This window comes from Oncorhynchus mykiss, chromosome 27 (assembly GCF_013265735.2).
Source record: "Oncorhynchus mykiss isolate Arlee chromosome 27, USDA_OmykA_1.1, whole genome shotgun sequence".
In the NCBI taxonomy this organism is placed as follows: Eukaryota; Metazoa; Chordata; class Actinopteri; order Salmoniformes; family Salmonidae; genus Oncorhynchus; species Oncorhynchus mykiss.
In genome coordinates, this window is record NC_048591.1 from 32,942,245 (window position 1) to 33,086,423 (window position 144,179).

The 144,179-nt window shown below is 42.5% G+C and overlaps 5 protein-coding genes and 2 long non-coding RNA genes across 20 annotated transcripts in view; 2 read left to right on the forward strand and 5 right to left on the reverse strand.

The window, feature by feature from the left end:
* The first annotated feature begins 1,562 nt into the window (after nt 1-1,562).
* On the forward strand, nt 1,563-21,412 carry LOC110507986 (NACHT, LRR and PYD domains-containing protein 12). Of its 4 annotated transcripts, XM_036964851.1 has the most exons (13): nt 1,567-1,852; nt 3,571-3,672; nt 3,993-4,200; nt 6,188-6,976; nt 7,173-7,208; nt 7,620-9,615; nt 11,100-11,270; nt 16,835-16,996; nt 19,672-19,845; nt 19,977-20,141; nt 20,279-20,325; nt 20,416-20,517; nt 20,559-20,692. In XM_036964851.1, the coding sequence occupies exons 2-13, from the start codon at nt 3,640-3,642 to the stop codon at nt 20,561-20,563; spliced, it is 3,888 nt and encodes a 1,295-aa protein (XP_036820746.1). In that variant the 5' UTR covers nt 1,567-1,852; nt 3,571-3,639; the 3' UTR covers nt 20,564-20,692. The 4 variants fall into 4 exon arrangements, with proteins under 4 accessions (XP_036820747.1, XP_036820746.1, XP_036820744.1 ...); XM_036964849.1 differs by having other exon boundaries at nt 1,568-1,852; nt 20,416-21,412; XM_036964850.1 differs by having other exon boundaries at nt 1,569-1,852; nt 4,017-4,200; nt 20,416-21,412.
* A 4,336-nt stretch (nt 21,413-25,748) lies between these two features.
* LOC110507987 (heterogeneous nuclear ribonucleoprotein R) lies at nt 25,749-30,410 on the reverse strand. 4 transcript variants are annotated; one of them, XM_036965190.1, is made up of 11 exons: nt 30,166-30,410; nt 29,131-29,297; nt 28,889-29,007; nt 28,633-28,740; nt 28,402-28,515; nt 28,041-28,217; nt 27,632-27,767; nt 27,321-27,526; nt 27,007-27,156; nt 26,817-26,926; nt 25,749-26,719 (listed from the first exon to the last, which is right to left on the reverse strand). In XM_036965190.1, the coding sequence occupies exons 2-11, from the start codon at nt 29,291-29,293 to the stop codon at nt 26,137-26,139; spliced, it is 1,866 nt and encodes a 621-aa protein (XP_036821085.1). In that variant the 5' UTR covers nt 29,294-29,297; nt 30,166-30,410; the 3' UTR covers nt 25,749-26,136. The 4 variants fall into 4 exon arrangements, with proteins under 4 accessions (XP_036821085.1, XP_036821084.1, XP_036821083.1 ...); XM_036965189.1 differs by having other exon boundaries at nt 27,007-27,159; nt 30,166-30,395; XM_036965188.1 differs by having other exon boundaries at nt 25,749-26,722; nt 30,166-30,391.
* Nucleotides 30,411-40,421: 10,011 nt separating this feature from the next.
* On the reverse strand, nt 40,422-43,914 carry LOC110507988. The gene is made up of 3 exons (XR_005039960.1): nt 42,520-43,914; nt 41,580-41,638; nt 40,422-41,285 (listed from the first exon to the last, which is right to left on the reverse strand). It is a non-coding gene; the product is annotated as an uncharacterized LOC110507988 (long non-coding RNA).
* Nucleotides 43,915-46,213: 2,299 nt separating this feature from the next.
* LOC118944662 lies at nt 46,214-57,541 on the reverse strand. The gene is made up of 2 exons (XR_005039959.1): nt 57,171-57,541; nt 46,214-47,991 (listed from the first exon to the last, which is right to left on the reverse strand). It is a non-coding gene; the product is annotated as an uncharacterized LOC118944662 (long non-coding RNA).
* A 4,537-nt stretch (nt 57,542-62,078) lies between these two features.
* On the reverse strand, nt 62,079-87,030 carry LOC110507991 (von Willebrand factor A domain-containing protein 5A). 3 transcript variants are annotated; one of them, XR_005039961.1, is made up of 20 exons: nt 86,857-87,030; nt 79,532-79,582; nt 77,203-77,405; nt 76,256-76,478; nt 75,747-75,922; nt 75,442-75,556; nt 75,057-75,232; nt 74,776-74,864; nt 74,480-74,624; nt 70,701-70,780; nt 70,254-70,368; nt 69,943-70,101; nt 69,623-69,726; nt 67,682-67,899; nt 67,251-67,388; nt 66,058-66,105; nt 64,827-64,984; nt 62,980-63,103; nt 62,440-62,706; nt 62,079-62,406 (listed from the first exon to the last, which is right to left on the reverse strand). XR_005039961.1 is itself a non-coding variant. In XM_036964768.1 (19 exons), exons 2-19 carry the CDS (start codon nt 79,572-79,574, stop codon nt 62,627-62,629), a joined length of 2,358 nt encoding a protein of 785 aa, XP_036820663.1. In that variant the 5' UTR covers nt 79,575-79,582; nt 86,857-87,030; the 3' UTR covers nt 62,079-62,626. The 3 variants fall into 3 exon arrangements, 2 of the variants coding, with proteins under 2 accessions (XP_036820663.1, XP_036820662.1); XM_036964768.1 differs by having other exon boundaries at nt 62,079-62,706; nt 67,287-67,388; XM_036964767.1 differs by having other exon boundaries at nt 62,079-62,706.
* Nucleotides 87,031-87,514: 484 nt separating this feature from the next.
* LOC110507989 (von Willebrand factor A domain-containing protein 5A) lies at nt 87,515-118,178 on the reverse strand. Of its 4 annotated transcripts, XM_036964763.1 has the most exons (23): nt 118,027-118,177; nt 108,614-108,664; nt 108,175-108,377; nt 107,273-107,495; nt 106,764-106,939; nt 106,459-106,573; nt 106,077-106,252; nt 105,794-105,882; nt 105,498-105,642; nt 104,307-104,386; nt 103,860-103,974; nt 103,546-103,704; nt 103,226-103,329; nt 102,641-102,858; nt 102,029-102,058; nt 101,734-101,844; nt 101,504-101,554; nt 101,347-101,364; nt 100,979-100,999; nt 89,303-89,347; nt 88,948-89,105; nt 88,542-88,665; nt 87,515-88,268 (listed from the first exon to the last, which is right to left on the reverse strand). In XM_036964763.1, the coding sequence occupies exons 2-23, from the start codon at nt 108,654-108,656 to the stop codon at nt 88,189-88,191; spliced, it is 2,484 nt and encodes an 827-aa protein (XP_036820658.1). In that variant the 5' UTR covers nt 108,657-108,664; nt 118,027-118,177; the 3' UTR covers nt 87,515-88,188. The 4 variants fall into 4 exon arrangements, with proteins under 4 accessions (XP_036820658.1, XP_036820660.1, XP_036820659.1 ...); XM_036964765.1 differs by lacking the exon at nt 100,979-100,999 and having other exon boundaries at nt 89,303-89,335; nt 118,027-118,178; XM_036964764.1 differs by lacking the exon at nt 100,979-100,999 and having other exon boundaries at nt 118,027-118,178.
* A 19,371-nt stretch (nt 118,179-137,549) lies between these two features.
* The window catches only part of vwa7 (von Willebrand factor A domain containing 7), a 14,030-nt gene continuing 7,400 nt past the window's right edge, over nt 137,550-144,179 (forward strand). For 2 of the 3 annotated variants that reach the window (XM_036965489.1, XM_021588425.2), the window contains exons 1-4: nt 137,550-137,694; nt 140,350-140,595; nt 143,736-143,969; nt 144,155-144,179. The exon at nt 144,155-144,179 is cut by the window's right edge and continues 72 nt beyond it. In XM_036965489.1, the coding sequence (XP_036821384.1) occupies nt 137,584-137,694; nt 140,350-140,595; nt 143,736-143,969; nt 144,155-144,179 (616 nt within the window). In that variant the 5' untranslated portion in view covers nt 137,550-137,583. Of the gene's footprint in view, nt 137,695-137,777; nt 137,897-140,349; nt 140,596-143,735; nt 143,970-144,154 lie in introns of all 3 variants that reach the window. The other variant, XM_036965490.1, reaches the window with a different exon arrangement.

Consider the following 144,179-nt stretch of genomic DNA (forward strand, 5'->3'; position numbering starts at 1 on the left):
GGGACCCCACAAATGTTGACTTTATAATTTTATCCACATGCTACAGCTCATGAAACATGGGGGCCAACACTTCAGATGCGCCTGTTTTATAACACAGTTTCAGAGTCTAATTTAAATAAGAGAGAATTATAATTGCCACGCAAATATTTTGCCTATGAATTAGGTAGGACATTGTGCACCAGAGGCAAAACATGGGTGAATTCACAGCCAACAACAGAGCCACATTTTGTGACCGAACTACTGCAAAGTGCATTGAAAGAATTGAAGGAATGTGTATACTTTGTTCATATGAATATTATGAACATATCAACAAAGTATCACACAGATGCAGAAATACTGACAGGCAGACACCACCAGAACATATTCGTAAGTCTAAGTTAGTAGCCCAGTCCTAAGTGAGGTTTGAAGTGATAACTCCCAATCACCAGATAGTCATTGGAGTGCTATTAGACCACAGCTTCTGCAGCTAGCTAGGCTATACCACATCACATGGATTAGATTAACCTCCAGGTTAAATTACCTGGCTATAGGCTTTGATATTATACAGAGCTAGTTCCCCTTTATTTTGCTACTATAAACTGTGAAAAGATATGGCCTTTTTACAATGTCACTTAAACAAAATGACTATCTATAGACTAGTTCTAAATAGGAAAGTAGTCATGTGAATTCATTGTGAGGGGAAGTCCATTAGTAATTATGTCATCACTGAGGTTGACTTGATTTGCATAGGACTTTCATGATGAGTGAAGGGATAGACTGGCACTAATGCCCTGCTGGACTGGTTTTATGGAATCCCAATTCCTAGCTTCCTCCTACCATAATTCAAATGTGCTTCACTATGATGCTACACACTAATTCTATATAGCCTGTAGGCACAGACATCAGTTCAACGTTTTGATTTACATTTGGTTGAGTTGTCAATCAATGTGAAAAAAAAATAAAAAATGAACAATGTCATTGGATTTAGGTTCAAAGTTGCAGAAAAATGACTTTTTTTTTTTTTTTTTTTTTAATTCTGGGACATTGTTACATTGTGGGTTGCAACCAATGTGTACAAACCCTGGATTACAAACCCTGGATTACTGATGCTATGTATTGGCCATTGAGAGGTTTTGAAGCACTCCCTAGTAGGAGCAGTCCTCCATAGGAATGAATGAAATTCTACAGTATTTAGATTACATTTTTAGGGTAGTGGGGACAGTGACATTAGTCATCTCTAAAAATTATACTTTAAGGAAAATGTTTTTATATACAGTACCAGTCAACTTTGGACACTCCTACTCATTCAAGGGTTTTTCTTTATTTTAACTATTTTCTACATTGTATAATAATAAGATAGGAAATAACACATCAATATGTAGTGACCCAAAAAGTGTTAAATTAAAATGTATTTTTTTGTGTTACTATTTCCTTTTTTATTTAGCAAATATTTCTTACTTTTTAACTCTGCTTTGTTGGGAATGGGCTATACGCCTGTCGTACTCGGTGATTTCATTTCAACACACCCCTCCTATAAGTAATCTAGTGTGTATATGAATCATTGGAGGGAAACAGTCTGTTTAGGCGGGGAGACTAGGATTCAGATGGACGTTCGTTTTTGGCAAGGAAATGCAGTCTGTAAACCGCGCCCCTTTACTCTAAAATATTTTTTTCTTGTGCTTGTATTGCTTCCTGGAATTAAATGAACCCCGAAATGTGTACCACCGGTGAATTTAGCTGGATTGTCTCATACAAATCTTTATCATAATAGTTGACGAGTAAACATACATTGAAGGGATATGCAAAGCAAATTGACTTGGAAATAAAAGTACAGTACAAAGCCCGCTTTGGACGAGGACAATGGCCTATTCGGGTAAGTTGCTTCTGCAGTCCTCGCTGCATTTTTTTCACTGTTCCTATATATATATATTTTTTTAAAGTGAACTAGGTTACTTATTGTAAACGTTCGATTGTCTCGCAGGTGCGAACACCATTTATTCCATTCCTCTCCTTTGTAGTGAGACGAGTACTACTCATATGCTAGCGATCTGGACTACTTATTTGTCTAGAGAGAGCTAGATCCGGTTGTAGCGTGTGGTGATGTTTGCGCGGTACAGTTCGCGCTCTTTTAGACGGAGTCTGAGTCTGACGCACACTGTGGTATTTCACCCAATAGATATGGTTGTTGATCAAAATTGGATTTGTTTTCAATTTCTTTGTGGATCTGTGTAATCTGAGGGAAATATGTGTTTCTATGGCCATACATTTGGCAGGAGGTTAGGAAGTGCAGCTCAGTTTCCACCTCATTTTGTGGGCAGTGTGCACATAGCCTGTCTTCTCTTGAGAGCCAGGTCTGCATACGGTGGCCTTTCTCACTGAGTCTGTACATTGTAAAAGCTTTCCTTAATTTTGGGTCAGTCACAGTGGCCAGGTATTCTGCCTCTGTGTACTCTCTGTTCAGGGTCAAATAGCATTCTAGTTTGCTCTTTTTTTTGTTAATTCTTTCCAATGTATCAAGTAAGTATCTTTTTGTTTTCTCATGATTTGGTTGGATCTCTCTCTAATGAAACCAGTCTGTAGGAAATTGAGTTACAAAACCATGATGCATTGGCAAAAATCAACTATTATTCTGACACTTGGCTAAGTGTCTTATTGAATATTATTTTGTACGTTTTCACCCTAAATAAAATGTTACTTTATTTTCATTTAACACAAAAAATGTTTGTGGTAGTTTGTCCATAAATCGTTAAAATACTAGTTGAATTTTGACACTTTTTCAAGTTTCTGTAAAAACGTATTCACCCATGATGCATAATCCCCAGGAGTTGTCCTTAGATGAGCACAAGTTAAAGCTACAATATGTAACTTTTTGGGATTCCTGACCAAATTCACATAGAAATGTGAGTTATAGATCTTTCATTCCAGTTGAAAGCAAATCTAAGAAGTGGTAGATCTGTTCTATGTGTATTATTTCTATGTTTCCTTTTTGTGTTCAAACAGCTGAATATACAATATTTTTGGTTATAGAAGGATATTTCAGTGGTTTAGATGGTACAATCATTCACTACACAATAACTGCTTGTTTTGTCACAAACTAAAAGTAGGTGAACTATTAGAATTTTAGCAACCATGAAATGGTGTTGTGATTTCTGCATAGTGCATCTTTAAGTTCATTTATTCACTTAAATGCCATCAGCATGAGGTTCCTATTCTCAAACACCCCCTTAACCCTACTTGGCATTCTCAATACTAAAACTCTGAAATTGGGAAATTATTTTTATTTTCAATGTTATGTTTAACTCAAGCCTTTTCATAAGGGCAGCAATGTAAAATAATATATTAGAAATGTATTTGTTTTTACTTTTTTGGACTATGAAACTGTTAATGATGATTTTGTGGTAAAATATATATCTGATTAAAAAAACATAATGAAATAGATGTGTACAGATCCTAATCTCAGTGATCCAAGAGGAAATCACATGAAAAATGACATGAGAATGACCCATATAAGCTACAGACGAGAGACTGCATGCGAGTTGTTTTCCCGAGCATAATGAACATTCCATTGCATGGTACTGTTGATTCCCCCAGCCTCTATGAAATAGACAAGAGGGGGAAACTGGTCGCAGCCTGTAAGAACACCTTTTGGAGAAGGACACCATGGACAGGAAAAAGAGACGCACCATGGCAAAGGTCAGTCAATGGCTCTCTGTAAATCTAAGGTTAATGGAACATTTCATTTATTCTCTTAATTGTATGTGTATTGCTTATTTCCTGTATTTACAATGTAACTTTGTAAAGCATTACATAAGCCCATATTACCACTTATATTGATGATTAAACATGTTATATCTGTCAATGAAATCTGCAATTCTCAACAAGTGTCATATAAACAATGATGTCGTCAGTCATCCCTTTTCTAAAATATTCAGTATATTTGGCTAAAAAGCATAACTTCTTTCTAACAACTTTTCAAGCGATACCAATAACTTTACCAATGACATTTTGTGTAGTCTTATTCACTATTATTGTTGCAGAACCCTGAGTGGAAGAAGAATCTTGGCACCAAGCCATGTATTAGAAAGATGTTTGGCAGGTCTTGTCCCCCATCAGCATCCTGTCCCCAGTGTAGGGAGAGCCCTAAGAGTTCCCCCGCCATTGACACGCCTGGACAGATACCACAACAACACAACGACCTACCCTCAAGCAACAGGAAAAGGAGTAAGCCATTTAAAATGAAAACTTGTTAGGGTTAGGTGTCCCGTCAACGGGAGAGTTGTTGTAAATCATGCAGCGCCTTGTGTCATGATCACGCATTTTAGAGAAACAACAAATGTCGGTACATATTATATTGGCTGAAAGATTACATTCTTGTTAATATAACTGCACTGTCCACTTTACAGTAGCTATTACTGCGGAAAAAAATGCCATGCTATTGTTTGAGGAGAGCGCCTAACAACAAAACACTTTTTTTTACCGCGATAGGTTTGATAAATTCTCCTCTGAAGATGAAATGTGTACTTAGTCTGAAATCTTGCTCTGATTTATCAAATCAAATTTTATTTGTCACATACACATGGTTAGCAGATGTTAATGCGAGTGTAGCGAAATGCTTGTGCTTCTAGTTCCGACAATGCAGTAATAATCAACAAGTAATCTAGCTAACAATTCCAAAACTACTAGCTTATAGACACAAGTGTAAAGGGGATAAAGAATATGTACATAAAGATATATGAATGAGTGATGGTACAGAGCGGCATAGGCAAGATACAGTAGATGGTATCGAGTACAGTATATACATATGAGATGAGTATGTAAACAAAGTGGCATAGTTAGTGGCTAGTGATACATGTATTACATAAAGATGCAGTAGATGATATAGAGTACAGAATATACATGTACATATGAGATGAATAATGTAGGGTATGTAAACATTATAATAGGTAGCATTGTTTAAAGTGGCTAGTGATATATTTTACATCATTTCCCATCAATTCCCATTATTAAAGTGGCTGGAGTTGAGTCAGTGTGTTGGCAGCAGCCACTCAATGTTAGTGGTGGCTGTTTAACAGTCTGATGGCCTTGAGATAGAAGCTGTTTTTCAGTCTCTCGGTCCCAGCTTTGATGCACCTGTACTGACCTCTCCTTCTGGATGATAGCGGGGTGAACAGGCAGTGGCTCGGGTGGTTGTTGTCCTTCCCAGAGATAACATGAATTTGTTAGATAAAATAATTGTTCATATCCTAAAAAGGTCCATATAGCATGCACAATTGATTTTGTATTTCCACTCGTTCAATTTTCAAAGAATCTGTGAAAATCTCACCCTAAACGTAGTTTAAACCGGTCAAATCACGTCCGTATGTATTCCTCAGAGATCCTAGAACGTAACTAGACTTCACTATCATTAGTATATCCTATAGGAAAAAAGAGCGACGCCTTCATGGCAGGCCGACTCTCACTTGATTGACTCTAGCTTTGTCAAATAAGTACAAATCGCAGTCAAACAGAGCTAGCTAGATAGCCAATGAGCTGGGCTTCACGGGAGTATCCAGAAACCCTGTATCTGTCGTAAAATGTAGCTGCTAACCTTTTGTAACAGTATGCCTTTTCCTTTTGGACAAAAATTATAAGAATATTCAGTTATGAAAACAGGTTGTTTTGTAAATGTTGAACTTATAATATGGCTACTAATACTGGAAAAGCTAAATCAAAGTCTAAGTATACAGATTTGACAATATTCTTGCAGAAAAATGTCATATGAATGCAAATGTCTCCTTCGCGATTCGCCCAAATGTTCCTGGGTGATTTCACACTAAATGTCATGTAGTTCGCTCATACTTCAAGTTATCCGTCTGAAACTCTTCATACGCACAATCGGAATTACAACCAGAGTGATGGCTAGAACTGGGACCTTTGTTGCATTTCAAAGGTGGTGGTAGAAAAAAAAACTTTTTTCCTTTGTATTTTCTTCTACCAGATCTATTGTGTTATATTATCCTACATTCAATTCACATTTCCACAAACTTCAAAGTGTTTCCTTTCAAATGGTATCAAGAATATGCATATCATTGCTTCAGGGCCGGAGCTACAGGCAGTTAGATTTGGTTATGTCATTTTAGGTGAAAATTGAAACAAAGGGGGCTATCCCTAAGTCAGAGTTTTTGTAAGTGACAAGTATGTAGTATCCAACTCTCTTTCCTCTCTCTAGGTCTAGGAGATCAACCTACCACGGAGCAGACACAAGCTTCACTCCCATCCTCTTCCTTTTCATCAAACTGCCAGCCTCTCCATTCTTCCGTTACACCACGGCAACCCCCCTTTCCACATCTTACTCATCCTCACCTTTCCTCTCTGTCATCCTCTGTTTCACCACACGTCTCCACCCCCCATCCTCTTTCACTGGGCCCTCCTCTCCCGTCATCCATTCCACCAGTCTCCTCCTCCCCATCCTCGGTTTCACTGGGCCCTCCTCTCCCGTCATCCATTCCACCAGTCTCCTCCTCCCCATCCTCGGTTTCACTGGGCCCTCCTCTCCCGTCATCCATTCCACCAGTCTCCTCCTCCCCATCCTCGGTTTCACTGGGCCCTCCTCTCCCGTCATCCATTCCACCAGTCTCCTCCTCCCCATCCTCGGTTTCACTGGGCCCTCCTCTCCCGTCATCCATTCCACCAGTCTCCTCCTCCCCATCCTCGGTTTCACTGGGCCCTCCTCTCCCGTCATCCATTCCACCAGTCTCCTCCCCATCCTCGGTTTCACTGGGCCCTCCTCTCCCGTCATCCATTCCACCAGTCTCCTCCTCCCCATCCTCGGTTTCACTGGGCCCTCCTCTCCCGTCATCCATTCCACCAGTCTCCTCCTCCCCATCCCTCATGTTAGCAGCACATGCTTTTGGACATTCCTACACAGCCCAGTCTGGAGGCACTAATGTTGCACCACAACTCAACAACAACTATATTTTGGGCTCTGTTAATATTAACGTGTCATCTCAACAGAGCGGTAAGTGTATCTGTTATGATTCTAATCAGCATCTGAATACATTTAAAACAGTAACTTCATTTTATAATTACTCATGAATAACATTCGTTTCATTAGGTAGACCTTGTGCTTTGCTTATTTTTTTCTTCATATAGAATGTGCCACTCAAATTCCAAATGATTTGTATCCTAAGCAATGTTTGTTTTGTATATTCCAGTGGACTTGTCAGCGGCTCCACAAAGCAGTGATCAAGGGTAAGACATACATTTTTCGAACACTATAGACTAGTGTATTATGCAAATGATTAGTGTACTTGCAGTAGCAGTCATAGTAGTAGTGGGTTTTTACAGTATCCTAAACTGGATCAAATGGACTCTGCATTTATCCTCACCATTTAATTTTAGCACCATAAACTGATTGTGTTTCTGTCCTGTTTCTACAGTAAGTGAAGGGTGGCCTGACAGCCTGTACCTGGTGCACATCCAAGTTACAGCAAAGCAGACACATAGAAGACTTCCTACTTCCTACTGCTAAGTAGATATCATGTGGTGATTTGGCAATGTGATTATTTCACTTGTGTGCTTTTCAACTGGTGGTCATCATCACATACCTTACCTTTTTTTTAATCTGTGTGTTTTGTGTCCCTGTAACTTTGTCCTTGCAGAGGATGCTCTCATACAGAGAGTCAAAGAGAAGCATAAAGCCAGACTGAAAAGCCGCTGTAAGCACCTGTTTGAAGGCAACGCCAGAAATGAAACTCTTCTCAACAATATTTACACAAAACTCTACATCACAGCAGGAGAGACCGAAGGGCTCTGTAACAAACATGAGGTGTTGCAGATTGAGACAGCATCCCGAACATGCACATCAGAAGACACTCCTGTCAACTGCAACGACATCTTTAAACCTTTACCTGGACAGGACAGAATAATCACAACTGTGATGACCAAGGGCATTGCTGGGATCGGAAAAACAGTCACAGTCCAGAAGTTCATCCTTGACTGGGCAGAAGGAAAAGCCAATTTGCATCTGGATTTCATATTTCTGCTTCCTTTCCGGGATTTGAATTTGGTCGAAAAACAGTTCAGTCTTCATGGCCTTCTGTGTAGCTTCCACAATGAACTTAGAGAAATAGATGCAAAGAAAATTGCAGGTTGTCAAGTTCTGTTCATTTTCGATGGTCTGGATGAAAGCCAACTTCCACTGGATTTCAATCGAAACAAGATATTGTTTGACATGACAGAAGAAGCGCCCATTGATGTGCTTTTGACAAATCTCATTAAGGGGAATCTGCTACCCAGTGCTCGCCTCTGGATAACCTCCCGACCAGCAGCAGCCAATCAGATCCCCAGGAAGAACATAACACAGATGACAGAAGTGCGTGGGTTCAATGACTCACAGAAGGAGGAGTACTTCAGGAAGAGATTCTGTTGGGATGCGAACCTGGGCAACCGAATCATCTCCCACATAAAGACAAAAAGGAGCCTCAACATCATGTGCCAGATTCCAGTCTTCTGCTGGATCACTGCTATGGTTCTAGGGGAGATGTTGACAAATGACTGCAAAGAAATCCCAAAAACAATTTCTGAGATGTACACACACTTCGTGCTCATTCAGACAAACCTGAAGAACCAGAAGTATCATAACAGCAATGAGACAGATGCGCGGAGGATCAAAGAATCAGATAAAGAGATCATTCTAAAGCTGGCCAAGCTAGCTTTTGAACACCTGAAGAAAAGCAATCTCATATTTTATGAGAAGGATCTGATAGAGTGTGGCCTTGACATCAATGTAGCTTCAGTGAAATCTGGATTGTGCACAGAAATCTTTAAACAAGAAGATGGGCTCTACTGCGAGAAAGTCTACTGCTTTGTGCATTTCACCATCCAGGAGTACTTTGCCGCTCTGTATTTACTCTACTGCTACACAACCGATAACCTTTGTGTGTTGGAGTCTTTCCTCCATAAGGGGTTTGTTGAGGAGGACCTGGAAGAAGGTTCTGCGGCTTTGTTTGGTGATAACGGCGACCATTCAGATGCTTCGCAGAGTGATGAGTCTGGAGAAAGTCTAGAGTCCACTATTGAAGAAAACTCAACTCTGGAGGAAGAGCCTGAGGAACACTCCGAGTCATTCAATGATGATGAGGCTGAAGAAGTGTCTGGCTCTGAGTCTTCAGAGCTGGTTCTACAAGAAAAACCATCCTTCCATGTGTTACTGAAGAGTGCATTGCTCAATGCCTTGCAGAGTGTGAATGGACATCTGGACCTTATGCTCCGCTTCCTTCTTGGCCTTTCACTGGACTCCAATCAGAGACTCCTACAAGACCTACTGTCAGAGACGGAGAGCTATGCAGATAGTGTTGAAGAAACAAAGTTTTACATAAAGGAACAGCTGAGGTTGCACAACTCCCCCGAGAGATCCATTAACCTTGTATACTGTTTGGCTGAAATAAATGACAATACACTTACTGAAGAGGTTGAAGCGTACCTGAGGTCAGGAAATCGTGGAGGAACAAAGCTCTCACCTGCTAAATGCACAACTCTGGCTACTGTGCTGATGTCAAGGGAGATTCTGGATGAGTTTGACCTAAAGAAGTTCAACACTTGTGAGGAGGGACGAAAGAGGCTGATTCCACTTATCAAGTACTGCAGAAACGCTTTGTGAGTGTTAAGCTAATTATGCACATACAGAGTATTCAGACCCCTTGTCTTTTTCCACATTTTGTTACGTTACAGCCTTTATTCTAAAATTGATTGAATAGTTTTTTTGCCCTCAATCTACACACAATACCCCACAATTGCAATGCAAAAACAGGTTTATACATTTTTACAATTGTATTAAAAATAAATTTAGCACATTTGCATAAGTATTCAGACCCTTTGAAGCACATTGAGTCTTCTAGGGTATGACGCTACAAGCTTGGCACACCTATTTGGGGAGTTTCATTCTTCTCTGCACATCCTCTCAAGCTCTGTCAGGTTCCATGGGGAGCGTCGCTGCACAGCTATTTTCAGGTCTTTCCAGAGATGTTTGATCGGATTCAAGTCCGGGCTCTGGCTGGGCCACTCTAGGACATTCAGAGACTTGTCCTGAAGCCACTCCTGCGTTGTCTTGGCTGTGTGCTTTGGGTCGTTGTCCTGTTAGACTGGGGGCAAAGGTTCACCTTCCGAGATCCTGAGCGCTCTGGAGCAGGTTTTCATCAAGGATCTCTGTGTACTTTGCTCAGTTCATCTTTCCCTCGATTCTGACTAATCTCCCAGTCCCTGCTGCTGAAAAACCTCCCCACAGTATGATGCTGGCACCACCATGCTTCACCATAGAGATGGTGCCAGGTTTCCTCCAGGTGTGACGCTTGGCATTCAGGCCAAGGAGTTTAATCATGACCAGATAATCTTGTTTCTCATGGTCTGAGTCCTTTAAGTGCCTTTTGGCAAACTCCAAGTGGCTGTCATGTGCCTTTTACTAAGGAGTGGCTTCTGTCTGGCCACTCTACCATAAAGTCCTTATTGGTGGAGTGCTGCAAAGCTGGTTGTCCTTCTGGATGGTTCTCCCATCTCCATAGAGGAACTCTGGAGCTCTGCCAGAATGACCATCGGGTTCTTGATCACGTCCCTTCTCCCCTGTTTATCCGCGTGGCCAGCTCTAGGAAGAGTCATGGTGGTTCTAACCTTCTTCCATTTAAGAATGATGGAGGCCACTGTTCTTGGGGACCTTCAATGCAACCGAAATGTTTTGTTTCCCTTCCCCAGATCTGTGCCTCGACACAATCCTGTCTCTGAGCTCTACGGACAATTCCTTCGACCTCAGTTTGGTTTTTGCTCTGACATGCACTGTCAACTGTGTGACCTTATATAGACAGGTGTGTGCCTGTAACCCTAACCCTGAGCTCATTTTCGAGTCTCATAGCAAAGGGTCTGAATACTTGTGTAAATAAAGGTATCTGTTTTTTCAAATATTTTTATACCTGTTTTCTCTTTGTCATTATGGGGTGTTGTGTGTAGATTGATGAGGAAAAATGTATTTCATCCATTTTAAAATAAGGCTGAAACGTAACTAAAAGGGAAGGTGTCTTAATACTTTCCGAATGCACTGTACCTACACATTTGTAGAGGTTAGTTTAATTGTATTTACTCTGTTGTTGTAGACTTGCTGGCTGTAACCTCACAGAGAGGTCTTGGGGAGTAGTGGCCTCAGCTATAAAGTCAACAAACTTACTGCGAAAGCTGGACCTGAGTTACAATGACTTGCAGCACTCTCGTATGGATCTGCTCTGTGATGGGTTGTGTAGTCAAAGCTGTAAACTGAAGATCTTGAGGTGAGCAAATTTTGTTTGTTTGTGCCACATTTAGGTTTAATTACAGTATGTGTGTAGACTACCTCAGGCAGCGTGGGTAAACCAATATTCATCATCACATTTGCAGACTATTCCTTTTTCATATATTTTATAAACAAACATCAACTACATCACACCTGTCCAGATCCACTAGCACACACCTCCATATCCAGCGCCCACATCACTTTGTTTCTCTCCGTAGCCTACACACTTCCAATTTTTACATAATTTTACCTGTTCGTTAACGACTGAGAATTGGTTGATTTCCAGTTAAGTATACCTTTTTTAAATGTATTTATTTTTTCCCCCAATTACGTGCTATCCAATTGTTAGTAATTATTGTCTTGTCGCATCGCTACAACTCCCGTACGGGCTCGGGAGAGACGAAGGTCGAAAGCCATGCATCCTTCAAAACACAACCCAACCAAGCCGCACTGCTTCTTAACACAGCGCGCATCCAACCCGGAAGCCACCCTGTGTCGGAGGAAACACTGTGCACCTGGCGACCTTGGTTAGCGTACACGGGACCCGGCCTGCCACAGGGTGCGCGATGAGACAAGGATTTTCCTACCGGCCAAACCCGCCTGGGGCGCAAACCCAGAGTCTCTCGTGGCACAGCTAGCGCTGCGATGCAGTGCATTAGGCCACTGCGCCACCTGGGAGGCCCTAAGTATACTATTTTTTTTAAAGATGATGAGAAGTATCGTCCAACCCATTGGTTCTCACTGCACCCTTGGGAAAATGTTGCCCTTTTACACTGAACAAAAATATAAACTCAGCATGGTCCTGTAGTTTCATGAGCTGAAATAAAAGATCCCCAAAATGTTCCATACGCACAAAAAGCTTATTTCTCTCATTCTGTGCACAAATTTGATTGTTAAGTTCTCTACCAAAAGCCACCTCCAATGTGGTTTTAGATAATTTGGCAGTACGTCCAACCGGCCTCACAACCACAGACCATGTGAAACCACTCCAGACCAGGACCTTCACATCCGGCCTCTTCACCTGCGGGATAGTCTGAGACCAGCCACCCGGACAGCTGATGAAACTGGGTTTGCACAACCAAATAATTTCTGCAGAAACTGTCAGAAACCGTCTCAGGGAAGCTCATCTGCAAGCTCGTTGTCATCACCAGGGTCTTGACCAGACTGCAGGTTGGGTGTTGTAACCAACTTCAGTAGGCAAATGCTCACCTTCGTTGGCCACTGGCACGCTGGATAAGTGTGCTCTTCACGGATAAATCTTGGTTTCAACTGTACCGGGCAGATGGCAGGCAGCGTGTATTGCGTCATGGGTAGGCATAACCTACGGACAACAAACACAATTGCATTTTATTGATGGCAATTTGAATGCACACAGATACTGTGACGAGAACCTGAGGCCCATTCTCGTGTCATTCATCTACCGCCATCACCGGGGATATTTATGATGATTTTTAATTTAACTAGGCAAGTCAGGAAATAACATTCTTATTTACAATGATGGCCTACCAAAAGGCCTCCTGTGGGGACGGGGGATAAAAATAATATATACAGTTGAAGTCGGAAGTTTACATACACTTAGGTTGGAGTCATTAAAACTAATTTTTCAAAAACTCCACAAATTTCTGGTTAACAAACTATAGTTTTGGCAAGTCGGTTAGGACATCTACTTTAATTGCTAATTTTTCCAACAACTGTTTACAGACAGATTATTTCACTATCTCAATTCCAGTGGGTTAGAAGTTTACATACACTGAGTTGACTGTGCCTTTAAACTGCTTAGAAAATTCCACAAAATAAGGTCATGGCTTTAGAAGCTTCTGATAGGCTAATTGACATCATTTCAGTCAATTGGTGGTGTACCTGTGGATGTATTTCAAGGCCTACCTTCAAATTCAGTGCCTCTTTGCTTGACATTTTGGAAAAATTTAAAATAAATCAGCCAAGACCTCAGAAATAAAATTGTTGACCTCCAGAAGTCTGGTTCATCCTTGGGAGCAATTTCCAAGCGCCTGAAGGTACCACGTTCATCTGTACAAACAATGGTACGCAAGTATAAACACCGTGGGACCAAGCAGCCGTCATACCGCTCAGGAAGGAGACGTGTTCTGTCTCCTAGAGATGAACGTACTTTGGTGCGAAAAGTGCAAATCAATCCCAGAACAACATCAAAGGATCTTGTGAAGATGCTGGAGGAGACTGGTATCTATCTATATCTACAGTAAAACGAGTCCTATAGCAACAACCTGAAAAGCCGCTCAACAAGGAAGAGGCCACTGCTCCAAAACTGCCATTAAAAAAAGCCAGATTACGGTTTGCAACTGCAAATCTGCAACTGCAAAGATCATGCATTTTGGAGAAATGTCCTCTGGTCTGATGAAACAAAAATAGAACTGCTTGGCCATAATGACCATTTATGTTTGGAGGGAAAAGGGGAGGCTTGCAAGACAGAACACCATCTCTACCGTGAAGCACGGGGGTGGGAGCATCATGTTGTGGGGGGGCTTTGCTGCAGGAGGGACTGGTGCACTCCACAAAATAGATGGCATCGTGAGGCAGGACAATTATGTGGATATATTGAAGCAACATCTCAAGACATCAGTCGGGAAGTTAAAGCTTGGTCGCAAATGGGTCTTCCAAATGGAAAATGACCCCAAGCATACTTCCAAAGTTGTGGCAAAATGGCTTCAGGACAACAAAGTCAAGGTATTGGAGTGGCCATCACAAAACCCTGACCTCAATCCTATAGAAAATTTGTGGGCAGAACTGAAAAAAAACGTATGTCCGAGCAAGGAGGCCTACAACCCTGACTCAGTTACACCAGCTCTGTCAGGAGGAATGGGCCAAAATTCACCCAACTTATTGTGGGTAGCTTGTGGAAGGCTACCCAAGACGTTTAACTTGGGTCAAACAATTTTAAAGGTAATGCTACCAAATACTAATTGAGTGTATGTTAACTTCTGACCCACTGGGAATGTGATGAAATAAATAAAAGCCAAAATAAATAATTCTCTATTTTCTGACATTTCACATTCTTAAAATAAAGTGGTGATCCTTTATTTATTTATTTTTACTATGATTAAATGTCAGGAATTGTGAAACTGAGTTTAAATGTATTTGTCTAAGGTGTATGTAAACTTCTGACTTTAACTGTGTGTATGTATGTGTATATATATATATATATATATATATACACACACACACACACAGTGGGGCAAAAAAGTATTTAGTCAGCCACCAATTGTGCAAGTTCTCCCACTTAAGATGAGAGGCCTGCAATTTTCATCATAGGTACACTTCAACTATGACAAACAAAATGAGAAAATATTTTCCAGAAAATCACTTTGAATTTATTTGCAAATTATGGTGGAAAATAAGTATTTGGTCAATAACAAAAGTGTATCTCAATACTTTGTTATATACCATTTGTCGGCAATGACAGAGGTCAAATGTTTTCTGTAAGTCTTCAAGGTTTTCACACACTGTTTCTGGTATTTTGGCCCATTCCTCCATGCAGATCTCCTCTAGAGCAGTGATGTTTTGGGGCGGTTGCTGGGCAATACGGACTTTCAACTCCCTCCAAAGATTTTCTATGGGGTTGAGATCTGGAGACTGGCTGGGCCACTCCGGGACCTTGAAATGCTTCTTACGAAGCCACTCGAAGCCACTCCTTCGTGTTTGGGATCATTGTCATGCTGAAAGACGAAGCCACGTTTCATCATCAATGCCCTTGCTGATGGAAGGAGGTTTTCACTCAAAATCTCACGATACATGGCTCCATTCATTCTTTCCTTTTCACGGATCAGTCGTCCTGGTCCCTTTGCAGAAAAACAGCCCCAAAGCATGATGTTTCCACCCGCATGCTTCACAGTAGGTATGGTGTTCTTTGGATGCAACTCAGCATTCTTTGTCCTCCAAACACGACGAGTTGAGTTTTTATCAAAAAGTTATATTTTGGTTTCATCTGATCATATGACATCCTCCAAATATTCTTCTGGATAAAAAATGCTCTCTAGCTTTGTTACTTTGGTCCCAGCTCTCTGCAGGTCATTCACTAGGTCCACCCGTATGGTTCTGGGATTTTTGCTCACTGTTCTTGTGATCATTTTGACCCCACGGGGTGAGATCTTGCGTGGAGCCCCAGATCGAGGGAGATTATCAGTGGTCTTGTATGTCTTCCATTTCCTAATAATTGCTCCCACAGTTGATTTCTTCAAACCAAGCTGCTTACCTATTGCAGATTCAGTCTTCCCAGCCTGGTGCAGGTCTACAATTTTGTTTCTGGTGTCCTTTGACAGCTCTTTGGTCTTGGCCATAGTGGAGTTTGGAGTGTGACTGTTTGAGGTTGTGGACAGGTGTCTTTTATACTGATAACAAGTTCAAACAGGTGCCATTAATACAGGTAACGAGTGGAGGACAGAGGAGCCTCTTAAAGAAGAAGTTACAGGTATGTGAGAGCCAGAAATCTTGCTTGTTTGTAGGTGACCAAATACTTATTTTCCACCATAATTTGCAAATAAATTGATTAAAAATCCTACAATGTGATTTTCTGGATTTTTTTTCTCATTTTGTCGGTCATAGTTGAAGTGTACCTATGATGAAAATTACAGGCCTCATCTTTTTAAGTTTGAGAACTTGCACAATTGGTGGCTGACTAAATACTTTTTTGCCCCACTGTGTGTGTGTGTGTGTGTGTGTGTGTGTATATTTATATTATATAGGACAAAACACACATGACAAGATAGACAACACTACATAAAGCGAGACCTAAGACAACATAGCAAGGCAGCAACACACAACAGCATGGTAGCAGCACAAAACATGGTACAGACAACAGCACAAAGGGCAAGAAGGTAGAGACAACAATACATCACGGAAAGCAGCCACAACTGTCAGTAAGCATGTATTTGAATGAAGAGGTTGAGATAAAATTGTCCAGTTCAAGTGTTTGTTTCAGCTCGGGATATGACCGATGCTCTTCGCTGGTGCCAATAAGACAGGCTATACTGTTCTCTCAATTAAGTCGATCATTTGTATAACAAAAGTATTTGTCTTCCCTTTACAGCAATAGTTTGGAAAGCAAATATCTATGGTTTCCCGCAATTGTTTTTTAAAATATTGCAGTAGGGGTGGCAGGTAGCCTAGTGGTTAGAGCGTTGGACTAGTAACCCAAAGATTGCTAGATCGAATCCCCGACTTGACAAGGTAAAAAATCTGTCGTTCTGCACTGAACAAAGCAGTGAACCCACTGTTCCTAGGCTGTCATTGTAAATACGAGTTTGTTCTTAACTGACTTGACTAGTTAAATAAAAGTATGCCTAGCTGGGCCTCTACTTTTCACTGACAGTCGCAACTCAACCATCCATTTGGTATTTTCAACATGCACTGCCCAAATTCACCCTTCTGATTTGTGGGCAATGCGATTTAAAACAATCCACAGCTTATTGTTTTCCCTAAACTAATGAAATTATGCTTTCTGGTCTATTTTGAATGATTTTTTTATTTCTGTATAGACAGTAGGAGGCTATGACTATTAACCATAATTCTGTATATTTTTTTCCTAAGGCTAAATCAATGCAATCTAACAATGGAATGTTGTTCAGCTTTGGAGTCTGCTCTTGGCTCAACCTCATCACACCTGAGAGAGCTGGACCTGGGTGGCAATGATTTACAAGATTCGGGTGTGAAACTGCTCTCTGCTGGACTACAGAAATTGGAGACTTTGATGTATGTGCATTTTTTTTGTTCAGAAAGAGAAGCGTGTTCTGTAGTAAAGAAAAGCTAGAGACCTTTGACCTCTTCTGGAATGATTGACTAAAGCAGGAAACACACCATGCTCTCACTGCCGATAGGTACTTATCACAGTGGGAGGCCGTTCCTTTTCTCTTGCTAGAACAAAAGCGGTAACTGCAGCATGCCGACCCGGTAGTGACGAACCTACCATTCTACTTGTAGAATCGCAATGTTCGTCAGTGGCCAACAACGTGACTTTGAGTCAATCAGAGAGCATGAACCCCCACGTGGGGGAGCCAACAAAAACAGAAAAGAAATTGGTAATTTTCTCGTGGAGGAGGTCGAAGAGTGAGGGAGTTTTTTATATATATATATATATTTGTAATAATGACAATGACAATACTGAATGAACACTTTTGTATTAACTTAATATAATACATAAATAAAATCAATTTAGTCTCAAATAAATAATGAAACTTTACATTTGGTTTAAATAATGCAAAAACAGTGTTGGAGGAGAAAGTAAAAGTGCAATTGTGCCATGTAAAAAGCTGACGTTTAAGTTCCTTTCTCAGAACATGAGAACATATGAAAGCTGGTGGTTCCTTTTAAAATGAGTCTTCAATATTCCCAGTTAATTCGTTTTAGGTTGTAGTTACTATAGGAATTATGACACGTCGACTATTTCTCTCTATACCATTTGTATTTCATATACCTTTGACTATTGGATGTTCTTATAGGCACTTTAGTTTTGCCAGCCTAATGTCGGGAGTTGATAGGTGTGAAGTCATAAACAACGCTGTGCTTCAAGCATTGCTAAGAGCTACTGGCAAACGCCGTAAAGTGCTGTTTGAATGAATGCTTACGAGCCTACTGCTGCCTACCACCGCTCAGACTGCTATATCAAATCATAGACATAATTATAATAAACACAGAGAAATACGAGCCTTTGGTCATTAATATGGTCAAATCCAGAAACTATCATTTAGAAAACAAAACATTTATTCTTTCAGTGAAATACGGAACCGTTCCGTATTTCATCGAACGAGTGGCAACCCTAAATCTAAATATTGTTGTTACATTGCACAACCTGCAATGTCATAATTATGTAAAATTCTGGCAAATTGAATTAGTCTTTGTTAGGAAGAAATGGTCTTCACACAGTTTGCAAAGAGCCAGGCGGCACAAACTGCTGCATATACCCTGACTCTGCTTGCACTGAACGTAAGAGAAGTGACACCATTTTCCTATTTTGCCTGCTAACATGAATTTCTTAACTAAATATGCAGGTTTAAAAATATATACTTCTGTGTATTGATTTTAAGAAAGGCATTGATGTTTATGGTTAGGGACAGGGTGCTTTTTTCCCCGCGAATGTGCTTTTGTTAAATCACCAGTTTGGCGAAATTGAAGTAGGCTGTGATTCGATGATAAATTAACAGGCAACGCATTGATTATTTGCAACGCAGGATTGCAACGATTATGTGAAGATAGTTTTTTTTTTTTAATAGGTTTAATGCTAGCTAGCAACTTACCTTGCATGCAGTCTCCTCGTGGATTGCAATGTAATTAGCCATAATCAGCGACCAAAAATGCTGATTACCAATTGTTATAAAAATTTGAAATCGGCCCTAATTAATTGGTCGACCTCTAGGCCATGTCCCTACAAATTGAGGCGAAAAGGCCTTGTGGGCGTGTTTTGTGGTCATTTAGCTAGACATTTTTGCTAAACCTGTCAAGTCTGCCTTCCCTTCACATTTGTCACTGTCAATCGGGAATGATAATTATTCAAGTTTTACTGATGACACGTCCATGCAGCATCTGCATACCAACTATTTGACTTCAATCAGTTTATGGGGGTGTGCATTTAGATTTTCTTGAGTTATACAGTGTTTTTGAATGATGTACAGTGACCAGATTTTTGCGCAGATGGTGTTTACAAACCATAGCATAGTTTGTGTTTATTTTGCATAATGTTGAGTTTCGGCCACATGGGAGGAAAAATGTGTTTTTTGTCTTACAATAACATACATTAATACTATTATACTCAGTTCTGTTATGATTATGCGATTTTGCAGACATTGATTCAGCTTTGATCTAACCATTCACCAGAGTAGTAGAGCAGAGAATGTGTGTAAAGTAGAGCATAAACAGAAGCTCCAAATGTGATCCGCACATCCCGACGTTTCGGGATCTTTAGCCTGGAGAACAAAATATCTGAAAAGTCGAATAAGCAGCCACTCTTTTAAGGACACTACCTTGAAACACCTGAAATGACAGGCTGGGTTTACACAGGCAACCCAATTCAGATCCTTTGACAATAATTGGGCAAAAGATCAGAATTTGGCTGCCTGTGTAAACCCAGCCTTAGTACTGGTTCTTACCTTATCAACCACGCCAACGAGGCCCAATCATAATACAGGAAGTTGCACACGTGACATTCGGACGGGCTAGTCACAACAAAAAGGCTGATTTTTACACCATCAGACAGCGTTCTACAAAGTACGTTTTACGCTCGTGGATTTCTATTCCTCTGCTACTACGATGTAACTGGCATTTGGTGCTCGTTGCAGGTAGAAATGTTAAAGGTTTAACCTTTAAACACCTTAAACAATCTCACAAATATTGTGGTATTTAATATTTAAGATTTCTCTGAACTCTTCCTGCAGGATGTCATCCTGTGGCATCACAGAGGAAGGCTGTGCTTCTTTGGCTTCAGCTCTACGTTCAAACCCCTCATACCTGAGAACGCTAGTACTCTGTGACAATAACCTGCACAATTCAGGAGTGAAGCTGCTCTCTGCTGGACTGGGGAGTAAACATTGTGAACTGGAGACACTGAGGTAGTTATGAGATTATGAAATTGTCATACACAGCCCATTTCAATAGATAGCCCATTTAATTAATTAACCATGTACATATATGAAATGAGTAGTTAGAAGTCTTTTAAAATAGTGATGTCTTCCTTTTGCAGGCTTTCTGGCTGTCTTGTCTCAATGGAAGGATGTGCTTCTCTGGCTTCAGCTCTGAGGTCAAACCCCTCACACCTGCGAGAGCTGGATCTGAGCTACAATCACCCAGGAGACAGAGGAGTGAGACTGCTCTCTGATGTACTGGGCGATCCACTCTTCATACTAAAGTAAATCAAGTAACTTGAAAGTGCTCCTTAGTCCAAAACTAGGCTTAACCTGTGTCTGAATAACTATTCAGTGCCGGTTTCACTGAGTTACAAGTCTTGTTTCTGTCACTAAATCACTGTTCCTCTGCTTCCCTTAGTGTGGAACACAATGAAGAGTGCTACTTAAAACCAGGCCTGAAGAAGTGTATGTTTTTCATCGTTAACTTCTCTAGTCTCCTAAATGCATAAATTAATCTTGGCATGTGTACCGATTCCTAACCTCTATTTATTGCAGATGCCTGTGCGCTCACACTGGACCCTAACACAGCACACAAAACGCTCTCTCTGTCTAACAACGGAAGAACTGTGACATGGGAGGATGATGATCATCTATGTTTGCCTCACACAGAGAGATTTAATGACTGTCCTCAGGTGCTGTGTAGAGAGGGTCTGACTGGGTGCTGTTACTGGGAGGTAGAGTGTAGTGGGAAAGGGTTTCATGTAGGTGTGGCATATAAACACATGAGCAGGGTTGGAAAAGGGCATAACTGTTTGCTTGGTTACAATGACAAATCCTGGAGCCTAAGATTCCTCAAACATGGTTTCCTCAAACTCTCTGTCTGGCACAAAAATGAGCACACGGTCATACCTGCCCCCTCTTCCAGCACTGACAGAGTTGGGGTGTATCTGAACTCCTCACAAGGCATTCTGTCCTTCTACCTAGTCTACTCTGACACTCTGACCCACCTCCACACATTCCAGTCCACCTTCACTGAACCACTTTATCCAGCATTTTCAGTCAATGACTATTCATCAGTGTCCCTGTGTTAGGTCTTAAATTGGCCTAGAGAAAAGGATTGTTGAATGTTTACTAATAAACTGCTGTACTTCTGAGTCCATGATAGAGATGGAGTCTAGACCATATCCAGTTGACCAATACATGGAAATACTCAATTCATATTATCCATAATTGTTTGAACTCTTTCCCCCCAGTACATTGCAAAATTACAAACATTTCAACGTTTTTGAAAGAACCTGGATTCCCAATCTGAGGTCCTACTGTATATGAACTGCATACTTATTCAATATAGTGGTTGAATGTTTGACCTATTCTGTATGATATGTTGCGTTCAGCTACAAGGGGAGCTTCTCCTTAGCTTTTTTTCTGTACATTGTTCTCGGGGTTCGGGGTGTTTTTATTTGAGTAATAATGGAAATACATTTTATCAAACTATTACATGTACAATATGTATGATTGTGGTGTTGTGTATTATAAAAAATGTTCAAATGTGTTTTTATATGAAGGATTTCTTAAACTCCTAACCCCAACACGTTTTATACTTTCATCCCACCAATCCATCCACACTCTCAACCCTGAAGGATGGACCATTAGGAATATACACTCGCCCTCAGGGCAGGAGAGAGAGGGAGAAGAGTGTCAGGCTGTGCTCATAAGATCTTTTCAGAGCTGATGTGACTGGTCAAAAGACCAATTTTGTGAGATTTTTTTTATCAGAATTAGGCTGCCTGTCTGAACTGCCTAAGATGTACACTAAACATCACACACAGAGATAGAGAAGCTGACATTTGAAGTCAGCCATGCTTGACTTAAACCGCACCATCTGTCTCCCTCCAACTTTTAATGAGACACCCAGAAGAGAGGGGAGATTAGAGAATAGTAGACTACAGCGCTTCCCCAAGGTAATGGTCTACTGGGTATTGTTGCCACATAGTGCATAGAGGAAAGAAGCAGACCTATCCCCGTAACACCCTTTGAGGGTAGGACGATACAGACGAGAAAACAAAGAAATCTGTGGCCTTTTGTATCAGTTTTATTTCTTGGTTGGTTTGGCAATCGTGCTCTAGCAGAGAACCTAGCTTTACCTAGGGGTGCACACACTGCATCCTGAATTTGAAGGTACAATTTTTGCTGACAGCCTTCAGGATGTTGAGGTAAAAACACATCTTCTGGCGCCCTCTGCTGACCACTATACACTATGACATCTGGCTGGTGCCAACAACTCAAGAAAGGACTCACTCATTTAAAGTAATGTTTACTTTTTTGCTGATAAATCAGATGTTCAGAGTAAAAGCAGCCATGTTGTGATATTGTCAGTGGTATTAAGGATCCTTGACATCCCTACCCTAACAATAATCCTTACCTAAACCATCTGAAATGTCCACTTTCCACAATGAGGTTGGGATGTCCCAAGGATAGCATGTGGGTACTACAGTAGTCCATGCTAATGATGTAGCCTCCTTTATGCATGTTTTATAATAGAGTGTCATGGTCTCATTAAAACAAGGAACAGATAATTATATAATAATTACATTATCATTGTATATGAACATATCCAAGTATCACACCGATGCAGAAACAAAGACAGGCACTCACCACCAGTTCAGATTGATAGGCCCAGTACTGAGAGGTTTGAAGTGATAACTCCCAATCACCAGATAGTCATTGGAGTGCTATTAGACCACAGCTTCTGCAGCCTGCTAGGCTATACCACATCACATGGATTAGATTAACCTCCAGGTTAAATTACCTGGCTATAGGCTTTGATATTATACAGAGCTAGTAGTTTCACATTCATTTGTGCTAAAAACTGAAATGACAGCCTTTTAATACGGAACAAAAATAAACACAATTTGTAACGTGCTGAAATAAAATATTCCAGAAACATTCCATAAGCACAAAAAGCTCATGTCTCTCAAATTTCGTGCACATATTTGTTTACAACCCTGTTAGTGAGCATTTCTCCTTTGCCATGGTAATTCTTTCACCATATCAATAAACTGATTAAAACAGCATGTTCATTACAAAGGTGTACCTTGTGCTGGGGACAATAAAAGGCCACTCTTAAATGTGTAGTTTTGTCACACGACACAATGCCAGATTGTGGGAGCTTGCAATTGGCATGCTGACTGCCGGAATATCAAACAGAGCTCTTGCCAGAGAATTTAAAGTTAACTTCTCCATCAACATCGTTTTAGAGAATTTGGTAGTACATCTAACCGGCCTCACAACCACAGACAACATATAACCCCGCCAACCCAGGACCTCCACATCTGGCTTCTTCACCTGCAGGACCGTCTGGGGGGGGTGCTCAGGAGTATTTCTGTCTGTAAGAAAGCCCTTTTGTGGGGGGGGGGGGGGGGGGGGAATCATCTTGATTGGCTGGGCCTGGTTTCCCAGTGGGTGGACCTACAGTTGAAGTCAGAAGTTTACATACAGCTTAGCCAAATACATTTAGACTTAGTTTTTTGCAATTCCTGACATTTAATCCTAGTAAAAATTCCCTGTTTTAGTTAGGATCACCATTTTATTTTAAGAATGCTTTTTTTATGGCGGTTTTGGAGCAGTGGCTTTTTCCTTGCTGAGCAGCTTTTCAGGTTATGTCGATATAGGACTAATTTTAATGTGGATATAGATACTTTTGTACCTGTTTCCTCCAACCTCTTCACAAGGTCCTTTGCTGTTGTTCTGGGATTGATTTGCAATTTTCGCACCAAAGTTAATCTCTAGGAGACAGAACGTATCTCCTTCCTGAGCGGTATGACAGCTGCGTGGTCCCATGGTGTTTATACTTGCGTACTATTGTTTGTACAGATGAACGTGGTTTGGAACCAGACTTGTGGAGGTCTACAATTTTATTTGTTGAGGTCTTGGCTGATTTCTTTTGATTTTCCCATGATGTCAAACAGAGGCACTGAGTTTGAATGTAGGCCTTGAAATATATCCACAGGTACACCTCCAATTGACTCAAATTATGTCAATTAGTCTACCAGAAGCTTCTAAAGCTATGACATCATTTTCTGGGAATTTTCAAGCTGTTTAAAGGCAGTCAACTTATTGTATGTAAACTTCTGACCCACTGAATTATAAGCGAAATAGTCTGTAAACAATTGTTGGAAAAATGACTTGTGTCATGCACAAAGTAGATGTCCTAACCGACTTGCCAAAACTATACTATGTTAATTAACAAGACATTTGTGGGGTGGTTGAAAAACTAGTTTTAATGACTCCAACCTAAGTGTATGTAAACTTTCGACTTCAACTGTATGCCCTGCCAGGCCCACCTATGGCTGCGCCCCTACCCAGTCATCTGAAGTCCATAGATAAGGCCCTAATTAATTTATTTCAATTGACTGATTCCTTCTATGAACTGTAACTCAGTCAAATCTTTGAAATTGTTGCATGTTGCGTTTATATTTTTGTTCAGTGTACAATGCCACTTAAAATTGGAGGGCACGTCTAGGCTGTGTCCATATTGTGAAGGAAGTCCTTTACATTGATGTCAAATGGATTGATTTTGCATAGGACCTTCAGTGTGTGAAAAGATAGCCTTTTTACAACGTCACTTAAAAGGACTATGTATGGCCAGGTACTAAAGAGGAAGGTAGCCATACTGTGTCTTTAGTGTGAGGGGATGTCTAAGTAATTCATGTCACTGAGGTTTAATTTATTTGGATAGGACCTTCATCATTGACAGGGGTCCCCTGAATGAAGGAATAGACTGACACTAGCCACACTGAATTGGTTTTACAGAAATGTAATGCCTAGTGTCCTAACATGATTAAAACGTACACTTGTTTATATTAATTTTTACGAAATAGACAGTTGACTTTGTGGATGTGGTAACCGTTTATCCGCAAACATGCTTCAATTCCTCACACCAGTTCTTACACTGCCGTCGCCCAAACCTGATTCGTCCCACTTAAATCAATGACGAAAACCCAAAACCAGGAACTACTGCTGCTCGTAATCACATCATTTTATATGAGCCTTGACAGATTCTCACCATTTCATCTGTCCACAAGAGATTAGTCTAGAAGTTGGCCTACACTTTGTAAACCGGGCCCCTTTACGGGATCTATTTTGTTATCTTCTTGACCAGAAATATGCAGTGGAGCTTGATCACTGGTGATTTTTGCTGACGTCTCAAATCTTTATCCTAATAGTTGACGAGAAAACATTGAATGGCATATGCAAGGCAAGCAAATTGCTCTGTAATTAGCATAATAAATCAAATAAACAAAATGACCATTAAAATCCATTAGTTTAAACTAGACTTTTGTTTGCATGGGCCGCGTCTCAATCCACCGCATCGGCAGTGGAAGGTGGCGCAGAGCTACAGCAGTGTTTGTCAGACCAGGAGACATCTTTGGAAATCGGTCTTCTCACAAAATAATCTGTAGATTCAGCACGGTTTGGGCTAGACACTACTAGTTATAGCTCACCCTTTTGTAAGGAACAAAGTTCAGGGTGAGTTTGTCTCACTCAAGCGCTGTCGCTCTCACCTCACCACCTGTGTAAATTGGAATAGAAGGACAAAACAAACAAAATGGTGATGTCATTGAACCAAAGGTGTTTGCTCTTAGCATTTCTCTATGGAAAGAGTGCAAAAAGACTCCTCTCAAAAAGTCAACGAGTTCCTGGAAAAGAAAAAGGGTTGAAATAGAATATTCAGTCATTCATATATTGTTTGTGCGCTCTGCCATGGAGTCTTTTGGTATTCTACCATTTCATTTGGTCTCTTGATTTATTCCTTGAGCAAAAAGTAGAGAAAATAGTGTTCCAAATGTGATATTTTAGGTAAGGTGAGGAATAGACTGGCAATTGAATGATGCTCAACTGAGTTTAATTGAAAAGTATGTATAAATACAAAAGAGAACAAACTGCTATGGCTTCCCAAAGAAAACAAAGGTATAATAATATACATTTTAAAAAACAATTTATCTACCTCCAGAAAAACGCTAGACCTACACTTTTAGGTATAAGTGATGTGTTAAAACATCTGTCCCATGTAACTACAAGTAATTATTCAGCAAAATGGTTACATTCACATTTCAAAATGCAATTCCAGACAATTCATATTTTTTTTGTAAGGGATGAAGATTAAAAAGACATTCAAAAATTGCTAAACTTTTTTTTGTTGTCAAATACCTTTTTCATGTGTCTACTTCCACCAATGCCCATAATAACCCTGTGAAACTCCAGGGTGTCATTACCTTAACCATAGTTATCAGAATAGTCGGCGCCTTGCTGCTGGGTGATGAGCTGGGACCCCCAGTTCTGCTTGTTGGTCTGCCGGCGCTTTGAGTCAGGCTGGTTGAAGACGTCTGCCTTCCTCTTCCCGCCCACATTGCCCCCACGGTTCCCCCTGGCTCCTCGGGTACTGTGGGCCCTCTGTGGCTGAAAGAGTCCCCCACGGCCCCCTCTGCCACCCCTGGGCCCTCTGATGGGTGGCCCCCTCTGCACATAGCCCCCTCGGCCCTGTGTGGGTGGTGTTCCACGGGCCCTAGGAGGGGGCGGAACTCCCCTGCTGCCACGGCCCTTCTCGCTGTACACATCCTCGTAACCGTAGTAGGGGTCCTCGTAACCGTAGTAGGGATCCTCGTAACCGTAGTAGGGGTCCTCGTAACCGTAGTAGGGGTCCTCGTAACCCCTGCAGGGGTCATGATAGTCATAGCCGTAGTGGTCATCGTAGCTGTGGTAGTCTGGAGGGTAGGAGGCGTAGCCTCCGCGGTGACCACGGCCCCTGCCCCTATCTGGTGGAGGCATGCGTGGCGGTGGCTGGTTGTAATCGGCATTCCTGCTGAAAAACAGGAAAAACATAACTTTCAATGTAATCCCATGATGGGAGATCTACTAAATCAGATATAAGTCAATACCAGTCTCATTGGCCTCACCCTGGGTTTCTGGTGGTCTGGCGCTGAGTCTTCCGCGCCTTCTTCTTCTTTGCTATTCTTATTTCAATCGCCTCTCCCCCCAGCTCCTTTCCATTCATGTCTACCATTGCCTGAGAAAAACAGAAAACATTTATCAGATATCCGAAGAATGATAAAAAATATATACTTTTTTTTACTGAGGGTAACCCACCTTCACAGCGGCGTCCCTGTCCTCAAAGTGGACAAAGGCGTAGTCTTTGAGCTTATACACCCGCTCCAGTTTGCCAAAGGCAGAAAACGTCTTCACTAGTAGCTCCTCTGTGACTGAGGTGGCAAGCTTCCTGACAAACAAGACCTTCGCCTGCTGACTCACAGAGACAAAGTTGAACTCCGTTTAGAGAAGTATAAATAAAAGTCAGATGTGGAACACATGGGGGGGGGGGGGGGGTTGTTCATGTGTTGATGTAAAACAAACAAGATGGGGCGGAAGCGAGAAATGGACAGAGAAAGTGAGAGATGACTCACATTGGCCATGACATCCGTGTCGCGCTCAGTGACCGGGTTGGCCCACTCCACAGTGACTGGGTTCCCCCACACCATCACCTTGCCACTCATGAGGCAGCGGCGTGCCTGGGCTGCAGACTTGTGGTCCTCATACTCCAGGAAACAGAAGCCACGGTTCGTCTCCTTGTCATCCGGCTGGTGGTAGAGGATCACTTCCTGAAGCCCCTCTGGAGGAACAAGAACGAGAGTGACATAACTGATATCTGACCAATGATTACCCACAGACCATAAAACCAAGTAAACCAAATTGGGGTGTCTGCACTGTCACTGACCTGTGACTTTGCTGAAGTCATCCAATATGCTCTCTCTGGTCTTGTTCTTTGGGATTGAGCCGACAAATAGGCGGTTGTTCGCTACAGATACGCACACTCCAAGGTGTTTCCTAGACCGGATTTCATAGTTGTCACACTGAAAACAAGAATAGAGGAAAGATGGCTTTGTAGGGTTGATAAGGTAGCAGGAGGATGGCCGACGACCCCTCCAAAATTAAATATGCATCACATCTTGGGCCGGTTTCGATACACAGATTAAACTTGGCCCTAGACTAAAAAGCACATTCAATGAAGATACCCTATTGAAAGTGGTTTTCAAAACCAGGACATGGCTTAATCTGGGTCTGGGAAATCAGCCCTTTGGTTCTTAGAAGGTAAACTAAGACCATGTCTGACTGCAAGGACTTACAAGTTTCACCGCCTCAGCTGCTGCATCCTTGCTGCAGAAGTTGATGAAGGCGTAGCCCCGGTTCTGACCCGACAGGGGGTCCATCATTAACCTCAGATCCCAGATTGGGCCTGCCTTCTCAAACAGAGGCACCAGCTCATCTTCATACAGGTCTCTGGGGATCTTTCCCACAAACACCTAAAGGCAGAAAACCGCCTGAATGAGGGTTCCAGTGTGATCGTGGAAGAATGCTGTGGTATTGCTATAAACTTCTCAATTGACATTCATCTCTCTACTCTATATCAGTTAACAGCTTTGCCGCGATGACCATAAACCTTTCAAATAGTGTTACTTGAAAACCGAGCATCTCCAGCAGCTTTACCTCAGTTCCAATCCCAGGCTGTGCTCCTTTAAACACTTCCTCTGGTGGGGGCCCTCCGTATTTCCTCTGTCCGGTGGTGACGTCCAGGGTGTATCCTGTCCGCGCCAGCAGAGCCTGCAGAACACGCCGACAACAGCATAACCACAACAGAACTACACAACCTGAGCAGGTTCACACACACAGCAGGTTCTATTGACCCACTGAATGAATGTTCAAACAGCTGCATTTTACCTTGATCTTGGACTCAGCAGGACCCTTAGAGGATTCCTGAACTTTACTTCCTTGCTTTTCCCTCTGTCTGTATGTCTTCATAGCTGCACAAAGAAAAGCACTTTTGTTCTGGAAGGCAAACCACAGCAGAGTTGATTCATGTATTGGTGTTATGATCAGAGGAAAAATTATAAACCCCTCAATGTCAACTTCTTAGACTCATTTGAATGCAATTATCTAAACCGACTTCTCTTTCATTCCGGTCACACTAACTCACCTGGACATGGGTCAGGTCACTTTCTTTGAACTGCGACAGTACAGACAACGCTCCCACTTCATTGAACGCCCGCAGAGCATCGATGGCCCTCTCATCTAGGTCAGCGTATGCCAGCAACCCTGTTGGTATAAGACAGATTTGTACTATTACAATCGGGCCTTTATCCACTTCATGCATTCTTGAGCAACACCATGTTTCTTTGGAAAATAGATTACTCAGCCATTGTATGACGGATGCCGCACCAGTAGAGAATATTTTGTTGAGACTGTCAGCCACTTTCTGCGGCAATCCGGCATCAATTAGTGTCTGGTAGTTCTCTGTGTGCTCGCCTTCGGTGGTGACTTCTATAGGCTCCTTTTCCTCCATCACCGGAGCAGAACTACTGTTCACCTCGGCAGCAGCCATTCTCCTGAGAAAAAGGGGAAAAATAGATCAGATAAAACCACGATTTCAGTTTGACATTCTAATCTAAAACCCAAATATATTGTTTCAGCTGCTTTTTACAGATGGACACTAGCAACTTGTAGGGAACAAAAACGTTCCCTTTTCTAACATGTATATTTGCAAATGATGCCCTGCTGCAATAGTTACTCCCATTGAGCAAAAACCTCTAAAGGACTGTTAAAGGTTAGCATGATGCTAAAGACCCTACCGTTACGCTTGTTTACGCTGCTGCTCAGTGTAAAGAAGCGTAAAGGTAGAGTTGGTATCTTCTGGCAATCTATAACGTTTCTTTCCGATGGTAACGTTGGCTAAATATGTAACTGCATCAGAAAAGCTAACCCATTCATTTCAATGCAGACAACCATGAGGTCAAATATAAAATACATGGAGACAAGTGAATCCTACGTTTATATTGGTGGCAAGCTAGCTAGCGAACTAGTCAAGCCAACATTAAATCTGTGGTCAAGCAAACTAAAACGTTGTGAGTTGAAGCTAGCTTGGATGGCGGTGTGCATTTCTTAGTTAAGTCTCCGGATAAGCACCGTCCCGCCCCCCTAACGTTAGCTACCGAGTTAAAGCTGACTGGATTGTCACAATTTGTAACTTTTACATCCAGCTAAATAATCGCTTTAACGATAGAAATACAACATTTAAAATAAATAAAACCTAGTATCAAGGTTCATACGCGTAGTTAAGCAAATAGCTAGCTACCAGTGCTAACGTTAGCCAGCTAGTAACAGCCAAGGCCTTGTTAGCTTGCTGGACACCTTTACAGAAATCAAATAAACCACCGGCCAAATAAGGTGAACAATTAACAGTTAGCAAACACTTACCTATCTTTTCCAGGAAAATAACAATATCGTAAAATATATTTTGCAGGAATTAACCAAAATATTTATCCAATATGGAAAATAGTAATATGTTTCAGCAGAGCGGAAGTCGCGAAACGAGAGGAACTAAAGTATCATTTGCATTACTCCATTGATTTACTCTGCCGAAAATCTGTCCACGAAAGTAAGACTTCTTCTTCTTCTGTGACTTCTAAAATGACAGTTGGCAACCAAAAGCTGCATTACCGCCACAAACTGGACTGGAGTGTAAATCCATTACACTTTGTGAAATAAAATATGAAATTGGAAAGAAAATCCGGGCAATCCGGGAACTCGGGCGCATATTCGCGACCACAGTTGCAGCATACAACCTCAACTGGTATATGATATAATTTCCCTCTGCATACACTTGATACATGCCCACATCTTTTGCATTTATAACACTGGAGGGGATTATGCACAAAAGCTATTATAGGGTATATCATAAAGCCTAGTTTAACATGAGAAGGGAGAGACTTGTAAAAATAAGTACACCAATCACTTCACCTACTTCCTCGGGTATAACATTTGCATCCACTTGAATGTGCAACCCTGGCTCCCTGACTCATCTAGTGCTGCTCATTGGACCATATGATCACTCGGCTTACACATGCCTCTCCCTGATGTCAATATGCCTTGTCAATTGCTGTTTTCTACCTTATCCCCATACTGTATTTATTTATCTTGCCCTTTGCACCCCAGTATCTCTACTTGCACATTAATCTTCTGTACATCCTACCATTCCAGTGTTTAATTGCTATATTGTAATTACTTCGCCACCATGGCCTATTTATTGCCTTTACCTCTCTTATCCTACTTCATTTGCACATGCTGTATATAGATTTTTTTACTGTATTTTTAATTGTATGTTTGTTTATTCCATGTGTAACTCTGTGTTGTTGTATGTGTCGAACTGCATTGCTTTAGCTTGGCCAGGTCGGAGTTGCAAATGAGAACTTGTTCTCAACTAGCCTACCTGGTTAAATAAAGGTGAAATAAAAAGAAATAAAATACAATTTTGGTTAGTGATTATTGTCTTATTTCACTGTAGAGCCCCCAGCCCTGCCCAACATGCCTTAGATAGCCCTTTTGTTCCACCCCCCACACATGCGGTGTCCTCACCTGGCTTAACAGGTGCCTCTAGAGACATTATGTAACCATAATAACCATAACCATTTCCCTCATTAAAATGCAAATCCATTTATAACATTTTCTGGATTTTTTTGTTGATATTCTGTCTCTCACTGTTCAAATAAACCTACCATTAAAATTATAGACGGATCATTTCTTTGTCAGTGGGCAAACGTACAAAATCAGCAGGGGATCAAATACTTTTTTCCCTCACTGTATGTAAAATCATGTGAAATGAAAATGGACAACCTAAAGGGTGTGCAATATAGAAGGGTAGTCAGTGGACATTCTGAACCAGTAGGTCACATGACCAATGAGCTATTGAATTTCAAAAATGTAAATAAATCATTTAAAATAGTGTGAAATGTAAATCGACAAAAAAAAGTGTGTGCAATGTGTGTCTATGCCATCGGGTTAGCTACAACCAGTTTTGAAAGTTTTAGGAGTAATGGTTAAAGAGCAATTGAAATTTGAAAAATGTGATTTGTCACTATGTCCCTAACTGCTCTTGGTGGCCGTAAGGAGAACTACAGGCGAATATCCGTCGAATATCCATCCTGAAATTGGCTTTACCTCGGTCTTTGCTTTACCTCGGTCTTTGCTTTATCTTGGTCTGGTCGCAGTTGTAAATGACAACTTGTTCTCAACTGGCCTACCTGGTTAAATAAAGGTTAATTAAAAAAATAAAAACCCCAGAGATAACCCCTCTGACAGGCACCCTGCTTCGGTAATGTCAGAGTCGTGTGTATAGGTGGCAGGGAAGTCAGGCGCAGGAGAATCAAACAGAGTGTAAATGGAGTCTTTTAATATAAGTCCACTTAACATGCTCCAAACACTAAATATGTACATACATAAACAAACATGGGTACGAGGACCCGTCGCGCACCTATACACCAAAAAACAACACTTGACATAAAACAATCTCTGACAAAGACATGAGGGGAAACAGAGGGTTAAATACACAACAGGTAATGAATGGGATTGAAAACAGGTGTGTGGGAAGACAAGACAAAACCAATGGAAAATGAAAAATGGATCAATGATGGCTAGAAGGCCTGTGACGTCGACCGCCGAGCACCGCCCGAACAAGGAGAGGCAACGACTTCGGCAGAAGTCGTGACAGGTAATCTATAATGAAAACATAAAAAAATAGTTTTCAGGCGCAAAGCACGCTTCTTCTGTTCCGCGGACATTCATCAGAATAAGACCAGCTCTTGACTCACTGACGCCGCTTCATCCAAAGCATCCACGATACTCCAAATGAAACCCCCAGGTGAGAATCTCCCAGGCCCAGGAGTATGGAACGCCGCTTGGGTCTTAAAGCACGTAGTTAAAACATGATCTTTTAAATGCTACGTGTGTAAAGTAAACAGGTGCAGGTGCTAAATGAACGTATTCACACGTTAAATGACTTCTTATGGCTGGGGGCAGTATTGAGTAGCTTGGATGAATAAGGTGCCCAGAGTAAACTGCCTGCTCCTCAGTCCCAGTTGCTAATATATGCATATTATTAGTATATGTGGATAGAAAACACTCCGAAGTTTCTAAAACTGTTTGAATGATGTCTGTGAGTATAACAGAACTCATATGGCAGGCAAAAACCTGAGAATAAATCCAACCAGGAAGTGGGAAATCTGAGGTTGGGTCGATTTTCAATTTAGCCCCTATTGAAGACACAGTGGGATATTGGTCATGTTGCACTTCCTAAGGCTTCTACTAGATGTCAACAGTCTTTAGAAACTTGTTTGAGGCTTCTACTGCGCGTGACCAGCCACGAGCTGGTCATGCGAATTCACATGACAGGTATCTCCCGTTCCATTGTTTTTCTGAAGACAAAGGAATTCTCCGGTTGGAACATTATTGAAGATTTATGTTAAAAACATCCTAAAGATTGATTCTATACATCGTTTGACATGTTTCTACGGACTGTAACAGAACCTTTTGAAATTTCGTCTGCAACTAGTGAACATGCTTCGTGAGTTTTGATTTGTTTACCAAAAACGCTAACAAAGGTAGCTATTTGGACATAAATGATGGACATTATCAAACAAATCAAACATTTATTGTGGAACTGGGATTCCTGGGAGTGCATTCTGATGAAGATCATCAAAGGTAAGTGAATATTTATAATGTTATTTCTGACTTCTGTTGACTGCACAATATGGCGGATATCTTCTTGGCTTGTTGGGTCTCTGAGCGCTGTACTCAGATTATTGCATGGTTTGCTTTTCCGTAAAGCTTGTTTGAAATCTGACACAGAGGTTGCATTAAGGAGAAGTTTATCTATATTTCCATGTATAACACTTGTATTTTCATCAACATTTATAATGATTATTTCTGTAAATTTATGAGGCTCTCTGCAAAATCACCAGATGTTTTTGGAACTACTGAACATAACGCGCCAAAGTATACTGAGATTTTTTTATATAAATATGAACTTTATCGAACAAAACATACATGTATTGTGTAACATGAAGTGCTATGAGTGTCATCTGATGAAGATCATCAAAGGTTAGTGATTAATTCTCTCTATTTCTGATTTTTGTGACTCCACTCTTTGGCTGGAAAAATGGCTGTGTTTTTCTGTGACTTGGCTCTGACCTAACATAATCGTTTGTGGTGCTTTCGCTGTAAAGCCTATTTGAAATTGTACACTGTGGTGGGATTAACAACGAGATTACCTTTAAAATGGTATAAAATACTTGTATGTTTGAGGAATTTTAATTATGAGATTTCTGTTGTTTTGAATTTGGCGCCCTGCACTTTCACTGGCTGTTGTCATATCGATCCCGTTAACGGGATCTCAGCCCTAAGAAGTTTTAATTGAACGCCTACACTCATCAAATAAGCGTGTGCAAATGTGCTTGCAGGTGGTTCAACATGTGCTAAATAAACGTCTGCAATCGGTCCTGCACACGTCAAGTTAATGCCTACAGCTGCTAAATATACACCTACACACGCTAATTTAATGCGTTCCTTAATATGCTAATTTTACTAGCCAATTTCCCTAGCTCCTTCTTTCAACCAGGTTTCAATAATCAGCGTACAGTCAATTTGATGCAACAACACATCAATTGAAGATGGCGAGAAGGAACTTCCTTATCCACTGCAAACAGACCCTAAATGAGTGCACTTGGCTTCTGCTCTCTGATAATCCTGGACTTGATGCCCTTGAGTCCACTTTAACAAGGTTGATTATTTTTTAAATACCATTAATCATAAAGTTGATCCGCACACCCCGGCCATTGCCGCAGTGAACGGCGCAATCTTGTAACATTTTTATAGCCCTGCTAGCTACGTAAAGGTGATTTATTGTCGAGGAGTACTGACGTGAAACATGTTTTTGTATTTTTAGGTATTTTTTGTATTTTCAGGCTGGCTAGCTATAATTGCAATGCCACTTAGCCTTAGCCGTGCTAGCTCGCGATTAGCATGAAAACATTTACAAAACTCACATAAAGCTCATTTGACCTAAGACAACCCTCTAAAAACGTTGCTAATATCTACAACATACCAGCTTTCCAACAGCACAGATATTACTTTTGAATACCCTTTGAAATTGTAATATTTAATCTAAGCCTACGATGCAGAATTTAACAACTTCAGAACCAGGAACGTTAACGTTAGTACTATGGCACTGTTTTAACAGGAATCGCAGTCCTATGTTCTCTATTTTCACAAAACTGTCATCTTGCAGAATGGAAACCATGCAGAGGAGCCTGGGCTAGGGGAGGCTGATCAATGATGCTTCAGCAGATGATCCAATTGATCAAGTATCTCAGTTCATTCAGGAGATTCATTCGTCTGGCTGGCATGCACAACAAGGTAACCAGCATTGTAATGGGTTGGGTTTATCAATCAATCAATCAAATTTATTTTATATAGCCCTTCGTACATCAGCTGATATCTCAAAGTGCTGTACAGAAACCCAGCCTAAAACCCCAAACAGCAAGCAATGCAGGTGAAGAAGCACGGTGGCTAGGAAAAACTCCCTAGAAAGGCCAAAACCTAGGAAGAAACCTAGAGAGGAACCAGGCTATGTGGGGTGGCCAGTCCTCTTCTGGCTGTGCCGGGTGGAGATTATAACAAAACATGGTCAAGATGTTCAAATGTTCATAAATGACCAGCATGGTCGAATAATAATAAGGCAGAATAGTTGAAACTGGAGCAGCAGCACAGTCAGGTGGACTGGGGACAGCAAGGAGTCATCATGTCAGGTATTCCTGGGGCATGGTCCTAGGGCTCAGGTCCTCCGAGAGAGAGAAAGAAAGAGAGAATTAGAGAGAGCATATGTGGGATGGCCAGTCCTCTTCTGGCTGTGCCGGGTGGAGATTATAACAGAACATGGCCAAGATGTTCAAATGTTCATAAATGATCAGCATGGTCGAATAATAATAAGGCAGAACAGTTGAAACTGGAGCAGCAGCACAGCCAGGTGGACTGGGGACAGCAAGGAGTCATCATGTCAGGTAGTCCTGGGGCATGGTCCTAGGGCTCAGGTCCTCCGAGAGAGAGAAAGAGAGAAGGAGAGAATTAGAGAACGCACACTTAGATTCACACAGGACACCGAATAGGACAGGAGAAGTACTCCAGATATAACAAACTGACCCTAGCCCCCCGACACATAAACTACTGCAGCATAAATACTGGAGGCTGAGACAGGAGGGGTCAGGAGACACTGTGGCCCACTCCGAGGACACCCCCGGACAGGGCCAAACAGGAAGGATATAACCCCACCCACTTTGCCAAAGCACAGCCCCCACACCACTAGAGGGATATCTTCAACCACCAACTTACCATCCTGAGACAAGGCTGAGTATAGCCCACAAAGACCTCCGCCACGGCACAACTTAAGGGGGGGGGGGGGGGGGGGGGGGGGGGGGGCGCCAACCCAGACAGGATGACCACATCAGTGACTCAACCCACTCAGGTGACGCACCTCCTCCAGGGACGGCATGAGAGAGCCCCAGTAAAGCCAGTGACTCAGCCCCTGTAATAGGGTTAGAGGCAGAGAATCCCAGTGGAAAGAGGGGAACCGGCCAGGCAGAGACAGCAAGGGTGGTTCGTTGCTCCAGAGCCTTTCCGTTCACCCTCCCACTCCTGGGCCAGACTACACTCAATCATATGACCCACTGTTGTTTCTTTCACTCTTCCTTCTCCTGCTGCCCGTTGTATTCGTTCTTGGTCAACATTCCTATTTATGTCTTGGCTTTAAAATCCAATATTATAAAAACATTACTTGGCCACAATTTGTGACAGTTACTATAATTTAAGTGTTTTTGGAATGAGGGGGGCGGGCGGTGTGACAATACATTAAGCAGCCTAAACACAGTGTTATTGTTACAGCCAGTTCCGGTTACCAGGCTCCTCGGACTTGGAGAGGAGCTAGAGGTGCATCTTGTTATGCCATCACTCAAGAGCAACTGAGGTTTCTGATGTCGTGTGCTTTCAGTGTGTCTCAGATGTTTCAAATATTCAACATGTGTTCCGATCAACACTCAAAAGTCGTCTAAGGTCAGTTGTTCTTGGGCGAAATGCTATAAACTACAGATTTTAGATGCATGGTTTCCAGTTTCTTACCAATCAAACAATTTAGAATGACTACAATCAAAACATGACTTTAAAATTACTATGATGATATACATTACCTCATCCCCGTCCATTGTTACAATTGTTTTCCCCAGACACTTCAATCTGTCACATGCACCATTATATTCTGACATGTCAGACTTGGCTCTGGATGAAAAGATTAAGGACTTGGAGGCTGGGAACGACAAACTTGGACCGGAAGTTGTTCGAGCACAATTAAGGGCATTGGTAATCCAGGTGCAGAGACGCAGAGTGAGGGACAGCATGATTTGTGTTAACCCGAGGGTGGCTGCCCTCAGAGCCATGTCGCAGAGGCTACATAGAAGGTCATACCGTGTTGTTGGACCAAACTCGTTATGGCACCTTGATGGAAACCACAAACTGATAAGGTAGATGTATCTTTGTGATAGACACAATTATCTATATCACTGGTGAGAAGTTGTACATGTCAAATTGTTCATCAACAACTAACAGTTCAGTTTAGCAAGCAATGGCCCAATATGTCAGTCAGGTGGATAATAATTGTTTTATTGTGTTCCTGCTACTTCTGTGATCGATAGAATACCTGCATCATGAAATTAACAAACATGCTTACATTGAGGACATACTGAGGCAAAAACGGTTGGAACAAAGCATTTGTGCCTAAGTGTGAACAACAGGAGAGTCTGTCCTCTTGACTCATCAACATTGTTCCACATTTTGGATGTTAATTTAATATCGGGTCTGCTGCTTTGTTATATACTGCAGGAACCCGATGTAGCATCTATGTGGTAAAGGAGGATGGTGATGTTTGTATATTTCATATGTTCAGCTTTTGTATCAACCAGTGCTGTGTTTTCTGATTTAGGTAGAGGATAGTCATACATGGTGGCATTGATGGGTGCAGCCGCCGTGTTTCTCTGTGCTTCCAGCAACAATCGCAGCAGTACTGAGTTAGGACGGACCATGGAGGAGAAAACAACACTGTCTGCTTGTTGAATGTAATACATATTGAAAATATTATTTAAAAAATATAGCTACATGCATCCTTAAAATGTCTTCTTGGCCTACACATTGATTACATTCTATAGTGAGTGATGCATGAGGCTACATTTTTTTTCAGAACGCAATCACATTATGTTGGACAGCTTTTTGCTTTCTCCATGTTTTTGAAATGTATAAGCCTTTAAATGACCTTTTATAGACTACTTCTACAAACGAGGCTACACTTGTGGCACCCCATCTTCTGCACCACTTCTTGTGGCCCCCCTCCACCTATACCACTTCCTGTGGCCTCCCCTCCACCATTCCCTGAGGCTTATCGTCCACCTTCACCACACTCTTCTGTTGATGTTGGTGATGACAATGAGTAAGTCATCCCTGTAAATAATGAAATGTCTTGTTTTTACAGATGAATTGTGGGAAGTATCTGAGCTTTGTTATTCTGAATGTCTCTTTCAGTGTTGACCTCCAAACACTGCTGAAGTTAATGAGATGCCAACCAAATGAACGTCATGAGGGACAACGTTTCTGATTGTGCAATGAGAGGCTTTAAGAGAGCCCGCTTTAATCTGGAGGCAAAAATAGACATGGTTTTTATGGATGCTGATGGAAAAGGGGCAGCTGATGAGGGTGGTCCCTCGAGAATTTCTCCAGCTGCTAATGAGTGCCATCCATTCCTCTGCAATATTTGAGGGGCCTGATTGACAAAATGCCTTTCTTGCAACTCTCAAGGTGAGTTACACTTTTACACCAACAAAGACACATTTGTTTATGGCAATATATATATGACTTGAGTAAGACATTTAATTGTTGTATGTAATGTGTCCTTTGTTTACTGTTTGTCTTCTGTGTGACAGCACTCTATGATGCCGTATACAAGCAGGTGGGCCGCATGATTGCTGTCTGTCTGGTACATGGGGGTGTAGAGACACATTTTTTCAGAGGCTGTCCAGGCAAGTGTCTGGCCTAAAACCTCTTGCGCCAGAACTGAAAGAAATTGTGGAATATGACTTCAGAGAGAAGTTGGAGAAGGTAAGTACTTTATATTGTGATAGATGTTATGTTACTGTTAATTTGCACTAAGTTTGAAAAAAAAACCAGAACTTTTCCAAATGGATTTGGTTTATTTTTGTTGGCAGTCAATCTTTAAGGGTAGTGATAATCAGTTTATTGTTTTGCTAATTTGTCCCAAAACAGTTCAATAAACAATCTAATATCCAGTTAGCAGAAATTGTTGACGAGGCACAGGAAGTGGTAATGTTGGGTCCAGTGAGATACATTCGTACATTGGTGAGGGATGCCCTGGTGGAGTCAGCCACAAAGTTCTACTTAGAAAGCAGGATACGGGATGCTCTTGAGTAGTGAGTTTCCATATATCTAAGGAATCTCAAGTTTAGTTAAATTCTTCAGGGCAAATTCATATACTTTTTTTACTTTATAGATTCAAAGAGGGTCTGGAGTGTATAGGTCTCCTGCCTTACATGAATAGACACTCAAGCCTCTTCAGAGGTTTTCATCTACGCTGACAAACCTTTTTTGGCCAAAGGCATAGCTTCTCTCTTCAAAGCAGAGCGCTCCCCACCTGGTACCAATCAATGAGCAATAGAGAGAGAAGAGTCATATGTTTCTGGAGGGACTGAGATCATTGAAGTAACATGGCCCACATCAGTAAAACATCACCTAATCACTCAACTGTGGGACAGCATTTTGTAGCCTTATTCTTCCATGGGCCCCCTAAGAATGTAGTAAATTAAATCCTAAACTACTTTCACTTCAGAGTATTGTGGTCTCCAACAAGTGTTACTTAAGGACATTAATGTCCCCACCTTCCCTTTTTTCAGGGGGGAACACACCCTTTAACCATGGAGTGGTTCATTTTCACGTCGGGGGCTTCAGCATTCCCAGGCTGGGATTGCCAGTGAAGCCACAGCTACAGTTCTCTGCAACCGCACGGCAAGCGGTACCGGAGCACCAAGTCTAGGTCCAAGAGGCTTCTAAACAGATTCTACCCCCAAGCCATAAGACTACTGAACATATAATCAAATGGCTACCCAGACTATTTGCTGCTACTCTATGCAGTCACTTTATCTCTACCTATATACTAACTCGACTAACCAGTACCCCCACACATTCTCTGTACCGGTACTCCCCCTGTATATAGCCTCGCTATTGTTATTTTACTGATGCTCTTTAATTATTTACTTTTTTTGTAACTGCATTGTTGGTTAAGGGCTTGTAAGTAAGCATTTCACTGTAAGGTCTACTACACCTGTTGTATTTGGTGCATGTGACAAAGACAATTTGATTTAAAGAATTAATTTAAGGGGAATTATCCAGAACATTCATTGCATGACCACCTAGTAAGTTCAGAATACTGCAGCCAATGTTAATTGATGTGTCCCAAAATAATTGATATTATGAAAGTTTCCGACAGGATTGTCCATCAGCAAAAAAAAAAAGTTTTCAAAAACATTACAACCAATCAGAATAAATTGGACACAGTAATACATAATGCAGCGTTAATATTTAAATACATTTATGATTTTAGTGGGTAAACTGAGCATTATGCAAAGTAGTTAAGTCATGTATGTCAAGGGACTATGTTCCAATATGTGCAATGTTACCATAAATAAATCTTACAGTAAATATGGACATTTCCTTTACATGTGTTATGGCAATAAAATACACTGTAGTTGGTACATAGGTCATGGTGCAGCAAGTTTGAGGGTAGTGGAGAAGCACAAGTGGGACTTTGAGTGAAGTAACTGAGGGCAGAAAAGGATATCAGGGTGCCCAGGAACTTGCAGCTGCTGATCATCTCCATGTCAATGTACAGTAGATGGGAGAATGGTCAAGTATCACCATCTACTTTGTTTTGCTTATGCTGAGACTTGTCCTATCACCATTGTCAGGTCCCATAGCTCCTTCATGTACTCATGTGTACCATGGTAGTGTCAGGTCCATTCTGGGGATACACATTCTTATAATGTAAAAAAATCTCATTTATTACAGGATTTACACCCAGAGCCTGCTAACCAGTTTGTGGGTAAGGATGGCGTTGAACGCAAAGCTATAAAAGAAAATGCACTCTGACGTATGTAAAAATTTATAATTGACATTTGTTGGGACAATAGGCAAACTGGAGTTGTACATAATGTCATACAATCCTTTGTTTCAGTTTTATTTTTTTTATCGATATCGACTGGGCTGCAGTGGAGACGGTAAGAAGCTTTGATATCATGGGGACCTAACTTCTAACGTCCTTCCCTGGTACACCCAGACAGACACTGCAGTCAAATGCCAACCAGCGGCTCTCCGTCCTACGGTGGCTGAAGACGTTTTGCCTGACGTCAAACATTAACAAGAGTGTCAGATTGAAGTGTCTGGAAAAAATGTAAACAGAACCATAAGAGCAGATTACTTTGTCATCTTTACTGGCACAGTTTTAAACTGTCGAATTGTAGTCACTTTCAATTGATTCATTCACTCCAAGAACCATATATTGTTTGTAGTTCATAACATTAGCACAACTGACAAACGTTGCTCGACTTTAAATTGGGATACATGTTTTAATAACATTGGATATTTGATTGGACTTAATGTTGCATTCCTTATGTTGTGCATGCCAACCAGTTAAGAATCACCTAAATTAATTGATACTTGATGAATCAGGTCACCTCTGCTGCTTTATCAGCCTCTCCCTTGCCCACTCCAAGCTCCTCTTCATGGTTCCCTTCTGCAAGACACAATTGTGTGAAAATAAAGCGGAAGGAATGGGAACCCTATTCCTTTGAAGCAGTACTAGGTATATGCCTGAATTTATTTTATTCTAATAAACTTCGATGGAATATATTAAAAAAGTGAACGTGCACATTAGTCTACTCTGTTCGAAAGCTGACATGTAACGTTAGCAATGGTTTTATAAGGTTGTCACTAGCCAAATTTGCTTTGTGAGCTTTCTGTGTCTTCATGCTAATCGCTAGCGCGGCTAACGTTAGCGTTTAAATGAAAGCCAGTCTGAATAAGTTGTTTTGCTTAAATACAAGGCTTTGGGCTAAAAACGTAACTCAAAAACATGTCCTGCTTCAGTACTAGCCGATAAGTCACAATTTAGGTAGCTTGTCTTAAGTCAATTATAAAGCAAAATAAAGACAATAGTCCAAAAAAATCGAGAACTACCAGGATTTTGAGCATCTCCGTTGTCTAATCTATGTATGCCTGGCCCTGCAAGCCAGCAACAATCTTGCTAGTATGTAAATTAATTTACCTTGATAGCATTAACACAGTCCAATGTGTTTCCGTGGCTGTTATAGTTTACATGTTTTTTTCAGCATTGTTTTTAATAAAACATGATGGTGCCGTTCACTGCAGCTAGCAGTATGACCGAGAAAAGTTTGAGGCTAACTAATGTATGATATAATATGGCCGGGGTTCGAGGCTACCGACGTTAGCTAAATTAGCTAGCAAAATATCTGATTTAGTTTATGCTAAACACTGCTGATCCTGGTGCTAGATTAATGTTAGCTGAATTTTATAGCCAGTGATGAGAAACAGATCCTTCCACTGTAAACTAGCTGATAAACTTTACGATTCAGTAACAACAAATTTCAAAGTTACCTTGTAATTGTTCAAACTCGGCTTGCAGTGGAAAAGGACGTTCCTTCAAACTGTGTTACCTGATTGAAAGAAGGAGCTAGGGAAACAATTAGCATATTAAGGAACTCGTTCAATTAGCGTGTGTAGGTGTATATTTAGCAGCTCTAGGCGTTAACTTGACATGTGCAGGACCGCTTGCAGCCGTTTATTTAGCACAAATTGAACAGCCTGCAAGCACATTTGCACGCTATTAGATTCGTGTAGGCGTTAATTGAACGCGTTAATACGTTAATTTAGCGCCTACACCTGTTTACTTTACACACGTAGCATTAGAAGGATCGCGTTTTGACCACGTGCTTTAAGACCCAAGCGGCGTTCCATACAGGTGACATCAACCCCCTCACTCCGACTATAAACGAATCTAGGGATTTCTTAGTTTCCATCTCAACATTACTTATTTTGTTTCCTTTCTTTTTCACGACCGTAGCCCACTCGTTCTTACACTCCGAGTCTCAATGTTCAATTCATGGTTTATTTGATCGAATTAAATTTCTTAATGGTAGGTTGTTACGAATGCAGATATGAGTTGACACACTTGGAATTTCGGCAACTTTGAAAAAACGACTTTATATCAGTGTTATATGCATGTTCACACGCGTATCTGCCGTCTCATTGACTAGAATGGTCCCACTTCAACTGCTGAGGGAAACTGATATACTGATCGTCAAGGTTGATTTCGTGGCGTTTTATTGTGCAAGTGATTAATTGTACTGGCCAAACGAGTATAAGAAACTGGCCATCGTTGTATCTGCGGGTGAAAGGGTCTTGGGAATCCAGGATTTGACGGCTGAAACATAAGGAATACTGTCTGAATATGTTATTCTTTCTCAGGCACCAGAGAGCCTGTAGCAATCAGTTGTTTCTTTGTCATTTGTTTATTATTTGGGAACGATGTGATTTATCTCTCACCTTTCCCTTAATGTTTTATTTTTATCGCGTATACTACCCTGTACAGTGGGTGGCGGCATGCACCTCTAACATGTTTGCGTACCGCCATAAAAGTTAAATTAACGTCAAAAGTAGTTCTCATTTTGCATTTTAGCTAACCCTAACTTTAACCTAAGAGCTCAACTGTTTATTTTGTTACAATGACAAATCCTGGCGCCTGAGACTCCTCAAACGTCGTTTCCTCAAACACTGACAAGAGTTGGTGTATCTGAACTCCTCACAAGGCATTCTGTCCTTCTAACAAGTCTACTATGACACACCTGCATTTCACTCCACCTTCACTGAACCAATACTGTCAGTCAATGACTATTCATCAGTGTCTCTGTGCTTGGTCTCAAATGAAGAGAAAGGGAGGATGGCAGATGGTTTCAAGATAATATCCTGTTCAAGGGAGATAAATGTATTTTCTCGTGCAACTTAAGACATACTCAATATTTTCCATAATGATTTGAACATTTCAATGTTCTGAACCACCTCCATTCTCAACGTGTTTACATCAGAGGTCTTACTGTACATCTCAAACTATTCAGATGAACAGTATACATGATTCTATGGTCTTAGTAAAAAATCTAATGTTTTTAGATGTGATGCATTTTTATCTAATAAAGTCATTGTTAACATTTCTCAAACACTTGACCCCAAACTCTGGTCTTCTTACCCCAAACCACACCTCTAACCCAGCAAGTATGGGGATAGTGAGAGAGCACACAGAGATAAAGAAGCTGACATATGAAGTCAGCCATACTTGACTTGCACTGCACCATCTGTCTCCCTCCAACTTTTAATGAGACACCAGGAAGAGAGGGGAGACTAGGGAAGAGGCTGGATCCATTCAAACAGACATCTTGTTAGACTACAGCGCTTCTCCAAGGTAATGGTCTGCTGGATATTTCTGCTGTATAGTGGATAGATAGAAGGAAGTAGACTAACTTCATGTTGCAGCTGTGTGTTGGAAGAAGGGAGGGGGGTATGGTGTGAGGTGCTTGTGTCCCGGCTTAACCTTCTCTATTTCACAGGGGTCCCAATGAGTCCCACCGCGTCGCCGGCACGATTTTGACTTCTAACCCTTTTTAAACATTGTGTGTTTGAGCTACAGACTTCTGGGTTGTACCATTAGATTTGGGGCGGCAGGGTAGCCTAGTGGTTAGAGCGTTGGACCAGTAACCGGAAGGTTTCAAGTTCAAACCCCCGAGCTGACAAGGTACAAAGTAGTGCCCCAACCCACTAGGCTGTCATTGAAAATAAGAATTCTTAACTGACTTGCCTAGTTAAAGGTAAAATAAAAATTTGTACCATTGGATTTGTCTATGTCTCCTGCTTCAGCTTTGTGATTAACAGGGGCAGAGCTAGAGCGGTGTTTGTGGGACAAGGGCGGGGCCCGGGGCTGGGTAGAGTTACGTAAAAGCAATCTATAAAAAGCTGACTCTCACAACCATGCACGTATCATGTTTCATGCTCTCTAGTTGCTGTAACAAACTCCAAACTGCACAGTTGTCACTGACTAGTTGGATATTCATTTCCCACTGACCAAACAATTTATGTACGTACAGCATTCATATTCAGGTTTTTGCATTAAAATATATATTTTTATATTTTTACATTAGTCAATAAAACTAATGAATGCAACTTTATGTCAAATTGTTTTACTTGTAGCCCTAGTTGTCCTGAAAATAAAATGGTAAAACACTGAGGCTAAATAAGGGCTGGACATGCAGATAAATGAAAGTCATAAATGAAGACTATTTTTGTTGGGGTCTCAAGACTGATAAGGTTAAGCATTTTCTCTGCTCTGACATTTATGGATAGCTGCTCATTAAAAAACGTCAATCTGGTACACAAGAGGATTCCCCACCGTCTCAGTATATTACAGAATTTGTCCTTTAAGTGCTCCATCTGAAGTTCTAAGGAGCAATCAATCTTAGACCATGTTCTTTCCCTTGTTCATCCTTGCCTGCACACTCAGATTATATATTACAGGACAGAGCAAAATCCAACTGATAGGCTAAATTTGCCTCCTGTCATAATCTGTCTTTAATGACGAGGAATGGGCCATGTTTTCAAAGGCTTTTCCAGAGGCTGGTTTTACATGAGCCCTATGCAGTTAATTACAGCTGTATGAAAACTCAAAGTTCAGTCCTCACACAATATAACTCCTTATGTATAAAATAGGCTAGGTCTATTCCTTATTCCATGTTTAGTAACAGCTACTATCAAATTCAATCCCAACATGTTAAGGATAGCTTCAGACATCTCAAACATACAATCTCCTGTGCCTCACTGAAGGATGTATCCTGCTCTGCATAGTAGCACCACGGAGACAATGAGCGATGACCAGGGACAGAGCACACCTTTGGGTTTCTCAAAACCATTCCTCATCCAAAGCAAGTCAGACTTTGGGCAACAGGGGCAGGGGCCAACACAGACATACAGTACGCCTAGGGGACAGTAGGGACACTGTGCTCTTTAGTGTCCCTAGAGGATGCCAGGTGACACTACTGATCCACCGGGCTGACTGCATTACTGCATATGGGTCAAAGGTACACAATTACACCAAATAGACTAGAGCAGGGATATTCAACTCTTACCCTAGGAGGTAATTACACCCACCAGGTGTCCCAGGTCTAAACCTGTCCCTGAATAGAGGGGAACAATGGAAAAAAAACTGGCTTCGAGGTCCAGAATCGAGTTTGAGGGGACTAGAGCAACAAACAGTTTTCAGTTCTTTATTAACTGAAAAAGAGGAATTGTCAAATGTTATAAGGCACATATTTTCACATCTGCACAGATGTCATATTGAGCGACCTAAAAGTCAAAGTTGTCAATAACTTAAAAAAGGTACAAAGTGTGTAGCGCTGTGATTGTACATTAATATATTATGTTCTCCTGTGTGACATATTCACAATCTGTCTAGTACAAAAACACCACATTCAATCAGGACAAAATCCTGAGTTGCTTTCAACTATTCGAACAGACAGGACCAATTGCTGGCATGTGAAAATGTTCTTTTTTTTGTAATCGCACATTTTTGGATGTATACATTCTAGACATAGCTTGGACTGCTGGCCTGAAAAACTGTCAAATGCTCTTTGTCATGTAACCTTAATCTTGAAAAACACATTGCTAAACAATGCCAGTAGATTCATTTTGTCACACTTTAATTAAATGCTTCTTCAACCTTTCACCTGAATAAAACATCCCCAGATCAAACTTGGCAAGGTGTGTACCGAAAGTCCTTTGGTAAACAGGAAATTGAAACTAAGACAGCACCAGAGCCAACATGAATCCCACTGTCGTTACAGAATGAGAGTGAGATGTAGCGGATAAAAGTTCTGCCCTTGAGCTAACATGGTTGCCTTAGTTGCCACACATCTTCACCCATCAAAAAGGCACCTATGAAGCCACTCCTGTAATACTTCTCCATTCAATTTGATTGTTTTGCAGCTCAATTCTCTCATGGCAAAATGGCACTTGGCAGGAAGCTTCAATTAAGACAAATGGCAGGTCTCCGAGGACACAAGGAGATAGTGAAGTGTGGGTGAGAGGATTAAATGAGTGACCAGAAAACTTGCCTAGTTAAATAAAGGTTAAATAAAATAAAATGTAAAAAAAACAGCTATATGAGGGATGAGTACATTAAGCTGGGGGGGGGGGGGGGGGGGGGGGCATCCTTTGGGTGCAGCAAGTATCTGGGTAAATTGGGACCCAGTCCATGGAGGCAGGGCTGAGGCATACATCCCCAGTGGGGCCCGGCCATCCTAGAGCAGGACCCGATTCAACCCCTACCCTTCCCCTTGGCCGAGATCTATTAGATAGGAGCAATATGGTGGACGCTGTAGTACTACACTGCTCAGGGCTCTCCGACGCTGTTCCTGGAGAGCTACCGTCCTGTAGGTTCACACCAACGCTGTTCTTGGAGAGATACCTTCCGGTAGTTTTTCGCGCCAACCCTAATCTAGCACACCTGATTCTAATAATTAGCTAGTTGATAGGCTGAATCAGGTTAGTTACAACTAGGGTTGGAGTGAAGACCTACAGCAAGGTAGCTCTCCAGGAACAGGGTTGGAGAACGCTGACACTGCTTATACCTATTAAGACCCGACAGACATGCTAACATCAAGGGGTTAGGGCCAAGGGGAGGTATGTGGAACCTGGCACTACTCTAAGGCCCTGGGCATGGTGGCTACGTAAACAAAGACTACGATGAGCAGCACCACCACAGCCAGCGTGGGTAGAACCACTGTGGCCACCTGCGACCGGGCCTCCTGCATGGCCGCCTTACGCTCCTTCTTGTCCCTGGATGTCTCCTTCTTGGGCTTCCCCTTCAGCTGTCTCATGGTGACGCCCTCCCTGGGCAGGCACACTGCAACACTCCGTAGGGTCAGCCAAGTCTCTCAGACAAGTCCTGCAGATGCAGTGACAGTTACTGCCTCTACAGTTCTGAAGGCGCAGTCATTGGTGGTCCACTTGCTCGCCAACACCACGCACCTGTGACCAGGAAGAGAACATACAGTATACAAATCAGGCTACGGCTATGTATTTTCATTAGTTTATTGGTACCTTGGGCTAAGTCTGACTAAGACTTAAGTGAGAGACAAGATAACCATATTTTACATTACTTAACCATATCTATATTACACAATTAGCCAAATCCAAATGAAGGATCATCCTAAACCACAAGAGTGTGGTCAAAAATGACCAGTTCTAAAATGCTACGAAATGACCATTATAGTTCATCCTCCCCTGGTTTCCCCCCTGCACGTCTAATGGCAACGCTTCCACCGAAGGATCTCTGAAGAAATAGAAATGACAACCGAACGAACACAGGGCAGCATAACCGCTGCACATTGTTGTTGTTACTTAATATACAAAATAAAATAAAAAAACACTATCCGCTAACAAGGACATTTTAGCATAGCAAAATGTACATAGTCACTTCAAACTATGTAAATATGGGTTTTGAGTAAGACATCTCTTGGATGCTGAATTCCAGGCTACATAAAGTGATGTGGTGTAAATTCTGTCATTGTATACGCAAGGCCTTCATGTCATTTTTAATCTCTCCTGGATGATATACCGTGGATTCTGGTAGACTGGTGCAGGCTGAGGCCCAATCTCAATACTCAGCAGTGTCATAGTGCCTGAAACATTCTTGGCTGTTGCTGCAGACAGGGAGAGTCTGATCCAGTCAGCAGTAGTTCCACACATTCTGACGTATTAGACTACTTCCTTCAGATTGACTGTGTGGAGAGGCTCTCCTACTGTATTCTTTCATATCACAGCAGCGACTGATAGGTAGATGACCCGGGTCATGTTCAATAAGAAGAAAACGTTTTCAAAGTGAATGAAAACGTTTTCAAAGTGAATAAAAACTGGGAGGTAGGCTAGTATCTGAATGATTAAACAGGGAGGTAGGCGTCTTACCATCTGCACTTGTCCAACAATAACAACCTAGATTTTCACAGTGTGCCCTATTGAACACAACCCTGGTATTTCCAGAAGGATGTTTAGTCTTTAGCTCATTGTTTGGCATTGAATTGTCCCCTCCCTTGTAGGGATGGCCATTGGTAATCGAGTACTCAAATGGATGTCAAAACTATTATTATTGACTCTAGTGTTCCATTTGTACACGTGCATTCGCAGGGCACAACTAAGCAGAAACCAAGTCAAACATCAAACAGTTCGCCCTAAATTCCCTTGCGTTCCCTCAATACATGCACACAAACTCCCATTAGTCATACAGAAATGCCTATAATTACATATACTACTGATGGGATAAACCAGCTACATTCCTTGCCAAATGACACGTTTTAACACAAATTCCAAATGGAATGGTTGACTGAAGTAGGGAATTAGGTGTTCCAACAACAAGCTGAAATACATTTTCCACTTGGGCTACTTTGCAGTTATCACTAGTTACCACAGACAACGCCAAAATTGGCTATATTGTAAAGATTCATGAAAACAAAAATATGCATTTTGGTCTTATTTTAAGGTTAGGCATAAGGTTAGCAGTGTGGTTAAGGTTTACATTCAGATTTTAATTAGATACATTTTAAAAGTAGGTGGGGTTTATAACTTTGTGGCAACTGACGAACCCACATTTTCTATACATGTGCTTTGCTTTCAATTAGCTAAAAGCTAGCCAGTTAAAGTCTGTGTGTGTACTTCCATTTGCACCACCGTACAGTAAAGCAACGCACGAGTTGAAAATATTGAAGGCATGCGGTTCACAGGACACACCGCAGCCCAGTGCGGCATCCCCAATGTAGCGTTGTGGAATGACTTACACAATAACGCAAAGAGTTAGACTGATCTGGTGGACATGAGACATTGGAATTGGTTAGCCCAGACATAACCCCCTAAACAGACAGATTCCACACTAAAAATACGCAAAACAGTTTGATAAAGACAACCAGCGTATTTATCAGAGCCATAAAGCCTAGGCGGCAGGGTAGCCTAGTGGTTAGAGCATTGGACTAGTAACCGAAAGGTTGCAAGTTCAAACCCCCGAGCTGACAAGGTACACACACATCTGTCGTTCTGCACCTGAACAGGCAGTTAACCCACCTAGGCCGTCATTGAAAATAATAATTTGTTCTTAACTGACTTGCCTAGTTAAATAAAGGTAAAATAAAAATAAACTCACCAAACAGATGTCGTGGTCGTAATTCATCCCCATGCAGTTTTCAATGTGGAATTGTTCATCCATTAGAAAATTCCAAAGAACAGGCAGAATAAACTAAATCAAACATCTGTGTATCTAAATACATATATTTTTTGAGCCCCGTATCAAGAGATCACTGAGAATAACTGTTCTAGACCTGAGATGCGCATCACTTCCCATATATATAAACACACACACACAACACACACACGCATATAAACACACACAAATAATCATATAAACTATAAACTAGGTGTCTTGACTGTGATAAGGGCTCAGGGAAATAAGAGCATCTTGTCAGCTAATTTAACCTGTTGAGTGTAGGGGGCAGTATTTGATGTTTGGATGAAAAACGTACCCAAATTAAAACTGCCTATTTCTCAGGCCCAGAATCTAGAATATGCATATAATTGTCAGATTAGGATAGATAACACTCTAACGTTTCCAAAACTGTCAAAATATTGTCTGTGAGCATAACAGAACTGATATTGCAGGCGAAAACCTGAGGAAAATCCAACCAGGAAGTGCTGTTTTTCCTGAAACCTCTGTTCCATTGCATGCCTTCCCTCCATTTAAAGGGATATCAACCAGATTCCTTTCTCTATGGCTTCCACATGGTGTGAACAGTCTTTTGACATAGTTTCAGGCTTTTATTCTGAAAAATGAGCGAGAAGGATCACATCGCATCAGTGGATGGCTGTGTCCCCCCAGAGTTTTGCATGCGCAACAGCTTGCAGCAGACATTTTCTCTCTCTCCTATTGAAAAAGCTACAGTCTGGTTGAAATATTATTGATTATATATTGTAAAAACAACCTGAGGATTGATTATAAAAAACGTTTGACATGTTTCTACGAACTTTACGGATACTATTTGGAATTTGTCTGCTCCGTCGTGACCGCTCGAGCCTATGGATTTCTGAACAAAACACGCCAACCAAATGGAGGTATTTTGGATATAAAAATAATCTTTATGGAACAAAAGGAACATTTATTGTGTAACTGGGAGTCTCGTGAGTGCAAACATCCAAAAATCATCAAAAGGTAAGGAATTCATTTTATTGCTTTTCTGACTTTCGTGACCAATCTACTTTGCTGCTAGCTGTTTGTAATGTTTTGTCTGCTGAAAGAGATGTCTTAACATAAACTCTTGGATAGCTTTTGCTGTAAAGCTTTTTTGAAATCTGACACACCAGATGGATTAACACAGCTGTGTTTTGCCATATTGCACTTGTGATTTCATGAAAATTAAATATTTTTAGTAATTTAATTTGAATTTGGCGCTCTGCAATGATCCTGCTAACAGGATGGGTGCGCCAAGAATGAACAAGACAAGGCTATGCCATTGCACAGCCATAGACTTCTACAAGCAAGAGCCATTACACACACACAAAAACAGGATTTTAGAAATTGCAAATTCATTATAATATAGATAAAAAACAAATACCTTATTTTACATAAGTATTCAGACCCTTTGCTATGAGCCTCAAAATTGACCTCAGGTGCATCCTGTTTCCATTGATCATACTTGAGCCGTTTCTACAACTTGACTGAAGTCCACCAGTGGTAAATTAAATTAATTGGACATGATTTAGAAAAAAGGCACACACCTGTCTATATAAAGGTCCCAGAGTTGACAGTGCATGTCAGAGCAAAAACCAAGCAATGAGGTCGAAGGAATTGTCCATACAGCTCCGAGACAGGATTGTGTCGAGGCGCAGATGCGGGGAAGGGTACCAAAAAATGTTTATGCATCATTGAAGGTCCCGAAGAATACAGTAGCCTCCATCTTTCTTAAATGGAAGAAGTTTCTAACCACCAAGACTCTTCCTAAAGCTGGCCACAAGGCCAAACTAAGCAATCAGGAGAGAAGGGCCTTGATCAGGAAGGTGACCAAAAACCCAATGGTCACTCTCAAAGAGCTCCTCTGTGTAAATGCGAGAACCTTCCAGAAGGACAACCATCTCTGCAGCACTCCACCAATCAGGCCTTTATGGTAGAGTGTCCAGATGGAAGTCACTGCTCAGTAAAAGGCACATGACAACCCGCTTGGAGTTTGCCAAAAGGCACCTAAATTACTCTCATGAGAAACAAGATTCTCTGGTCTGTTGAAACCAAGATTGAACTCTGGCCTGAATGCCAAGTGTCACATCTGGAGGAAACCAGGCACCTCTCATCACCAATCCTTATCCATCCTTATGGTGAAGCATGGTGGTGGCAGCATCATGCTGTGGGGATGTTTTTCAGCAGCAGGGACTGGGAGACTAGTCAGGATCAAGGGAAAGATGAACAGAGCAAAGTACAGAGATCCTTGATGAAAACCTGCTCCAGAGCGCTCAGAAACTCAGACTGGATTGAAGGTTCACAAGGACCCTAAGCACACAGCCAAGACAACACAGGAGTGGCTTTGGGACAAGTCTCTGAAAGTCCTTGAGTGGCCCCGCCAGAGCCTGAACTTGAACCCGATTGAACATCTCTGGAGAGACATGACAATAGCTGTGTAGCGACACTCCCCATCCAACCTGAGAGTATCTGCAGAGAAGAATGAAACTCCCCAAATACAGGTGTGCCAAGTTTGTAGCGTCATACCCAAGAAGACTTGAGGCTGTCAGTTTTTTAAATTTATTTTTTTATACATTTGCAAATATTTTCTAAAACCAGTTTTTGCTGTGTAATTATGGGAGTTGTGTGTAGATTGAGGTAAAAAAAATATTTGTTAATCAATTTCAAAGTAAGGCTGTAACGTAACAAAAAGGTGGAAAAAGTAAAGGGGTCTGAATACTTTCCAAACGCACTAATATAACCAGTTGATATTACTGTTTCATTCATCTTAAAATTGCACTTTTTATTTACTATATAATAGGCAATTTAGCAATTAGGATTCATTATCTGTAATGGTTATGATAACTTAGGCATTGTTGCACACTGTTGGCATATATACTGAACAAAAATATAAAAACGCAACATGTAAAGTGTTGGTCATGAGCTGAAATAAAGGATCCCAGAAATGTTCCATACGCACAAAAAGCTTATTTCTCTCAGATTGTAAACAAATTTGTTTACATCCCTGTTAGTAAGCATTTCTTCTTTGCCAAGATAATCCATCCATTTGACAGGTGTGGCATATTAATATGCTAATTAAACAGCATGATCATTATAGGTGCACCTTGTGTTGGGGGCAATAAAAGGCCACTAAAATGTGCATTTTTGTCACACAACACGATGCCAAAGAGGTCTCATGTTTGAGGGAGCATGCAATTGGCATGCTGGACTGCAGGAATGTCCACCAGAGCTGTTGCCAGAGAACTTAATGTTCATTTCTCTACCATAAGCCGCCTCCGTCATTTTAGAGAATTTGGCGGTGCGTCCAACCGGCCTCACAACCGCAGACCACTTGTAACCATGCCAACCCAGGACCTCCACATCCGGCTTCTTCACCAGCTGATGAAACTGAAGTGTTTCTGTCCGTAATAAAGCCCTTTTGTTGGGGCAAACTAATTCTGATTGGCTGGGCCTGGCTCCCAAGTGGGTGGGCCTATGCCCTCCCAAGCCGCACCCATGTCTGCGCCACTGCCCAGTCATGTGAAATCCATAGATTAGGGAATTTATTTAAAATTGACTGATTCCCTTATACAGTGCCTTGCGAAAGTATTCGGCCCCCTTGAACTTTGCGACCTTTTGCCACATTTCAGGCTTCAAACATAAAGATATAAAACTGTATTTTTTTGTGAAGAATCAACAACAAGTGGGACACAATCATGAAGTGGAACGACATTTATTGGATATTTCAAACTTTTTTAACAAATCAAAAACTGAAAAATTGGGCGTGCAAAATTATTCAGCCCCTTTACTTTCAGTGCAGCAAACTCTCTCCAGAAGTTCAGTGAGGATCTCTGAATGATCCAATGTTGACCTAAATGACTAATGATGATAAATACAATCCACCTGTGTGTAATCAAGTCTCCGTATAAATGCACCTGCACTGTGATAGTCTCAGAGGTCCGTTAAAAGCGCAGAGAGCATCATGAAGAACAAGGAACACACCAGGCAGGTCCGAGATACTGTTGTGAAGAAGTTTAAAGCCGGATTTGGATACAAAAAGATTTCCCAAGCTTTAAACATCCCAAGGAGCACTGTGCAAGCGATAATATTGAAATGGAAGGAGTATCAGACCACTGCAAATCTACCAAGACCTGGCCGTCCCTCTAAACTTTCAGCTTATACAAGAAGAAGACTGATCAGAGATGCAGCCAAGAGGCCAATGATCACTCTGGATGAACTGCAGAGATCTACAGCTGAGGTGGGAGACTCTGTCCATAGGACAACAATCATTTGTATATTGCACAAATCTGGCCTTTATGGAAGAGTGGCAAGAAGAAAGCCATTTCTTATAGATATCCATAAAAAGTGTTGTTTAAAGTTTGCCACAAGCCACCTGGGAGACACACCAAACATGTGGAAGAAGGTGCTCTGGTCAGATGAAACCAAAATTGAACTTTTTGGCAACAATGCAAAACGTTATGTTTGGCGTAAAAGCAACACAGCTGAACACACCATCCCCACTGTCAAACATGGTGGTGGCAGCATCATGGTTTGGGCCTGCTTTTCTTCAGCAGGGACAGGGAAGATGGTTAAAATTGATGGGAAGATGGATGGAGCCAAATACAGGACCATTCTGGAAGAAAACCTGATGGAGTCTGCAAAAGACCTGAGACTGGGACGGAGATTTGTCTTCCAACAAGACAATGATCCAAAACATAAAGCAAAATCTACAATGGAATGGTTCAATAATAAACATATCCAGGTGTTAGAATGGCCAAGTCAAAGTCCAGACCTGAATCCAATCGAGAATCTGTGGAAAGAACTGAAAACTGCTGTTCACAAATGCTCTCCATCCAACCTCACTGAGCTCGAGCTGTTTTGCAAGGAGGAATGGGAAAAAATGTCAGTCTCTCGATGTGCAAAACTGATAGAGACATACCCCAAGCGACTTACAGCTGTAATCGCAGCAAAAGGTGGCGCTACAAAGTATTAACTTAAGGGGGCTGAATAATTTTGCACGCCCAATTTTTCAGTTTTTGATTTGTTAAAAAAGTTTGAAATATCCAATAAATGTCGTTCCACTTCATGATTGTGTCCCACTTGTTGTTGATTCTTCACAAAAAAATACAATTTTATATCTTTATGTTTGAAGCCTGAAATGTGGCAAAAGGTCGCGAAGTTCAAGGGGGCTGAATACTTTCGCAAGGCACTGTATGAACTGTAACTCAAAATGTTTGCATTTATATTTTTTTGTATAGATAAATGCATCATTTTTTTCTGTGCTGGCCTTCTGTTCTAAAAAATACCATATTTTTTGTTGTTGTTGAGTACTCTGGGAGTACTGAACAGTCAAAATGTCGAACATCCATCCCTCTGTCAGAATATAAATGGGCTGGTGAAAGTTTTTAAAGTGGACAGGCTTTTTTGGCATTATGGACATGCATCAGACCCAGGATTTCATATGGATTGGCCATGCTGTGATGCAAATACATTAGGATATTGTTCTATATTGTGCCAACTGATATTACTGCATTCTTTATCAAATGTAAACAGTGTAAAAAATATTTTAAAAATCAGATAAATAAAGCCTACTGGGCTACAGAAAACAGTCACCCCAGTCAGATCTTCCCTGAATAATTTTAAACAGCTCTGCCCTTCCTTATCACAGCAGGAGATATATCTCTCTCATATATATGAGTAGCCTGGCTGCTGAAACAACCCCTCCTCTTGGAAAAGGGAAGTTGGATCTTGTATAATGGGTGTCTGGAGGCAAGTCACTAACCAGCCCTGATTTATACAAGTGACCCTAAAAAGCCAGTACGAGTAGTGCTCAGCCTCAAACCTCACATGTTGACACTCAGACTACCAGTTGACACTGCCTCTCATAGAGAATAAAGAGCCTGCATGAGACCGACTGAGAAGTGAGGATTTGAGATGTTGGTTTGAGCAGATCGGTTAATAGACCAGGGTTGTGAGTTTTATTCCTGCACTGAATATTAGCCTGACTGTGGCCCCCCTGGAATGGAAAGGGTTCACTGAGATGATATCCACAGGTCTCAGCCCAAGACCCAGTGGTTTTTCAGTATTAATTATAATATTCTGTTGATATGATATCTTCCCTATATCAAACCAAACAACTACCTCTCCCCCTACTGTATTTATTTATTTAACTCCTTTGTTTTTCAGTCATAAGTGTACTACGTTTTCATAACTGTGACCTTAATTGCCTATCATCTATAAGCTGTTAGTGTCTTAAAGTCCGTTCCACAGGTGCATGTTCATTAATTGTTTATGGTTCATTGAACAAGCATGGGAAACAGTGTTTAAACCCTTACAATGAAGATCTGTGAAGTTATTTGGCTTTTTACGAATTATCTTTTAAAGACAGGGTCCTGAAAAAGGGACGTTTCTTTTTTTGTTGAGTTTAATATGTGAACAGCATGTTGAATCCAATAGCTACAGTTTATGTTCATGCATACGTAACGTTAGTATTAAACTAGTTCGCCTAATCTTCGGTTTTCTCGACGAGAAAGATCCACAGGTAGTCGACAGGACAGCAAGTCGATGATCATGCAACCATATACAAATGTCATTTCACGTAGTTATCTGGTTGATTGATTGTTCAACGAATTTGGGCAGTGTTGCTAAAGCCCAAGTCAGTCAAACAGTGCATGAAGCCACGAAGAAGTACGAGCTCAACATGTGACCGACTAACATATGCAATAATGTAAACATTTGGCATCAGGGTATATTTAACTATTTATTAGCCTGATATAGGAACTAGCTACGTTAAGAACTTCAACGTCAAAAACGAAACGTTTGCGAGCTAGCTAATCCCTAATGTTAGCTAGAATTCTGTAGCTAGCCATAACGACACTGACATTGGCACATACTTGCGCCACCTCTACCAGTCGAAAATATAACTACAGTAGCTAACCTAATTAGCGTTACTTTCACTTACCTACTTAATCAACAATATCCACGTTTCAATGTTTTGTTTTCACAGGGGAAACTAAAACAATCCCTCCCTTGAACTTGTATGCTCTTAAGATTTTGCCCGTATGTTCTCCTCCGGTTCTGACAGGCTCGTGTTGCTCTGCTACGCAATCCGCCCCTTGTACCTATTGCCGCTTTCAAGTGCTAGTCGGAGCTAGGAAACTCGGACATTTACCCACTTGCTAACCATGTACGCGGCACGTAGATAACTACAACCAGTTAGCAAGTCTGACATTTCCGCGTTTTCTCGTTCCGAATAGCATATGAACTCTGCATATGCTCTGCACTCGGGAGAATACGTGGCAAATGGCAATAGAGCTCAGAGATAGAGGCCGAGGCCAAATAAACTCAATCAACCAGTTCGCCCTATAGGGCAAGAGCGACATAGCCACTGGAGTACAGATGTTTTCCTGTCTTGCACCTATAGTTGGGGAAAGAGGTCCAGTTTTACTAAGCAACAAGTAGGATGGTTGGTGAGCTGCTCGGGATAGGGTAAAGTAACTGGTAAATTTACATAGTATGATGTCTCTGAATAATTCTGTCTTCAATTATCATAACACACTGACCAATACTTATGACCAAAAGTATGTGGACACCTGCTCGTCGAACATCTCATTCCAAAATGTCAGAGTTGGCGTAGTGGTTAAGAGCGCTGGGCCAGTAACGGAAAGGTCGCTGGTATGAAACCCTGACTAGGTGAAAAAAATATGTTGATGTACCCTTGAGCAAGGCACTTAACTCTAATTACTCCTGTAAGTCACTCTGGATAAGAGTGTCCGCTAAGTGACTAGTAATGTAAAAAATATGTCATGGGTTGGTGCTTGGTGCTTTGCTGCTATAAAAGCAAACCCTTTACAATGAAAGCCCCTTTGCTGCTATAAAAGCCTCCACTCTTCTGGGAAGGCTTTCCACTCGAACATTGAGGTGGCGACTTGCTTCCATTCAGCCACGAGCATTAGTGAGGTCCAGCACTGATGTCTGATTTGGCCTGGTGTAACAGTCTTCCTTCCGTCCCTCTCCTCGCCCCAACCTGGGCTTGAACCAGGGATCCTCTACACACATCAACAACTGACACCCTCGAAGCATCGTTACCTATCGCTCCACAAACTCCATGGGGAAACAACTACTTCAAGGTCTCAGAGCGCGTGACGTCACCAATCGAAACGCTATTAGCACACACCCTGCTAACTAGCTAGCCATTTCACACCGGTTACACTGGCTCGCAGTCGGCTTTCCAATTCATCCCAATGAGGTTGAGGTCAGGGATCTGTGCAGGCCAGACAAGATCTTCCACAGTGATCTTGACAAACCATTTCTTTTTGGACCTTGCTTTGTGCACGGGGGCATTGTCATGCCGAAACAGGAAAGGGCCTTCCCCAAACTGTTGCCACAAAGTTGGAAGCACAGAATCGTCTAGAACAGTTGTTCCCAAACGTTTTATTGTTCTATAGTTCTGTAACCCCCTCTAGCACTCTCAAGTATTTGTTTGCCATCATTGTAAGCCTGTCACACACACTATACGATACATTTATTAAACCAAAGAATTAGTGTGTTTTTGTCACAACCCAGCTCGTGGGAAGTGACCAAGAGCTCTTATAGGACCAGGGCACAAATAATAATAATCAATAATTTTGCTCTTTATTTAGCCATATTACATATAAAACCTTATTTGATCATCAAACATTGTGAATAAGTCACCACAGGTTAATGAGAAGGGTGTGCTTGAAATGATGCACATTACTCTGCAATGTTGGGTTGTATTGGAGAGTCTGTCTTCAATTATGTTCCACATACAGTCTGTGCCTGTATTTAGTTTTCATGCTAGTGAGAGCCGAAAAGCCACTCTCCCATAGGTACATGGTTGCAAAGGGAATCAGTGTCTTAACAGCACAATTTGCCAAGGCAGGATACTCTGAGCACAGCCCTATCCAGAAATCTGGCAGTAACTTCTGATTAAATTAAATTTTCACAGAACCGCTTGTTGCAATTTCGATGAGTCTCTCTTGTTCAGATATGGGTAAGTGGACTGGAGGCAGGGCATGAAAGGGATAACAAATCCAGTTGTTTATGTCGTCCGTTTCAGGAAAGTACCTGTGTAATTGCACACCCAGCTGACTCAGGTGCTTCGCTATATCACATTTTACATTGTCCGTAAGCTTGAGTTAATTTGCACTTCCACCACTTCAATACTTTGCCCCTTGATAACGAGCGCACTTCTGTATGTTGTAAAAGCGTTACATGGTCGCTGCCCATATCATTGCATAATGCAGAAAATACACAAGAGTTCTGGGGCCTTGCTTTAACAAAGTTAACCATTTTCACTGTCGTGTACAAAACGTTTTTCAAGCTGTCAGGCATTCCCAAGTGGTGTCGGGAGTAACTGCTTGCACACGCGTTACCACTCCACTAAGTCTCCCTGTCATGGCTTTTGCGCCATCAGTACAGATACCAACACATCTTGACCACCAAAGTCCATTTGATGTCACAAACCTGTCCAGTACTTTAAAAATATCCTCTCATGTTGTCATGGTTTCCAGTGGTTTGCGGAAGAGAATGTCTTCCTTAATTGACCCCCCATAAACGTAACAGACATATACGAGGACCTGTGCCAGGCCTGTACCAGGACCTGTGCCAGGCCATTTCTGTTGACTCATCCAGCTGTAGCGCATATAATTCACTGGCTTGTATGCAAAGCAGTTATTGTTTCAAAACATCTCCTGCCATGTCACTGATGCATCGTGAAACATTGTCGTTTGATGAAGGCATTGTCTGTATAGTTTTTTGGGCCTTTTCCCCCAGCATTGTCATAACCGCGGCAGCAGGAAGAATGAATTCCTCCACAATATGGGGCTTGCCTGTCCTAGCCACTCTGTAGCTCACCATATAAGATGCTTCTAGCCCCTTCTTATAAATGCATCTGTTGCTTTTACAGATGTCTTACTACTCGAAAGTAGTCTTTTTCTCACGCAAAAAACTCTGGGGGGGGTTGTTTTTAAAATGGTCATGTTTCATTTCTAAATGTCTGCGTAAGAGTGAAGGTTTCCCGTGAGAGAGTAATGGTTAATGTGATTGGATGTTAATTATTTGAATAGGCTACCTGTATTTGATATTGTGTTGTTATTTCGCTGAACACTAGATGGTTTAATACAATTTTTGGCAGTATAACGAGGCTACTCAGGCAAGAAAAAAACCTCACCCAAAGGTGTAGTCCCGTTGGAAAATATAAATGTACTGTGTGAAAATGTGAAGATAAACATTAATTTTTAAAAATGTGAATCACATTTTTATTTGGCGTACCCCCGACAGCATTGCGCATACCCCAGTTTGGGAATAGCTGGTCTAGAATGTCATTTTATGCTGTAGCGTTAAGATTTTCCTTCACTGTAACTAAGTGGTCTAGCCCGAACCATGAAAAACAGCCCTAGACCATTATTCCTCCTCCATCCAACTTTGCAGTTAGCACTATACATTCGGGCAGGTAGTGTTCTCCCGGCATCCGCTAAACCCAGATTTGTCCAGATTTGTCGGTTGGACTGCCAGATGAAGTGTGATTCATCACTCCAGAGAACGCATTTCCACTGCACCAGAGTCCAATGGTGGTGAGCTTTACACTACTTCAGCCAACGCTTGGCATTGCGCATGGTGCTCTTAGGCTTGTGTGCGGCTGCTTGGCCATGGAAACCCATTTCATGAAGCTCCCGACGAACAGTTATTGTGCTGACATTGAGGCAGTTTGGATTTCAGTAGCGACTGTTCCAGTAGAAGACAGACAATTTTTACACGCTAAGCGCATCAGCGGTCCCGTTCCGTTCTGTGAGCTTGCGTGGCCTACTGGCAGAGCTGTTGCTGCTCCAAGACATTTCCACTTCACAATAACAGCACTTACGGTTGACTGGGGCAGCTCTATCCTATGACGGTGCCACACTGAATGTCACTGAGCTCTTCAGTAAGGCCATTCTATTGCTAATGTTTTCCTATGGAGATTGCATGTCTGTCTGCTCGATTTTATACAACTGCCAGCAACAGGTGTGGCTGAAACAGCCGAATCTGCTAATTTGAAAATACACAAATACTTGTGTCTATATAGTGTTTGTTAAAAGTTATCATCTTCTAGCCTACTCTTCCTCATCAGGGGGGACCTACTGTAACACTCCTCATGGACCCTATTATCAGGTGTGTTCAAAAGCCGTCACCCAGTGGCTCCCCAGGAGGGGTTGGTAACTCCTGATGTAGGTTCAATGCAGAAGGAACAGAGTGGAGTCATTAATGGCTTACTGTCATTAATGGCTTACTGGGGCTCTCAGATATATTTGAGATTCTTCAAAGTCGCCACCCTTTGCCTTGATGACAGCTTTGCACACTCTTGGCATTCTCTCAACCAGATTCATGAGGTAGTCACCTGGAATAATTTTCAATGAACAGGTGTGCCTTGTTAAAAGTTCATTTGTGGACTTTCTTTCCTTCTTAATGCATTTGAGCCAATCAGTTGTGTTGTGACAAGGTGGGGGGTGCAGTCACAAAAAAACATCAAGCGCTATGATGAAACTGGCTCTCATGAGGACCACCACAGGAATGGAAGACCCAGAGTTACTTCTGCTGCAGAGGATAAGTGCTCAGCATATGTGAGAAGTCCTTCAAGACTGTTGGAAAAGCATTCCAGGTGAAGCTGGTTGAGAGAATGCCAAGAGTTTGCAAAGTTGTCATCAAGGCAAAGGGTGGCTACTTTGAAGAATCTCACATTGTGATTTGTTTAACACTTTTATGGTAACTAGATGATTCCATGTGTTATTCCAGTGTATTTCTGATCAATTTGATGTTATTTAAATGGACAAAAATGTGCTTTTCTTTAAAAAAATAAGAAAATATTTAAGTGACCCCAAATTTTTGAACTGTAATGTATATGAGGAATTACATGAATACAGAGACAGTGTTACATGATCACACAGTAAAGGCACCCAGATTGGCACTCATCTGGCTTTTCATATTATCCACAACTTCTCCCTGCATGCATTTGGCCTCATATATGTGGATAATGCATACATACAATAATAAGGCCTTTTACCAAGCATTTTGGTTAGTGATGACAAGTACTGCATACACATTGTTTCCAGTAGTCTATATGGAATTGATAACCAAAGCAAAGTCTAAACAAGTTTAGCTGTATACGTCACACGTAGATGAATGTTGATATGTTAATAACAACTAATACATTGAGATACATAAGTGTCCCAACAGTAAATGACAATAGGCTGATATAGGCAATACGTTGATAATTAGGCTTGTTTAGGCAGATACAGTTGCTAGCTCCACCAGTTTGCTTGGAGTAGGGGACTAGGAGCAGGCAGGGTTGTGTGAAAATCTCACCCCAGGTAGAGTAGCAGGCGTATGGGGGACAGATTGAGGACTGGGAGGGTGAACATGTCAGAGCCCCAGGGTGTCTTTCTGCACTTGGCAACCCAGAAGGGTGTTTCCAGCCTGGACACACTCAGACACACTGGCCACTGAAACACACAACATCACCAGGACAGGCATCATTATACTGTGGCATCATGTTGGCAAGGATGGGCAAAATGTATCTTCAACACTTGTTTGAAGACAAAATACCACCAACATTGTATTGTGAATGATTATATTCAAAATGTAAATATATTTGTCATTTAAGTAATACAGTATGGTAGATTCCTACTAGGAAATTGCTTTCACCTAAACATTTTCTTTCCAATCAGGGCAGAAGGACAAGAGTTGCCAGGACTATGAGTGTAAGCTATAGCTACCTTTCTGAGCCTGGATCCATGATACTGCCTTCATGGCCAGAAACTGCCACTCCTCCTGAGCCTCCATCTTGAAACCATAGAGCCATACCAGGGCTAGAACCGTGGCCCACACCTCCTGGTCCACCTGAGTGAGGAAGAGAGTGAGAGAGAGAGACAGACAGATTGAGAGAGAAACAGAAAATAAGGACACTGAGACATGGGTATCATGGGGACATTCAATTCAATGTTCATCAAGCCTTTGTCCAAAGCTGATGGTCCTTCTATAGAGCGCACGTGCAGATACTCCGTGAGTGCATCATCTTGCAGCATACTCACAATACACAGTATCAGTCAAAAGTTTGGACACACCTCTTCATTACTATGTTCTACATAGAATAGAATAATAGTGAAGACATCAAAACTATGGAATAACACATGGAATCATGTAGTAACCTAAAAAGTTAAACATATATTTTGATTTGTTTTTGAGATTATTCAAAGTAGCCACCCTTTGCCTTGATGACAGCTTTGCACACTCTTGGCATTCTCTCAACCAGCTTCATGAGGTTGTCACCTGGAATGCATTTCAATGAACAGCCTATTTAAATTGTTGATTTTCTTTCCTTCTTATTGAGTTTGAGCCAAATCAGTTGTGTTGTGACATGGTAGGGGTGGTATACAGAATACAGCCCTATTTGGTAAAATACCAAGTCCATATTATGTCAAGAAAAGCTCAAATAAGCAAAAGAGAAACGACGGTCCGTCATTACTTTAAGACATGAAAGAAGGTCAGTCTGGAAAATTTCAAGAATTTTGAAAGTTTCTTCAAGTGCAGTTACAAAAACCATCAAGCGCTATGATGAAACTGGTTCTCATGAGGACCGCCACAGGAAAGGAAGACCCAGAGTTACCTATGCTGCAGAGGATGAGTTCATTCGAGTTACCGGCCTCAGAAATTGCAGCCCAAATAAATGCTTCAGAGTACAAGTAACAGACGCATCTCAAAATCAACTGTTCAGAGGAGACTGCGTGAATCAGGCCTTCATGGTCGAATTGCAGCAAAGAAACCACTACTGAAGGACACCAATAAGAAGAAGAGACTTGCTTGGGCCAAGAAACACAAGCAATGGACATTAGACCTGTGGAAATCTGTCTTTTGGTCTGATGAATCCAAATTTGAGATTTTTGGTTCCAACCGGCGTGTCTTTGTGATACGCAGAGTAGATGAACGGATGATCTCCGTATGTGTGGTTCCCACTGTGAATCATGGAGGGGGTGTGATGGTGCTTTGCTGGTGACACTGTCTGTGATTTATTAAGAATTTAAGGCACACTTAACCAACATGGCTAGCACAGCATTCTGCAGCGATATGCCACTCAATTTGGTTTGCGCTTAGTGGGAGAATATTATTTTTTTAAACAGGACAATGGCCCAACACACCTCCAGGCTGTGTAAGGGATATTTGACCAAGAAGAGGAGAGATGGAGTACTGCATCAGATGACCTGCCTTCACAATCACCCAACCTCAATCCAATTGAGATGGTTTGGGATGAGTTGGACCGCAGAGTGAAGGAAAAGCAGCCAACAAGTGCTCAGCATATGTGGGAACTCCTTACAGGCTGTTGGAAAAGCATTCCAGGTGAATCTGGTTGAGAGAATGCCAAGAGTGTGCAAAGCTGTCATCAAGGCAAAGGGTGGCTACTTTGAAAAATTGTAAATATATTTTGATTTGTTTAACACATATGATTACTACATGATTCCATATATGTTATTTCATAGTGTTTATGTCTTGTCTATTATTCTAAAATGTAGAAAATAGTAAAAACAAAGAAAAACCCTGGCATCTCAGTTTATTTCTGTGGACCCACCTGTGCAGGCTTTGGCTTGGACACCTCCTCCTCTGTCTTCACCAGCACCTCAGCCAATGCTGCCTCTAGGACCCAGGAACCAGAGGCTTTCTGAAGGGAGATCAGCTGGAGGAGAGGGTCCCTCACAGGCTTAGAGGTTGGGGCTGGAGAGTCAAAGTCTAATGGGATTGGACAACATAATGGTTAGAACGGTTACAGATGATCTAAATGATTACATACCTAATACCTTAACTGTTCCATTATAGCGCCAGTGGCTAACTGGGTCACCCTAACCGGAACAGTTGCGGTAAAATCCTTGTGCTGTGTGTAATACAATCACAATAAATAGAACACTGAGGAGAATCAAACAGTGTTACAATTCCTTGAATAACAGGTATTTGGAATTAGGTTAACACAGACATTAACCCTTAACCCTCGTAAAACTGACCATCCTACCGATCCTCGACTTCGGTGATGTCATCTATAAAATAGCCTCCAACACTCTACTCAACAAACTGGATGCAGTCTACAAGTCTCTGCTAGGTAAAGCCCTGCCTTATCTCAGCTCACTGGTCACCATAGCAGCACCCACTCGTAGCACGCGCTCCAGCAGATATATCTCACTGGTCACCCCCAAAGCCAATTCCTCCTTTGGTCGTTTTTCCTTCCAGTTCTCTGCTGCCCATGACTGGAACGAATTTCAAAAATCTCTGAAGCTCCCTCACTAGCTTTAAGCACCAGCTGTCAGAGCAGCTTACAGATCACTGAACCTGTACATAGCCCATCTGTAAACAGCCCATCTATCTACCTACCTCATCCCCATACTGGTATTTATTTATTTATTATAGCTCCTTTGCACCCCAGTATCTCTACCTGCACATTCATCTTCTGCCGATCTACCATTCCAGTGTTTAATTGCTATATTGTAATTACTTCGCCACCATGGCCTATTTATTTCCTTAACTTACCTCATTTGCACTCACTGTATATAGACTTTTTGTTTTCTTTTGTTCTACTGTATTATTGACTGTATGTTTTGTTTATTCCATGTGTAACTCTGTGTTGTTGTATGTGTCGAATTGCTACGCTTTATCTTGGCCAGGTCGCAGTTGCAAATGAGAACTTGTTCTCAACTAGCCTACCTGGTTAAATAAAGGTGTTCTCAACTAGCCTACCTGGTTAAATAAAGGTGTTCTCAACTAGCCTACCTGGTTAAATAAAGGTGAAATAAAAATTTTATTAAAAAAATTACCTTCAGAACAGTTGTCGTCATAGCCGAATCCTTGTAAAGCATCCAAAGCTGAAACCCAATGTAAATTGTTTAGGTTGTGTCGTACATTCCCACAAACAAAAGTCTATCTATTAAAGATCACAATTCAACATTACAGTACTTCTACCCAAAATACACTGAACAAAAATATAAACATAACATGTAAAGTGTTGGTTTCATGAGCTGAAATAAAAGATGACGGAAATTTCCGGTAAGCTCAAATAAAATGTTGTGCACAAATTGGCATTTCTCCTTTGCCAAGATAATCCATCCACTTGACAGGTGTGGCATATCAAGAAGCTGATTAAACAGCATGATATTGTGTTGGGGACAATAAATGTGCAGTTTTTTCATACAACACCACAGATGTCTCAAGTTGAGGGAGCATGCAATTGTCATGCTGACTGCAGGAATGTCCACCAGAGCTGTTGCCAGATAATTGAATGTTAACTTCTCTACCATAAGCCACCTCCAACGCCTTTTAAGAAAATTTGGCAGTACGTCAAAACGGCCTCACAACCTGCAGACCATGTGTATGGCATTGTGTGGGTGAGTGGTTTGCTGATGTCAACGTTGTGAACAGAGTGCCCCATGGTGGCGGTGGGGTTATGGTACGGGCAGGCATACGTTACAGTTCGGACAACGAACACAAATGCATTTTATCGATGGCAATTTGAATGCGCAAAAATACCGTGATGATATCCTAAGGCCCATTTTTTTAAAGGTATCTGTGACCAACAGATGCATATCTATATTCTCAGTCATGTAAAATCAATATATTAGGACCTAATGGATGCATTTAAATTGACTGGTTTCCTCATATGAACTGTAACTCCGTAAAATCTATTAAAATTGTTGCATGTTGCATTTTATATTTTTGTTCAGTATAATTCAACATGAACCATGTTGATTCCAACATTTCTGTAAAAGTTATGAAATGTGTCAAAACACATTTTGTAAAACTGAATTATTTAAATTAACCCTGAAATGAATAAAACATGTAGTTTCATCAAAACATGCAGACTTTAAACATGAACCCATAAGATCACAATCTAAATACAAATGAACAGGGATCATATTAACAGGGTTTAGTATTAACTCATAATAGTGATACGTAAGCATATTGAAATGGAGACATGTAACTTGTTTTTTAAACACATAAACTCGGTGCTGACCTTTACGTTTACTCTTTTTGCTCAACTTTAACTTGCCTGGGGCACTCATATTCATCTGCAGACTACACGCCATCACCATGGGGCTGCGCCGAGCCATAGCACACGACTGCATCATGAGCATGGAGCTGTGATACAACACTGAGAAAGAAGGGAAAAACACAGGTCACTGGGTTACAAACATGAAGGTACACGCACCAAACTCATTAATGACTAAACTATGAGGTTTCTGTCTTACACGTGCAGGGGGCACAGATTGAGACACTTCAGCTCGCGGTTACCATTTATTTAGCGTCGTTTACATATCTGCATAAAATAATTTCCTTGCACAGCCTCTCACCGTCACACAAACACTCACTCACTTGGTGTGGGGACATGTCTGCGTAGCAGCTGTCCTTGCAGGGCCTCTCACCGTCACACAAACACTCACTCACTTGGTGTGGGGACATGTCTGCGTAGCAGCTGTCCTTGCAGGGCCTCTCCATCTCCTTTGTGGATAGCGATGAAGGCAGTAAAGGCACTGCTCACTCCTGATTGGACGCTGAGCTCTATCACCTTCTCTTTCACTCCCTCCTTCCCACCATCCTGCTCCCTCTCTTCCACCTCCAGGGATTGGATTAGGGTTCGAGCACCCAGCCTGTGGACGGTCATTCTGGAGAGGAGGGATAGAGAGAAGAATTAGAGGAAAGAGCGAGAGAGAGAAGAGTTAGAGGGATATAGAGATTAAGATGGTGGAGTGGGGGAGAGGAGGGATAGAGAGATTAAGATGGTGGAGTGGGGGGAGACGAGGGATATAGAGATCAAGACGGTGGAGTGGGGGAGTTGGAGGGTCGATGATAAGATGGGGGTACCTACAGTACTATATATATATACAGTGCCTTGCGAAAGTATTCGGCCCCCTTGAACTTTGCGACCTTTTGCCACATTTCAGGCTTCAAACAAAGATATAAAACTGTATTTTTTTGTGAAGAATCAACAACAAGTGGGACACAATCATGAAGTGGAACGACATTTATTGGATATTTCAAACTGTTTTAACAAATCAAAAACTGAAAAATTGGGCGTGCAAAATTATTCAGCCCCTTTACTTTCAGTGCAGCAAACTCTCTCCAGAAGTTCAGTGAGGATCTCTGAATGATCCAATGTTGACCTAAATGACTAATGATGATAAATACAATCCACCTGTGTGTAATCAAGTCTCCGTATCAATGCACCTGCACTGTGATAGTCTCAGAGGTCCGTCAAAAGCGCAGAGAGCATCATGAAGAACAAGGAACAACAATCAGTCGTATATTGCACAAATCTGGCCTTTATGGAAGAGTGGCAAGAAGAAAGCCATTTCTTAAAGATATCCATAAAAAGGGTTGTTTAAAGTTTGCCACAAACCACCTGGGAGACACACCAAACATGTGGAAGAAGGTGCTCTGGTCAGATGAAACCAAAATTGAACTTTTTGGCAACAATGCAAAACGTTATGTTTGGCGTAAAAGCAACACAGCTGAACACACCATCCCCACTGTCAAACATGGTGGTGGCAGCATCATGGTTTGGGCCTGCTTTTCTTCAGCAGGGACAGGGAAGATGGTTAAAATTGATGGGAAGATGGATGGAGCCAAATACAGGACCATTCTGGAAGAAAACCTGATGGTGTCTGCAAAAAACCTGAGACTGGGACGGAGATTTGTCTTCCAACAAGACAATGATCCAAAACATAAAGCAAAATCTACAATGGAATGGTTCAATAATAAACATATCCAGGTGTTAGAATGGCCAAGTCAAAGTCCAGACCTGAATCCAATCGAGAATCTGTGGAAAGAACTGAAAACTGCTGTTCACAAATGCTCTCCATCCAACCTCACTGAGCTCGAGCTGTTTTGCAAGGAGGAATGGGAAAAAATGTCAGTCTCTCGATGTGCAAAACTGATAGAGACATACCCCAAGCGACTTACAGCTGTAATCGCAGCAAAAGGTGGCGCTACAAAGTATTAACTTAAGGGGGCTGAATAATTTTGCACGCCCAATTTTTCAGTTTTTGATTTGTTAAAGTTTGAAATATCCAATAAATGTCGTCCCACTTCATGATTGTGTCCCACTTGTTGTTGATTCTTCACAAAAAAATACAGTTTTATATCTTTATGTTTGAAGCCTGAAATGTGGCAAAAGGTCGCAAAGTTCAAGGGGGCCGAATACTTTCGCAAGGCACTGTATATATATATATATATATATATATATATCTCAAACCATACTACATAGCTGAAATGCATTTGAAGTGCTGGAACAGTTTCTAGTAATGGAGAGTCATGGCAGTGTTGCCTGTAAATAGTGGCACATTCCCTTAAAATGCATCTGACCAAGGCCTGCAGTGTTGTTTTTACCCAGTGTCCTCTGTAGGCTTAAGACTGAAGCTCAGCTGGTTCTCAACAGGCTGCTTGGCCAGACTGTACTTCACTGTCACCGAGCCCTCTGTGTCCCCCGAGCTCTGAGCGGGGGAGAGAATGAGAGAGAGCGAGAAAGAGACAGACAGAACGAGAGAAAGAAAACAAGGAAATATATGGTTGAGTGAAACACGTGGACCGTGACCCAAAATATAATTGTCTTACAAATAAGTTATGACCTTACCAGTGTCATTTGAACATTGACAAATTGTATGTTAAACAATATTAACATTCATAACAGTAGAAGGCAGAGTCCTCACCTCCCCAGTGAGCTGGGCATACAGAAGTGCCCTTTGGCCCTGGAAGAGCACTCTGATTGGTGGAGACAGAGGGGTGACAGACACCTCCTTTGGGACATTCCACTTGACTGAGATGTCCACCACAGCTGGCTGCAGGGCAAACCGGAGAGACTGCATCGCCTGAGGGAGGAGTGTTAAGGAGGTGGGAGAGTGGTAAAAAATGTCATGAAAAAAAAGGAAAGAGAAAACAAGAGAATAAGGAAGGTGATAAATGTTTATAACCAATACAGCCCTCAATTTACACATGCACACACACTGATAAGCTCTCTTACTTTGGGCTGCATCCTGTCCTGTCCTGTGATAAACTGTGCGTGCCCTCTGGCCTGCTTGGCCACTCCAGAAATGAGAGCAGTGCTGGCCCCCTCCCCGATCCCAAAGGAGAAACACCTGACAGGGACACACCCAGGAATCACTATTATTGTTGTTATCAAATACCAAAATAAATCCATATCACTTGTATCATTTTCTTGTCCTCGTGGGGTGACTGAAAACACAGACAGGTTGGGTAGGTTTACTTTAGATTGGGTTTTACAATTCATCTTTTGAGTCAAAAAGACCAGTGTTTAGACCTTTACTTTCCAGACAGGTGCAATGGGTTCTGTAACAAACTCTATTAAAACCAGTTACTCCAATTCTTTCAGGTGGGAGGTGACAGAGCTAGCTATGGGATCTCTGCCCCAACTAGGTAATGATAGGGGAAACAGTGCTTGTGGGCCCACCTGTGAGAACCGGCATTCGTCTTCACCAGATCCAGGACTTCCTTGGTGTTCCCCACCTCACCGTCAGTGAACAAGAAGAGCTGTGGAGGACAGAGCGGGTGTTACGGAGATAGCACTGACAAAACCTCTTGGGCTTTACCAGTTCATTTACATTGAAGTAATAGGCACCATACCTCTTCAGGCCATTTCAATGCTACGGCTATACGCTCAAATACACAAAAATAGGAGTCAACCTCCGACTCTCTGAACAAAGGTACTAAGGCAATCTGCCTACTAATATCAAAAGTGTTGGAAGACAGCTGGTGAGGACGCCTCACTAACAGGCACAGCAGGAATGGAGGCTAGCCTCGCGCTCTCTGCCTTCAGTTCCATCTGGCGCATTTTGAGCTCCAAATGCTGTTGTTCTCTTTCTGCCTCACAGAGGAGTATGAAAATACATTATGATAACCAGGCTGTTTCTCATCCACTACAGCCAGGTGACCAAGTACTGGTGTTTTTGCCTGTTCCAGGATCTTCACTGTCAGCTCGTTTCTCTGGTCCGTATTTCATTGAAAAGAAATTAAGTGAAACTGATTATGTGCTTCAAACTCCTGATCGAAACGCAAGTATCGAGTGTGCCACATTGACATGTTGAAAGCAGGCAGGGTAGCCTAGTGGGTAGAGCGTTGGACTAGTAACCGAAAGGTTGCAAGTTCGAATCCCTGAGCTGACAAGGTACAAATCTGTCGTTCTGCCCCTGAACAGGCAGTTAAACCACTGTTCCTAGGCCGTCATTGAAAATAGAATTTGTTCTTAACTGACTTGCCTAGTAAAATAAAGGTAAAAAAAAAAGCATACCACACCCGACCCATCACCCAGGTAGATAGTTCAAAAACAGCGGAAGGTACTGCTGTCTCCTCTGCTTCTACTGCTATGATAGTGGGCTGTCATATTAATGATGTTGATGGAGATGGATTAGAGTTGTGCAATACTCAGCAGCAGTGCATTAGATTGCCCAACTCAGAAATGCTGCTGTCTCTCCAGTCAGGTCTGGTTCATTTAACGGACGGACAGGCCGACGATATTGTGAGGCTACTACACAGTTTTCCATTTCTCTTTAATGACGTTCCTACTCGCACCAACGTGTTGGAACATGACATTAATGTTGGAAATGCTGCCCCTATCAAGCAACACCCATATCGTATCAACGCTATTAAGAGGAAGATCATGAGGGATGAAGTGAGATATTTGTTGGAGAATGACGTGGCTATGCCAAGTTCAAGCCCTTGGAGTTCTCCTTGCATTCTGGTTCATAAATCTGATGGTACATCATAACTATAACTGCATTTCTCACACCTACCACCAGACGAGAGCTACGCCGCTTTTTAGGGATGGTTGGCTACTACCGTAGTTTCTGTAAAAATGTCTCTGCTGTAGTTGCTCTATTGACCGATTTGCTCAGTCCGGCTAGATCATTTGAGTGGTCCCCTGATTTTAACGTAGCTTTTGATACTGCGAAAGCACTCTTATGTAGTACCCCTGTACTTGCTGCTCCGGATTTTGAACAACCGTTTAAACTTGAGGTAGATGCTAGTGCCAGAGGTGCTGGTGCTGTTCTACTGCAGCAAGACAAGTGGAGTGGATCATCCTGTTTGTTATTTTTCTTGTAAATTTAACAAATGTCAGACAAACTATGCAACCATCGAACAAGAAGCTCTAGCTTTGTTGTTGGCTCTGCAATACTTTGAAGTATATATTGGTTCCAGTGCCCTACCAGTGGCCGTATATACTGACCATAACCCCTTAGTGTTTCTCCACCGGATGTACAACCAGAACCAGCGCCTTATGCGTTGGGCGCTTATTGTGCAGATTATCATTTGGAGATCCGCCACAAAAAGGGTTCTGAAAAAGGGTTGGGCGATGCTTTGTCTTGTGTTTAAAAATTATGATTTTTGAATGTTTTGTAAATACTGTGGTCGCAATCCCCGGGGTTTCTCTTTTAAGGGTGGGAGTGTTACGGATACAGGTATCCTGTGTGTATTTCTTGTCTCTCCTTCTCCCCTCACAGATGACAATCATCATTCTCCAATCAGAAGACACCTGCTCCTTTTCCCTTACCCTATCACATTCCCTTGGTTTAAAAACCCTGTCAGTTGTTTTCTCTAGAGCTCAATCTCTCTGTAGATCTCTTGTTTGGTTTAGCAACTACATGTCACTTTGTCCATTACCCTGTGAGTATTAGTTATTGTTTTTGTTATGGTGTTTGACTGTTTGTTTGATGGTGGGAAAAGGGGGTACTTAGACAAGTCGCCCATGGGCATACACTACCCATAGGAATACTTTGTCTAAGAACACTAGTTAGAACTGGGTGGACCACCCACTGTATTTTTTGTTAGTTAATTAGCTGTATTGAAGTAGGCTAGTCTAGCTTAGCTGTGTTTTTGGATATTTGTTTCTTTCCTTGGGTGCAGCTCAGTCCCACTTTACCGTGTGTTTACCAAATAAACCATGAGTGTTTGACGGTAGATTTAAGTTGTCTGTGGTTGTCCGTTCTCACTGTTACTTTTTGACTTTTTGTTATAATTTGCATGAGTTATGTTACGGGTCTCGTTGCCATCCCCCCTAGACTAGAGCCAAAGGGATTTGTAACAGCGGGTATGTTGATGTGTCAACGTTAAATAATGTACGTGCAGCACTGATACTGAGAATGTTTCCTTAGTAACCAAAAACGCAGGTCTATTTGGTCTCCCAGTAAGCCAGGCGTGTTACTGTAAATACCACACTCAAAATACAATGTTTGCTAGGGTGTTACTCTAACTAAACATGCCCAAAACCTAAAAGGGAATTCCCTCATGGTCTAAGACATTGGTTGCTCCCGTGGGAGACCAGGGTTCATATCCTGCGTGTTACACATGAAAAGGTGGGAGGAGTTTCAGGTGTTTCAAGAGGAACCTGTATGAATCACTGTGTGTGTGTGTGTGTGTGTGTGTGTGTGTGTGTGTGTGTGTGTGTGTGTGTGTAAGGTATATAGAAGGCCAATGAGTGAGATGATTAGAAAAAAATATTCAAATGCCACTCCACAATGATACAATAAGTGACAGATTTTTGTTGACCACTCAGATAGTTGAGACACTAAAAAACAAACCTAGTCAAACATGGTACAGTGGTTCCTTTGGCATCATCAAAAATACATCTATATTTTGGGTAACAGTCGTTATACATTGCGTCATCTATACACGTATGCATAAACTAAAGTAGATAAAAGGACATTCAGAAACTTCCAAAGAAATGTCTGTTGGAGGATACGGTGGCAGGCTTTAGCAAAGGCATTTACATTATTGTTACCTGATAACATTGCACACAATTTATTATTTTCATCTAGATCATTTTAACTATCATTTTGGCTGGACAGCTGACGAAAAACATCATCCCTACTGTCATTGTATAACCCACAGTAAAGCAACGCATGAGGTTCTGTTACAATGGAAGCATTGTTACAGAAAGTACAGACATTTCTCTGTGGGAGTGTTTGTGTATATTATTATTGTTATTTAACTAGGCAAGTCAGATAAGAACACATTCTTATTTACAATGACGGCCTACCCCGGCCAAACGCTAATCTGGACAACGCTGGGCCAATTGTGCGCCGCCCTATGGGACTCCCAATCACGGCCGGTTGTGATACAGCCTGGAATCTAACCAGGGTATGTAGTGACGCCTCTAGCACTGAGATGCAGTGCCTTAGACTGCTGCGCCACTCGGTCTAAGGCACTGTAAGGAATGTAAGGTGTGTTAGATACCTGTCTGGGCTGGTCAGGGAGGCAGGGCTGGCTGTAGATATGTTTTAAAGGCTGGAGGATCTCTGTACCTCCCAGGTCAGCCCTCATTTCTTTCACCTTCTGCAGAGCCTCATCCATAGTCTTCTGGCTGTACTCCACACTCTTACTAACGTCCAGATAGATATACACACACAAGGTCAAAGGGTCATCACCACAACATATTACAGACCCAAGACATGGACATTTTAATCTTTCCCCTACCTGCTGCAAATTATTAAACAAGATTGAAACAGGGGTTGGAAGGAGAAAACACTCACGGAAAGAAGGACTCATAACTGGACCCAAAGCCGATGATGTTGAAGTAGCAGCCCATGGGCAGGCTTTTCAGCAAGAGCAGCAGAGTTTCCTGCAAGAGAGAAGTCCAACAAGTGTCTTTACTCTTCAAACTTTATAGGACAGTCTTAAAGAACTAGTACAGAGTAACCACAGTGTACTGGATTTAACTCCAAACTACCTAGTGGTGAATCCTGTGCAGATTGAGCTGTTCATTCACTAGAATAGGGTTGCTGTGTGTGTGTGTGTGTGTGTGTGTGTGTACCCTGGCACTGCTAATACGGTCCTGTGACCCAGACCCAAGGTGCATGGGGCATTCCATGCTGCCAGAGCGATCCACTACGAACAGGAACTCCCCGTGTGAGGTCATAGATGACATCACATCCTTGGGGAACTCTGGGTACAAGCTCAGCATGACCACTGGGTCACCCATCAGAGTGCCTGGGGGGGGGGGGGGGGGGGGGGGGAGAGAGAAAGAGAATGAGAGAAAGAAATAAGTGTCCAACAGTTTTTCTCCATTTCTATAAGATGCCTCTCCTTCAGTCTCACCATGTCCCTCTCTATAAACACGGATGATGGTAGTAGACTAGACTACTCATTGATCTCATATACACCAATCTACAACAGAGTACAACCCCCCCCCCCCTCACCTGGCTTGGCAGAAGCCTGTGCTGCCTCTACTATAGCAGTAGGCTGGTGGGTGTCTTGGTAATACAACAACAGCTCAACATCCCGGTCAAACTGATGACCTGCAGCCAGACTGACCTGCAGTTAGAACAACATTCACATGAAGACAGAGCAGTCAGAGAGGGAATTGAACAACTATGAAGGATTCTGATGGTTTATGGTGCTAGTGAGAGTGCAAGCATACAGACATACACACAGTGTACACATTCATATGTACGTACGTAAAGCAACACACTTACACATGCATATGAACACACACACACAGTACCGTGGCTTGGGTTTTCTCTGTGTTGAGGTAGTTGAGTGGGTCCAGGGGACAGTTGGACTCTACTCTAGAGATGGGATGAGGGGACGACACATGGGCACTGAGGGACAGACTGTAGGGGACAGAACCAGCGGGCACCGAGGACACCTGGGCACTGCCACCACTACCACTGTCTGACCCTTAGAGAGAGATGGGTGAGGGAGAGAGGAAGAGAGAGGGGAGAGAGACTAGAATGTTTTTGTTCCAGCCCAACACTAACACTCCTTTCATCTCATCAACAACTCACCAAGACCTTGATTCATTCAATAATGATTCATTCATTAATACGGGACTGTAACGAAAGCCTGCACCATCCTCTGTGGGTCTCCAATAGCAGGACTGAAGACCACTGCCCTATGGGACCAGGTACTGGTTCCTAGTCACACTGCTGCCCACAAGGTTTTTACTTTGTTTTGCACTGCTCTATGATGTATTAGTGGTTTGTGTCTCTATACAGGGGCCCATGTTCTTACCCTGGGGTTGGTAACGGGGGTTGAGCACGGCGGGCAGGCAGAGCCTCAGGCCGTCGTCAGCCTGTACAGACAGCTCTGTCACATAGTCCAGGCTGACAGAGGCCTTCTCCCCTGGAGGCAGACTGCCCACACTCAGCTTGAACACGTCCGGGCTCTCATCACTCTCCTCCAATAGGAAGGCCTGCTGGCCCGAACTCAATGCATCATCATACTGCTCCTGTGCCTGAGGAGGGACAGAGGAACACAAGGACGCATCATCAGCCTGACACAGTATAGTAACAGTAGCATACATCCAGGGGAGGGTGCCGTGTGACTGACACTAGTCAGGTCAATGGGGTTTGACAGAGAGTCGCTTTGACAAAGCAGTAGGTTGGGAACCAGTTTTACAGGGTCAAAGTCTAATACTGAGAGCAGAGAGCTGTCAACAAACATCTGAATAACTTTTGAAGGCCCCTAGGTCATAGACGGCTGGTTAACCATAAAGTGATAATAATAAGTCATGGATTGGATTTATATAGAGCCTTTCTACCAACTGAGGTACCACAAGCACTTTACGTGGTAAGGGGGAAACTCATCTCATCCACCATCAATGTGTGGTACCCAGCAACCATTTTGTGCCAGAATGATCACCACACACCAGATAACATGGTGGAGAGGCGAGGAGTGATATTTGCCAATTAGGAATGAAGGGCTTATTAGGTTGCCATGATGGAAATGGGGCCAGGTTAGCTGGCCGGTAACATTTTATACCAAGTTTCTCTTAAAACTGTGTAGTAACGCTCTAATTACACTAGTAACAACACTTGTACTAACATGTTATTGATTGGTATTAAATGTGAAATTAACCCAAATCCTGCAATAAATTATACTTTTGTGGATCTCAGAAAATGTCATAAAGATGTCTATAGTTGCATTTGTCTCATTATTGACTTGTCATCTCTCCTCACCTTCTGTTTCTCCTGAACCTCAGCCACCACCTCAGTCTGTCCTATCTTTGTGCTGAACCTGCAGACAGCAGCCTCTCCCGGCAGAGGGAAAACAAAGATGGCCTCCAGAGGGCTCTGCTCCTGGTTCTCATACTGCAGAGTGGAGCTCACAGTGGCCACATGCCCCTGCACACTCACTTCCACAGCAATACTCTTCAGAGGCACTGAGAGAGGTAGGGATGGATGGAGCAATAGATTTTTAATTTTGTGAAAAATAATATACAGTTGAAGTCAGAAGTTTACATACACCTTAACCAAATACATTTAAACTCAGTTTCAAAATTCCTGACATTTAAACCTAGTAATAAATCCCTGTCTTAGGTCAGTTAGGATCAGCAATTCATTTTAAGAATCTGAAATGTCAGAATAATAGTAGAGAATTATTTATTTCAGCTGTAATTTCTTTCATCACATTCCAGTGGGTCAGAAGTTTACACATACACTCAATTAGTACTAGGTAGCATTGCCTTTAAATTGTTTAACTTGGGTGAAACGTTTTGGGTAGCCTTCCACAAGCTTCCCACAATAAGTTGGGTGAATTGTGTCTCATTCCTCCTGACAGAGCTGGTGTAACTGAGTCAGGTTTGTAGGCCTCCTTGCTCACACACGCTTTTTCAGTTCTGCTTACAAAGTTTCTATAGGATTGAGGTCAGGGTTTTGTGATGGCCACTCCAATACCTTGCCTTTGTTGTCCTTAAGCCATTTTGCCACAGCTTTGGAAGTATGCTTGGGGTCTTTGTCCATTTGGAAGACCCATTTGCGACCAAGCTTTAACTTCCTGACTGATGTCTTGAGATGTTGCTTCAATATATCCACATAATTGTCCTGCCTCATGACGCCATCTATTTTGTGAAGTGCACCAGTCCCTCCTGCAGCAAAGCATCCCCACAACATGATGCTGCCACCCCCGTGCTTCACGGTTGGGATGGTGTTCTTCGGCTTGCAAGTGTCATGACGTTGCCCTCTTTGGGTACAGCGAGCACCATCCCAATCTCTGTCTCCTACAACTAGGCTGCTGTGGTCAGAGAGGTCATAAATTCCTGGAGGAGATTGTCTCTATACTGTGGCCATGAGGAGACAGAGTGAATTTTCATAGAGAACAAAGGAATTTCTTCCACCTCACAGAACTTAAGGTCTGAACAACATTTATGTTCCGGAGAAGGTATAAAAGATCGGTGAAGAATCCAGCTACGAACTGGTTCGGTTGGTACAATTTGGTGAAGCTCATGGTAGACGGTGCGGCCACATTACCATAACACTGTTTATATAATAACCTCAGATATGAGGTTTACATCTAATTGTTGTATAAGATGAATGAGTGAGGATGATACTGTTTGTAAAATTGTGTAATGTGATTTTGGACTTTTTAATGAAGGAAACTCCAATTCCCCGTTGAGTTGAACTAAATCAGAGGACCGCCCATGTGCGCAGTTAACGTAAGGCATCCTGGTACAGGCCCTTTTCTGCAATTCTGAATAAAACCCCACCTTGAGAATTTCTCAACATACCATGTTTCTCTCAATCACGAGAGGACAAAGGTTGCAGACCAGCTTACCTCGATAACGAGAGGGCCAAGGTTTGAGTAGATGGCTGAATCTTTTAACCATACCACGTGTTTAAACTCTTAGACTATCGATACCGACAGAATAAGAACAAGTCTTTGATATTAATTACTAGTCTGCAGCTAGGAATTCGGTATCATTGAACGCGAAGAACGACATGAATGAATGTCACTGAACTATCCATTCTAACCATGGCAGAGTGAGAGAGACGGACAATTCTACAAAATAATCAAACTTTCCAACAGCGATCAAGACGACACACTGAGCGTAAATATATATATTGATTGCAATTGTTCCCGAATGAGTGAGAGTTCATGTGCAAAGGATTCGCATTTCAATTGTTATAATTATCAACTCTGTAGTGACTTCTCATCTGACCCCCACTCCCCTTTTGTCTAACAAGCCGCGATGCCGGTTTAGCCCACTAGGGCACATTCCCATATCATTTCTTGTAACCATATTTACTTTGTTTGTTTGTTTGTTTGTGCACTTCTGTGATTGTGTCATGCACAAAGTAGATGTCCTAACTGACTTTCCAAAACTATAGTTTGTAAACAAGAAATTTGTGGCGTGGTTGAAAAACAAGTTTTAATAACTCCAAACTAAGTGTATGTAAACTTCCGACTTCAACTGTAAATGTGGTGAAATGTTCTGAAGTATTTATTTCATAAAAAAGGAAGAGAAACAGACACTGGAAGTAAACAATCATGTCTGCTTTCAAACCGTACCTGGTTCATTCTTGACAGTTACCAATCCACAGCAGGTCACCATTTTGGCTCCTGTATGGAGAAGTCAGGTGTCATATCATTGTCCTTTTACCGGCCTATTACTTTAATGAAGTTAAATGCCATGTGTGGCCAAGTAGGCTACTGTGGCTATTTGATCATTATGTAGGTATACCAGAATGGCCTACCATCAAAAACAATGCAAAAATGTATCTCATAACATTTTAACATGGACATAGCTGTTTTATCATTCGGCCTACAGTAGCAGCCAATGAGTGGTGTTCAATGTAGGCTTCATTCCATGAGACTTAAAACATGCAGAGCTTGACATTAACCTGTTTATCCACTTGTCTTTCAGACAAGGAGGTGACAAAATATGTTGTGTTATTTCAATGCAAGAAACCACTTTTCAAAATATAATGCATTATTATTCCCAAACCATTATTACAGAGAATCAGACAAATTATGCTAACCTGTGCCTATTGGCTACTTAGCGTATTCAAGCCTGTCTCATGTACATGGTTTGTGCTCTGGCAGGAAGCAATCACTCCCTATTGCTGACTAAAAATGATCTATAACTGGGCTAATAACTCACTAACTAGAAAAGGATATGAACTAAATGTGCACACGTGGCTACATGCTGCTCTCACTTTGATCTCCAAACAAGCGCATCTACTCAAGACCACAGCTGTAAACACAGTCCAGTTCAAAGTAAATGGCACAGATCCAAATATGGCAATGGTCTATTTGCATATAGGCCAACTGCAGCTCTGATTAGTTATGCTGCACCGTTTGGTGTAAAGTATGCGCTCAGTTGTGCGCAATAGAATCCTACTCTATTGAATCCTTCATATAACAATCTCTTGCGTAGTTTGTTTTGTTTCGTTATGTTGAATTGATAGTGGGTAATATTGTGTTGATTCAATCACAATTGACACAGTAAAGGGAAAGGTTGACAGTGTTAAAAGTGACTCCCCATCCCGCATGAGCGTACTCATCGACTGACACTAATTAGCATAACGCAACGGACATAAATATTCCTAGAAAATATTCCTATTCATGAAAATCACAAGTGAAATATATTGAGACACAGCTTAGCCTTTTGTTAATCACCCGGTCATCTCAGATTTTCAAAATATGCTTTTACAGCCAAAGATAGACAAGCATTTGTGTAAGTTTATCGATGGCCTAGCATAGCATTTTGTCCAGCTAGCAGCAGGTAACTTGGTCACGGAAATCAGAAAAGCAATCAAATTAAATCGTTTACCTTTGATGAGCTTCGGATGTTTTCACTCACGAGACTCCCAGTTAGATAGCCAATGTTCCTTTTTTCCAAAAATATAATTTTTGTAGGCGAAATAGCTCTGTTTGTTCTTCACGTTTGGCTGAGAAATCACCCGGAAATTGCAGTCACGAAAACGCCGAAAAATATTCAAAATTAGCTCCATAATAATCGACAGAAACATGGCAAACGTGGTTCATAATAAATCCTCAAGGTGTTTTTCAAATATCTATTCGATAATATAGCCACCGGGGATTGGTTTTTCAGTAGGACCGATTGGAATAATGGCTACCTCTGTATTTTTCACGAGAATCACTCTGGGAGCATCAGGTGACCACTTGCGCAATGTAGCCGCTTACAGGTATTCTCCAACATAAATGTGTAAAACTACATCACAATGCTGTAGACACCTTTGGGAATACGGAGAAAAAGTAATCTGGTTGATAGCCCATTCACTGCTCAATAGGGACGCATTGGAACGCAGCGCTTTCAAAACATGAGGCACTTCCGGATTGGATTTTTCTCAGGCTTTCGCCTGCAACATCAGTTCTGTTATACTCACAGACAATGTTGGTTTTCTATCCTAAGCTGTCAATTATATGCATATGCTAGCATCTTGTCCTGACAAAATATCCCGTTTACTACGGGAACGTTATTTTTCCAAAAATGAAAATACTGCCCCCTAGTCACAAAAGGACTAACAGGGAAAACTCTAGAAAGTTGAGTGAAGTTCAATCTTGTGGTTCTATACATGGGATGATATACAGTACCAGTGAAAAGTTTGGACACACCTACTCATTCAAGGGTTTTCCTTTATTTTTACTATGTTCTACATTGTAGAATAATAGTGAAGATATCAAAACTATGAAATAGCACATATGAAATCATGTAACAAAAGTGTTCAACAAATTAAAATACATTTTATATTTGAGATAGTTAAAGTAGCCACCCGTTGACTTGATGACAGCTTTCCACACTCTTGACATTCCCTCAACCAGCTTCACCTGGAATGCTTTTTCAACAGTCTTGAAGGAGTTCCCACATATACTGAGCACTTGTTGGCTGCTTTTCCTTCACTCTGCGGTCCAACTCATGCGAAACCATCTCAATTGGGTTGAGGTCAGGTGATTGAGGAGGCCAGGTCATCTGATGCAGCACTTCATCACTCTCCTTCTTGATCAAATAGCCCTTACACAGCCTGGAGGTGTGTTTGGTCAATGTCCTGTTGAAAAACAAAATTATACTCCCACTAAGCGCAAACCAGATGGGATGGCATATCACTGCAGAATGCTGTGGTGGCCATGCTGGTTAAGTGTGCCTTGAACTCTAAATGAATCACAGACAGTGTCACCAGCAAAGCACCCACACACCATCACACTTCCTCCTCCATGATTCACGGTGGGAACCACACATGCAGAGATAATCTGTTCACCTACTCTGCGTCTCACAAAGACATGGCGGTTGGAACCAAAAATATACAATTTGGACTCGTCAGACCAAAAGACAGATTTCCACCGGTCGAATGTCCATTGATCTTGTTTCTTGTTCAAAGTAAGTCTCTTCTTATTGGTGTCCTCAAGAAGTGGTTTCTTTGCAGTAATTCGACCATGAAGGCCTGATTCGTGCAGTCTCCTCTGAACAGTTGATGTTGAGATGTGTCTGTTACTTGTACTCTGTGAAGCATTTATTTGGGCTGCAATTTGTGATGCTGGTAACTCCAATGAATTTATCCTCTGCAGCAGAGGTAACTCTGGGTCTTCCTTTCCTGTGGCGGTCCTCATGAGACCCAGTGTCATCATAGCGCTTGAAGATACTTTCAAAGTTTTTGAAATGTTCCAGATAGACTGACCTCCATGTCTTAAAGTAATGATGGACTGTCGTTTCTCTTTGCTTATTTGAGCTGTTCTTGCCAAATAGGACCATATTCTGTATACCACCCCTACCCTGTCACAACACAACTGATTGGCTCAAACGCATTAAGAAGGAAAGAAATCCCACACCTGTTAATTGAAATGCATTCCAGGTGCTGGTTGAGAGAATGCCAAGCGTGTGCAAAGCTGTCATCAAGGCAAAGGGTGGCTACTTTGAAGAGTCTCAAATATAAAATATAGTTGGATTTGTTTAACACTTTTGGTTGCAACATGATTATTTCATAGTTGTGATGTCTTCACTTTTATTCTACAATGTAGAAAATAGTACAAATAAAGACAAACCCTTGAATGAGCAGGTGTGTCCAAACTTTTGACAGGTACTTTATACCTTCTGCGCACTTTAGAGGGAACTCTCTACACCAACTTTTTCAGTTGTTTCACAAAGCACATGATTTGGTCTCACTTTTTATAATTGACAATGACCTGGCCTGTGTTCCATAATGAGCCTGAATTCCATATAGAACCTGCCTAATAATGACAAGCCATCTTTTAAATTAGCATGCCCTTGTGCCCGAGTAAAAATGTGACAGGGAAGTGAATGACGAGTGCATAATTTCAATAGCAGGTGATTTGATCTTTCATTTGTGGACTGAGCAAGTAGCCACAACGAAGGGTTTACACAGACATTAACAATACAATTTTAAAATGACTTTTTCAAGCACTGAATTGTAATTTACAAGGACCTACATTTAAAAATGTAACTTGTTTTAATAGCCAATATAATTATATGTATTTTTAAATAAATAAAAAAAATAATATATATATAACCACCGTAAGGATAACATGTTTTAACAGGCCTACCCAATGGCATTATGAATTGACATTCAGATGATTATTTTTTACATTCTAAATATGTCAGAATAATGTGGGCATTGCCTGACTAAATAGACAGCATACTGCTGTAAAATAGGGACCTTGTAGCAGTCATAAGGACAAAGATTTTGCAGTAGTCAGGCAGATAGAGGTGCAAATGAATATTGGATTTATTTTCACAGCGCTGGTGATGGTGATAAATGTACAATTAAATTATATTTACAAACTTCTGACTTTAAAATGTGAGCATTCAAAAGAAAATGGCCTCTTATCAGGAAAAAAAAAACTATCCTTACCATACAAAGCACATGTGGGTTCTCCTAGGCTCAAATGCAGCCTCCCCATTGAGTTATCAAACGTGAACAGACATGAACATCCCAAATCAGGCACTTCTAAAGAACAGGTGTGGCCGGCCATATTTTGGAGCGCAGGCCAGGTGTATCTATCTATAAATGCTCAAGCACGCAAGTTCACACATTTAACATGACGGAGAAACCAGACACATGCTCTCCAAACAAAGAAATTGACAATCGACATTGCAATACACACTGCCCTTACCCACCTTGACAAAAGGGATACATATGTGAGGATGCTGTTCATCGACTACAGCTCAGCCTTCAATACCAACCATAGTGCCCTATAAGCTCATTACAAAGCTGACAGCCCTGGGTCTGAACTGGGTCCTGGACTTCCTAATGGGTTGTCCCCCCCAGGCGGTGAATATAGGCAACATTACCTCCTTGACATTGATTCTCAACACGGGGGCCCCACAAGGGTGCGTCCTCAGTCCCCTCCTATATTCCCTGTGTACCCACGACTGCGTGCCTAACATAGTTCCAATTCCATTATCAAGTTCGCTGACGACACGACAATAGTAGGCCTGATTACCATTAACTACGTGACAGACTACTGGGAGGAGGTAGGCACTCTGATGGCATGGCACCATGTAAACAACCTCTCCTTCAACATTAGCAAAATAAAGCAGTTGATTGTGGACTTCAGGAGGAACCAGGCTGGACAAGACTCCATCCTCATCAACAGGGGTGACATGGAGACCGTCAAGGCACTTGTATGGAAAACCAAGTTGAAACAAACATCTGATGCCTTGCTCATAATAACCGCACGTGGTTTTACCTCAAAAAGCACAACAGACTAGCGCAACACCCTTCAATTGACACAGTGGGAAACAAAATGAAAGCGGCAACATCTATCATATAAACTGATCTGAAATAAAATCACAGAATAATTATATTGGAGCAGTAGAACTTCTAAATATGCTACCATAACTTCAATTGCTTTTCAAGGCCAAAATATAATTTAAGATAGGCTTATTCCGTTGACTGAATTTGGCATTGCAAATATTCAACCAACACTTTATAACACTTTCAACGCCACTCAACAACCAACCGTTTGAAAGCTGTGCATTCTCTATTCCAGAGAGACTATTGCAGGGTTCCCCAACTTAAATTTTAATTTGTAAATATATTTTTAATTGTTGGATATAAAACTGTAAAAACACCAGGAAATGAGCTCCAAGTGATTTTTATTTTGGACATCCCAAGTATTCCCACGCATAATAGAGAAACCCAAGTGATTGTACACAAATGTATGCAAGGTTTCAAATGATTGTTTTAGTCAAATATATTTGGGATTCTTGCGGTCAATATGCAGTCTACAAATGATTTGTAATTATGTTATGGTCCACGACCATCCACTCAAGAAAAATATTGGCCGTGGCTGAATATAGTTGATGAACTCTGATTTATATGTGTGCAACGCACTTGTGATTAATAATCAATTATATAGCCTAGATTAAAACAGCATTATCACAAGAACCTTCTTTACTGGCACTGACAGTCAATGTTGCACTGGAGTGTTTATGCTAACTGTGCAGCCCTGTATGTGGAGCCCTGATGCACGCACGGACAGGGGAATTCCCCTGCTGTTGTTGCTTCTTCAGAAGGTTGGTTAAATTTGGGTCAATTGCACATTGCTGTTTAATTAAATCATTTAATTTTAATAAACATTTGAAAAGCAAATTGTGAACTAAAAACTACCGTGACCAGGTACATTTCTCATTGGCACCATTGTGACCAATTCAAAATGTGTGTCGCACTGCCAAGTCAACTGGTCACAAAGACAACTGTTCTGGTCGCAGTATCGAGCCCTGGTTGATCATGCGCCATAACTGCTGGTTGCTGATAAAACATTGCTCTGTACAGTAACACAATACTGGTCTTTCCAGAACAGACAGTAATTCCTCATACAACAAATGCTTTGTGTAAAAATGGACATTTCCAAGCCTGAAGTTATTGTGAACAACAAATAATGAAATCACAGCAGCCTGATGCAATAACGTCAATATCTGTCCAGCCAGTGTAATCTCTGGTTGAACTAGTGAAATAGGATGGAATGCAATAGTCAATAATGTCAGGAGGTAGGCTGACCTGCCACTTGGAGGTCAGGTATTTCATTTGTATTCTTATTGTACGGTCCTGAGCATTAACATCCAACAATTCAAACTATATGTTGGATAAACATTGACATGAATGACGTGACTATTACTGTCTCTTGCTAGGCACATCAGGTTCCGTCATGACTGTTAGGGTTGGGGGCAATTGTAGCACAGTAATACAATGATCCTGAGCCAAGCAGCCAAATTATGAGTACAAGTGATTTTAACTTTAATTAAGATGGTATGAATTATACAAATAATACATGTAAAATAGCCTTGATGTCAAGTAGAGCAGTGGTTTCCCAACCTCTTTCGGTTAATGTGCCAACAAGAACATTTTATTCTGTCCAGAGTACCACGGAAGAACCCCCAGAAGTGCATTTTACCAGTTAGCATATGGTCTCATGAGTCTTCAAGTACACTCTGAGGATAAGCCAAGTACACCCAGTGTTTAATATACAAAAATGACAGGATTAGTTCAAGTGGTCTCTGCGGATTAGAATACATTTTTAAAAACACACAATTGCCCCCGGTCTCCTCAACATGACCGATTTCTGAACGTTCTGCACTCCTGAACAGACCCTGAGGCGTGGTCTTTGCTTGTTGCTCTGCACAGTCATTGCGTCTATTCAAGTAACCTAAAACAAACATCCAAAAAATAAGGAGAGTGTGATATGTGGATGATATCGAATTGAATGGCTATTTCTTGCCACCGACAATCATAAGCAAAGTAGGTAATACGTCATTTCGAAATGTCTGATAAAATGTACAATATTTTGAGAACCTGAATGCTTTCTCATAAATAGGCGAATCATCCTATAAACGACGCATTCATGTAACGTATTACCTTGACATATGTGATAGGCTAGTTTTCAATGGTTTCCTTTTACTGGTCCTGGAGATAAAATCACACCGTTTCAACGTTCGTGTAGCATTAATATCAGAGTAGGCTACTTCTTCCTGGTTTATAAAGATTAACGTCAATAGAAAACATTGCGCAATCAACTCATTGGCCAGTGTTCATAGTCACGCCTGCTCTCTTCCTTACCATTGGTGAAAAGACACATTGGGCCATTCAACCAATCGTTGTTTTTGTGTCTGTAGCGCGGGTTTTTACGACCTTATAATGCTTTAAACGTATTATTAGACATTTATTTCTATTGGCTATAGCAATTCGTCAATGGACTGAACACTGAACATATCTGTATGGTTCTCGTGTTTATGGCTAGTCAATTCATTGGTTATCTACTCAGAGTGAAGTATGGTGTCGCCACATTCCGCTGCACATATTAGGCTTAAAAAGACGTTCATGGGGTCTTCTAGCCTACTCATCATACCTAACACTCCTCATGGACTATATTAATCAGGTGTGTTAAAGCAGGGCTGGAACAAAAGCCTGCACTCCCAGTGACTCTCCAGGAGGGTTCGGCTACTCCTATTCTAGGTTCCATGCAGAAGGAACAGAGTGAAGTCATTAAGAAAATAGATACAATGACCAATTAAGATGTAGATTGTGATAGATTTTAATCAAGTGCAGTCATATATGAGGAATTACATGAATACAGAGACACAGTGTTACATGATCACACAGTAAAGGCACTGGGATAGGCACTCATCTAGCTTTGCATATTATCCACAACTCCTTCCTGCATGCATTTGGCCCCATATACATGGATAATGGATACATACAATATACATAGAATGTTTTTTCCACGTTATTTCAATAAAATGACATTGAACCAAGGTGGAATAGACGTTGAATTGACAACTGTGCCCAGTGGGAAGCCATTTTTTTCCAAGCATTTGGAGCAAGCATAAGGCAATAATTTTGGTTAGTGATGACAAGTACTGCATACACATTGTTTCCAGTAGTCTATATGGAATTGATAACCAAAGCAAAGTCTAAACAAGTTTAGCTGTATACGTCACACGTAGATGAATGTTGATATGTTAATAACAACCAATACATTGAGATACATAAGTGTCCCAACAGTAAATGACAATAGGCTGATATAGGTAAGAGGTTGATAATTAGGCTTGTTTAGGCGGATACAGTTGCTAGCTCCACCAGTTTGCTTGGAGTAGGGGACTAGGAGCAGGCAGGGTTGTGTGAAAATCTCACCCCAGGTAGAGTAGCAGGCGTATGGGGGACAGATTGAGGACTGGGAGGGTGAACATGTCAGAGTCCCAGGGTGTCTTTCTGCACTTGGCAACCCAGAAGGGTGTTTCCAGCCTGGACACACTCAGACACACTGGCCACTGAAACACACAACATCACCAGGACAGGCATCATTATACTGTGGCATCATGGTGGCAAGGATGGGCAAAATGTATCTTCAACACTTGTTTGAAGACAAAATACCACCAACATTGTCTTGTGAATGATTATATTCAAAATACAAATATATTTGCCATTTAAGTAATATGGTGGATCTCTACTAGGAAATTGCTTTCACCTGAACAATTTCTTTCCAAATCAGGGCAGATGAAGGACAAGAGTTGCCAGGACTATGAGTGTAAGCTATAGCTTACCTTTCTGAGCCTGAATCCATGATACTGCCTTCATAGCCAGAAACTGCCAATCCTCCTGAGCCTCCATCTTGAAACCATAGAGCCATATCAGGGCTAAAACTGTGGCCCACACCTCCTGGTCCACCTTAGTAAGGGAGAGACAGACATACAGATGAGAGACAGGGAGAGTAAGGGATAGAGAAAGAGAAAGATGAGAAAGAGAGAGGAAAGAGGCAGAAGTTAAGGACGCTGAGACATGAGATTCAGTTCAATGGTCATCATGCCTTTGTCCAGATCTGATGGTCTTTCTATAGAGCACACGCGCAGACACTCTGTGAAAGTGCATCATCTTGCAGCATGCTCATCTATTTTCGGTTCATCCTGCTGCATGTGGAAACGCCATATCAGTTTATTTCTGTGGACCCACCTGTGCAGGCTTTGGCTTGGACACCTCCTCCTCTGTCTTCACCAGCACCTCAGCCAATGCTGCCTCTAGGACCCAGGAACCAGAGGCCTTCTGAAGGGAGATCAGCTGGAGGAGAGGGTCCCTCATAGGCTTAGAGGTTGGGGCTGGAGAGTCAAAGTCTATTGGGATTGGACAACATAATTGAAATCGAAATGCTTCCTTAATGTACATTAATACCTCAACCCAAACTCTAATCCTAACCGTTGCAGTTAAATCCTTTTGCTGTGTCACAATAAAAAATAGCATCAAACACAGTAACAATTTGCAGGTATTTGGAATTAGGTTAAAACAGACATTAACATCTGTCCCAAATTACCTTCTTCATCACAGTCTTCGTCACATTCTAATACTTCACAAGCACCTGAAAAACGTATATTCGTTGAATATTCCCATTAACACAAGTCTATCAATAATTGATTAACTAAATAATCTAATCACAGTTTACTTCTAAAATAAATCAATATTAATTATGTGATTCCAACACTTCTGTAAAAGCTATGAAATGTGAAATAAAGCTATAAAATGTGTATTGTCGAGGGCTTCCTGTGACGCAACTTAGGAAATGGCTGCCTGATTTTTCATACTGCACATCGGTTGGTTTTTTCCCCCCTAAATTCAAGTATTTACTCTGAGCATTATAGTAACTTACTTTAAAATGGAAAAGAAGTAGGAAAAGGTTGTGGAGCTACAACAATAGTTTGTAACAAGACAGGAGAAGCTAAAATCGTAGTCTAAACAGAGATGGCTCATGCTAGCGCAAATAAGTTAGCAGCAGCAAAAGTATCCCAATTTCATGAGGTGATAAAGGAGGATTTGCGCAATGCGCTCACAGGCTTTCAAGAAGAACTTCGAGAAGATGTACGAAAATAACTAAAGGAGTTCAACATGGACATTAACCACAAACTCAAAGAAAACAAACAACTTCACAGCATATCTACAAAAATGTGGGATGCAGATCAGCACATTTGGGAAACAGACACATAGAACACTGCAGTCAAGGGTGCACTTGTAAAGTCTTTGAAAAGCCATCATGCACTACAGGCAAAAGTGACAGAACAACAGTTTTTCACTTCATAATAACATAATAACTTTATTCCGTGGCAGAGGGCACAGAAAAAGACTCGATGCCCACCTTCGTGGAGGGTCTATTCAAATAAATACTTGAAGATGACACAGACCTGAGACTCGAGAGAGCACACAGAGTTCTGGCCTCAAAACCCCCCAGCTGGATCCCACCATAATCCATCGTTTTTCCCCACGCAGCCTGGAAAAAGCCTGTTAACTTCCAAGGCCAATGAGTGTTCTTTGATCATGACTACACGGGAGAAATACTGAAAAGGAAGTAAGGAATTACACCCCTATCAAGAAGGCACAAAAAGACAAAGGGATTCACTTTTAAACACCATTCCCGGCAAAAATGTAATGGCCCGGTTACATACGAGCAATGCAGACGAGGCGGCGGAGGACCTGAAGTCGAGGGGCATCTCAGTGAAGTATACCACCAGGAGAAAGTAGTCTTCACCGGCGGAAAGACTCAAGCAAGTCACCTCGGCAAGAGAACGCTCACATTCGACAGAGACTCAGGCATTTCCAGTGAGAAGATGTAAAACACTGAATTAGATTTAACAGACTTAATAGTTACCGCTAGCTGTTAGACATATTGGGTTGTTACGGTTGACATTGCAATAGGTAAATGTCTCCCCTATTTTTCCCCACTACTGAGCAAGGGGGAGTAGCCAAAAGTACGTGCCTTTATGGACACATTATGTCTGGTCAACTTAATAACATATCTATTAGCTAACAATGAATGACACAGCGATAACAGGGTGACAGAAAGGCATATCATGGGGAGGATTCATGATATGCACGTATGACCTATATACACTGCTCAAAAAAATTAAGGGAACACTAAAATAACACATCCTAGATCTGAATGAATGAAATATTCTTATTAAATACTTTTTTCTTTACATAGTTGAATGTGCTGACAACAAAATCAGACAAAAATTATCAATGGAAATCAAATTTATCAACCCATGGAGGTCTGGATTTGGAGTCACATTCAAAATTAAAGTGGAAAACCACCCTCCAACTTTGATGTAATGTCCTTAAAACAAGTCAAAATGAGTCTCAGTAGTGTGTGTGGCCTCCACCTGCCTGTATGACCTCCCTACAACGCCTGGGCATGCTCCTGATGAGGTGGCGGATGGTCTCCTGAGGGATCTCCTCCCAGACTGCAGTCACCTATCCGGACCCGTTTCACTGCCTACGCGGAGTCCCACCGGGCCTTCACAACTGGACTGCCGACGTTATCTACCTGAAGGAGATCCGGCTGGCTCCTCTGTCGCGACGTTACGCCCATCTGCGGCCCGCTAACCGTTAGCTGTCTTACCGGCTGCTATCTGAATAGACAATCGGACAATTTATTTATTTTTATTATTATTATTATGTTTTCTTCTCGGGCCTCTATAACTATATCTATTGTTCTTATTTTTGTTGTTGTTGTGTGATTTGGATTAATCCCCTCTACCTCACGGAACCCCACTAATCTACTGACCGAACGCAAGAGGTGGCTAACAACAGACTCCATCCTATGCTAGCTTGCTACCGGTTGGCTTGGCTAGCTGTCTAAATCGCCGTGACCCTCAACCAACCTCTCCACTCACTGGACCCTTTTGATCACTCGACTAAGCATGCCTCTCCTTAATGTCAATATGTCTTGTCCATTGCTGTTCTGGTTAGTGTTTATTGGCTTATTTCACTGTAGAGCCTCTAGTCCTGCTCACTATACCTTATCCAACCTATTAGTTCCACCACCCACACATGCAATGACATCTCCTGGTTTCAATGTTTCTAGAGACAATATCTCTCTCTTCATCACTCAATACCTAGGTTTACCTCCACTGTATTCACATCCTACCTTACCTTTGTCTGTACATTATACCTTGATGCTATTTTATCGCCCCCAGAAACCTCCTTTTACTCTCTGTTCCAGACGTTCTAGACGACCAATTCTTATTGCTTTTAGTCGCACCCTTATTCTACTCCTCCTATGTTCCTCTGGCGATGTAGAGGTGAATCCAGGCCCTGCAGTGCCTAGTTCCACTCCTATTCCCCAGGCGCTCTCTTTTGACGACTTCTGTAACCGTAATAGCCTTGGTTTCATGCATGTTAACATTAGAAGCCTCCTCCCTAAGTTTGTTCTATTCACTGCTTTAGCACACTCTGCCAACCCGGATGTTCTAGCTGTGTCTGAATCCTGGCTTAGGAAGACCACCAAAAATTCAGACATTTTAATTCCAAACTACAACATTTTCAGACAAGATAGAACTGCCAAAGGGGGCGGTGTTGCAATCTACTGCAAAGATAGCCTGCAGAGTTCTGTCCTACTATCCAGGTCTGTACCCAAACAATTTGAACTTCTACTTTTAAAAATCCACCTCTCTAAAAACAAGTCTCTCACCGTTGCCGCCTGCTATAGACCACCCTCTGCCCCCAGCTGTGCTCTGGACACCATATGTGAACTGATTGCCCCCCATCTATCTTCAGAGCTTGTGCTGCTAGGCGACCTAAACTGGAACATGCTTAACACCCCAGCAATCCTACAATCTAAACTTGATGCCCTCAATCTCACACAAATTATCAATGAACCTACCAGGTACCTCCCCAAAGCCTTAAACATGGGCACCCTCATAGATATCATCCTAACCAACTTCCAGTCTAAATACACCTCTGCTGTCTTCAACCAAGATCTCAGCGATCACTGCCTCATTGCCTGCATCCGTAATGGGTCAGCGGTCAAACGACCTCCTCTCATCACTGTAAAACGCTCCCTGAAACACTTCAGCGAGCAGGCCTTTCTAATCGACCTGGCCGGGGTATCCTGGAAGGATATTGACCTCATCCCGTCAGTAGAGGATGCCTGGATATTTTTTTAAAATGCCTTCCTAACCATCTTAAATAAACATGCCCCATTCAAGAAATGTAGAACCAGGAACAGATATAGCCCTTGGTTCTCCCCAGACCTGACTGCCCTTAACCAACACAAAAACATCCTATCGCGTTCTGCATTAGCATCGAACAGCCCCCGTGATATGCAGCTGTTCAGGGAAGCTAGAAACCATTATACACAGGCAGTTAGAAAAGCCAAGGCTAGCTTTTTCAAGCAGAAATTTGCTTCTTGCAACACTAACTCAAAAAAGTTCTGGGACACTGTAAAGTCCATGGAGAATAAGAACACCTCCTCCCAGCTGCCCACTGCACTGAAGATAGGAAACACTGTCACCACTGATAAATCCACCATAATTGAAAATTTCAATAAGCATTTTTCTACTGCTGGCCATGCTTTCCACCTGGCTACTCCTACCCCTGTCAACAGCACTGCACCCCCAACAGCAACTCGCCCAAGCCTTCCCCATTTCTCCTTCTCCCAAATCCATTCAGCTGATGTTCTGAAAGAGCTGCAAAATCTGGACCCCTACAAATCAGCCGGGCTAGACAATCTGGACCCTTTCTTTCTAAAATTATCTGCCGAAATTGTTGCCACCCCTATTACTAGCCTGTTCAACCTCTCTTTCGTGTCGTCTGAGATTCCCAAAGATTGGAAAGCAGCTGCGGTCATCCCCCTCTTCAAAGGGGGGGACACTCTTGACCCAAACTGCTACAGACCTATATCTATCCTACCATGACTTTCTAAGGTCTTCGAAAGCCAAGTCAACAAACAGATTACCGACCATTTTGAATCTCACCATACCTTCTCTGCTATGCAATCTGGTTTCAGAGCTGGTCATGGGTGCACCTCAGCCACGCTCAAGGTCCTAAACGATATCTTAACCGCCATCGATAAGAAACATTACTGGGCAGCTGTATTCATTGATCTGGCCTAGGCTTTCGACTCTGTCAATCACCACATCCTCATCGGCAGACTCAACAGCCTTGGTTTCTCAAATGATTGCCTCGCCTGGTTCACCAACTACTTCTCTGATAGAGTTCAGTGTGTCAAATCGGAGGGTCTGTTGTCCGGACCTCTGGCAGTCTCTATGGGGGTGCCACAGGGTTCAATTCTTGGACCGACTCTCTTCTCTGTATACATCAATGAGGTCGCTCTTGCTGCTGGTGAGTCTCTGATCCACCTCTACGCAGACGACACCATTCTGTATACTTCCGGCCCTTCTTTGGACACTGTGTTAACAACCCTCCAGGCAAGCTTCAATGCCATACAACTCTCCTTCCGTGGCCTCCAATTGCTCTTAAATACAAGTAAAACTAAATGCATGCTCTTCAACCGATCGCTACCTGCACCTACCCGCCTGTCCAACATCACTACTCTGGACGGCTCTGACTTAGAATACGTGGACAACTACAAATACTTAGGTGTCTGGTTAGACTGTAAACTCTCCTTCCAGACCCATATCAAACATCTCCAATCCAAAGTTAAATCTAGAATTGGCTTCCTATTTCGCAACAAAGCATCCTTCACTCATGCTGCCAAACATACCCTTGTAAAACTGACCATCCTACCAATCCTCGACTTTGGCGATGTAATTTACAAAATAGCCTCCAATACCCTACTCAACAAATTGGATGCAGTCTATCACAGTGCAATCCGTTTTGTCACCAAAGCCCCATATACTACCCACCATTGCGACCTGTACGCTCTCGTTGGCTGGCCCTCGCTTCATACTCGTCGCCAAACCCACTGGCTCCATGTCATCTACAAGACCCTGCTAGGTAAAGTCCCCCCTTATCTCAGCTCGCTGGTCACCATAGCATCTCCCACCTGTAGCACACGCTCCAGCAGGTATCTCTCTAGTCACCCCCAAAACCAATTCTTTCTTTGGCCGCCTCTCTTTCCAGTTCTCTGCTGCCAATGACTGGAACGAACTACAAAAATCTCTGAAACTGGAAACACTTATCTCCCTCACTAGCTTTAAGCACCAACTGTCAGAGCAGCTCACAGATTACTGCACCTGTACATAGCCCACCTATAATTTAGCCCTATCAACTACCTCTTTCCCAACTGTATTTAATTTATTTATTTATTTTGCTCCTTTGCACCCCATTATTTTTATTTCTACTTTGCACATTCTTCCATTGCAATACTACCATTCCAGTGTTTTACTTGCTATATTGTATTTACCTTGCCACCAAGGCCTTTTTTGCCTTTACCTCCCTTCTCACCTCATTTGCTCACATTGTATATAGACTTGTTTATACTTTATTATTGACTGTATGTTTGTTTTACTCCATGTGTAACTCTGTGTTGTTGTATCTGTCGAACTGCTTTGCTTTATCTTGGCCAGGTCGCAATTGTAAATGAGAACTTGTTCTCAACTTGCCTATCTGGTTAAATAAAGGTAAAATAAAATAAAATAAAAAAAGACCTGGACTAAAGCATCCGCCAACTCCTGGACAGTCTGTGGTGCAACGTGGCGTTGGTGGATGGAGCGAGACATGATGTCCCAGATGTGCTCAATTGGATTCAGGTCTGGGGAACAGGCTGGCCAGTCCATAACATCAATGCCTTCCTCTTGCAGGAACTGCTGACACACTCCAGCCACATGAGGTCTAGCATTGTCTTGCATTAGGAGGAACCCAGCAACATATGGTCTCACAAGGGGACTGAGGATCTCATCTAATGGCAGTCAGGCTACCTCTGGCGAGCACATGGAGGGTTGTGCGGCCCCCCAAAGAAATGCCACCCCACACCATGACTGACCCACCGCCAAACCGCTCATGCTGGAGGATGTTGCAGGCAGCAGAACGTTCTCCACGGCGTCTCCAGACTCTGTCACGTCTGCTCAGTGTGAATCTGCTTTCATCTGTGAAGAGCACAGGGCGCCAGTGGCGAATTTGCCAATCTTGGTGTTCTCTGGCAAATGCCAAACGTCCTGCACGGTGTTGGGCTGTAAGCACAACCCCCACCTGTGGACGTCGGGCCCTCATACCACCCTCATGGAGTCTGTTTCTGACCGTTTGAGCAGACACATGCACATTTGTGCTCTCACATGCACATCTGCTGGAGGTCATTTTGCAGGGCTCTGGCAGTGCTCCTCCTGCTCCTCCTTGCACAAAGGTGGAGGTAGCGGTCCTGCTGCTGGGTTGTTGCCCTCCTACGGCCTCCTCCACGTCTCCTGATGTACTGGCCTGTCTCCTGGTAGCGCCTCTATGCTCTGGACACTACGCAGACAGACAGCAAACCTTCTTGCCACAGCTCGCATTGATGTTCCATCCTGGATGAGCTGCACTACCTGAGCCACTTGTGTGGGTTGTGGACTCCGTCTCATGCTACCACTAGAGTGAAAGCACAAACAGCATTCAAAAGTGACCAAAACATCAGCCAGGAAGCATAGGAACTGAGAAGTGGTCTGTGGTTATCACCTGCAGAACCACTCCTTTATCGGGGGTGTCTTGCTAATTGCCTATAATTTCCACCTGTTGTCTATTCCATTTGCACAACAGCATGTGACATTTATTGTCAATCAGTGTTGCTTCCTAAGTGGACAGTTTGATTTCACAGAAGTGTGATTGACTTGGAGTTACATTGTGTTGTTTAAGTTATTTATTTTTTTGAGCAGTGTATTTTTCTCTTGTAATTAACCGATGTGTTTAAGTGACGAAAAGGGTGCCCTTTTTATTTTTGGTTCCAACAGGTGCGTCTCGGATTTTGATATTTGAGTGAGGGGCTTTTCAAATTCCAGAGGCAAGAGACAGTCCACTGACACGGGAGTCCAAATAACAAACTATTTTCCCACTTTGGTTTACCTTTTTAATTGTTCTTGTTTTAGAGTTCATTTTTAGGTTCATATTAAGCAGGCTGTTATGGTGCACAGGTTTTATGGTTTATATCGATGCGTCATCGAGAATTTAAGGTCATCAGTCTCAAACGGACTGGGGAGTGCCATCGAGAGAAGTAAGGTAATAGCAAAGAAGAAACGGGAGAGAGTTGAAATACTATTCTGGCGGGAAACTTCCTTATCCCCTCCTGAACACAAGAACTCAAGAAAATGGCATATAGGAATAGCTTTTTTTCTTCTTATAACATGGGTAGAAGGGGCATTGGAATCTTGATCCCAAATTCAGTTAACTTTGAGTTTATATCAGACGTAAAAGGGTAAATTTATATTTGTTAAATGTAAACTGGATAACAAGGAATTTACATGATTTAATGCATACGTGCCTCTGGAGAGTGACATGGTCTTGTACAGGAAGGTGTTTGATTTACCGTAATTTCCGGACTATAAGCCGCTACTTTATTCCCACACTTTGAACCCTGCGGTTTATACAATGACGCGGCTAATTTATGGATTTTTCCCGCTTTCACAAGATTCATGCCGCCAAAAAACTGAGCACCGTCACATAATGTGACGTAAATCGAGCGCGCTCAAACTTCCCATCATTCTGATTACGGTACTCATTTTGTCACCCTCATCATGGCAAAGACAGAGAAATGCATATGATGCAGCTTTCATGTTGAAGGCGATCGGTCTGGCTGTTGGAAAAGGAAATAGAGCTGCTGCACGGGAGCTTGGCCTTAATGAGTCGATGACAAGACGTTGGAAACAGCAGCGTGAGGAACTGACTCAGTGCAAAAAGACAACAAAAGCTTTCAGAGGGAAGAAAAGCAGATGGCCCGAACTAGAAAATGAGCTTGAAGACTGGGTCAACACACAGAGAGCAGATGGCCGAGGTGTTTCAACTGTGCAGATCCGACTGAAAGCCAAAACAATCACCACCGCAATGAAGTTTGAGGATTTTAGAGGTGGACCATCGTGGTGTCTAAGATTTATGAGACGTAAAGGCCTGTCCATCAGGGTACGGACGAGTCTGTGTCAGCAGCTCCCTCCCGACTACGAGGAAAAAGTTTCAAACTTCCGCAAATTCACTGTAACAAGCTGTGTTTCGTTTAAAAGCCTATTTATTTTTGTTACAAGCCGTGTTTCGTTTAAAGGCTGTGTAAAGTTAATTTGTTTCAATGTACCGGTAGGCACCTGCGGCTTATAGACATGTGCGGCTTATTTATGTACAAAATACATAATTTTTTTAAATTCAGAAATTACGGTAATTGCCACAGAAACCTCTGGCACTCTTATCTGTGGAGGGAATTTTAATATAGATTTTAAACTCAAAATAGGACAGCACAAATCAAAATATGAAAATGAACCTGGTTGCTAAAAAGATCAATAGGATATTACAGGATTTAGGACTCCATGTATGACGTGACATCCACATGTCAGATAGGGAATATGGTTTTTACTCAGCCCGCCACACTGAATACTCCAATTTAGACTACTTTTTTATATACAGTACAGAAAGGCACAAGCTTAAGGATTGTAGGGTCGGTCAGAGCGACTTATCAGATCATAAGGGAGTTTGCCTAACTCAACTCCTTGATCGCAAACCAATAAATACTGTATAGAGGCTTAATACAAGCATGCTGAATGATGGAGACTCAGAAAACAACAAGCACAAAATAACATTTTCAAAATAAAAGACCCTAAAACAAAGAAGATTACATGCAAATTGGATGAAATACAGAATGCATTTGAGTCATACTATACAAATCTGTACAAGCAACCAGAGAAAGAGCATTTTTTTAAACTTACTTCATCCCCCATCAATTGGGACAGAGCAACATGATAGACATACTTCAGAAATAACCACTTCAGAAATGAATAATGCAATATCTCCAGGCACTAAGCAAACAAATCTCCAGGCACTAATGGCTTTCCTTCAGAATGGGCTAAGTTTGATGGGACAACAAATTATCGAAACAGTTACATATTATTAAAACATTCCCCAACCAGAAACCGTGGATTGATGGAAGCATTCGCGCAAAACTGAAAGTGCGAACCACTGCTTTGAATCAGGGCAAGGTGACCGGAAACATCACCGAATACAAACAGTGTAGCTATTCCCTCCGCAAGGCAATCAAACAAGCTAAACGTCAGTATAGAGACGAAGTGGGGTCGCAATTCAAAGGCTCAGACACGAGAGTTATGTGGCAGGGTCTACAGTCAATCACGAACTACAAAAGAAAAACCAACCCCGTCGCGGACCACGATGTCTTGCTCCCAGACAGACTAAACAACTTCTTTGCTCACTTTGAGGACAATACAGTGCCACTGACATGGCCCGCTACCAAAACCTGCGGGCTCTCCTTCACTGCTGCCGACGTGAGTAAAACATTTAAACGTGTTAACCCTTGAAAGGCTGCAGGCCCAGACGGCATCCCCGGCCGCGTCCTTAGAGCATGTGCAGACCAGCTGGCTGGTGTGTTTACGGACATATTCAATCAATCCTTATTCCAGTATGCTGTTCCCACATGCTTAAAGAGGGCCACCATTGTTCCTGTTCCCAAGAAAGCTAAGGTAACTGAGCTAAATGACTACCGCCCTGTAGCACTCACTTCCGTCATCATGAAGTGCTTTGAGTGACTAGTCAAGGACCATATCACCTCCACCCTACCTGACACCCTAGACCCATTACAATTTGCTTACCGCCCCAATAGGTCCACAAACGACGCAATCGCCATCACACTGCACACTTCCCTAACCCATCTGGACAAGAGGAATACCTATGTAAGAATGCTGTTCATCGATTACAGCTCAGCATTTAACACCATAGTACCCTCCAAACTCGTCATTAAGCTCGGGACCCTGGGTCTCGACCACGCCCTGTGCAACTGGGTCCTGGACTTCCTGACGGGCCACCCCCCCAGGTGGTGAGGGTAGGTAACAACATCTCCACCCCGCTGATCCTCAACACTGGGTCCACACAAGGGTGCATTCTCAGCCCTCTCCTGTACTCCCTGTTCACCCACGACTGCGTGGCCATCCACGCCTCCAACTCAATCATCAAGTTTGCAGACGACACTACAGTGGTAGGCTTGATTACCAACAACGACGAGACGGCCTACAGGGAGGAGGTGAGGGCCCTCGGAATGTGGTGTCAGGAAAATAACCTCACACTCAATGTCAACAAAACAAAGGAGATGATTTTGGACTTCAGGAAACAGCAGAGGGAGCACCCCCCTATACACATTGACGGGACAGTAGTGGAGAGGGTAGAAAGTTTTAAGTTCCTCGGCGTACACAACACGTATAAACTGAAATGGTCCACCCACAGACAGCATGGTGAAGAAGGCGCAGCAGCAGCTCTTCAACATCAGGAGGCTGAAGAAATGCCACTTCCTGTTCACCCCGCTGTCATCCAGAAGGCGAGGTCAGTACAGGTGCATCAAAGCTGGGACCGAGAGACTGAAAAGCAGCTTCTATCTCAAGGCCATCAGACTGTTAAACAGCCATCACTAACATTGAGTGGCTGCTGCCAATATACTGACTCAACTCTAGCCACTTTAATAATGGAAAAATTGAGGTAATAAATGTACCACTAGCCACTTTAAACAATGTCACTTTATATAATGTTTACATAGCCTACATTACTCTTCTCATGTGTATATACTGTACGCTATACCATCTACTGCATCTTGCCATCTTGATGTAATTAAATATATCACTAGCCACTTTAAACAATGCCACTTTATATAATGTTTTCATACCCTACATTACTCATCTCATATGTATATACTGTACTCTATACCATCTACTGCATCTTGCCTATGCCTTTCGGCCATCACTCATTGATTTATTTTTATGTACATATTCTTATTCATTCCTTTACACTTGTGTATAAGGTCGTTGTTGTGAAATTGTTAGATGACTTGTTAGATAGTACTGCATGGTCGGAACTAGAAGCACAAGCATTTCGCTACACTCGCATTAACATCTGCTAACCATGTGTATCTGACAAATAACATTTGATTTGATTTACTAGAACCTAATACCTCAACCGCTCCATTATATCGCCAGTGGCTAACTGGGACCCTGACCCTAACTGGGTCACCCTGACCCTAATCATCACGGTAAAATATTTGTGCTGTGAATAATACAGTCAAAATAAACAAATATTTACAAGTTTGCAAATTACAAACCTTGTTTAGAGAAGAATCCAACTTGCACCAGGACACAAGAAGCCAGGAGGTAAAGGACGAAGAGCAGTATTAGTAACTTCCTCAATCATTCAACGCGAATCACACAAATTAAAATGCATTTATTTTTTAAAACTAAACAAATCTCCAGGCACTAATGGCTTCCCTTCAGAATGGGCAAAGTTTGTTCTGACAACAAATGATCACATACTGTTATCTAATACCTCAACCTCTCCATTATAATCGCCAGTGGCTAACTGGGTCACCCTGACCCTAACTGGGTCACCCTGACCCTAATTATCGCAGTAAAATATTTGTGCTGGGAATAACACAGTCAAAATAGAATATAAAAAAGTTTGCAAATTACATACGTTGTTTAGAGAAGAATCCTATTTGCACCAGGACACAAGAAACCAGGAGGTAAAGGACCAAGAGCAGTATTAGTAACTTCCTCAATCATTCAACGCGAATCACACAAATTAAAATGCATTTCTTTTTTAAACCTAAACAAGTGTAGTTTAAACGTACCCTTCACCCTAGAGGCGAGCGAACCTTCGGCCTTCTTTTTAGCAGACATACCTTAATACAAATGAACAGTGATTGTATTAACAGGGTCTAGAATTAGTATGTTTATTATAAACTCATAAACGGATACTTATGCATAATTGAAATATGGTAATATCCTCAAATCATGCAAATTTGCTTCTAAACCAAATAGACTTGGTGCTTACTGCTTCTTTTATGCATCTTACACTTACTCTTTGTGCCGACCACAAACTCTGACGCAGAGCACATAAGCTGATCAGCTCGATCATCGAGTTCAGATAGTTTCATATCGCGCTCAAGTACACTACTGCTAAAATCCCAATCTGCACAAAACATGAAGATCCACAATACAAATTATAAAGTGGTTAAATTTCCACCCACACCAACAATGGTATTAATTTAAAGAATAAATCAGTCAATTCAATTTGTATAAGTACCTTGTATTGTTTGTTCACATAAAATGAATCTGCAACAGTAACAATGTAACCGTGGCAAAGTAGCACAAACCTGTCAGTGAACATCCCCTTAGATCCAACACTGAGAAAGAAGGGAAAAACACAGGTCACTGGGTTACAAACATGAAGGTACACGCACCAAACTCATTAATGACTAAACTATGAAGATTCTGTCTTACACGTGCAGGGGGCACAGATTGAGACACTTCAGCTCACGGTTACCATTTATTTAGCGCCGTTTACATATCTGCATAAAATAATTTCCTTGCGTCAGCCTCTCCCCGTCACACAAACACTCACTCACTTGGTGTGGGGACATGTCTGCGTAGCAGCTGTCCTTGCAGGGCCTCTCACCGTCACACAAACACTCACTCACTTGGTGTGGGGACATGTCTGCGTAGCAGCTGTCCTTGCAGTGCCTCTCACCGTCACACAAACACTCACTCACTTGGTGTGGGGACATGTCTGCGTAGCAGCTGTCCTTGCAGGGCCTCTCACCGTCACACAAACACTCACTCACTTGGTGTGGGGACATGTCTGCGTAGCAGCTGTCCTTGCAGTGCCTCTCACCGTCACACAAACACTCACTCACTTGGTGTGGGGACATGTCTGCGTAGCAGCTGTCCTTGCAGGGCCTCTCCCCGTCACACAAACACTCACTCACTTGGTGTGGGGACATGTCTGCGTAGCAGCTGTCCTTGCAGGGCCTCTCCATCTCTTTTGTGGATAGCGATGAAGGCAGTAAAGGCACTGCTCACTCCTGATTGGATGCTGAGCTCTATCACCTTCTCTTTCACTCCCTCCTTCCCACCATCCTGCTCCCTCTCTTCCACCTCCAGGGATTGGATTAGGGTTCGAGCACCCAGCCTGTGGACGGTCATTCTGGAGAGGAGGGACAGAGAGAAGAATTAGAGGAAAGAGCGAGAGAGAGAAGAGTTAGAGGGATATAGAGATTAAGATGGTGGAGTGGGGGAGAGGAGGGATAGAGAGATTAAGATGGTGGAGTGGGGGGAGAGGAGGGATATAGAGATCAAGACGGTGGAGTGGGGGAGACGAGGGTCGATGATAAGATGGGGGTACCTACAGTACTATATATATATATATATATATCAAACCATACTACATAGCTGAAATGCATTAGAAGTGCTGGCACAGTTTATATTAATGGAGTGTCATGGCAGTGTTGCCTGTAAATAGTGGCACATTCTCTTAAAATGCATCTGACCAAGGCCTGCAGTGTTGTTTTTACCCAGTGTCCTCTGCAGGCTTAAGACTGAAGCTCAGCTGGTTCTCAACAGGCTGCTTGGCCAGGCTGTACTTCACTGTCACCGAGCCCTCTGTGTCCCCCGATCTCTGAGCGGAGGAGAGAATGAGAGAGAGCGAGAAAGAGACCGACAGAACGAGAGAAAGAAAACAAGTAAATACAGGGTTGAGTGAAACACGTGGACCGTGACCCAAAATATAGTTGTCTTACAAATAAGTTATGACCTTACCAGTGTCATTTGAACATTGACAAATTGTATGTTAAACAATATTAACATTCATAACAGTAGAAGGCAGAGTCCTCACCTCCCCAGTGAGCTGGGCATACAGAAGTGCCCTGTGGCCCTGGAAGAGCACTCTGATTGGTGGAGACAGAGGGGTGACAGACACCTCCTTTGGGACATTCCACTTGACTGAGATGTCCACCACAGCTGGCTGCAGGGCAAACCGGAGAGACTGCATCGCCTGAGGGAGGAGTGTTAAGGAGGTGGGAGAGTGGTAAAAAATGTCATTAAAAAAAGGAAAGAGATAAAACAAGAGAGAATAAGGAAGGTGATAAATGTTTATAACCAATACAGCCCTCAATTTACACATGCACACACACTGATAAGCTCTCTTACTTTGGGCTGCATCCTGTCCTGTCCTGTGATAAACTGTGCGTGCCCTCTGGCCTGCTTGGCCAACCCAGAAATGAGAGCAGTGCTGGCCCCCTCCCCGATCCCAAAGGAGAAACACCTGACAGGGACACACCCAGGAAACACTGTTATTGTTGTTATCAAATACCAAAATAAATCCATATCACTTGTATCATTTTCTTGTCCTCGTGGGGTGACTGAAAACACAGACAGGTTGGGTAGGTTTACTTTAGATTGGGTTTTACAATTCATCTTTTGAGTCAAAAAGACCAGTGTTTAGACCTTTACTTTCCAGACAGGCGCAGTGGGTTCTGTAACAAACTCTATTAAAACCAGTTAGTCCAATTCTTTCAGGTGGGAGGTGACAGAGCTATCTATGGGATCTCTGCCCCAACTAGGTAATGATAGGGGAAACAGTGCTTGTGGGCCCACCTGTGAGAACCGGCATTCGTCTTCACCAGATCCAGGACTTCCTTGGTGTTCTCCACCTCACCGTCAGTGAACAAGAAGAGCTGTGGAGGACAGAGCGGGTATGTTGATAATGTGTCAACGTTAAATAATGTACGTGCAGCACTGATACTGAGAATGTTTCCTTAGTAACCAAAAACACAGGTCTATTTGGTGTCCCAGTAATACCACACTCAAAATACACTGTTTGGTTGGGTGTTACTCTGTAACTAAACATGCCCAAAAGGGAATTCCCTCATGGTCTAAGACATTGGTTGCTCCCGTGGGAGACCAGGGTTCATATCCTGCGTGTTACACATGAAAAGGTGGGAGGAGTTTCAGGTGTTTCAAGAGGAACCTGTATGAATCACTGTGTGTGTGTGTGTGTGTGTGTGTAAGGTATATAGAAGGCCAATGAGTGAGATGATTAGAAAAAAATATTCAAATGCCACTCCACAATGATACAATAAGTGACAGATTTTTGTTGACCACTCAGATAGTTGAGACACTAAAAAACAAACCTAGTCAAACATGGTACAGTGGTTCCTTTGGCATCATCAAAAATACATCTATATTTTGGGTAACAGTCGTTATACATTGCGTCATCTATACACGTATGCATAAACTAAAGTAGATAAAAGGACATTCAGAAACTTCCAAAGAAATGTCTGTTGGAGGATACGGTGGCAGGCTTTAGCAAAGGCATTTACATTATTGTTACCTGATAACATTGCACACAATTTATTATTTTCATCTAGATCATTTTAACTATCATTTTGGCTGGACAGCTGATGAAAAACATCATCCCTACTGTCATTGTATAACCCACAGTAAAGCAACGCATGAGGTTCTGTTACAATGGAAGCATTGTTACAGAAAGTACAGACATTTCTCTGTGGGAGTGTTTGTGTATATTATTATTGTTATTTAACTAGGCAAGTCAGATAAGAACAAATTCTTATTTACAATGACGGCCTACCCCGGCCAAACGCTAATCTGGACAACGCTGGGGCAATTGTGCGCCGCCCTATGGGACTCCCAATCACGGCCGGTTGTGATACAGCATGGAATCGAACCAGGGTCTGTAGTGACGCCTCTAGCACTGAGATGCAGTGCCTTAGACTGCTGCGCCACTCGGTCTAAGGCACTGTAAGGAATGTAAGGTGTGTTAGATACCTGTCTGGGCTGGTCAGGGAGGCAGGGCTGGCTGTAGATATGTTTTAAAGGCTGGAGGATCTCTGTACCTCCCAGGTCAGCCCTCATTTCTTTCACCTTCTGCAGAGCCTCATCCATAGTCTTCTGGCTGTACTCCACACTCTTACTAACGTCCAGATAGATATACACACACAAGGTCAAAGGGTCATCACCACAACATATTACAGACCCAAGACATGGACATTTTAATCTTTCCCCTACCTGCTGCAAATTATTAAACAAGATTGAAACAGGGGTTGGAAGGAGAAAACACTCACGGAAAGAAGGACTCATAACTGGACCCAAAGCCGATGATGTTGAAGTAGCAGCCCATGGGCAGGCTTTTCAGCAAGAGCAGCAGAGTTTCCTGCAAGAGAGAAGTCCAACAAGTGTCTTTACTCTTCAAACTTTATAGGACAGTCTTAAAGAACTAGTACAGAGTAACCACAGTGTACTGGATTTAACTCCAAACTACCTAGTGGTGAATCCTGTGCAGATTGAGCTGTTCATTCACTAGAATAGGGTTGCTGTGTGTGTGTGTGTGTGTGTGTGTGTGTGTACCCTGGCACTGCTAATACGGTCCTGTGACCCAGACCCAAGGTGCATGGGGCATTCCATGCTGCCAGAGCGATCCACTACGAACAGGAACTCCCCGTGTGAGGTCATAGATGACATCACATCCTTGGGGAACTCTGGGTACAAGCTCAGCATGACCACTGGGTCACCCATCAGAGTGCCTGGGGGGTGGGCGAGAGAAAGAGAATGAGAGAAAGAAGGAGAGAAAGAAATAAGTGTCCAACAGTTTTTCTCCATTTCTATAAGATGCCTCTCCTTCAGTCTCACCATGTCCCTCTCTATAAACATGTATGATGGTAGTAGACTAGACTACTCATTGATCTCATATACACCAATCTACAACAGAGTACACCCCCCCCCCCCTCACCTGGCTTGGCAGAAGCCTGTGCTGCCTCTACTATAGCAGTAGGCTGGTGGGTGTCTTGGTAATACAACAACAGCTCAACATCCCGGTCAAACTGATGACCTGCAGCCAGACTGACCTGCAGTTAGAACAACATTCACATGAAGGCAGAGCAGTCAGAGAGGGAATTGAACAACTATGAAGGATTCTGATGGTTTATGGTGCTAGTGAGAGTGCAAGCACACAGACATACACACAGTGTACACATTCATATGTACGTACGTAAAGCAACACACTTACACATGCATATGAACACACACACACAGTACCGTGGCTTGGGTTTTCTCTGTGTTGAGGTAGTTGAGTGGGTCCAGGGGACAGTTGGACTCTACTCTAGAGATGGGATGAGGGGACGACACATGGGCACTGAGGGACAGACTGTAGGGGACAGAACCAGCGGGCACCGAGGACACCTGGGCACTGCCACCACTACCACTGTCTGACCCTTAGAGAGAGATGGGTGAGGGAGAGAGGAAGAGAGAGGGGAGAGAGACTAGAATGTTTTTGTTCCAGCCCAACACTAACACTCCTTTCATCTCATCAACAACTCACCAAGACCTTGATTCATTCAATAATGATTCATTCATTAATACGGGACTGTAACGAAAGCCTGCACCATCCTCTGTGGGTCTCAAATAGCAGGACTGAAGACCACTGCCCTATGGGACCAGGTACTGGTTCCTAGTCACACTGCTGCCCACAAGGTTTTTACTTTGTTTTGCACTGCTCTATGATGTATTAGTGGTTTGTGTCTCTATACAGGGGCCCATGTTCTTACCCTGGGGTTGGTAACGGGGGTTGAGCACGGCGGGCAGGCAGAGCCTCAGGCCGTCGTCAGCCTGTACAGACAGCTCTGTCACATAGTCCAGGCTGACAGAGGCCTTCTCCCCTGGAGGCAGACTGCCCACACTCAGCTTGAACACGTCCGGGCTCTCATCGCTCTCCTCCAATAGGAAGGCCTGCTGGCCCGAACTCAATGCATCATCATACTGCTCCTGTGCCTGAGGAGGGACAGAGGAACACAAGGACGCATCATCAGCCTGACACAGTATAGTACAGTAGCATACATCCAGGGGAGGGTGCCGTGTGACTGACACTAGTCAGGTCAATGGGGTTTGACAGAGAGTCGCTTTGACAAAGCAGTAGGTTGGGAACCAGTTTTACAGGGTCAAAGTCTAATACTGAGAGCAGAGAGCTGTCAACAAACATCTGAATAACTTTTGAAGGCCCCTAGATCATAGACGGCTGTTTAACCATAAAGTGATAATAATAAGTCATGGATTGGATTTATATAGAGCCTTTCTACCAACTGAGGTACCACAAGCACTTTACATAGTAAGGGGGAAACTCATCTCATCCAACATCAATGTGTGGTACCCAGCAACCATTTTGTGCCAGAATGATCACCACACACCAGATAACATGGTGGATTGTGAGGGTATTTGCCATTTAGGAATAAATTATTAGGTTTTCATGAAACTAAGTTGCTCTTAAAACTGTGTAGTAACGCTCTAATTACACTAGTAACAACATTTGTACTAACATGTTATTGATTGGTATTAACATGAAATTAACCCAAGTCCTGCAATAAATTATACTTTTGTAGATCTCAGAAAGAAAATGTCATAAAAATGTCTATAGTTGCATTTGTCTCATTATTGACTTGTCATCTCTCCTCACTTTCTGTTTCTCCTGAACCTCAGCCACCACCTCAGTCTGTCCTATCTTGGCGCTGAACCTGCAGACAGCAGCCTCTCCCGGCAGAGGGAAAATAAAGATGGCCTCCAGAGGGCTCTGCTCCTGGTTCTCATACTGCAGAGTGGAGCTCACAGTGGCCACATGCCCCTGCACACTCACTTCCACAGCAATACTCTTCAGAGGCACTGAGAGAAGGAGGGATGGATGGAGCAACAGATGGAAGAGAGAAAACTGACGATGACAACGTTTGGGAACAACTTGGAAATAGTAAAATGTAATTTATGGCTCATCTCATGGACATTTTTAATTTAGTGAAAACAAAATAAAAAATGTGGTGAAATGTTCTGAAGTATTTATTTCATAAAAAAGGAAGAGAAACAGACACTGGAAGTAAACAATCATGTCTGCTTTCAAACCGTACCTGGTTCATTCTTGACAGTTACCAATCCACAGCAGGTCACCATTTCGGCTCCTGTATGGAGAAGTCAGGTGTCATATCATTGTCCTTTTACCGGCCTGTTACATTAATGAAGTTAATTGCCGTACAACAGTAAACAGTTAATGGTAATATTCCAAGTGTCTATGATGAATTGTTTTATAAAGGCAGCCACAGAATGCAACCAGACAGTAGGATGACAGTCATTGAGAGGTTGCCATGTTGGCAGGGCTCTCCAACAATGTTCCCTCAAATTTTTTTTACCACGGAGCAAATTTCAAGTCTGCTGAAAGCAAACTGGACATCTTTTAAATATTGTGTAACTTCCAGCGCGGGTTTAATTGTGAACACCGAGGCTGTACCCACTTTCAGTTACAGTTTTAACCGTGGCCAAGTAGGCTACTGTGGCTATTTGATCCTACTGAAGGTCTACCAGAGTGGCCTACCATCAAAACAATGGAGAAAAATGCATCCCATAACATTTTATTAACATGGAAATAGCTGTTCTATCATTCAGCCTACAGTCACAGCCAATGTGTGGTGTTCAATGACATGAGACATTTTTTTTTTAAACATGCAGGGCTTGACATTAACCTGTTTATCCACTTGTCCTTCATACAAGGAGGTGAATGAAAATGTGATGCAATAAATCACTTTACAAAATATAATGCATTATTATTCCCATACCATTATTACAGAGAATCAGACAAATTATGCTTCCCTCTGCCTATTGGCTACTTAGCGTATTCAAGCCTAAATATACAACACTTCCCCTTTAAGACAAAAAAAAAGATGTCTGGAAATGTACACACTGTGCTCTTGTAGGAAGCAATCACTCCCCTATTTCTGACTACAAATGATCTATAACAACTGGGCTAATTACTAACTAGCAAAGGATATTAACAAAATTTGCACATGCAACTTTTTTTCTTCTAAAATCAAGCACAGCTACTCACGTTCACAGCTGTAAACACAGACCAGTTAAAAGTAAATTGCACACATCCATATATGGCAATAGTCTATTGGCATATAAGCCTGCTGCAACTCTGTTAATGCTGCACCGGTCTGTGTAGTGTAGGGGCTGAGTCGTGCACAAAAGGAGTACCATAGAATCCTACTCTGGTGCCTTCTGCCTACAACAAAATCTCTTGCATAGTTTGTTTTGGTATGTTGCATTTAAAGTGGCTAATATTGCGTCGATTTGATCACAATTGCCACGGTAAAAGGAAATGTTGATGGTGTTAACAGGGAAAACTCTAGAAAGTTGAGAGAAGTTCAATCTTGTGGCTCTCTCAGTGGACTGGTATTTATTCTGGGGTCTACTGCTACCAACATTCAGTTGTTGCACCAATCACATGATTTGGTCCCACTTTTTATAATTGATAATGACCTGGCCTGTGTCCCATAATGAGCCTGCCTTTAATCAGGGGACACCACCCGTTTTTATTACAACACACCTGTCATAGTTGTTTTCTTTACTAAAGTAGAGGTTTATTATTATTGCTAAAGGTACAGCATAGGAGTATTTATAACTTTTTTAGCAAGAGATTACCTAAGAAAGTAGCAGAAATATACAGAAAGTAGTTTTGAATGCATTTTATTGAAGGAAAACAATAACAGTCAAACAATTTTGGCAACATAGTGATATATTCTTATATACTGTACAATTAGTAAACAACAATAAATACAATAAGATAGATACAAAACAAAAACTTGAAGAACATAAATCAATCACCTCTAATTAGCACATGCAGGACAGTATGCAAGTGTGTGTGCATGGACATTGCAGATGTATTTCTCACATGTGCATCACATAGTATTTGTTTTACAGTCCTTCTTTGGGGGGGGGGGGGGGAGAGAATTGGCATCTCCTCTTCTTGCCTTCCCCAGCTGCAGCCTCAGGTGTTTCAGAACAAGATTCATCCCCCTGAACAGCTTTCACAAGCACTGCAGAGGCTGCTGTACGTACGGGGGAGGCGCTCCCTTCTTTGAATGTGTGGTGTTACAAGTGCCTTTCCCATCTGCTCCGGAAACACCCTCCTCTTGTTCCGCTTATCAGGCATCCAGGTAGGGTTGATCTTTTTCCATATCACAAAGGCATTGTAACATCAATGATGTTATGGAAGATGACCAGGGGCCAGTCATCCTCCTGCAGCTGTAAGTTCCAATTACCTTGTCCAGGTTGTCCACGCCTCCTATGTTGTGGTTGTAGTCCAGGATGATGGCTGGCTTCATTTCCTCACGATCACTGATCTCAGCCGTTTTGTGCAGTGCTCAGGAGGACCACATTCTTGTTCCTCTTCGGGAGGTAAGAAACTAGAGTGGTGGTGGGGGTGAAGGCAAACTTTGATGAGAAGGCCTCTCTCCCCCTTGTTGCGAGGAGTGCAGGGGAAGCTCAGGTTAGTTCTTTCCAATTGTGCCAACCATGGTGATCTTCCTCTTCAAGAGCTTCTGGCTGAGTTCAATCAGTAACACACAATCTCAATTTCTCATTGTGTGTGTGTGAATGATTTTATAACTGCCGGGTCAAAAATGACCCTAAGACAATCTTTGCACCCTGGTGGTGTACAGCTTTCTACCCTGGTGGTGTACAGCTTTCTACCCTGGTGGTGTACAGCTTTCTACCCTGGTGGTGTACAGCTTTCTACCCTGGTGGTGTACAGCTTTCTACCCTGGTGGTGTACAGCTTTCTACCCTGGTGGTGTACAGCTTTCTACCCTGATGGTGTACAGCTTTCTACCCTGGTGGTGTACAGCTTTCATGGAAATATGAACCAAGGCGATGTTTCACTTTTTCTAATGTTGGGGTCACTCTAGGAAAAGTCATCCAATTTCAAGTTGATCATTTAGGGGGTTTTCTCTGCTGTTAAACATAGTGGCGGGTCATTTTTGACCCTTAAGACAACACAAGGGGTTAAATCAGCATGCCCTTGTGCCCGAGTAAAGATGTGTCAGGGAAGCGAATGACACGTGCATCATTTCAATAGCAGGTGATTTGATCTTTCATTTGTGGGCTGGGCAAGTAGCCCCAATGCAGGGTTTATACAGACATTGACAAGACCATTTTAAAAGGACCTTTTCAAGCATTTAACTGTAATTTTCAAAGACCTACATTTGATGTTTAATCGTTTTAATAGCCGACAGAAAAAAAAATATGAAACAAATAAACATTACCACATTCTAAATGTCAGAATAACATGGGCATTGCCTGACTAAATAGACAGCATACTGCTGTAAAATAGGGACCGTGTAGCAGTCATAAGGACAAAGATTTTGCAGTAATCAGGCAGATAGAGGTGGAAATTAATATTGGATTTATTTACACAGCGCTGGTGATGACATGATAAATGTACAATTCAATTATATTTACAAACTTCTGACTTTAAAATGTGAGCATTCAAAACAAAAAGGGCCTCTTCTCAGGTAAAACCTATCCTAACCATACAAGGCACAGGTAGAGACTCCTAGGCTTAAATGCAGCCTCCCCATTGAGTTACCATACGTGAACATCCCAAACATTTGGCCATACCTATTCTTGGCGCACAGGCCAGGTATATCTATGCATGCGCGTTCACACATTAAACATTATGGACAAACCAGACACATGCTCTCCAAACAAAGGAAGTGACGCAATCGAGATTGCACCGTTTATTTTTACCTAACTAGGCAAGTCAGTAGAGAACAAATTCTTATTTACAATGACAGCCTACCCCAGCCAAACCCTAACACGGACGACTCTGGGCCAATTGTGCGCCGCCCTATGGGACTCCCAATCACGGCCGGTTGTGATACAGCCTGGAATCTAACCTGGGTCTGTAGTGACGCCTCTAGCACTGAGATGCAGTGCCTTAGACAACTGCACCACTCAGAGCCCATATAAATAAACAAGAAAACAAAGACGGCACTGTCCAAATGTTTCAACACTCATGAGATCCCAAAATGAGTAGTGAACATATTTGAATTCATCAAAACTGTAGTTCCAGTTCTTAAGAATGGGGGAGCGGAGGTAGGAGTCAATTCATTCAGGTAATTCATGCTTTGGTCTGCATGCCAGTGTTAGTTCCTGTTGGATGGGGTTGGGAAGGGATGGAATGGCATCAGAGAGAAGTCAATGGCCAGGGAAAGCTCCACACAGCCAGTCCAGGTCACATGGTCAGAATGGTATAAAAAGGCAGTCCTGACTGTGGTTGGGAAAGAAGGCCTTTGACAGCTGTGCCAAGAAAGTGTGCCTTCATTGAGGCAGAATGCTTTAGTGCAAATGGATTGGGTTGAACTAAGGCAGGGGATCTGCCATTGAACTGCCATTGAACTGGATTGAACTGGATTGAAGTTGTAAGAAGGTTTCCCTGTTGGCTCTAACATGAGTTGGAAAAATGTACCCATACAGTATTACCATTTGCACCTGCTATCAGTTCAAGTAAAACAGTCCTTGGTTAAGGTTGTATTATTCCAATGGAAGTTTATGAATTGTTCTGGATGAGGAAAGAGCATCTTCTACTCCATCTTGTGGTCAGTTACACACACACTTCCAATGTAGCTCTGCAATGTCTTCTGCAACACATGCTATTGAAGTTGACATTTACAATGATTAGGTAAGGGTTAGGGCAGGGATGTCCCAAGGATTCAACCAACACTTTATACCACTTTCAGCACCACTCAACAACCAACTGTTTCAAAGCTGCACATTCTTTCTGCCAGGCAGAGACTATCTATGGCAGGGTTCCCTAAATGGTGGCCCACAGATCAGTCAACAAATTATTTGTAATTATGTTCAGGTCCCCATCCATCTACTCAAGAAAAATATCGTCCTGTGGGTGAATCTAGTTGATGATCCCTGATATACAGGCTGTGTGTGCAGCGCACGTGTGAATAATAATCTACATAACCAACAAACAGCTTCGGTAATCCATCTGTAATTTAACAAATTAAATAGGTTGATTAAAAATATAATTATTACAAACATTATTTAATTTTTTAACTGGCACTGACAGGGATGATCGTCTGGCCTGGAGTGTTTAGCTTAACTGTGCAGCCCTGTACGTGGAACCCTGACCCACGCACCGACAGGGGCATTCCCGTGCTAATGTTGCTTCTTCATTAAATTGGTTTAAGTTTGTATCGAGCCCTGGTTGATCATGCACCAGAACTGCTGGTTGCTGAAAAATAACATTGCTTTGTACAGTAATACAATATTGGTCTTTCCAGAACATACAGTAATTCCTGAAAAAACAGAAGCTTTGTGCAGAAATGTACATTTCCAAGCATGAAGTTATTGTTAACAACAAAGTATGAAACCACAGCAGCCTGATGCAATAATGTCAACATATGTCCATCCAGTGTAATCTCTGGTTGAACTGGTAAAATAGAATGGAATGCAATAGTCAATAATAAATAGTACTGTTAGGAGATTTGGAGAGACCGGGTAAGTCAATTACTAAACTACTAATACTCTTAGTAAAAGTATTTATCTTCAACACGCAATCTGTAGATTTTATGCGATTAGATAGATTGAAATTGTACATTAAACATCATAGCATAGTTGAAAGATATGTGTTGTGTAGAAACATGAAGTGGGTGGCCAGCAGAGATAGATGGGATGGGCTGAGGGAAGCTGAGGTTTGGTATGTGGAATTGGAGACAAGTGGGAGTGAAGTTGCTGCATGAGAGAGAGAAAAAAAAGTCAATAAAACATAGTAAAAGTAGAATGACACTAAGTGGCAGTGTTTTTACAACTAATTCCAGTTTGCCTGAGGATGATGCCGTGCAGGTGTTTGTACACATGCATATACACACTCTCATTCAAACAAACACATACAAGAACACACACATACATGTAATAGTGCCAGACATGCACACAAACATAAAGTAAGCATTGCTGTTCTGATTTCAGTTGTCCTTGATATCCTGTGTTTTAAATGTATTATTATTTTTATTTTTTAAAATGTGCATTGTTGTTTGCTGTTTCTTCTGTCTTTTTTCTCGTTAGTTCATTCTCTTGGTTGTTGGTGCAGTCGGAGGGTTCTTGGGGATAGGGAATGGAATTAATTGTATCTATTTATTCTTTCAGGGGGGGGGGGGGACTGTGGGAGGGGTCTCGAATGGTTGAGGGACAGCTATTGGGGAACTGTGGGGGGGATCTTGGAGGGTTCGGGTTTCACAAGATTGTGATCATGAAACTTACATATTTTATATCACTATCATGCACCCTCACACATAAGGATGGCTCTGCTCTGTTGCGGAAAGACTGATACATGTTTGATGGTGTCTTGATGCTGTAGTGTTTGTCCTTCATGTTCTAATACTTTAATGTTACCCCTTCCTTGTGTTTCTTGTAATAAATAATAATTTAAAAAAATAGTCAATAATGTCAGGAGGTAGGCCTACCTGCCACCTGGAGGTCAGGTATGGCATCTTTCAGTGATTTAGGCTACCACAAACAGAGTTACAGATGCAAGTAAATGTTTCACACTAGTTTGATCAACCAGGATGATATAAACATTTTGCAAGAAGCTTCTCAGAACAAACACACACTTGCATTTAGGCTACTTTATCCCATCATACCGGAGGTAGAATATGCAATAGTGCAACATTAACCATAGCAGATAAATAAGTTAGAGCCTGTGATTCATGTCTGTTCAGGGGAGACCAGGGGCAATTGTAACCAGAGGCAAATGAAACACCTTGAATTTCTACAAACCGATACAAGCTAGAGTGATGAAACTCACTCAGTACGCCCATTTTGGTCCTATCCCTGCTTGAAAAGTGTCTCACTATCTGCATGTTTTATGGGCAAATGTTTGCTCTTTTGGGGGGGGGCGACTATGTCATTGTACTGTCCTGAGCATTAACGTCTATATGTTGGATAACATGAATGACATGACTATTGTTGTCTCTTGCTAGGCACGTGAGGTTGTCAAGACTGCTAGGGTTGGAGCAATTGTAGCGCAGTATTAAAATTATCCTGAGCCAAGCAGCTGAATTATGAAAACAAGTGATTTTAACCTGAAGATGGTATGAATTCTACAAAAAAAATATTTAAATAGCCTTGCTGTCCTGTAGAGCAATGGTTTCCCAACCTTATTCAGTTAATGTAACACCAAGTACATTTTGCTCTGTTCAGAGTGCCACTGAAGTACCTACCCCCTTATGTATATTTTACCAGTAGGCCTATGATCTCATGAGTCTTCTCAAGTACCCCCTGTGGATGGGCCAAGTACTCCCAGAGGTGGAAAGCCAAATAAGTTGCAAACAATATATTCTGGGCACCATCAGACTACTCAAGATGTTTTGAGAGGAACAAAATGTTCATGCCGAAACAGGGGTGTAACTGTAAATATTGGTTATGTAAAGAAATGGCTATATACGATGATGATGATGAATGATATGTAGCCTAGGAAGCCAATAATGGGTGCTCGATATGCACTAGGCTAGATATGCACATTGGCTGCCTAGGCTAGATAATTTGCTAATTCATAAACGTTAATGATATACAGTGCATGACACAAGTAATATTTCCAACAATTGTTTACAGACAGGCAATTTTGCATAAAATTCACTGTGTCACAATTCCAGTGGGTCAGAAGTTTACATACACTAAGTTGACTGTGCCTTTAAACAGCCGGGAAAATTCCAGAAAATTATGTCATGGCTTTAGAAGCTTGGAGATGTACCTGTGGATGTATTTCAAGGCCTACCTTCAAACTCAGTGCCTCTTTGCTTGACATCATGGGAAAATCTAAAAAAGAAAATCAGCCAAGACCTCAGAATTTTTTTTTTTTTTAAACCTCCAGAAGTCTGGTTCATCCTTGGTAGCAATTTCCAAACGCCTGAAGGTACCACATTCATCTGTACAAACAATAGTACGCAAGTATAAACACCATGGGACCACGCAGCCGTCATACCGCTCAGGAAGGAGACGCATTCTGTCTCCTAGAGATTAACGTACTTAGGTGCGAAAGGTGCAAATCAATCCCAGAACAACAGCAAAGGACCCTGTGAAGATGCTGGAGGAATATCCACAGTAAAACGAGTCCTATATCAACATAACCTGAAAGGCCGCTCAGCAAGGAAGAAGCCACTGCTCCAAAACTGCCTTAAAAAAGCCAGACTACCGTTTCCAACTGCACATGGGGACAAAGATTGTACTTTTTGGAGAAATGCCCTCTGGTCTGATGAAACAAAAATAGAACTGTTTGGCCATAATCACCATCGTTATGTTTGGAGGAAAAAGGGGAGGCTTGCAAGCCGAAAAACACCATCCCAACCGTGAAGCACAGGGGTGGCAGCATCATGTTGTGGGGGTGCTTTAATGCAGTAGTAACTGGTGCACTTCACAAAATAGATGGCATCATGAGGTGGGAAAATTGTGGATATATTTAAGCAACATCAAGACATCAGTCAGGAAGTTAAAGCTTGGTCGCAAATGGGTCCTCCAAATGGACAATGAACCAAGCATACTTCCAAAGTTGTGGCAAAATGGCTAAAGGAAAACACAAAGCCCTGACCTCAATCCTATAGAAAATGTGTGTGCAGAACTGAAAAGGCGTGTGTGAGCAAGGAGGCCTACAAACCTGACTCAGTTACACCAGCTGTCAGGAGGAATGGGCCAAAATTCAAGCAACTTAATATGGAAAGCTACCTGAAACATTTGACCCAATTTAAACAATTTAAAGGCAATGCTACCAAATACTAATTGAGTGCATGTAAACTTCTGACCCACTGGGTATGTAATTAAATAAATAAAAGCTTAAATAAAATCACTATTATTCTGACATTTCACATTCTTAAAATAAAGTGGTGATCCTAACTGACCTAAAACGGGGAATTTTTACTAGGATTAAATGTCAGGAATTGTGAAACTGAGATTAAATGTATTTGGCTAAGGTGTATGTGAACTTCTGACTTCAACAGCATAAATTAAGTGAGTTTATTTTTTCAGTTTATCAGGGGGTGCTGCAGCACCCTCAACACCCCTACTTCAAGCAGCTATGGATGGAAGTGTCTTACATAAGAAAATTACTGGCCTAATTCAAGTGGGCTCCGGGCAATAGAGTAACACACACAAAATCACAATTGCCTCTGGTCTCCCCAAAATGATTAATTTCTGAACGTTCTGTAACGTTGCGCACTCTAGAACAGACACTGAGGCGTGGTCACTTTGCTTGTTGCTCCGCTGTCATTGCGTTAATTCTAGCAACCTAAACCTCCATAAAATTCATCCATAAAATAAGTATGGTATGATATGTGGATGTAATCGAAATGAATGGCTATTTCTGGCTAACATTTATTGGCCACCAACATTAATAAGCAAAGTAGGTTCATGCCATTTCAACATATGTTGAATATTTTGAGATAAATAGGCGAATCATCCCCAAACGACGCAGTCATGTAACGTATTACCTTGACATATGTGATAGGCTAGTTTTCAATGGTTTCCTTTTACTGGTCCTGGAGATAAAATCACACCGTTTCAACGTTCGTGTAGCATTAATATCAGAGTAGGCTACTTCTTCCTGGTTTATAAAGATTAACGTCAATAGAAAACATTGCGCAATCAACTCATTGGCCAGTGTTCATAGTCACGCCTGCTATCTTCCTTACCATTGGTGAAAAGACACATTGGGCCTATTCAACCAATCGTTGTTTTTGCGTCTGTAGTGCAGTTTTTTTCTACCTTATGCTTTAAACGTATTATTAGGCACATATTTCAATAGGCTATAGCAATTCGTCAATGGACTGAACACTAAACATAGCGGTCTGGTCATTGTGCTTGTAGACAGTCAATACATTGGATATCTCCTGTCAGATTGAAGTACGGTGTTACGACATTCTGCTGCCCATAGTAGGTTTAATAAAACGTTATGGTTTTCTTTCACTAAAGCAGAAAAAACGAAAAGGCTTTTAGAGATTAAGTGAGTTGAAAATGGGTCTGGGCACTGTTGAAGCAGCTAAGAATAGTGGGTTGTAGGGTTGATCTGACGGTGTGAAATATGCCGATGTATTGGGAGTATCCCTGCAACTCCAGGGGAGGTTAGATTCCGAAGCGTCGTCCAGAGTGTGTTCCCGAAAACAACCATCCTAGAGTGTCTGTGTGGGCGGTATTCTAGCCTACTCATCCTCATAAGGAGGTACCGAAACACTCCTCATGGATCCTATTAATCAGGTGTGTTCAACAGTGGAGAAAAAAGTACCCAATTGTCATACTTGAGTGAAGATTCATTAATAGAAAATTACTCAAGTAAAAGTCACCCAGTAAAATACTACTTGTGAAAAAGTCTAAAAGTATATGGTTTTACATATACTCAGGTATCAAAAGCAAATGTAATGGCTAAAATATACTTAAGTATCCAAAGTAAAAGTAATTTCAAATTCCTTATATTAAACAATGAGACGGCACAATTTAAAAAAAATGGAAAGCCAGGGCACGCTCCAACACTAAGACATAATTTACAAGCGAAGCATACAATACAAATTGTATGTTAAATAATATTAACACACATAACAGTAGAAGGACTCTCCCACACTGCTGAGAGTGACGGAGGTGGGAAAGGTATAAAACCATTACAGCACTCTCTTTACGTATGCACATGCACACAACACACACGCACTAATGAGATCTTACTTTGGGCTGCATCCTGTCCTGTGATAAACTGTGCGTACCCTCTGGCCTGGTTGGCCCCCTCAGAGATGAGAGCAGTGCTGGCCCCCTCCCCGACCCCAAAGGAGAAACACCTGACACGGACACACCCAGGAAACACTATTATTGTTGTTAGTTGTAATCAAACACCAAAATTAGGCTATCAACCAAATCCCGATCACTTCTACCATTTTCTTGTGCTTGTGGGCAGACTGAATTAAAACACATAACTGTCGGGGAGAGTTGGGTAATTTGAGCTACATTTTTATTTATTTTATTTCACCTTTATTTAACCAGGTAGGCTAGTTGAGAACACCTTTATTTAACCAGGTAGGCTAGTTGAGAACAAGTTCTCATTTACAACTGCGACCTGGCCAAGATAAAGCAAAGCAGTGTGACACATACAACACAAAGTTACACATGGAATAAACAAACATACAGTCAATAATAAAATAGAATACAGTGTGTGCAAATGAGATAGGATAAGGGAGGTAAGGCAATAAATAGTTCATAGTGGCAAAATAATTACAAAATAGCCATTAAACACTGGAGTGATAGATGTGCAGAAAATGAGTGTGCAAGTAGAGATACTGGGGTGCAAATGAGAAAAATAGATAACAATATGGGGATGAGGTAGTTGGATGTGCTGTTTACAGATGGCCTATGTACAGGTGCAGTGATCTGTGAGCTGCTCTGACAGCTGGTGCTTAAAGTTAGTGAGGGAGATATGAGTCTCCAGATTTTTGCAGTTTGTTCCAGTCATTGGCAGCAGAGAACTGGAATGAAAGGCAGCCAAATGAGGAATTGGCTTTGGGGGTGACCAGTGAAATATACCTGCTGGAGCGTGTGCTACGGGTGGGTTATGCTATGGTGACCAGTGAGCTGAGAAAAGGCGGGGCTTTGCTTAGCAAAGACTTATAGATGACCTGGAGCCAGTGGGTTTGGCGACGAATATTAAGCGAGGGCCAGCCGACGAGAGCATACAGGTCGCAGTGGTGGGTAGTATATGGGGCTTTGGTGACAAAACAGATGGCACTGTGATAGACTGCATCCAATTTGCTGAGTAGAGTAATGGAAGCTATTTTGTACATGACATCGCCGAAGTTGAGAATCAGTAGGATGGTCAGTTTTACGAGGGTATGTTTGGCAGCGTGAGTGAAGGATGCTTTGTTGCGATATAGGAAGCCGATTCTAGATTTAATTTTGGATTGGAGATGCTTAATGTGAGTCTGGAAGGAGAGTTTACAGTCTATCCAGACCCCTAGGTATTTGTAGTTGTCCACATATTCTAAGTCAGAACCGTCCAGAGTAATGATGCTGGACGGGCGGGCAGGTGTGGGCAGCGATCATTTGAAGAGCATGCATTAAATTTTACTTGCATTTAAGAGCAGTTAAAGGCCACGGAAGGAGAGTTGTATGGCATTGAAGCTTGTCTGGAGGTTAGTTAACACAGTGTCCAAAGAAGGGCCAGAAGTATACAGAATGGTGATGTCTGCGTACAGGTGGATCAGAGAATCACCAGCAGCAAAAGCGACATCAGTGATGTATACAGAGAAAAGAGTCGGCCCGAGGATTGAACTATGTGGCACCCCATAGAGACTGCTAGAGGTCCGGACAACAGGCCCTCCGATTTGACACACTGAACTCTGTCTGAGAAGTAGTTGGTGAACCAGGCGAGGATGTCATTTGAGAAACCAAGGCTGTTGAGTCTGCCGATAAGAATGTGGTGATTGACAGAGTCGAAAGCCTTGGCCAGGTTGATGAATACAGCTGCACAGTATTGTCTCTTATCGATGGCGGTTATGATATCGTTTAGGACCTTGAGCGTGGCTGAGGTGCACCCATGACCAGCTCGGAAACCAGATTTTATAGCGGAGAAGGTACGGTGGGATTCAAAATGGTCGGTGATCTGTTTGTTAGCTTGGCTTTCAAAGACCTTAGAAATCCAGGGTAGGATAGATATAGGTCTATAGCCATTTGGGTCTAGAGTGTCTGACCACGGCAGCATTCCAATCTTTGGAGATCTCAGACGATACAAAAGAGAGGTTGAACAGGCTAGTAATAGGGGATGCAACAATTTCGGCGGATCATTTTAGAAAGAGAGGGTCCAGATTGTCTTGCCCGTCTGATTTGTAGGGGTCCAGATTGTGCAGCTCTTTCAGAACATCTGTAATCTGGATTTGGGTGAAGGAAAAATGGGGGAGGCTTGGGCAGGTTGCGGTGGGAAGTACAGGGCTGTCGACCAGGGTAGGGTTAGCCAGGTGGAAAGCATGGCCAGCTGTAGAAAAATGCTTATTGAAATTCTCAATTATCGTGGATTTAATCAGTGGTGACAGTGTTTCCTAGCCTCAGTGCAGTGGGCAGCTGGGAGGAGGTGCTCTTATTTTCCATGGACTTTACAGTGTCCCAGAACTTTTTGGAGTTTGTGTTACAGGATGGACATTTCTGTTTGAAAAAGCTTGCCTTAGCTTTCCTAACTTCCCTGAAAAGTTGCATATCGCAGGGGCTATTTGATGCTAATGCAGTACACCACAGGATGTTTTTGTGCTGGTCAAGGACAGTCAGGTCTGGAGTGAATCAAGGGCTATATCTTTTCCTGGTTCAAATTTTTTTTTGAATGGGGCATGCTTATTTAAGATGGTCAGGAAAGCACTTTTAAAGAATAACCAGGCATCCTCTACAGACGGAATTAGGTCAATATCCTTCCAGGGTACCCGGGCCAGGTCGATTAGAAAAGTCTGCTGGCTGAAGTGTTTTAGGAAGCGTTTGACAGTGATGAGGGGTGGTCGTTTGACCCATTACGGACGCAGGCAATGAGGCAGTGATCACTGAGATCCTGGTTGAAGACAGCAGAGGTGTGTTTGGAGGGCAGGCTGGTTAGAATAGTATCTATGAGGGTGCCCGTGTTTACGGATTTGGGGTTGTACCTGGTAGGTTCCTTGATAATTTGTGTGAGATTGAGGGCTGTAAGATTTTAGGATGGCCAGGGTGTTAAGCACGTCCCAGTTTAGGTCATCTAACAGCACGAGCTCTGAAAATAGATGGGGGGGCAATCAATTCACATATGGTGTCCAGGGCACAGCTGGGGGGTGGTCTATAGCAAGAGTGAGAGACTTGTTTCTGGAGAGGTGCATTTTTAAAAGTAGAAGCTCAAATTATTTGGGCACAGACCTGGATAGTAAGATAGAACTCTGCAAGCTGCAGTAGATTGCAACTCCGCCCCATTTGGCAGTTCTATGTTGTCGGAAAATGTTATAGTTAGGGATGGAAATTTCAGGGTTTTTGGTGGTCTTCCTAAGCTAGGATTCAGACACGGCTAGGACATCCGGGTTGGCAGAGTGTGCTAAAGCAGTAAATAAAACAAACTTAGGGAGGAGGCTTCTAATGTTAACATGCATGAAACCAAGGCTTTTACGGTTACAGAAGTCAACAAATGAGAGCGCCTGTGGAATGGGAGTGGAGCTAGGCACTGCAGGGCCTGGATTAACCTCTACATCACCAGAGGAACAGAGGAGGAGTAGGATAGGGGTACGGCTAAAAGCTATAAGAACTGGTCGTCTAGTACGTTCGGAACAGAGAGTAAAAGGAGCAGGTTTCTGGGCACGGTAGAATAGATTCAAGGCATAATGTACAGACAAAGGTATGGTAGGGTGTGAATACAGTGGAGGTAAACTTATTTATTGAGTGATGATGAGAGAGATTTTGTCTCTAGAAACATCATTTAAACCAGGTGAGGTCACAGCATGTGTGGGAGGTGGAACTAAAGAGTTATCTAAGTGAGTAGCTCGGCGGGCTGGAGACACGGTGATTCAGACAGCTAGCGGGCCGGAGATAGCAAGCTAGCAGAAGGGCCTTAGAGGGACGTTGCTACGGAAGAAGGGGTAAGTTGAGCCACATTTATTTCTCAGAAACCATACACAACATTATTAATTTGACCAAAGATTTAGGAACAGGCCATCATTTCATGGTGTCTGTGAAGGAAGAAACCACATTGAAAAAGTAGCAAGTTAGGTCCAAAAATGGATTTTCTGTGTTAGAGTATTGTGTTAGAGTAATGGTCACCAACTGACCATCATGATCAACTGTTCGATCTTCAAGGCATCCCTAGTCGATCACCAAAAATTTCTGTTGAAAAGCCATCGATAAAAGCACAGAGTTGTCGTCTTTGATAAAAAAAAGTGTGTGCTGTGACCTCTGCCAGCACTGGTTCCACTGCAGGAATTCCACTATTGTTTCTGTAGTACTTCTACATTTGGCAAAACCATGTTAATCAATTTCATGTGTTTATATATCTTTTTCACATAAAAGAAGACACCATCTGCTGTGCTCGCAGGGAGCGTGATCGGCCTGCAAGTTCCCCGCAGAACTGTAGATCCGAGGTGCCATGGGTGTGCTGTGACTTCTGCCAGCACTGGTTCCACTGTAAGTGTGTGCTGTAACTTCTGCCAGCACTGGTTCCACTGTAAGTGTGTGCTGTAACTTCTGCCAGCACTGGTTCCACTGTAAGTGTGTGCTGTAACTTCTGCCAGCACTGGTTCCACTGCAGGTGTGCGCTGTGACTTCTGGTTCCACTGCAAGTGTGTGCTGTGACCTCTGCCAGCACTGGTTCCACTGCAGGTGTGTGCTGTGACTTCTCCCAGCACTGGTTCCACTGTAAGTGTGTGCTGTGACTTCTCCCAGCACTGGTTTCACTGTAAGTGTGTGCTGTGACTTCTGCCAGCACTGGTTCCACTGCAGGTGTGTGCTGTGACCTCTGCCAGCACTGGTTCCACTGCAGGAATGTGCTGTGACTTCTGCCAGCACTGGTTCCACTGCAGGTGTTTGCTGTGACTTCTCCCAGCACTGGTTCCACTGCAGGTGTGTGCTGTGACTTCTGCCAGCACTGGTTCCACTGCAGGTGTGTGCTGTGACTTCTCCCAGCACTGGTTCCACTGCAGGTGTGTGCTGTGACTTCTCCCAGCACTGGTTCCACTGCAGGTGTGTGCTGTGACTTCTCCCAGCACTGGTTCCACTGCAGGTGTGTGCTGTGGGATCCAGAGGTGACGTTGGAGACGATTTTTTGTGACAATATAGGGATGGAGGTCGAGATTTAATTGTTTGTTTTGTTTGTTTTCATATGAAATGATTTATTTGTAAAAAAGAAAATACGTCTAAAATATAATATACATATTTTTATTCAACCCATCTTGTGTATTTCTTCCTTTACTTTCCAAGTGCATCTCTGCAACACAAACTCCAACACTGTTTTAATTGTTTATGTCAATGCACATGACTGAAATTAACGTTTTATTTGATGTAAATTATTCATACTAATTTATATTTTAGTATTAAACTACTTTCTCAAAACATAAGATTAATCTGTGAAACAAACGATCAGACATTTGAATACAACACTGAACATGTTGGTGAAGAACCATTTTTTAAGAGTCCACAGGAGGGCGCACCGGGCTACGCAATGAAAAGTTGATAGGAAACGAGGTTGGTGTCATTTTTAACAAAATTAAACGGATATATATTGAACAAAATATTAAGGTGGCCATTTATGGAACTGTATACCGATTAATACGGGACGTATTTATTTTGTTAAGCCGCTTATCAAAAAGCTGCTAGTAGTAGTATTTCCACTTAAATGTCAAACATGCTACGCTAATGTTAATAATTGTGATTATTTCCAGGGATACAGAACATCCTGAAATACAGTATATGTAGATGTCTTTGTTAGAAAGAATGCTGTATTTCTCTTGACAGGGTGATACTGCGTGTAAAAAATGGTTCAACTTACCCCACTAACCCCTACAGGAAGAATCATCAATAAGAAGGCTTTCGTTTTCTAACCTGTGAAAAAACCCTAACCTACAGAACTCTCCCACACTGCTGCTAACAGACAGGTTGGGTAGGTTTACTTTAGATTGGGTTTTACAATTCATCTTTTGAGTCAAAAAGACCCGTGTTTAGACCTTTACTTTCCAGACAGGCGCAGTGGGTTCTGTAACAAACTCTATTAAAACCAGTTAGTCCAATTCTTTCAGGTGGGAGGTGACAGAGCTAGCTATGGGATCTCTGCCCCAACTAGGTAATGATAGGGGAAACAGTGCTTTTGGGCCCACCTGTGAGAACCGGCATTCGTCTTCACCAGATCCAGGACTTCCTTGGTGTTCTCCACCTCACCGTCAGTGAACAAGAAGAGCTGTGGAGGACAGAGCGGGTATGTTGATAATGTGTCAACGTTAAATAATGTACGTGCAGCACTGAAGTATACTGAGTATGTTTCCTCAGTAACCAAAAACACAGGTTTCCGGTCCCAGTAAGCCAGGTGTGTTACTCTAAATACCACACACTCAAAATACACTGTTTGGTTGGGTGTAACTCTGTAACTAAACATGCCATTGATTGGGTGTAACACTAACTAAACATGCCATTGGTTGGGTGTAACAATAACTAATCATGCCATTGGTTGGGTGTAACACTGTAACTAAGCATGCCATTGGTTGGGTGTAACACTGTAACTAAACATGCCATTGGTTGGGTGTAACACTAACTAAACATGCTATTGGTTGGGTGCAACAATAACTAATCATGCCATTGGTTGTGTGTAACTGCAACTAAACATGCCATTGGTTGGGTGGAAGTGTGTAACTAAACATGCCATTGGTTGGGTGGAAGTGTGTAACTAAACATGCCATTGGTTGGGTGGAAGTGTGTAACTAAACATGCCATTGGTTGGGTGGAAGTGTGTAACTAAACATGCCATTGGTTGGGTGGAAGTGTGTAACTAAACATGCCATTGGTTGGGTGGAAGTGTGTAACTAAACATGCCATTGGTTGGGTGGAAGTGTGTAACTAAACATGCCATTGGTTGGGTGGAAGTGTGTAACTAAACATGCCATTGGTTGGGTGGAAGTGTGTAACTAAACATGCCATTGGTTGGGTGGAAGTGTGTAACTAAACATGCCATTGGTTGGGTGGAAGTGTGTAACTAAACATGCCATTGGTTGCGTGTAACTGCAACTAAACATGCCATTGGTTGGGTGGAAGTGTGTAACTAAACATGCCATTGGTTGGGTGGAAGTGTGTAACTAAACATGCCATTGGTTGGGTGGAAGTGTGTAACTAAACATGCCATTGGTTGGGTGGAAGTGTGTAACTAAACATGCCATTGGTTGGGTGGAAGTGTGTAACTAAACATGCCATTGGTTGGGTGGAAGTGTGTAACTAAACATGCCATTGGTTGGGTGGAAGTGTGTAACTAAACATGCCATTGGTTGGGTGGAAGTGTGTAACTAAACATGCCATTGGTTGGGTGGAAGCGTGTAACTAAACATGCCATTGGTTGGGTGGAAGCGTGTAACTAAACATGCCATTGGTTGGGTGGAAGTGTGTAACTAAACATGCCATTGGTTGGGTGGAAGTGTGTAACTAAACATGCCATTGGTTGGGTGGAAGTGTGTAACTAAACATGCCATTGGTTGGGTGGAAGTGTGTAACTAACCATGCCATTGGTTGGGTGGAAGTGTGTAACTAAACATGCCATTGGTTGGGTGGAAGTGTGTAACTAAACATGCCATTGTAGTGAACATAAGGTTCATGTGATTGTAGTCATGGAAAGGTGGGAGGAGTTTCAGTTGTTTCAGGAGGAGCCCATGTGAATTACAGTGTGTGTGTGTGTGTTTGTGAATGAGGTATGTATAAGGTGTATGAGTAAACTGTGTTAGCTACCTGTCGGGGAGGCAGGGCTGACTGTAAATATGTTTTATTGGATGGAGGATCTCTGTACTTCCCAGGTCAGCCCTCATTCCCTTCACATTCTGCAGAGCCTCATCCATAGTCTTCTGGCTGTACTCCACACTCTTACTGATGTCCAGATAGATATACACACACACACACAAGGTCAAAGGGTCATCACCACAACATATTATAGACCCAAGCCATGGACATTTGAATCTTTCCCCTACCTGCTGCAAATGATTAGATGTAAACGTGAACTGTCAAACAATGTCACTGTTTATCTTTGGATTTAGATTACCTGGTGCAACACACATGATACAACCCTAGAATGACATAGCTAAATGTGTTTGTAAACAACTGAACTTCTCAGACATTGACTTGAACAGATTTAAACGGGTTGGAAGGAGAAAACACTCACGGAAAGAAGGACTCATAACTGGACCCAAAGCCGATGATGTTGAAGTAGCAGCCCATGGGCAGGCTTTTCAGCAAGAGCAGCAGTATCCTGCAAGAGAGAAGTCCAACAAGTGTCTTTACTCTTTAATAAACCTTATAGGAACTAACTTAACTTAAAGAACTAGTACAGAGTAACCACTGTGTATTGGATTTAACGCCAAACTACCTTGTGGTGAATCCTGTGCAGATTGAGCTGTTCATTCACTAGAATAGGGTTGTAGAAAAGGCCCATGGAGTTGGTGGAATACTCCTTTAATTCATTGCCATTTACTCAGCTGGGCCAGGGGCGCTCTAATTAGGTCAGGTGGAAATGTCAGACAGATCTCAACTCCATAAAAGGAGGAAATTGCCATCGCCTGATCTCGCTGCTTTCTCTTCCTTAACTCCATCTGATCCAGAAGTTCTGTGCGTCCATGAATCCACGTAAGTCCACCGACTATGTTACCTTTCATCTGAATTATCTGTGGCGATCGGGAGAGTGGGCCATTCAGGTATTGTTTATAGGTTTTACCGCGGAGCGCGGCTTGGAGCGCACGCTTCAAACATATTGTGTAATGTGAATTGTCAATGATCACGGCCCTACGGATCCTCATAGGCCAATTATGCAATCGATATGGTTCATATGTATTGAAATGAATTATATGTACACATGAAGACAATTGAAAGAGTGAAATGAGAAACGTCATCGTTTGCTAACTGATTGACTTTGATGGGTATTATAGATTGTATTCACTGTTCACAGAGATTCACTGTTTGTATTCTTTCATGATTTATGATAAATAGTTACGAGCCTAAATGACTCGCGGATGATTACTATTGACTTAATGAACTGAACTGTTGACCTCCCTAACTTGTGTTAATAATGAATGATATAATTTGATCTTTGATTATGAATCTAATTGGATACATGTTATTTGTTTCCTTTGTGATGCAGCACAGACTACTCAGTAAATATACCACTTTATGGTTAAAGGAATTCCTGCCTCAGTCTCATCCATTCCTCTGTCACCTGACACGTGACCACCTGTTCACCTTCACTGTCAGTCATCCTACCTGTCCAGCTACTCACACAGATTCCACTAATCTTTCAATGGTCCTTCGAACTGGATGATGACTGAACCAAAGACAGGTGAAAAGGAAATGGAGGCGGAGAGGGAAGAATTGTCTCCACTGGAAGGAAGAAGAGAGGAGGAGAGAGCAGCTGAGGGAAAGGTCTTGGAACAAAGGAAATATCCAGGAGCTAAGCCTAAAGCAACAAAGGCTTCATCCTCAATCACCAGCAGCACCAGAAGAACCAGGCAAGCACCTGGTTATCTTAAGGATTATGTGGTCAAGTTTCCGACATCAAAGGGCAAGCCCACCAGAGCTCAAAGTGTTGATGGATCAACTATACGTTTCAGCCATCAACCATCCCCTCTGAGCCAAGGACTGGAAACTGCTTTGGAGCAGGAAAGTGGTCTACATGAAGAACCTATGGAGGAGGTAACTCCCACCGCACAGGTCGACCAGCTTCCTGAGGCAGGCTCCACTCACTCCTTAACTAATGGGAAATCATCGAAGCACTGTAGACGGAGTGGGAGTTCGACCAGTGGATACCCCTTTGGGAGTGACCATGGCAGCCGCCATTCACTAGCCCTCAGCGATTCACAGACCGCTGTCCTACGAGAGGATGAAACTATTAGCTTTGGAAGAAATTGAGCGTCAGATTGAGGAAGAACGACAGGCTGATGAACGATGTCACCAATTGGATGTGCAGGCCCGTAGAGCTCTACAGGAACGGGAATTCATTGCCAAGGACCTGGCACAGCAGCGAAGGCACCGTCAAGCCAGAAGGGAATTGGAGGAGGCACGGATGGTCTCATCCTTCCTGGAGAGGAACGAACAGGGAGTTGACCTGACCACCCCGCCACATGGACCTGAACTGTCTGCCTTTCAATCTGCCCCTCTGGTACAGCATGGCACACAGTCCCCGGAGGCTCCGGGGTCAACAGCCAACACGGAGCACGGGAGACAGGCCGCTCCGCCAACGCCCTCTATGCCAGTGACACAAGTTAGCATTCCTCCATCTGGACAAAGCATCACTCCTTCGCCTTTCCGCCAATTACCAACCAAGGCAAATCGTTCCCTTCGTCCAGGGCCAGGCCAGTCCTCAAACAACAGGTCGGAGGGCTCTCGCCCAATTCCGGCTGCCACAAATGGAGGGTCTGGGACCGTAGGGGACCGGCCCAATGAAGCCACAGTGGGCTCATCAGAAGTCCCGGGTTTATCCTTCACGCAACCAGAAGAGAGAGCCAACATTATGCAACTTCTAGTAGCCTCAGCCTATGGAATTCCCAGACCCAAACTGCCATACTTTGAAAACGGAAAGGAGAGTGAATTTGTCCTTTTGGAAATGGCATTGGAGAGTCTACTGGGTATTCACAGTCATCTGTCAGAACGCTACAAATACCAAGTACTAATGGATCATTTGCGGTTTCCCAGTGCATACAGGCTGGCCCAATCCTTTATGCACTCCGCAACACCGTACACTGCAGCTCTCCAGGCCCTGAAGGCGAGATATGGTGAGCCACGTCAGCTAGTCCAGAATGAACTAAACAACATCCTGAACACGTCTCCAATTAAAATGGGAGACCATGCTGCCTTCCAAGAATTCTCCCTGGCTGTCCAATCCCTGACCTCGATGCTCCAATCCGTTGAAGGAGAAGACGGGAACGAGCTGAAATGTGGCTCCCACGTGGACAGGCTTCTTAGCAAACTTCCAGTGTACCTCAGAGACAGTTTCATTGAACATTGTTTGAATAAGGGCATCCTGAAAGAGGGCTCGAGAAGCACCTATGCTCTTAGAGACCTGGCCGCATGGTTGGAGGTGAAGGCAAAGGCGAAGAGCATCGCTCACCAGGCCACAATCTCAGCCATAGCCACCGGGGGAAGGAAGGAATTTGAACACCAGGAGGGACAGAAAAGGCCAAATCCCACTACCATGTACTTAAATAGTGAGGCCCGGGAGGAACCCGGGAAGAAGACCCCTCTCAAGAGCAAGAACATCAAATTCCAGCCTTACTGCCCATATTGCAATAGTAAGGGCCACTTCCTTGGCTCATGCCCCAGGGTAAAAAAGCTCACTCAAACTCAATTGAAGGCCTGGATCACTTCAGGCGAGCGATGCTACAATTGTGCCCGTAGCCATAAGGCGGAGACCTGCACATTGAGGAAACCCTGCAACCGCTGTAAAGAAATCCATCTCACCGTGTTGCATGATCTAATTCCCCAAGCACAGAAGGAGCAGAGTATGCTCATGGTAGGAGCTGCAAAGGAGCTGTACCTCGACCAGCAGAACCGGTCTCCAAGGGTCATGTTGAAGGTGGTCAAGGTCACTCTGAAGGGAGAAGCATTGATACATTCGCTGTTCTAGATGATGGGTCAGAAAGAACAATCATTCTCACGGCGGCCACCCGTCAGCTTAACCTGGAGGGGACCCCCGAGACCCTTAATCTCAGAACGTTGCGACATGATGTCATCCAAATGAAAGGCTCTGCTGTAACATTTAGCATTTCACCTTCAGGAAACAGGGACGTGGCCTATAACATCACCAATGCCTTCACGGCAGATGGCTTGAATCTCGCAGAGCACTCCTGCCCGGTAAGTGTTCTACAGAAACAATATCCTCATCTACGAGGATTGCCTCTTCCTAACCTGGCCAGAGTAGCGCCACTTATCCTGATTGGGTCAGACCACCCATATCTCATCACCCCGACTGAGCCTATACGAGCTGGACCAGAAGGAGGGCCCATTGCTGTCAATACATCCTTGGGTTGGGCCGTGCAAGGTCCATCCCATCTATTTCTCTCCACCCAAGCTGTACAGTCACAGCAAGTCCTCTTCACCAGAAGCAATCCATATGCAGCCACTAACCTCCTTCGGAATGTTGAGATGCTCTGGAAGATGGACACATTCTCCAACAGGAAGCTACAGGAGGTCACTCGCTCGAAACATGACTCCTATGCATTAGACCTCCTGGAGAAGAGCACCACCACCACTGAAATGGATGGCGTTTGCAGGTATGCAACCCCACTGCTACGGGTGTCCAACCATCCTCCTCTGGCAACCACGACACGGGCTGTACTCCCACTACTGCATGGAACGGAGCGACGCCTGGTGAAGAATCCTGAGCTTGCAGAAGTTCATAACCGAGAGATTCATAACCTTGTGAAGGCAGGCTTGTCCCAAACAGAGAACGAGTGGCCGACAGCCCCCAGGCGTACGGCCCCTCCGCAACCAAATGAAGCTCATGAGTTAAGGAGGTCCGCCCAATGCTAGAGCATTTCTACGGAACCAACAACGGCTCTCCCTGACCTAGCACAATCCCAAACACTGCCGGATCTGATCACCGCCACAAACCAGACCTCAGATGGGGTGGCTTCTATACCTACCTCCCTCGCGGCAGAGACACTACTCCTCCAGCAAGCACAAGCAGTTAGCTTCCCTGAGGAGTTAAAAGCTCTGAAAGCCGGTAGGGAAGTGGCTAAGGACAGCCGTCTTCTCTCTCTTGCCCCAGAATATGATCTTTCAAGGGTTGTGTGGGTGTGAATACCCTGGCACTGCCAATATGGTCCTGTGACCCAGATCCATTGTGAATGGGGTATTCTATGCTGCCAGAGTGATCCACTACGAACAGGAACTCCCTGTGTGAGGTCATCGATGACATCACATCCTTGGGGAACTCTGGGTACAAGCTCAACATAACCACTGGGTCACCCATCAGAGAGCCTGGGAGAAGAGAGAGCGAGCGACAGAGACAGAGAGAGCGAGAGAGAACAGAAGTGTCCAACACCTTTTCTGAAGGCAGAGCAGTCAGAGAGGGGATTTAATCAGTGGCTAACTGCAAGCATTGCAAAGCAATCACTAGCCTGCTATTCAGTGGAGTGGGTGTGTGGTCCTAATTCTGTGTTGAATGGTCTCTATTCCAAGCTTAAAAGGATAGTCATTCAACATTGGCCATGCTGTCAATCCAGCATGATTTCTGACGCGCTCACAACAACTGTTAACACAGAACCGGGAAATCTGACTTCAGTGAGTTCAATACAACTGGGAACTCGGGGAAAAAAACGAGCTCCGACCGGCAAAACATATTTTGAAAGGTCATCCAACTTGGAATTGTAAGTCGGGAACTCGGGCCTCTTTCTAGAGCTACGACCTGAAGATCACTGACGTCATCATGACTCAACCTTGTTTTTTCCCAGTTGTCTGGAAAGCACCATAAATCCAGAGAATGCCATACTCAAATCAAATCCAATTTTATTTGTCACATTTGTATTTTATTTAACCTTTATTGAACATGTGCCAAATACAACCTTACAGTGAAATGCTTACTTACAAGCCCTTAACAAACAATGCTTTGAGAACTTTTAAGAAAAAATGTGTTAAGTAAAAAATAAAATAAAAGTAGCAAGTAATTAAACAGCAGCAGTAAAATAACAATAGCGAGGCTATATACAGGGGGTACCGGTACATTGTCAATGTGCGGGGGCACCGGTTAGTCGAGGTAATTGAGGTAATATGTACATCTAGGTAGAGTTAAAGTGACTATGCATATATTATAAACAGAGAGCAGCAGCAGCGTAAAAGAGGGGTCTGGGTAGCCATTTGATTAGCTGTTCAGGAGTCTTATGGTTTGGGGGTAGAAGCTGTTAAGAAGCCTTTTGGACCTTGACTTGGTGCGTGAACAGGGAGTACAGGAGGGGACTAAGCACGCACCCCTGAATGGCCCCCGTGTTAAGGATCAGCGTGGCGGATGTGTTGTTACCTTCCCTTACCACCTGGGGGCGTCCCGTCAGGAAGTCCAGGATCCAGTTGCAGAGGGAGGTGTTTAGTCCCAGGGTCCTTAGCATAGTGATGAGCTTTGAGGGCACTATGGTGTTTAACGCTGAGCTGTAGTCAACGAATAGCATTCTCACATAGGTGTTCCTTTTGTCCAGGTGGGAAAGGGCAGTGTTGAGTGCAATAGAGATTGCATCATCTGTGGATCTGTTGGGGAGGTATGCAAATTGGAGTGGGTCTAGGGTTTCTGGGATAATGGTGTTGATGTAAGCTATGACCAACCTTTCAAAGCACTTCATGGCTACAGACGTGAGTGCTACGGGTTGGAATGTCATTTAGGCAGGTTACCTTAGTGTTCTTGGGCACAGGGACTATAGTGGTCTGCTTGAAACATGTTGGTATTACAGACTCGGTCAAGGACAGGTTGAAAACGTCAGTGAAGACACTTGCCAGTTGGTCAGTGCATGCTCAGAGTACACGTCCTGGTAATCCGTATGGCCCAGCGGCCTTGTGAATGTTGACCTGTTTAAAGGTCTTACTCACATCAGCTACGGAAAGCGTGATCACACAGTCATCCGGAACAGCTCAGGCTCTCATGCATGCATGCATGCATGTGTTACTAGCTTCGAAGCAAGCACAGAAGTAATTAAGCTCGTCTGGTAGGCTCGTGTCACTGGGCAGCTTGTGGCTTCCCTTTTGTAGTCTATAATAGTTTGCAAGCCCTGCCACATCCGACGAGCGTTGGAGCTGGAGCTGGAGATTTAGTCTTAGTCCTGTGTTAACGCTTTGCCTGTTTGATGGTTCGTCGGAGGGAATAGCGGGATTTCTTATAATATTTCCGGGTTAGAGTCCCACTCCTTGAAAGCGGCAGCTCTACCCTTAACTCAGTGTGGATGTTGCCTGTAATCCATGAGTTCTTGTTGGGGCATGTACAGTATGTACAGTCTCTGTGGGGACGATGTCCTCGATGCACTTATTGATAAAGCCAGTGACTGATGCGGTGTACTACTCAATGCCATTGGAAGAATCACGGAACATATTCCAGTCTGTGTTAGCAAAACTGTCCTGTAGCTTAGCATCTGCTTCATCTGATCAGTTTCTTATTGACCGAGTCACAGGTGCTTCCTACTTTAGTGTTTGCTTGTAGGCAGGAATCTGGAGGATAGAATTATGTTCAGATTTGCCAAATGGGGGGCGAGGGAGAGCTTTGTACTAGTCTCTGTGTGTGGAGTAAAGCTGGTCTAGAGTTTTTTTCCCTCTGGTTGCCCATTTAACATGCTGGTAGAAATGAAGTAAAACGGATTTGAGTTTTCCTGCATTAAAGTCCCTGGCCACTAGGAGCGCTTCCTCTGGATGAGTGTTTCCCTGTTTGCTTATGGCCGTATACAGCTCATTGAGTGCGGTCTTAGTGGCAGCATCAGTTTGTGGTGGTATATAGACAGCTACAAAAAATACAAATGAAAGCTCTAAGCTGTTGTCTACAGCTTATCATGAGATACTCTACCTCAGGCAAGCAAAACTTAAAGATTTCCTTAGATTTTGTGCACCAGCTGTTGTTTACAAATATACATAGACCGCCACCCCTTGTCTTACCAGAGGCCTCTGTTCTATCCTGCCAAAAAAGCTTAAAACCGCCAGCTGTATGTTATTCATGTTATCTTTAAAGCCACGACTTGTCCCGTTGGTAGGATATTCGTGATTGTAGTTTGTCTATTTTAGTATCGATTGATTGTAAGTTGGCTAATAGGACTGATGGTAAAGGTAGATTACCATCTCAGCGTTGGATCCTTGCAAGGCACCCGGACCTTCGTCTTCAATATCTCCGTCTCTTTCTCCTGCGAATGACGCTGATGAGGGCCTTGTTAGGCGTCTAAAGTAAATACTTCCCGCCCGAAAGAAGGAAAAGTATTCTTCCAGTATGGGGTGAGTCATCACTGTCCTGATATCTAGAAGCTCTTTTCAGTGGCAGAAACATTATGTACTAAATAAGTTGCAAATAACGCGAAAAAACATACACAGTAGAACAATTGGTCGTAAAACGGCAGCCAAAATGTCTTCTATGTTGCTGCATAAATTATGTAATCTGCCAGGGAGACCATGTATACTGTAGCTAAGAAAGTAATACTAAGTGCATGTTGTGTAGTAAGCTATTAGTAGCCCATGTGCCTGACCCTAATAATTTCGCCTACTGTTCTGACTTGGTGGTGCACATGTAGCCTATAACCTGTTTTAAGAGAAATGTAATCATTGAATATTGTAAGAGCTTTCATTGTCTGCTTAAATGTCCCATTTATTTATCCTACGGTTCTGACTTGGTATACAGAACACTGTAAGAACGGCCCATGTTCTGAATTCTGTAGCTGTTCATTTCAAAAGTGCTGAACAAATATTTATATTGACTATGTCTGTCCTAACTTGCTCATTAATGTCTTAATCGAAATTACGGATTGTCCTCTTATGCCATAGTTTGTACATCTCAATTGTCAGTAGAAACAACATTTGTTTAAGCAAGTCAGCCATAACAGCTATGTTTTTTTAAAGGCAGTAAATAAGCCTGAATGAACTGTTTCGCTGCCAGAAAAAGCTCCGCTGATAGCCAGGTCTAGCAGTGGTAAGGTGTTGGGACTCTGCTGTTGGGACAGCTTTATGTAGGCCCTAACAGCTTGTGGGCAGGGTTTTTCACCGTTATAGTGCAATTAATGTATTGTTTAGTGATGTGTTGTGTCGTGACTTTGCCGGCATGCATCCCCTCCCCAAAAAAATGGCCCTTGGATGGTCTGTCAGCTGACGCCTGGCTGCTTGAACAGGATCATATGATTAACTGCCTGGGCTGAGTTACTAGTGAGACACACGGCAAGGGAATGGCTGGAATCAGTAGTGTAAAGTACTTAAGTAAAAATACTTTAAAGTACTACTTAAGTAGTTTTTTTGTGGTATCTATACTTTACTTTTTATACTATATATTTTCTTTTGTTGATTTTACCCCCTTTTCTCTCCAATTTTGTGGTATCCAATTGTTACTAGTTACTATCTTGTCTCATCGCTACAACTCCCGCATGGGCTCAGGAGAGATGAAGGCCATGTGTCCTCCGAAACACAACCAAGCTGCACTGCTTCTTAACATAGCAAGCATCCAACCCGGACGCCAGCTGCACCAATGTGTCGGAGGAAACACTGTGCACCTGGAGACCTGGTTAGCAAGCACTGCGCCCGGCCCGCCACAGGAGTCGCTAGTGCGCGAGGATATCCCTACCGGACAAACCCTCCCTAACCCGGATGACGCTAGGCCAATTGTGCGTCGCCCCATGGACCTCCCGGTCGGCTGCGACAGAGCCTGGTGGCGCAGCTAGCACTGCGATGCAGTGCCCTAGACCACTGCGCCACCCGGGAGGCCCTTACTATTTATTTTTTTGACATCTTTTACTTTGACTTCACTACATTCCTGAAGAAAATAATGTACTTTTTATTCCATACATTTTCCCCTGACACCCAAAAGTACTTGTTACATGATGAATGCTTAGCAGGACAGGAACATGGTCCAATTCACACACTTATCAAGGGAACATGTGGTCATCCCTACTGCCTCTGATCTGGCAGACTCACTAAATATAAATGCATCGTTTGTAAATTATGTCTGAGTGTTGGAGTGTAGCCCTGACTATGCATAAATGTAAAAAACAACAAAATGGTGCCATCTGTTTTGCTTAATATAAGGAATTTAAAATTATTTATACTTTTACTTTTAATTTTGATACTTAAGTATATTTTAGCAATTACATTTACTTTTGATACTTAAATATATTTAGAACCAAATACTTTTAGACTTTTACTCAAGTAATATTTTACTGGGTGACTTCTACTTGAGTAAGTTTATATTAAGGTATCAATACTTTTACAGAAGTATGACAATTGGGTACTTGTTCCACCACTGTACTGGATATGTTACAGCTAACCTCTCTGTGCCCCATCTCTTCTTAGAACACACAGGCCAACGAGCTGAAGTGCAATGCTGAGTCTCTCGTTGGTTAGCAACTGACCCACTTTCTTTATAAAGTCATAAGAAAGGCTCTACTAGGAGGGAGAGGGTGTGGAGAGGGTGTTTTTCATCATAGAGGCCGGCCCAATGCTTTTCTTCCTGGGAGAAAAGAGAGGGAGTTAGGGATTGAGAGAAGGGGGAGGGGGGCCTTCAGTTGAACACTATGGCTGGTAATATATGCAGCCTTATTGTGGAGAGTCAATGCACCGTGCATTAATGGGGGGGGGGGGATACCTTCAGCCTTCCGTTTACCCCCTCAGAAAGACTCAGTGTCAACCAGAATCTCATGCAAGCTGCAACAGCGGCGCCCATCCTATTACTTATTTATGTATTTTCATACCAGAGAGGACATCTTGAGACAAGGCCCAAGGACAACGGACTGGAAGACTCAATAACGGTGTGATATTCTAAATAACTTTTCTCTGGTTACAGACTGTGGTTGAAGGATCAGCAGAACTCACATGTGGATTTCCTCTACAGACAGTTGACACAGCATGTCTGACACGTACGCCAATAGTGTCTGAACTCTGGAGATATATCAAACTCACTTATCAAGCAGGAAGTAGAAGGAACAGGATCAAGACAGGTCATGAATTAAGGTGAAAAAATGACTATGCGGCGTACATACGTACAAAAATACATTAGATTATCAAGTTGAAGATGAGGGCTTTCCTCATCTGATACACACCAAGAAATTATAGTAACTAAAGTAATTATAAGTAACAACTGCTTATGAAATGCAATGCTATTCAACGGTATTTATTTAAATAATTTTAGGTTCATATTTCTATGGCTGAAATCCATAGTTACAAGTTAGCACATGTGACTAAAATTGTTTATCTAATACAATATTATATAATACATGTATGTACAACTTTGTTTACTTTATTACTATGGCAATGATCATACACATTATTAGTTAACTTTGGGTGCGTTTGTAAATTCATTTTGGCTACTCCGGTTTCAGAGAACTCTCCTTTGAGTGTGCCAGAGCGCAGAATAACTGATGAATTTACTAACGTGTAACCCCCCATTGAATATGACAGGTGTCAGTAAAGGTTGGAAAAAAAACTGAATTAAATTGTTGCTAGCAGCACAGTTAGAGTCACTAATGCTCTAGATTGATGAAAACAAGGCTCGTGATAGGACAAGTAGTAAAAGTGGTTGAGGTTAGAGACATGAAACTGATAGTCACTGTGGTGAGTATGCACAACAGAGAATGTGCTAGAAGGCTTCAGAGATTCCAGAACACTGTTCAGTTGGAGGTTTGACATTTGGTGAGGGGTATTTAGGAGACTTCACTTATCAATGCCCCATAAACATGGTGGATAAATGCAAAACGGTTCATGGCCTATTTTGTTCTACTTGGAAAATCTCGGTCACCACAAACAATTGTTTATGTGGCCACAAGGTTCAAGACACACATCCTCCTCAAAAAAAAGGAGGACAAAGGCACTCTTCATATAATGAATTAAAATGCCTTAATTTGTATGGCATGTTCAATGGAAACAAAGTTTCAAAACTCAGACGCATTTCGGCTGCATGGCCTTCGTCAGGGAGTACAAAGATATGATAATACAATGTCCTCTTTTGAACAGCTTTTTCCAATCAACCCTGATTTGAAGAGGGAGTGGTTACAGAATTCATTGGACAACACCTAGTAAGCAATACTATACACATAAAAAGTGAAATACTGTAGATATGTTATCAAAAATGCTATAAAAAATGCACATCCTCCTGTTCTCACAACTAACACAACATGTTATTACTATGGCGATGATCATACATATTATTAGCTAACTTTGGGCGTGTTCGTAAATTCATTTTGGCTATGTATTCCGATTTCAGAGCACTCTCCTTTGAGTGTGCCAGAATGCAGAATAACTGATGAATTTACAAACGCACAACACCCATTGAATATGACAGGTGTCAGTAAAGGTTGGCAAAAAAATGTATTCAATTGTTGCTAGCAGCACAGTTACAGTCACTAATGCACTAGATAGCATGAAAACAGCCTAACTAGCTCTGCTATGGGGAGTAAAATGGTCAGAGTGAGGTGTTCTCTCATTTGCGTCTGGAAGTAGCTAGCAAGCTAGCCAACATTAGCCAGTTAGCTTGGGAGCTTGACTGCCATTGTGAGGTCAGAACACTCTGATCAACCCTACTCCTCAGCCAGAGCATCCAGTGTGCACTCTGAACACTCAGAGAGCGAAACACTCTGACAACGCTCTGAATTTACAAATGGCCCAGAGCGCACTCTGACTCACTGGAGGCAATTTAGAAACGCACCCTTTAATTAGGGTTCAACATCAGAATTGTCAAGAAAACATCACAGTGATGGGTACCACTCACAATCCAGTTAATCTAGTCATCAAGACATACTATGTCAGGTAAGCATCCTTATTTCAGTACAGTGTATTGTGACTCTCACCATGTCATTTCTGGTGAGCATGTACTTCAAAGTTAAATTAGGCTTCATTGTGCTAAACATTTTAACAATTTCCTACAGCAAGATAAGCAGAGAGACAGATAGAATAAAATATGTTTTTGGGTATTGATGAAAACAAGGCTCGTGATAAGACAAGTAGCAAAAGTGGTTGAGGTTAGAGACATGAAACTGATAGTCACTGTGGTGAGTATGCACAACAGAGAATGTGCTAGAAGGCTTCAGAGATTCCAGAACACTGTTCAGTTGGAGGTTTGACATTTGGTGAGGGGTATTTAGGAGACTTCACTTATCAATGCCCCATAAACATGGTGGATAAATTCAAAAGGGGTTCATGGCCTATTTTGTTCTATTTGGAAAATCTCGGTCACCACAAACAATTGTTTATGTGGCCACAAGGTTCAAGACACTCATCCTCCTGTTCTCACAACTAACACAACACACACGGGCACATAACACATGTAACACACTGGTTTGCGTTTTGTGTAAAGATACAATTATCAAAAACCTTGCAAGTCTACCGGTACCAACATACCTAAGACCAAAGTCTAATGGAAATAATATGTTTCAGGTGTAATGTCTTCTTCTCCCCACCCTATTCCCCAGGAACTGATGATGTCACAGAGCAGGGGTCATGGTGGGTCAGGGGTTCAGATGAGGGAGCTGTATGTTCTGCTGTGTGTGGTACTGACTCTACCAGGCTGTAGAGGCTTCCTCCCCAACTTCTGGTCCCGTGTGGTAACCCTGTCCTTGGACTCCTACACACACCAATTCATCACTGAGCAGGGTGTCCTCAACGTCACTCTGGAGACACTGAGCATGGCCAACACACACCAGCACACACAGGAGCAGGTGAGGCTGTGGTGTGTCACATTGCAGTACTGTGTTCCATCTTAAGAGCGTTTAACCCAGCTCCAGGTAATGCATGGAAGGCTGTCTATAGACACAAACATATCTATAGACACCATGATGATGATGATGACTGCTGCTGTCACTCCCACTCTTTCTAGGCCATCATTGAAAATAAGAACTTGTTCTTTGACTTGCCTAGTTAAAGGTAATAAAATACAGATTCAATGAAATAGATTTCTCAAAACAGAATTAAAAATATACAGTAGCTGTGAGCAGCAATGAACAGGGTTCACAGGATGACAGAAAGGACACAGTTGAATAACAAAGCAAGTACTATCATATAATAACTATATTCCTTCATGTACAAAATCTGGAGAGAATCTGATGTATGGTTCATTAGGAATACATATGCAAAGAATGAGTTGAAGAGTTGAATTCCAAAACCCTAAATATGTCAAGTCCTGTCGGTAGGTGGCTGGGAAGTCAGGCGCAGTGTATGTAGGTGGCTGGGAAGTCAGGCGCAGTGTATATAGGTGGCTGGGAAGTCAGGCGCAGTGTCTGTAGGTGGCTGGGAAGTCAGGCGCAGTGTATGTAGGTGGCTGGGAAGTCAGGCGCAGTGTATGTAGGTGGCTGGGAAGTCAGGCGCAGTGTATGTAGGTGGCTGGGAAGTCAGGCGCAGTGTATGTAGGTGGCTGGGAAGTCAGGCGCAGTGTATGTAGGTGGCTGGGAAGTCAGGCGCAGTGTATGTAGGTGGCTGGGAAGTCAGGCGCAGTGTATGTAGGTGGCTGGGAAGTCAGGCGCAGTGTCTGTAGGTGGCTGGGAAGTCAGGCGCAGTGTATGTAGGTGGCTGGGAAGTCAGGCGCAGTGTCTGTAGGTGGCTGGGAAGTCAGGCGCAGTGTATGTAGGTGGCTGGGAAGTCAGGCGCAGTGTATGTAGGTGGCTGGGAAGTCAGGCGCAGTGTATGTAGGTGGCTGGGAAGTCAGGCGCAGTGTATGTAGGTGGCTGGGAAGTCAGGCGCAGTGTATGTAGGGGGCTGGGAAGTCAGGCGCAGTGTATGTAGGTGGCTGGGAAGTCAGGCGCAGTGTATGTAGGTGGCTGGGAAGTCAGGCGCAGTGTATGTAGGGGGCTGGGAAGTCAGGCAGTGTATGTAGGGGGCTGGGAAGTCAGGCGCAGTGTATGTAGGTGGCTGGGAAGTCAGGCGCAGTGTATGTAGGTGGCTGGGAAGTCAGGCGCAGTGTCTGTAGGTGGCTGGGAAGTCAGGCGCAGTGTATGTAGGTGGCTGGGAAGTCAGGCACAGTGTCTGTAGGTGGCTGGGAAGTCAGGCGCAGTGTATGTAGGTGGCTGGGAAGTCAGGCGCAGTGTATGTAGGTGGCTGGGAAGTCAGGCGCAGTGTATGTAGGTGGCTGGGAAGTCAGGCGCAGTGTATGTAGGTGAATTCGGTACAAATGGGAGTATTTTAATAACTTAAAACACAAACTCCAAAACCAAAGTCCATAAAAAAATAAATGTGGGTACAAGAACCCGTCGCACACCAAGCCATAAACCATGAACATAACAACAAACAATCTCTGACAAGGACATGAGGGAAAACAGAGGGTTAAATACACAACACTTAATGAATGGGATTGGAACCAGGTGTGTAAAACAAGACAATACCAATGGAAAATGAAACATAGATCAATGATGGCTAGAAGACCGGTGACGTCGACCGCCGAGCACAAGCCCGAACAAGGAGAGGCATCGACTTCGGAAGAAGTCGTGACAATATATACATTTTCAGAAATGTTGGTAAATTAGCTTTTATTGTTTAAAGAAATTATGAAAGAGATTGGTGTGTTTTTCACTATCTAATCATGGCATAGGGTTGTTCAATAGTACCACATTATGAGTCATAATACCCATAAAACCTAGCATTCAAACAGGAAAATTATTCCAATCGTTTTTTCCCACAATTTTCCCCATAGCGGATTTTAGAAACACTTAAAACAAGGTCTGTGTTTCGTGTAGGCTTACCCTGGCGTGATGTTTTGTTAACCATGTAAATCTCTCTCAGACAACATGGCTTTTATCAATACTCAGATTCGAAAATACTAATTAGCATCAAAGTAGATATCATGGAAGACTACAAATCCTTGCAAGCTCCTTTACGCCATCTGGTTTATTTTCAGAGAAACAAATAACAATGTTTTTTTTTTTTAGCAAAATGCTATATATCCACCTCACTCTCAGAGAAATAAGTAGTCCTACTAGGTTTTACACAGTAAAATGTAACAAATAAACGTGCCTATTTTCCTCGAAAGTACTTAATGTCACGATTCCAAAACAATACAATATTACAGATAGCAAATTAATTATCTCACATCTCTGAAAAGATTTGCAATGTTGTGCTACTTGTTGATGAAAGTAATGCTAATGTTGGGTTTTTGAGCTCGTGCCCAATTGACTCCCATTCACTCCTTGAAGGAGAGCGCTCCTCGTCCCAGAATCGCCCAGATTGCACCGCGCGGCCCATTGATGTAGCATGGGCAGCGTACACAATGGCCGTTAATACAATTCAAAGGGAGTTTCCAATCTCCTTTAAAGTATCTCTGGCTCTGCTCAAATAATGAAGAGACATGAGAGAGCTGTTAGCTACTTTTGGTCACTCAAAACTCTGTCAAGGTACATAATAATGTTTTTGAAATAATCACTCCTATCTTAAATTTGACGAGGTGTAAGCACTTCTGAAACCCTGTTATGATGACCTTATTCAAGACAACTGGGAATTCAGAAAAAAACGAGGTCATATCATGAGGTCTGTGATTTTAAGTTCGGAAGGTCGGAGCTCTAGAAAGAGGCCCGACTTCTCCGACTTTGAATTCCGAGTTCAAAACTATTTTTCCCAGTCGGAGCTAGTTCCCAGTTTGAACACACTGAAGTCAGAAGTTAGAGATTTCCGAGTTCTGAGTTCATAGTTGTTTTGAACGCTGCATTAGTCAGATATCACAGGAGGTTGGAAGGCCTTGTGATAATGGCTGGAGTGGAATTAGTGGAATCCATAATGGCGCTGTGAATTCATAATGACGATGACAATGATGATGATGATGATGAATAAACTCAGTTGCTGGATGATGATGATGATGATGTTGACGGTCTCACAGGCAGGTCTGGGTCGGGGGTTCTGGCATGCAGTGAGGGAGGTGGTGCATTCCAATGCAGCCATGGACTTCCTGAGCTCCACACGGTCCGACCCAGTCTACCACTTTGACTCGGAGCGCGTGGAGGAATCTATGGTGATGCTACGGCAGTTCTGGGCCCAAACCCTGCTCTCTGCACGAGCCAAAGAGTACCAGGGGGCGAGACACAGTCTGGGACAGCTGCTACACTCATTGCAGGTACAATAGGCAAAACACACGATACTCTGTAAGATAGCACATCATGTCAAATGTATATATCACTCATCCAATAATAATTGGCGTTGTGGCAATTTGAATATGCAATTAGTCTTTTACATGAGAATGACAGGAGAGGTCCCCAGTGTCTGACCTGCAGGACGCTGACTGCCTGTCTCTGTGAACAGGATTTCTACAGCCATAGTAACTGGG

Excerpts from the sequence above, each read along its gene's own strand:
- LOC110507986 (XM_036964849.1), top strand. The coding sequence starts at position 3,640 with ATGGACAGGAAAAAGAGACGCACCATGGCAAAG. Across the intron at positions 4,201-6,187 it reads CTCAAGCAACAGGAAAAGGA|GTCTAGGAGATCAACCTACC; the intron begins GTAAGCCATTTA and ends TCCTCTCTCTAG. Across the intron at positions 6,977-7,172 it reads CGTGTCATCTCAACAGAGCG|TGGACTTGTCAGCGGCTCCA; the intron begins GTAAGTGTATCT and ends TGTATATTCCAG.
- LOC110507987 (XM_036965187.1), bottom strand. The coding sequence starts at position 29,293 with ATGGCTGCTGCCGAGGTGAACAGTAGTTCTGCTCCGGTGATGGAGGAA. Across the intron at positions 28,516-28,632 it reads CTGCTGAGTCCAAGATCAAG|GCTCTGCTGGCGCGGACAGG; the intron begins GTAAAATGCAGC and ends CGTGTTCTGCAG. Across the intron at positions 27,160-27,320 it reads ACACGGATGTCATGGCCAAT|CAGGCGAAGGTCTTGTTTGT; the intron begins GTGAGTCATCTC and ends TCTGTGAGTCAG.
- LOC110507991 (XM_036964767.1), bottom strand. The coding sequence starts at position 79,574 with ATGGTGACCTGCTGTGGATTGGTAACTGTCAAGAATGAACCAG. Across the intron at positions 74,865-75,056 it reads ACCGTATTAGCAGTGCCAGG|GAAACTCTGCTGCTCTTGCT; the intron begins GTACACACACAC and ends TCTCTCTTGCAG. Across the intron at positions 66,106-67,250 it reads CAAAAAGAGTAAACGTAAAG|CTTTGGATGCTTTACAAGGA; the intron begins GTCAGCACCGAG and ends ATTGGGTTTCAG.
- LOC110507989 (XM_036964763.1), bottom strand. The coding sequence starts at position 108,656 with ATGGTGACCTGCTGTGGATTGGTAACTGTCAAGAATGAACCAG. Across the intron at positions 107,496-108,174 it reads AGGTTCAGGAGAAACAGAAA|GCACAGGAGCAGTATGATGA; the intron begins GTGAGGAGAGAT and ends GTCCCTCCTCAG. Across the intron at positions 102,059-102,640 it reads CAGACATGTCCCCACACCAA|TGTTGGATCTAAGGGGATGT; the intron begins GTGAGTGAGTGT and ends CTTCTTTCTCAG.